The 141022-nt window shown below is 51.7% G+C and overlaps 5 protein-coding genes and 2 pseudogenes across 9 annotated transcripts; 2 read left to right on the top strand and 5 right to left on the bottom strand.

The window, feature by feature from the left end:
* Positions 1-24134: 24134 nt before the first annotated feature.
* LOC118701199 (zinc finger protein 436-like) lies at positions 24135-46791 on the bottom strand (annotated as a pseudogene).
* Positions 46792-53240: 6449 nt separating this feature from the next.
* LOC118701196 (zinc finger protein 271-like) lies at positions 53241-80691 on the top strand. Its single transcript, XM_054518367.1, is given in 3 exon segments — positions 53241-54594; positions 59697-60323; positions 80156-80691. Coding segments are annotated over 3 exon segments (2043 nt in total). The 5' UTR covers positions 53241-53308; the 3' UTR covers positions 80286-80691.
* A 2686-nt stretch (positions 80692-83377) lies between these two features.
* On the bottom strand, positions 83378-93526 carry LOC118701200 (uncharacterized). The gene is made up of 12 exons (XM_036405833.2): positions 93305-93526; positions 92836-92987; positions 92664-92780; positions 92332-92480; positions 91862-92009; positions 91425-91612; positions 91198-91335; positions 90804-90918; positions 90470-90607; positions 90097-90276; positions 83491-83658; positions 83378-83425 (listed from the first exon to the last, which is right to left on the bottom strand). The coding sequence occupies exons 1-12, from the start codon at positions 93432-93434 to the stop codon at positions 83378-83380; spliced, it is 1671 nt and encodes a 556-aa protein (XP_036261726.2). The 5' UTR covers positions 93435-93526.
* A 2360-nt stretch (positions 93527-95886) lies between these two features.
* LOC118701198 (serine/threonine-protein kinase pim-3-like) lies at positions 95887-99388 on the bottom strand (annotated as a pseudogene).
* Positions 99389-102491: 3103 nt separating this feature from the next.
* LOC118701194 (zinc finger protein 239-like) lies at positions 102492-103968 on the bottom strand. The gene has a single exon (XM_036405826.2). It carries the CDS (start codon positions 103959-103961, stop codon positions 102969-102971), a length of 993 nt encoding a protein of 330 aa, XP_036261719.1. The 5' UTR covers positions 103962-103968; the 3' UTR covers positions 102492-102968.
* Positions 103969-111803: 7835 nt separating this feature from the next.
* On the top strand, positions 111804-115094 carry LOC129047121 (uncharacterized). Its single transcript, XM_054518369.1, has one exon. The coding sequence runs from the start codon at positions 111804-111806 to the stop codon at positions 115092-115094; it is 3291 nt and encodes a 1096-aa protein (XP_054374344.1).
* A 17384-nt stretch (positions 115095-132478) lies between these two features.
* On the bottom strand, positions 132479-140871 carry LOC118701195 (zinc finger protein 180-like). Of its 5 annotated transcripts, none has more exons than XM_036405828.2 (4): positions 140747-140871; positions 134964-136046; positions 133570-133679; positions 132479-133415 (listed from the first exon to the last, which is right to left on the bottom strand). In XM_036405828.2, the coding sequence occupies exons 2-4, from the start codon at positions 135008-135010 to the stop codon at positions 132940-132942; spliced, it is 633 nt and encodes a 210-aa protein (XP_036261721.1). In that variant the 5' UTR covers positions 135011-136046; positions 140747-140871; the 3' UTR covers positions 132479-132939. The 5 variants fall into 5 exon arrangements, with proteins under 5 accessions (XP_036261721.1, XP_054374341.1, XP_036261723.1 ...); XM_054518366.1 differs by lacking the exon at positions 140747-140871 and adding an exon at positions 138556-140201; XM_036405830.2 differs by lacking the exon at positions 134964-136046 and having other exon boundaries at positions 132479-133410; positions 133570-133635.
* Between the last annotated feature and the right edge of the window lie 151 nt (positions 140872-141022).

Consider the following 141022-nt stretch of genomic DNA (forward strand, 5'->3'; position numbering starts at 1 on the left):
GGCTGCCTTGCGCTACCTGCACCAGCTCTGGCAAATTGCTCAGCCGCTGCTCCTGCCTTTGGGCTGGTGGCTCAGGCGCAGAAGAGCAGCCACGAGGCAGAGAGCAGCAGCCCAGAGAGCTGAGGAAAAGGCCAGAAGGAGGAAGGTGGAAATCGAGCGGAGAAGGCGGCTCCTTAGGAAGAGATTCAAAGACATGGAGCAAATTCGCGGGCCACGAAAGAAATAGAAAAGCAAATGGCCAGGCTGATTGGAATGAATAGGGATACAAACAGGATGCTGAAGGTAGGCAGGGCAGGCTTTTGGAGGAGCACAGGCAGTGGCTGTGTGAAGAAAAGCTTCCTGCTGGAGATGCTCTCTGGGCCGGCCAAGGCGAGCCGCACATCTTTGTGAGCAGCCGGCGCACAGAGCTGCGCTTGCTGCCCAGCACAGCCCTGCGCCGGGGCACAGGCTCCGGGCTCCTGACACACCCTGCCCCTCTGCCCTCTCTCTCCTCACGGGATCTGTAGTAACTGCATCTATTTTAACCCTTTCCCATACAGAGCCTTTGCATCTGCTCGGAGGAAAGCACCATCTGGAGGCATCGGGCGCAATGATTGGAGATTGATTCAAATTCTTCAATAGTTTTGAAATATTGAAAATGTTTTCTTTAAAAATAATTGTCTTTAGCAACATTTTCCAAACTTTTTATTACTATAATGTAGATTAATACTCCTGTAAGAGATCATAAATATTTTAATATTATGTAGTAATTAAATAATGGCGCTTTTTTTTATATTACATAGAACTTATATTTATCAAAATTACCAAGAATTATTGCAGTTAAGCAAAACTGAAGTATACTTTATTTTTATCTAAACCAGCAAATGTTGCTTGATCTTCATGATCCAATAATTATTTTGTGTCTTGTTTAATATTCATATATACAGTATATAGGCTGTCGCTACGAATGCCTATAATCACAATTGGTTAATTTAAATTACACTCTCTGCCCTCCTGTCTCGGGAGGGTGACTTCCCTCAGGCAGCTGCAGTCCCTGTCAAGATGCAATAAAGGCAATGCCTGAACAAACGCTGTGTCTGTGAGTGTCCATGCTGGACTCAGGTGTCAGCTGTGGGGAATTCCTGACACAGGGGCACCACAGCAGCCCTTGGCCATGCAGAGGCTCCTTTCCTCCCCTGCAGCAGCTGCTCCTTTGGTGCTGTGATCCAGCCTCTGCTCTGCGCAATGCCAAATGCAAGAAAACCAGGAGTGCCACCACTCAGACTGTCACTTAGGTCCCGGCAGAGCTCAGGAGCCACCATGGCTGTGTAGGTGTGGAACCTGCAGTGGGCCATGACAGCAGGGGCAGCAGGGACAGCAGGGACAGCAGGGACAGGGGGACACAGCACAGCAATCACAGCCCGGCTGCCCTGGGACAGGCCCGGCAGGCAGACAGGACACGGGGCAGGCAGGAGTCCCCATCCTCTCTGTGCCCTCCTGAGCACAGGCACATAAGGGACAGGGGCAATGGGGACACAGCCGGCCCCTCTCCTCTGGGAATATCCCACCTGCCCAGGGGCCCTGACAGAACGCAGGGGCTGAGGCTCTGCAAGGGGAACCCAAGGCTGAGCAGGAGGACCTCCAAGTTACATCTGCCCACATTCTGCATGCAAACTGCTGCGTGGAGGAGAAAACCAGAGGGGCCTTGCCACAGCAGATCCCACCTGAGGGAAGGTGTTCTCTATTCCTGCACATGGGTGTCCCATGCAACATGGAGCACATGAATGCACTTTGACACCAGATTCTCACCCCTGCTCGAGCGCTCTGGCACAGCAGGAGCGGCCATTCCCTAATAACACACGGGTTTGCAACTCTTGTGCAAAGCAACACAAATTGTCTCTCTCCTCCTGCAGACCATGGTGTCCAAATCAGTCCCTGCCCTGCTGGTGCTGCTCCTCTTCCACTTCCCACGGCCCGTGGTGATCAGTTGGGATGAGGATGCAGAGCTGGGCAAAGAGGGCCTGGAGCAGGCTACCCCAGAGCCACCCGAGCCTGCCTGGGGACCCCTGCTCTGGGCAGCCGTGCAGCAGGGGCCCTACTGGGCTGCTGCTGAGCTGCTCTTCCTGCCTTTCTTTCTCTGCCTCAGGCGCAGAAGGGCGGCCATGAAGCAGAGAGCAGCGGCCCGGAGAGCTGAAGAAGAGGCCAGAAGGCGCAGGATGGAAATGGAGCTGAGAAGGCTTCGGGTGTCTGTGGAACATTCCTGGGTTTCTGGGGAACACTCCCGGGTGTCTGGGGAACATTCCTGGGTTTCTGGGGAACACTCCCGGGTGTCTGTGGAACATTCCTGGGTTTCTGGGGCACATTCCCAGGTTTCTGGGGAACACTCCCGGGTGTCTGGGGAACACTCCCGGGTGTCTGGGGCTCTCCTGGCCCCGTTCCCAGCCCAGGTTCCCGGGGTTCAGGAGCTGCCCTGGTGCCCGGGCCCCGCGACATCGCCTGGGTGCAGTTGGAGCCCGAGGTGCAGGCGGGCGCCGCCCGCGAGGCCCTGCAGGGCTTCAGCATCACCCAGAGCAGCGCCAGGAAGATCTCCTGCGCCAAAAAGGGACCCAGCTTCCCACCCAAATCCCCTCTCTCCATCCCAAATCCTTCTTTGTGCATTCCAAATCCTTCTTCTTTCACCCCAAATCCCCTTTCCCAGCCCCCAGGGATTTTGGGGCTCCTGAGGGGTTATTGGGGTTTTTCCCAGCATTGTACCCAGGGTCTCTCTGCAGACATTGCACCTGGAGCTGCCCCAAATAAACCCCAAATGACCCCAAATTTGGGGACTCGGGGTGTGTGGGGGGGGTGTGATACTAAAATTCGGGGTTTGGAGATGTTTGACCCCAAACTTTGGGAACTGGGGGGTTTGATCCCAAAATTTGGGGTTATGGGGATTTTGACACCTCAGGGTTTGGGGATTTTTGACCCCAAACTTTGGGAATTGGGGATGTTTGAAACCCCTGGGTTTGGGATTTGGGGGTTTTTGTTCCCAGGATTTGGCGTTTGGGAGTTTTTTTCCCCAGGATTTGGGGATCAGGGGGTTTGACCCCCAAACTTTGGCATCAGGGCGGTTGGACACACCAGATGTTTCAAACCCCAGGATTTGGGGATCAGGGGGTTTTTACCCCAAAGTTTGGGAACTGGGGGGATTGACCCCAGGATTTGGGGGGATTTAACCCCAAAGTTGGGGGGATCAGGGGGATTTGACACCCCAGAGTTTGGGATCGGGGGGCCTTTGACCCCAAAGTTTAGGGATTGGGGGCTTTGACCCCAGACTTTGGGGATGAGGAGGGTTGGACACCCCAGATATTTCAAACCCCAGGAGTTGGGGAATGGGGGTTTAGACCCCAAACTTTGGGGCTTGGGGGTGTTTGACACCTCAGGATTTGGGATTTGGGGGTGTTTGACCCCAGACTTTGGGAACGGGGGGTGTTGGACACCCCAAATGTTTCAAACCCCAGGATTTGGGTTCAGGGGATTTAACCCCAACATTTGCAAACTGGAGAGTTTTTGACACCCCAGGATCTGCGATTTGGGGGGGTTTAAGGCCTAAAATTTGGAGTTCGGGCTGGGGGGCGGGGGGGAAGTTGAGATCGCAGAGTTTGGGTCTGGGGGTGTTTGCCCCCCCCCCAGTGTTTGAACCCCCAGGATTTGGGGTCCGGGGGAGTTGACCCCAGGATTTGGGGTGTTTGACCCCAATGTTTGACCCCACCTCGGGTTTGGGGTCGGGGTTGAGATCAGGGACATTCCCTGGAGCAGCGGCGGGATCGGGATCGGGAACGGGATCGGGAAGCGGAACAGGAACGGGGAGGGTCCCTGAGCCAATGCCGGACCCCAACCCCAGGGAGAGGCCCCGCCGCAGTCCCGGAATGGCCCCATCCCCACAATCCCGGAGCCCTCCCCAGGCCCAGCCCCTCCCCGGCCGCTGAACGGAGCCTCCCTCAATCCCAGCCCGCCCCGATCCGGGCCAGAGCCATCCCCAGAGCCTCCCCCATTCCCGGCCCGGACCCTTCCATCCCTTTTTGGGGCGGCTCCTGCCGCTCCCCGCCCATTTCTGGGGGTTCCAAAGGGCCCGGCGGACCCTCCCCATTTTGGGGGTGTTGGGGGGGCCCCAGGGCCGCCCCGAGGGCCGAGGGGGGATCGAAAGCCCCAAACCCGAGGGGCTCCTGGGGGTGCCCAGTTCCTCCCGTCCCCAGCCCGAAACAGACCCTGGCCAATCAGAACGCGGGGCGCTGATGACGATCCTGTTGCCGGGCAGAAACTCGGCGCACTGGCCCCGCCCGGCGATTTCCAGCGAATCAGCGCCCGGCTCGGCTGTGACTCATCGGGTGCCGGGCAGAACCCAGCGCCTCTCACAGCGCTGGCCAATCAGAGACTGCGCGGGGCCATTCTCAGCCAATCAGAGCGTTTGTCGCTGATGGCTCTCAGTGTCCAGGAGCGGAATTTGGGGCGGGGGGCGGTGACCCCGGCGATGGGGATGGGGCGTGCGGGGGCAGCTGGGGCCGCACTGGTGGCACTGGGGGCGCTGGGAGCCCCCCCGGCCGCGGGGGGAGCGGGGGGCGCGGGGAGAAGGGGGGCGGGGGGGCCCCAAATTCAACCAAAGGGGGGTCGGGACCCCTAAAGGGAGCAGGAGGGGCCTGGAACCCCCAAAACCAAGCACGGGGGAGGGGATTGGGGACTGGTGGAACGATGGGGAAGGGGCGGGAGAGCGGGGGGAAGAGGGGGATGGGACCCCCAAATTGAGGTGGGAGGGAGCTGTGGACTGGGGGAATTCTGTGGACTGGGGAAACCCCCATCAAATCCCATTAAAATCCCATAAAAATCCCATTAAATTCCATTCAATTTCCATTAAACACCATTAAAATCTAATAAAATCCTATTAAATCCTATTAAAATCCCATGACATCTCATTAAAATCCCATAAAATTCCATTACAATCCCATAAAATTCCATTAAAAATCCATAAAATCCCATTAAGATCCCATTACATCCTACTAAAATTCCTATTAAATCCCATTAAATCCCATTAAAATCCTACTAAATTCCTATTAAAATCCATTAAAATACCAGCCAATCCCATAAAATGATCCCAAACCCACACAGAACTGGCCCTGAATGGTAAAAACCCAACAACGTGAAAAATTACCCCAAATTATCCCAAATTACCCTGAATAACCCCAGAAAAACCCCCAAATAACCTCAAAGGCACACAAAGTACCCAAATGCCCCAAATGACCCCAATCCCATAAATGATCCCAAATCCCATAAATGACCCCAAATCCCATAAATGGGACTGGGAGAGGGGAGGGAAAGGGGGAGTGGGACAAACTGGGCGAGGAAATCAAACTCTGCAGTCAGACAGAGCAGGGATTTGTGTATCCAGCACTGGGAGTGAGGGGGATCTCTCTGGCAAAAACCCACTTGGTCTCCTTTAGCCTTCAGCTCCATTTCAAATGTCACAATTACAACACTTCATTAGCATACTCACATTTGCATAAAGCTGTGTCCCGGTTTTACAGCCGTGTGTGGCTTCAGCACCTGCGTCCGTTCCTCCTGTGGCGGCCCTCAGTCTTCTGGTGCTCTTTTGATGAAGGCTTCTGTCGTCCTCCTCACGTTGGAACTTTTTACCTGGACCATCAGCCCATGCCTGGTGCTCCTTGTTCTTCAGTCTAACCTGGTCTGAGCTGATTTTGCCCTTTGCAAGCTCTGTTCAAACTTGCTCTCTCGCTCTCGGTGCGTTTGTTGTGTCGCTGGCTCTGCTCTCTCTCTTGCTCTGCTGCCTCACTGGCTTTGCCTGCATGTGAAAAATGCATGTATTTTATGATTGGCTTTTCACAAATATTAAAATGAATATTATATGTCTGGTGTTAGAAAGCAATGCTGTATTAATTCTCTTAAGGAGTGTGTTAAATATAGTTTTAGGTTATAAAAATTGTTAAAATAGAAACGATGCTATGTAGGATTCTTGTTTTAAAGAAAGGACTCGCAGTGAGATAGCAGCCACAGGACACCTAAATCTTTCCAAGAAAAAGAATTTATTGCCCACTTATCAGAAGGAATGAACTTCTTCCCGCCTCGAAGGCGCTGTTAGGATTCGGAGGAAGAAGGTGGCACTGCCCAGACAGAATCCTGATTCCGGAGGCTCCCAGCGCTTCCTTGTCTCCAGGAGCTTCTGCCAAGCCCCAGTGAAACCTCGGTGCCACATTGTTCCACAGCCTCACAACGCTCTCCTGGCTCCCGTGAGGTCCCTCTGTGTCCCGCTGCAGCCTTGGCTCCATCAGGCTCTCCTGGCTCCATCAGGGTCTCCTGGCTTCCATCAGGCTCTCCTGGCTCCCATCAGGGTCTCCTGGCTTCCATCAGGGTCTCCTGGCTCCATCAGGCTCTCCTGGCTTCCATGATGCTCCACTCTGTCCCAAGGGGCATCCGTGGCTCAGCTTTGGAGCCCTGCAAGATCCAAAGGTTCCCCCCAAAAAACACCAGCCCAGGGACACCCAGGATATTTGGGCTGAGCTCCCGCTGCCCAGGCACCTGCATGGAACCCAAGTGACCGCTGGGACTCCATGGAATGTCCTGGGACAAACTGTCCCTGGTCAGACAGGGGTGCCGTGGAACACAGGTGCCACTGGGGCACGGACACTGCCCATGGAACCGAGTGTCCATGGGGACAGAGCTGGGCCTGATGGAACACTGGAGAACATTGTCACCCCATGGAATCCATGGAACCAGGTGTCCATGGTGACACTGGAGAACATTGTCACCCCATGGAATCCATGCAACCAGGTGTCCATGGTGACACTGGAGAACATTGTCACCCCATGGAATCTCATGGAACCAGCTGTCCATGGTGACAGAGCCGGGCCCAATGGAACCTTCTGGAACACAGGAGAACATTGTTACCTGTTGGAACCCGGGCTGCTGAGAATTTTGGGCTTTCTGAGCTGACAGACACTGACCCCCAAGAGAACACTGCATTTGACCTGAGGCTGTGGAGAAGGCTTCCAAAATGGAATGATGGAACTGGGATTATGGGTGTGGAGTTTGAATAGAAGGGTGTAATATCACATGGTGGAACTTGGAGTTTAAGGTTTTAGAATATAGTAATATATATAAAGCAAGATGGAGGTTTTAGGGTGGAGGCTGATCCTTTTTCTTTGCCTTCTTCTTCTTCTTCTTCTTCTTCTTCTTCTTCTTCTTCTTCTTCTTCTTCTTCTTCTTCTTCTTCTCCTTCTTCTTCTACTTCTTCTTCTTCTTCTTCTTCCTTCTCCTTCTCCTTCTCCTTCTCCTTCTCCTTCTCCTTCTCCTTCTCCTTCTCCTTCGCCTTCTCCTCCTCCACCTCCTGGTCCTCATCCTTGTCCTCCTCCTCGTCCTCCTTGTCCTCGTACTTGTCCTTGTCCACCCTCCTCTTCCTCCTCCTCCTCCTTCTCGGGTTTGGGTGGTATTGTGTTATTGGATAAAAAAGTCCCTTATGTTGGGCACGGGTGGTTGGTTATTGGGTTAAAAGTAAAAATAATTTAGGTGTCATTTCTTAATTGGATAGTTTATCCTCAAAAGACCTTTCAGAGAGAGAGATGGGGCTTCATTTTTACCTTGTTAGTGAAGTGCTGCAGAACTCACAGCTTGTGAGAGAGACTGTTCTAGAGACAAGAGCTAATGAACACCTGAGTCCAAACAAGAAATGCTGTCTTGGGATTTCATCCCGACCTTGGCAGAAAAGAAGCAAAAGAATTGACTGTTACCCCATGGAATCTCATGGAACCAGGTGTCCACTGTTTCACGGTGCAGCCTCAGAGAGTGGTGAGACCATTGTGGCACCATGGAATATCCTGAAACCACGGCTCCCTTGTGACAAACCTGGGCTTTATGAAACCAACGACACCGCTGGGATGCAATGGAATCTCAGGGGACCAAGGGTCAGCTGTCAACACATCAGCTTCTCAGGAAACCAAGGCAAACACTGTGACACAGAGAGGGGCCTCATGGGACCCAGGAGACCATGGTGACACCGTGGTGGGATCTCATGGAACCAAGAGCCCAGAGTTTCACGGCTCAGCCTCATGGAACACTGGAGACCATGGTGTCCGAAAGGGAACACATGGAACAAAGGCTCCTTAGTGACACAGCAGGGCCTCATGGAATGCAAGAGATCATCCTGATGGAATGGAAACTCATGGATTCAAGGGCTCACTCTTTTGCTGTGTGGCCTCATGGAATGCTGGAGACCATTGTGGCACCATGGAAACGAATGGCACAAAGGCTCCACTGTGACCCAGCAGGGCCTCATGGAACCAAGGACACTGCTGTGATACAATGGAATCTCATGGAACCAAGGACCAGTTGTGACAAAGCTGGGCCTCATGGAACCAAGGACACAATCGTGATGCAATGGAACCTCTGGGATCCAAGGATCAATTGTCAACACATCAGGTCTCATGAAACCAAGCAGAACATTGTGACACAGGGGAATCTCATGGGAGCAAGGCTCTGCTTTGATCAACTGGGGCCTCATGGGACACAGGTGCCACTGGGACATTGTCAGGCCTAGTAGGAACAAGACACCACTGTGGCAGACCAAGGCCTCATGGGACCTAGGAGAGCCCTGTGACACAATGGAACCTGATGGAACCAAGGGCCCATTGTGACACGGCAGGGTCTCATGGAACCCCTGTGCCACTGGGACATTGCCAGGGCTGGTGCAAGCAAGGTTCCACTGTGACAAAGGCAGGCCTTGTGGCACCCAGGAGACCATTGTGGGACAATGGAATCTCATGGAACCAAGGCCCCATTGTGACAAAGCGCGGCCTCATGGAAGCCCAGTGCCACTGGGACATCTCCAGCCTTGGAGGAAGCAAGTGTCCATTGTGACACAGCACAGCCTCAAATCACAGGAGAGCAGAGGGATACCATGGAATCTTGGGGAACCAAGTGTCAATTCTAAACACAGCGAGGACTCATGGAACCCAGGAGACCATTGTGATGCTGCACTTTGTCACAATGGGGCCGTGCTTCTATGAGGATCCATGGGCCCACAATGTTCTCCTGGGTTCCAGGAGGCCCCGCTGGGTCACAATGGCCCCTTGCTCCCACGAGCCACAGCACGGTCCCCGTTGCCCCTGGGTTCTGTGAGGCCCTGCTGCGTTCACAACTGACACTTGCTTCCATGAGATTCCATTGCGTCACAGTGGCCCCCATGTTTCCATGAGGTTCTGCTGTGTCACAGTGGACACTGGGATCCACAAGAGCTGGCAATGTCCCAGTGGCACCTGTGTCCTGTGGGCCCCACTTTGCCAAAGCAGAGCCTTGGCTCTATGAGATTCCAGGCTGTCCCAATGCTCTGCTGAGTTCCACGAGGCTGTGCTGTGTCACAATGGACACTGAGTTCCACCTGCCCTGGCAATATCCAAGTGGCCCCTGGCTTCCATGAGGCCCCGTTGTGTTTGCAGGTGACACTTGGTTCCCCAGGATGTCATTGTCACGCCGCTCTCCTGGGCGCCCTGAGGCCTTGCTGTGTGTGAGACATGACCGCTACTTTTAAAATTTTAAGGTTGATTCAACCTTGAAAAAAATGACAACAAAGGACTGAAACAGGAGAAATCACAGCACTGGGAGCCCTTCCCCACCCCGTGGCTATCAGCCACACGGCTCCTTCACAAATTGGCTGCTCCTCCTTTTAGACTTTTGGTGTTGCATCAGGTAATCCTAGCCCCACCCAAAGTCTGTCAGGTAACTCTTTGTGGCCGTCCATTGGTGGAGAATGCTTTCTTGCAACCTGACTGGAGAGCAGGTGTTGCCATGCCTGCCTTCCAGTGACAAACCTGCCCTCCCCAAATGCCCCAACCACCAAGGCCATTACAAGGGGAGGGGAAAGAGGACTATGGGGGACAGATGACAATAACATCACTACACATCTTAACACACACATAGTATCTATCTCCTCACTGTGAGACCCAACTATGACATTACTCATCTGTAACACTGTGCAATAATGGAGCCTTGTTCCTACCAGACCTGGCAATGTCCCAGTGGCACCTGTGTCCCATGAGGCCCCACTTGGTCAAAGCAGAGCCTTGGCTTAACAACTGACCCTTGTTTTCTTGAGATTCCATTTGTGAAAAACACGTTCACTCTCCTGTGAAAATGTACAAAGTTTAATAAGGGACAATGGGAGACCAGGACCATGGAGCAAAGGTTATTACGGCCAGGTGCCTCTTGGCACTCAGCCAGGAGCACCCTGTTACCTTTGGGGATCCCCTGAAATACCTTTCCCCTTACATCAGCCTGGTGCATATTCATAGACCCTCATGCATATCCATAAACTACTTTACATATTCCAGGAATGATTTTACATGGCCCCTCCTTGGGTCTGCCTTTTCAGAGCATGTGTGTTTCTTGGCTGTGGTTTTGGCTCCTTCTCTTTATCGCCTCCAGGTTTTGGGCCTTGGTGCACTGTGCCTTCAGACGGGGAGTGCTGATAGTTGGCAGATCTGTACAGGTGTCCTCATCCTGTGTCCACTGGATGTTATCCCATCCAAGCAGGCAGTTTAACACAAGCACACTTCTATCAGCTATTTCACTACAATGTCTAAGCTCAATTAACAACAGAAATAAAAACTATATCTTTAGAACGAAGTTATTTTAACACCACACATATAAAATCCATTTTAATATTTGCAAAAAGCCAATATTATGATATTTATCCATAACAGGGTGAAGGAGCCCGGCCCACGCTCTGGCCCTGGGGGACACGGGGACGCTGCCGGGGGGTCCCTGTCCCCCCTTTGCACCCCCAGGGCCCCGGCCCCCGTCCCCGTGTCAGGCTCTGGGGTCGATCTCGTGGAGCATCCTCTGGGGGAGGCTGCGGGGCCGGGGGCGGGGGGACCCGGGGGGACAGGGGACCCCGCTGTGCACGAGCAGGGTTGGACTGCTCTGGGGGGAGCTGTGAGGGGGCCGGGGCAGAGTGACCTCCCCAGGGACCTCACACTGCCCCCGTGATTTCACATTGCCCCTCTGATGTCACACAGCCCCTGTGAGGTCACACAACCCCTGTGAAGTCACAAAGCCCTTGTGACGTCACACAGCCCCTGTGATGTCACACAGCCCCCCCCCCCCCCGGTGATGTCACACTCCTCCTGTGATATCACACAGCCTCTGTGATGTCACTCAGCCTCTGTAATGTAATGGAGCCCCCATGATGTCACACAGCCACCTGTGATGTCACAACGCCCCCATGATGTCACACAGCCCCATGTGATGTCACACTGCCCCTATGATGTCACACAGTGTAGTAAATCCCATGGACTAACTTGCACTGCTTGATAATAAGCCAGATAAGAGGATTTATTAACACAGCCCTGTGATGTCACACAACCTCCATATGATGTCATTCAGCTGCTATGTGATGTCACACAGCATATTTTTGATGTCACAGTCACCCTGTGATGTCACAGCCTTCTCTGTGACATCACACAGCTGCTCTGTGACTCTGTGTCACAACCCACATTGTGATGTCACAGAGCCACCTTCCGTGATGTCACAGCTAGCTCTGTGATGTCACAACCCCCTCAGTGCTGTCCCACAGCCCACTCTGTGCTGTCACACAGCCCCTTGCTGCCATCCCAGCTGCTCTGTGGCTCTGGGACACAGCCCCAGAGGTGCTGCTGTGACACAGCCCCCGCGGGGACATCCCACAGCCCCGGGCAGTGCTGAGCCCCTGTGAGCTCTATCTGTGCCCTGCTCGTGTCCCTGAGAGGCCCTGGCAGTGCCCCAGCCCTGCTGGGCTGTGCACAGGAGCTGCTCCTGGCCAGAGCTGTCTCTCTGCAGCTCTGCTGCCCTTGCCAGGAGCTGCCTCTGGGCCAGGAGCCCAGCCCAGCTCAGCAGCACAGACACAGCACAAGGACTTTAATCGCCCTCTGGGCCTTTGCTGCTCTTTGCATCACACCAAGTCCCTCAGAGTGGGCTCAAAGACTTCTCAAGAGCTCAGAGTGAGATTGAAATACTGAAGTTTCTTGTACTTTAAAGAGATCCCTATGAGGGACAGGACTGACAAAGTGTCCCCGGGCTCCAGGGAGAGCAGAACACTGGAGGCACTGATGGCAGCTGGGGACAAACAAGGCAAAGGTGTCTCAGGTGCTGAGCAAACCTGGATTTGTTTCAGGAATGTAAAGGGCCAAGGCCTGAGCCCCAGCCCCTGGCCAGGCAGATCCTGTCCCTCCCTCCTTGCTCAGGGCTCTTCCCGGGATGGGCCCTGGCATGTGGGGATGGGCAATGCCAAGGGCAGGAGCGTGGGGCGGCCCCTGCCAGGCTGCTGAGCAGGGACAAGGAGGCAATGAGGCCCCAGGCCTGCAAGGGTCACTTGTCCCCTCCTGGCTCAGGCCCAGGGCCAGCAGCCATGGCCAAAGCGCTGCCCAGGTTGGCTCTGTCAGGGCAGTCTTGCAGCTGCTGCCCATCCCTGTGCCCTGTGCAACCCAGGCTGTCCCACGGTGTCCCTGCCCTGGCCTCTGTCCCTGCAGGCTCTGGGCATCCCCCGGCTGCCCCACCTGGCTGGGCCCTTCCTTTGCTGACAGCTCTGCCTCCTGCCTGCCCCTGCCTGCCCACACAAAGCCTGGGGCTGCTCCAGGTTCCTGCTGGGGACGTGCTGCAGTGTTGTGGTTTGTTCTATGTTTGTTCAGTTTTTCCCCGTAGTTGTGTTAATGGTTCTGCCCGGGAGTTCCAGTACATGTCTGTCTCTGTACCCCTCCCACGTTGTCATGGTTCCCCCAATGTATCTTGTTTGTTCCCCTCCCCTGGCCGCCTGCCTGTCACTCGGCACCCCTGCCTCTTTTTCCAGAAGCTTCTGGCTGGGGTGTTGGGTGATTGGTTCAGGGGCCAGGGCCCCACCCGCAACTGTCTCCCATTGGTTGTATGCTGCTGTCAGTCCTCAATGTATCTTTTGTACCCCTCTTCGGATTTGTTGTTCCCAACCCCGCCTATTCCCTATAAAACCTGAGGCTTTTTCCTGCCTCAGGGCTCAGACTTCAGCTCCCTGACCCATCACTACCCCTTCCAATAAAACCTCCTTCCCCAAGAAGTTCTGAGTCGCCCATTCTTAAGCGCCCTGCAGCCTTGGAGTTTCTACCTGCGGCCACTTGCCCTGAAGCCTAACATCGCTTGAGCACAGGGCCTGGGTTTCACGCCTGGGCAGTGCTCGACTGGCTGGAGGTTGGCTGGACACTGCTTCGCTAGCCTGGGCATTTTATATCACCCAGCCGCCGCTCCACTGCACCACAGCCCTGCCCTGACAGGGAAATTCCTTTCTCCTGGAGCCACTCTGGGCCTCCCCAGCTGCCCTTGGCGTTAATTCTTTCTCTCTCTGGCTGTTTTCCACTATGTCAAAAGGATCCACCAGCCCTGAAATCACTCTTTAAACACTCTCATGGCTCTGCTCCACTGTCCTCAGGCTCCACCCCACTGAGCACAGAGCTCCTTTGTCCCTATACAGTGCTCATGGGCCCAAGGCCTCCAAACCCCTCCTTGGGACATCTCTGGGCCCTCTCCAAAGTGTTTCCAAATGAAAACATTCGGCTCAGAGTCTAAGAAAATCATCAGAGGACAGGGCCAGCCTGACCTGTCTGTCCTTGCTACTTTTGTCTGGGAGCAATCCTTGGATATACAGAATTTGGGAGGCCAAATTCTAATTTTGGCCATGGTCCCTGGACAAGAAGGCCGGTTCTTTTCCATAGGAATGAAGGAACAGAGCCCCAGTGTTTCAGGGGCAGATGAGAGGTGACCACCAGAGGCCAAGGCCAGCCAGAGCTGGCAGGTTTTGTTTTGTGAGATACCCTTGCAAATAGGAATTATTTTAGGGAAAGTACCCATTTTGGCAATGGGCATCTGAAAAGTCAGACAGCTCTTTTCCATAGCAAGGAAAGCACAGAGCCTCAGTGCTCCAGGAGCTGATGAGAGGCAGCCCTTGACATCCCAAGATCAGCCAGAGCTGTCAGGTGGCCCCTGGGAGGCCAAGCCAGCCAGAGCTGTTCCATGTTCCCTGGGTTCCATGGGGTCCCACAGTGTCCCAATGGTCCCTTGCTTCCATGGGGCCCTGAGGTGTCATAATGCCCCCTTGGTGACACGAGGCTCTGAAGGTTGGAATGGTCTCCATGGTTCCATCAGGCCCCACAGAGCCACAATGGTCTCTGGGTCCATGGAGCCCCTCTGTGTCACCATGGCCCCTTGGTTCCATGGGCTCCAGTGGGGCCACAATGATCCCCTTGGTTCCATGGGCTCCAGTGGTGCCACAATGATCCCCTTGGTTCCATGGGCTCCAGTGGTGCCACAATGATCCCCTTGGTTCCATGGGCTCCAGTGGGGCCACAATGATCCCCTTGGTTCCATGGGCTCCAGTGGGGCCACAATGATCCCCTTGGTTCCATGAGGTCCCCACAGTGTCCCAGGGATCTCCATGGGAAGGAAAGAACCCAGCCCTACTGTTGCAGGCGCAGCCACCAGAGGCCAAGGCCAGCCAGCCTTGACGGTACTGGCAGATTTTGCCCGGGACCAACCCTTGGATATTGAGAATTTCAGAGGTGGAATCCCAATTTCAGACATGGACACTGGAGGAGAAGGATGGTTCTTTTCCATAGGAAGGAAAGCACAGAACACGGGTGGTGTCTCAGGGGCAGATGAAAGGCGGCCATCAGAGGCCAAGGCCAGCCAGACCTCTCTGTCCTGGCAGCTTTTGTCTGAAAGCAACCCTTGGATATTGGGAATTTGGGAGGTGGAACCCCAATTTCGGCCGTTTCTGCATGGATAAGAAGGACGGTTCTTTTCCATAGGAAGGAAAGCACCCAGCCCCAGTGTTTGGACAGCAGGGGAGAGGCACCCCCAGGAGCCCAAGGGCAGCCAGACCTGTCTGTCCTGGCAGCTTTCACCTGGGAGCAATCCTTGGATGTACGGAGTTTTGGAGGTGGAATCCCAGTTTTGGCCATGGTCAAGATGGGTGGTTTTGCCCATAGGAAAGTAAAGCACAAAGTCCAAGTGTTTAGGAAGAAGATGAGAGGTGGCCACCCTCAGGCCAAGCCAGCCAGCCCTGTCTCTCCTGGCACCTTTTGTCTCGGGGCTTTCCTTGGACATTGGGCATTTTGGAGGTGCAATCTCAGTTTTGGCTGTGGGTGCCTGGACAAGAAGAAGAGTTCTTTTCATAAGGAAGGAAAGCACCCAGCCCCAGTGTTTCAGAGGCAGATGAGGGCCAGCCCTCAGGAAGCCAAGGCCAGCCAGACTTGTCACTCCTGGCAGCTTTTGTCTGGGAGCTATCCTTGGATATAAGGAATTCCAGAGGCAGTTGCCCAGTTTTGGCCATGAGTGCCTGGTTGAGATGGAGGGTTTTTTCCCACAAGAAATAAAAGTGATAGTGGAGCCCTGGAAAATGTTAAAAATCGTCTTTGAAAATATTGGGCTTTGTGTTTTCTCAGGTCACTGCACCTGCGTAAGCAGTATGATAAAAGGTATAATTGTTAGATGTGGTGATTGTTTAGTAATTAAATATAATTATTATATAACCATAAGAAGAATCGTGAGAAACTATGTTGGAAATTTAAAGGGGGCTATGTTTAGCTGAAATCTGTGCATACAATAGAAGAATATAAGTTTAATAATTAACATGAAAGTTATGTAATGATAGAGGATAAAACAGGTTCACCTCAAATGTATGGTCGGAATCAGATTTGGGTGGAAACTACCCCGATTCCCAGAGCTCTTGAATAAAAAGCACCGCATATAATCGCTTATGTGATTATGTGTTTCTGAACGCTAACATTTTGGCGACCCCGGATGGGACCCTGCACGTGCTGCTGAGCGAGTTTCGCGACTCAACCGCGCTCCAGCCGGCACCGAGGGATTCTCGGGGAGCTTGATCGGCCGCGACCGCTTCTGCCGCTCGCAACGTCCCTGGGAGAAAGGTAAGGTGCTTTTTACTTTGGTTTGGGTGCCTGCCAGTGAGACGCAGCGAAAGCTACGCTTGGTTGGGCTAAAGGAATTGCTGCTGGTACAAGCCCAGGCGCCGTTCCATAAGACAATCGCGAAAGCGTTGCGGGTTCGGCAATTTGTGGTATATTTGGAATGGAGAAACTGAAAGGGATTTTGGGCGGCAACACCTCTATCCCGCAAAGTTCTCCTTTGGGGTGCTTATTAGCACATTGGAAACAGGGTAATTTTGGGGAAGAATTACGTAAAGCTAAGTTGATTGATTATTGTAATACATGGTGGCCAGAATATGCCTTGGAGAATGGTGAAAAATGGCCAAAATACGGTACTCTGCAATATAACACTATTTCGCAGTTAATGTCGTTTTGTAAACAAGAAGGAAAATGGGATGAGGTTCTGTATGTTGATTTGTTTTTCTATTTACAGGGAAAGCCAGAATGGCAGGATGAATGTGGACTAATGATGGTTAAAACATCTGCAAGCAATAAGTGTGGGGTTTGTGAGGAACGTTGTTTGGAACACTTGGCGTTGAAAGAAAGCCTGAGTAGGGAAAATTATACAGATATTGATTTACAGGTAGCTCCAATAGGAACAAGAGAACCTAACCCTATCCCACCTGTTCCATCTGTCCCTATCCCACTGCCTGCCCTTAACCCACCTAGTCCTGAACCTGTCTCGTCTAGTACACCCTTCCCTCTTTATTCTCCTCTCCCATCATCACCTGATCCCTCTTCCTCGGAAGATGAGCAAAACCTAACTGTGGCAGGAAGGAGAGAGAGAGAATCAACGATGGGGTAGCCCACAGAACCAGGAGTCGGTCTAACCTTGCCCCAGTTATGGATAGAAAAGACATAGGCAGACAAAAACGGACTGTAATTGCCCCCTTGCGACAAAGTGTAGGAGTGGAAGGGCCAGTATTTATAAAAGTGCCTTTCTCTCCTGCAGATTTAGTTATTTGGAAACAATCAGCCAGAATTCATAGAGAAAATCCTGATAAAATGGCATGAGTATTAAAAATGGTTATAAAACCTCAAAATCCTGACTGGAATGACATACAATAATATGTATATTAATATATTATATATATAATTATATATAGTATAATAATATATATAATATATATATATATATAGTATATTAATATATCTAATATATTAATATTAGATACTTTGATGGATTCTACTGAGAAAGAGATGGTACTTAAGGCAGACAAAGAAAGGGCAAGAGAGGACATAAGAAATGGACTCGTAACAGGGAATTGAGATGAGAATTTCCCAATTGAGGATCCAAATTGAGACCCTAATTTATTTTGCGATATGGGGAGACTACGGAAATATCAAGAGTGGATCAAAATAGGAGTTCAGAATGCTGTGCCCAAAACTATAAATTGGTCTAAACTATATGAAGTTCAGCAGGAAGAGACAATGTCCAGACTTGAATAACCAGTTTCACCAGGGCAATCAGTGCCAGCAGGTTACCAAGGGGATGGTTTTGGGGGAGTATACCAGCTGACTAGACATAGAGCCAGTAGAACAAGATCAGGAACCTGTTATAAATAAACAATTAGGACATAAAGAGGTCAAATTTCTAATAGATACAGGAGCTACTCACTCGGTATTGAATGATCTGCAAGGACAAATTGGGGACAAGGAAACAACAATAGTCGGCGCTACAGGGAAAGAGGAAAAATGGCCATTCTTGCAACCCCTAGATTTGTGTTTTGGGAACAAAGTTATAACACACAAATTCCTATACGTACCTGAGTGTCCAATTCCGCTTTTAGGGAGAGATTTGCTAGCGAAACTTGATGCGGTAATAACCTTTGAAAATGGGGAGCTTATAATGAAAATATCTGAATCAAAGATGGGACAGATATTAATCATCAAAGAAAAACCTGTTCCCTCTATCCCTAGCGAGGTAGAAGATGCAGTGATTCCCTCTGTATGGGAGACAGATATACCAGGGAAATCTAAATTGGCACAACCAGTGCATGTAGAGTTAAAAGAAGGGGCAAGGGCTGTACAAGTCAAACACTATTCCATAAAACCAGAAGCATGGCAAGGAATAAGTAAAGATTATTGAGAAATTCTTGAAATACCAAATTTTAGAAGAATGTGAATCAGAATTTACTACACCAATATTTCCAATAAAGAAGCCAAATGGTGAATATAGATTAGTGCAGGATTTGAGAGCAATAAATAAATTAACAAAGGACATTTATCCAGTGGTAACAAATCCTTACAAATTGCTAACATCCAAAAAGGAGATATATAAGTGGTTTACTGAAATTGATTTAAAAGATGCCTTTTTCTGCATCCCCCCTTGACAAAGAAAGTAGGAAACTGCCTGTGAGTGGGAAAACCCAGGGAACGGGAGAAAGACCCAGCTCACCTGGACACGATATAAGAACTCACCGACCCTATTAGGAAACCAACTGGCAAAGGAGCTGGAGATTTGGACAGAGAGTGGGCAAGTACCAAGAGACCAATACCTGTTGTTGCAGTATGTTAATGATATACTAATAGCTACAGAAGAAAAGCAACCTGTATAAAGGTAACCATTGAGATTTTAAATTCCCTGGGAATGGGAGGTTATAAAGTACCCATAGGAAAGGCACAAATTGCCCAACAGACTGTGATCTACCTGGGATGTGAAATTTCACAAGGGCAACGAAAACTAGGCACTAACCGTATCCAAGCTATTTGTGCTGTTCCAGAGCCCCAGAATCTACATGAGCTGCGAGTCTTCCTCGGGATGGCAGGATGGTGTTGCCTGTGGATCATGGACTATGGACGGATTGCGAAACCCCTGTGTGAAGCTCAGAAGATGCAGCCATTCACCTGGGGCAAGCCACAGAAAGAAGCCTTCCTAAAATTAAAGGAAGCACTGACAACTGCTCCAGCATTAGGGTTACCTGATCTGTCTAAAGATTTTCAGCTGTTTGTCCATGAAAGGTTGTGCCTAGCACTAGGAGTCCTGACCCAAGGTCTGGGAAGCTGGAAAAGGCCGGTGGGCTACTTTTCCAAACAACTTGACAGCATAAGTGCCGGGTGGCCTCCATGTCTGCGGGCAGTCGCAGCCCCTGTGATGCTGATACAAGAAGCCAGGAAGCTCACGATGGGAAGGCACATAGATGTCAATGTACCACACATGGTAACCACTGTCTTAGAGCAGAAGGGGGCCATTGGCTATCCCCAAGCAGGATGATGAAATTCCAGGTAGTCCTGACTGAGCAGGATGATGTCACATTAAAAACAACTAACCTTTTGAATCCAGCTTTGTTCCTAGGTACCACAACTGAAGAAGGCCCATTAGAGCATGACTGTGTGGAGGTAATAGAGTACACCTACTCGGCAAGAGAAGACCTGAAAGACGTCCCACTAGAGCAGCCAGAGTGGGAGCTGTTTACAGATGGGAGCAGCTTCGTGGAAAACGGAACCAGATACGCTGGGTATGCGGTAACAACAGTCAGTACAGCAGTGGAGGCAAAGGCATTACCACCAAATACATCTGCCCAGAAGGCAGAACTGGTTGCTTTAACCAGGGCACTAGAATTAAGTGAAGGGAAAACGGTAAATATCTGGACTGACTCAAAATATGCTTTTGGAGTGGTGCATGTACACGGAGCACTATGGAAAGAAAGAGGACTATTGCCCTTCTCAAGGTACGCATATTAAACATCAGGATGCAGTCCTGCAATTGATAAAATCAGTACAAAAACCTGAACAAGTGGCAATTATACACTGGAATGCACAGCAATCAGGAAACTCTAAAATCTGTGAGGGAAATCAAAAGGCAGACTGGACAGCCCGACAGGTTGCTCGAGAGGTGCAAACAACAATGGCATTGATACCTTTAAAGCTTAATGTATCCCAATTCAATTTGCCTCCAGAACCAAAATATTCAGTAGAAGATGAGAGACCAGCACGTTTGCTAAATGCACAAAAGAATTCAGAAGGATGGTATGTGACTGCACAAGGACAGATAGTGGTACCCCCTTGATAATGAGAGAAGTTCTACAAATTAAACATAATGAATGTCACTGGGGAGCAGAGGCATTGGTAAAATTGCTAAAGCAGAGTTTAATTTCGGTACGGATGTTAACAATGGCAAAATCAGTAATGTCAAAGTGCGATATTTGCTTGAAAAACAACCCAGTGGCTAGACAACAAGCACAGCTAGGAAGAATTCGGATAGGAATAGAGCCAGGAGACTATTGGCAGGTAGATTTTGTAGACTTGCCAAGAACTCAAGGATACAAATACCTGTTAGTGGGGGTTGACACATTCTCTGGGTAGCCAGAAGCCCTTCCCTGTCGCACCAACCAAGCAAAGGAAACAGTAAAGTGGTTACTACAGGAGATTATTCCCAGGTTCGGGGTACCCCTAGGGTATCATCAGATAGGGGGCCCCATTTCATAGCTACAGTAGTAAGAGAGGTTAGTAGATTGCTGGGGATAACTTGGGACCTCCACACACCGTGGAGACCCCAGTCAAGTGGACAGGTAGAGAGGATGAATCAGACACTAGAGAGGCAAATCAGTAAAATATGCCAAGAAGCCAAATTGCAGTGGCCCCAGGCTTTGCCAATAGCACTGTTGAGGATTCAGATAAAGCCTAGGAGTGGGATGTCAGTCAGTCCTTATGAGATATTGCACGGGAAACCATATGAATCTCCTAAGCCTAACCCTAATGTGCACGTCACAGGAAAGCAGGAAGTGTATAATTATGTTCTGTCTCTCGGGAAAACTTTAGCTCGGCTCCGGAGCATCCTCGTGTGGAATAGACCGCTGACTCTCGAGAACCCAGTTCATAACATACATCCAGGAGACGAGGTGTACATCAAGAACTGGAACGAAGAACCGCTGAAAGAAAAGTGGAGTGGGCCCCACCAGGTACTGCTGACCACCTTTACAGCAGTCAAAGTAGCCGGCGTGGACCCCTGGATTCACTACACCCGAGTGAAGAAAATCCATCCTGGATCACGGACTGTGTAAACTCTGGAACCAACAAGGCTGCAGATAAGATGTGTTTAATTGCTTCAGAATGCTATCAGTAATTGTGCTAACGTTATGGTCATTAATGTCTTTGGGATGTGGAATGCAAAAAGATCAACTAACCACTCTTCATTCTAGAATGAAGAGAGAGGTACAAACAGAAACACAGGTGATAAAGGTTTCTAATGCAGTTCAGGCTGAGAATGTAATGATTGGATTAGTCAAAGCCTTTGCCAAAATGCAAAACACCTGTAGAATAACTGCCTGTCTGCCAATACCAAAGGCAGCAGGAGACCCAGTAAATTGGGGAATCCTAACATCAAAACTACCTGAAATACAAAACAACAAAACAATTGCATGCAAACAGGTACCTGAGTCGAGGCAAGTAATCAAGGAAACTTGGGAGAAAATAGTAATATGGATGAGACCCATGGGCCAGAAAGACTGTATTCTAAGTGATGGCACACTAGGAACCCCTATGGGAGAATCAGGAGGCATCACACAATGGCAATGCTATTTGCCACACTATAAAAAGATTATAGAAAATGTTACAGAAACCACTCTGGTATGGAAGTGTGAGGCCAAGGATCAGAAAGATCAGACAGAGCCTTGGGACAGTGCATGGTCTGTGAGTATCCTTCAAAGATTCCAATGTACGGCAAACACCCCTTGGTGCATTAAGTGGGAAGGCCCCGAGAATGAAACAGATCCAGCAGTAACAAACACTGCCACCAGTAGCAGAACAAGGGCAGACAAAGTAAGTTGGTGGGCATGTAATAAAACTTATGACTGCACTTCTGATGATGCAGAGATAAAGCAGATGCCACCCCTGGCAATAGCCCTACAAACTGGCTGTGCTTGCAGAGGGATCAAACATAAACAAGGCAGAGTGAATTATAAAGCAGTTGTAGGATGTACCAGGAGTACAGTCTGAGGTCCAGGACAATTTGTATGGGCAGCAAGCGATGGCACCTGGACAACGCATCTGCCTGTAGATGGGAAAGTAAAGGAAATTACTTTAGGCCTCCCAACCTCATGTCCAATTTGGAAAAAGTCCCCATTTAACGGAAAACATGAACTTGTGCAGATAAGAGCAAGATGAGAAGTTCTAGACAATGAAAATCCAGATGACACTTGGCAAGAACCCTCTGGTGGAGTGAAATTTGGGTGGGCCCTAGAGTCTTTGCTCGGTCCTACAGCAAACTATCAGAGTAGAAGATGCTGTACAAACTTACAGGTCAGGTAGATAGACTGGCAAGAGTCACCCGGGAAGGATTTAAAGAATTAAACGTACAATTACAAGCCACCACAAAAATGACTTTACAAAATCCATTAGCCTTAGATTTGTTACTCCTGAAAGAGCATGGAGTAGGTGGATTTTTAAAGGGACGGGTTGGTCATTGCTGCGTTCACATCCCAAATGTAACTGCAGATGTAGAATATGACATCAATCAGTTGAAACAAAGAGAGCACGAAGCACAAGAAGAGCAAAAGGATTTGACTACGACCTGGCTAGGCAAAATCTTTAAAGGGTTAGGGTGGAATGTGAGTTGATGGATTAAATCTGTCATTGAGACTGTGATAATCTTACTAATTGTATTCTTAGCAATTTGGTTAGTTCACAGCATCTTAAAAGGAGAGATACAGAAGAAAACATCCTGGAACCAGAAGATAATAAAGGCACTGACACGAGATCCACGCCCACCATCTTCTGGTTCTCCAGTGCGTGACAGCATCCACGACAACGTTTACATCAACCATGGCCTTGAAGAACGTCAAGAATAAATTGAGAAATTAAGGACTGTATCAAGTGAAAACATTGACACCTATAGTGAAGTGAAAATGCTTTCAAAGGGGGGAGAATGATAGTGGGGCCCTGGAAAAATGTCAAAAATAGACTCTGAAAATGTTAGGCTTTGTGCTTGCCAGATCATGTGAAATTGCACCTGTGTAAGCAGAACATGATAAATGATATAATTGTTAGATGTGATGATTGTTTAGTAATTAAATATAATTATTGTTTAATCATAAGAAGAATCATGAGAAACTATGTTAGAAGTTTGAGGGGGGCCACAAGGAGCCCATGCTTGGCTGAAATCTATGTATACAATAGAACAATATAAGTTTAGTCATTAACATGAAAGTTATATAAGGATAGAATATAAAAACATGTTCATCCCGAACCCATGTCGGAGTCAGATTTGGGTTGGTACCTCTGACACCCAGAGCTCTTCAATAAAAGCACCTGCATATAATCACTCTGGTGATTATGTGTTTCTGAACGCTAATATACCCAGTAAAGTGTTAAACCCTTCCCAGTTGCTGTGCATGAGGCTCTATGAATATGCACCAGGCTGATGTAAGGGGAAAGGTATTTCAGGGGATCCCCGAAGGTAACAGGGTGCTCCTGGCTGAGCGCCAAGATGCACCCGGCCGTAATAACCTTTGCTCCATGGTCCTGGTCTCCAATTGTTCTTTATTAAACTTTTTAGATTTTCACAGGAGACTGAACGCATTTTTAACACTTTTGAATGGTTGAAGTTTTTTCATTTTTCACGGGAGGCAGTTTTGAAGAGCTGCAAGGGGCCAATCTGCCTGCAACAAGCACCATTCCACGGGCTCTTGTCACCTTTCCCGACACGTCTGCTGCAGCTCATGGAGGGTAAAGCCCTGGAGGCTCCTTATGGGCGGTTATGGACGATTGCAGGCAGCGCCTCCATGCCCTGGATCAGCGGTGCCCACTCCTGGGAACCCCCACGTGTTCCAGTTTCTGTGAAGCTGCCTGTGAAAAACACATTCACTCTCCTGTGAAAATGTAAACAGTTTAATAAAGGACATTTATTAAAGTTTAATGGGAGACCAGGACCATGGAGCAAAGGTTATTACGGCCGGGTGCATCTTGGCACTCAGCCAGGAGCACCCTGTTACCTTCGGGGATCCCCTGAAATACCTTTCCCCTTACATCAGCCTGGTGCATATTCATAGACCCTCATGCACAGCAAACTTTCCCTCAAACTAGTTTACGTTCCAAGAACTCGATGACTAATGTATTTCAGATTAAAAATATCTAAAGAAACTAACATGCAATCTTACACATCTTAGTTAAACAATTCATATTACAAATACACTAAACACAAAACCAAACACCACTATAATTTCTCAGACATTTCAACCAAACAATTAAACTTTAATAACATCCTTAAGTACTCTTTAAAAATTAAAATTATTTTCAAAAGATTAATTGTGTGTGGGTGGTTTTATTTCAATATTGGTTTTTGGACTGTTTGGGTTAGATGATTTAAAAAATGGGATTTTTATAGGAATTGAATCAGCTGAGAAGGTGGCACTCTGCAAACAGAATTGACTGAAAATAAATGGGACAGAAATCAGTAACTCTGAAAGTTTTATTTGCTATCAAATACATCCCACACACCCAGGCCCACACAATCCCCATCCCATTGCTCCAAATTGGGATCCCACTTCTCCAAATCCCCTTCTAACCCCATCTCACCCTGGTGGCTGTGGAATGGAGAGTTTGGCATGGGATTGAGTTTTTTTTTGAGGAGGGAACAAGGAATTTGAGGTAGGATTGAGCCTTTTTGGGTTAAAATTCAGTTATTTTCAGTGGGATTTGAGTGGTTTTGAAGTAACAGATCCATCCCTCTTGGCTTTTGGAGTAGAGAGAGAGGGAGAAGAGAAAAAAATTCAGGCCAAACCAAAGGAGAAGCAGCCAGGTGTGTTCCCAACATGGATCACAGGGAATGTGAGTGACCAGGGCTGTGCCCAAAGTGCCTCCTCTGGTGGGGGATGGAGCTGCAGCAGCGCACGAAGCTCTTCCCGCACTCGGGGCACTCGCAGGGCTTCCCTTAGCGGTGCCTCCGTTGGTGTCGGGTCAAGTGAGAGCTCCTGGAGAAGCTCTTCCCACACTGGGGACACTCATAGGGCCTCTCCCCAGTGTGGATGCGCCGGTGGGTGACGAGGTGGGAGTTACGCTGGAATCCCTTCCCACAGTCGGGGCATTGGAAGGGCCTCTCATCTGTGTGAATCCGATAGTGCCGGAGGAGATCAGAGCTGGTCTGAAACCTCTTCCTGCATTTATCACACTCGTAGGGCCTCTCCCCTGTGTGGATGCGCCGGTGGATGACGAGGGTGGAGTTGCACTTGAATCCCTTCCCACAGTCGGGGCATTGGAAGGGCCTCTCCTCTGTGTGAATCCAATAATGCTGGAGGAGATTGGAGCTGGTCTGAAACCTCTTCCTGCATTTATCACACTCGTAGGGCCTCTCCCCTGTGTGGATGCGCTGATGGGTGACAAGGGTGGAGTTGCACTTGAATCCCTTCCTGCAGTCAGGGCATTGGAAGGGCCTCTCCTCTGTGTGAATCCGATAGTGCCGGAAGAGACTGGAGCTGGTCTGAAACCTCTTCGCACGCTTGGAGCACTCATAGGGTCTCTCCCCAGTGTGGGACCTCTGGTGGCTGATCAGGTGGGAGCTCCTCCTGAAGCTCTTCCCACACTCCCCACACTCGTAGGGCTTTTCCCCAGTGTGGATCCTCCGGTGCACAGTCAGGTTGTACTTCAACCTGAAGCTCTTCCGACACTCCACGCACGTGTGGCGCTTCTCCCCATCATGGAGCTGCTCATGGAGCACCAGCTCCGAGCTCTGGCTCCATCTCCGGCCGCCTTCCCGGCCCAGGCTGCCTCTTTCCCCCTCACATCCCCGCCATCTGCGTTTGCAGCCCCTCCTCGTGCGGCATCTCCGGGGCTTTTCCTCCCCATTGGCTTCCTGTGCCGTGGAGCCGCTCAAAACAGCCTCTGCCACCAGGTTCTGCCGCGGGCATTTGTCCTCCCTGCTCTCCATGCTCAGCTCCTGCTCTGGGCGAGGAAGGACAAGGACAGCATGGGATTTGCCTCCGTGCCACAGGCAAGGGCAACAAGATCCCCCCAGGCCGTCTCTGGGGACGCACTGCCCCCTCTTGGCTCTCCCCATTTCGGGATGCCGGGGCTGTTTGGGCTCCCGGGCTCCCTTCTCCCCTCATTCTCTGCTCTGGGCTGCAGCGGCTCCAAGGAGTCCCCCCTGCCCCTTTCCAGGCTCTTGAGGCTCCCGCCAATGGCGGCGCTCCCCCCTCTCTGGCCTCCCCACTTTGGCCTCCTGGGGGACACAGGGCTCTGCTCCTCCCGGCTGCCTCTGCCGGCAGCTGCCACCGCCACCCCCCGATGTCCCCCCGAGAGGCCTTTTCCGCTCAGCCTTGGACTTCTTCATTCTCCAAACATCCCCCCAAAAACCCAACCCAGGGACCCCCCGGGATATCCGGGCTGGGCTCCCCCTCCCCGCTCACCTGCGCCATGGGGGGGGCGATGATCCCACAGGTGGGGGCTGCGAATTCAGGCAGGGCTCGAGACCGCGTGGCTCCCGCAGCTCAGCCTTGATCCACCATTGCACTTCCTCTTCCTCCCGCTCCTCCTCTGTCCTATCTCCACCTCCCCCCTAACCCCGCCTCCTTCACTGCTTTTTCTCCTCCGGCTCCTCCTCTTCCATCCCCCCTCCTCCTCTGTCTTATCCCCACCTCCTGCTCCTCTTCCATCCCGCCCCTTCCATTCCTTCTCCTCCTCCTCCCCCCTTACCCCGCCTCCTCCTCCCCCTCCATCCCTGCCCTTCCCTCCCTCCTCCTCCTCCCCCAGCAGCAGCCACACCCTCGGTGCCCCGTTCCCGCAGCCCTCGCAGCCCGCGGCAGCAGCGGCGATGGAGCCGGGACAGGTCGGCATGGGCAGCGCGGGGCTCTCGGCTGCTCCCAGCCGCTGCGGGCGGGGGGAAGCCGGCCCGGGCCAAAGGAGAGGCAAACTGGGCAAACTGGGGGCAGATCACAAAGCTAAGGATGCAGCAGAAAATGGAGCTGAAAGAGTTATTTTAATATTCACTCCAAACGAGGAAAAACTGGAAATTCCAAAGTTTAGGGAAGCCGAGAAAAAAGAATTAAACAAGATAGGAAATGAACAAGATAAATCATAGAAATAGAAACTTCTACATGGAAGACAATTACTTAATAAAATGTGCTTACTAGGAAAATATTAGAAGACGTGCATCAGAAACCCCACTGGCGTACCCAAGCTTTGTGTGATCATTTTTTAAGGAATTTTGGGTGCCCTGGGATTTGTGGTGTAGCAAAGCAAGTAACTGAAAGATGCTTAATTTGCCAAAGGATAAATAAAAAGGTGATGAGAAAAACAACATTAGGAGGTCATGAGTTAGCTCGTCGACCATTTCAAAATATCCAAGCAGAAGTTTAGATTTGTTAGGTTCTGGATTTATTTGGAAAAAAACCCATTTAATCTAGAAGAAAGAGAATATACCATATGTTAGACAGGAGATTTTAGGAGAATAAAAATCTTTGAAGTATCAGAAACACCCGAGGAAAAAAAACAAGAAAATAAAAAGGGGAAATGAAAGGGAGGGGAACAAGAGGAAAAGTCAGAAAGAGAGTGGGATCCTCTGCAGCTCTTGCCCCCTCCGTTCGCGGCCGAGGCGCCTGTCCCGGGTCCCGGCTCGCTGCCCGCCTCAGCTCCGCCTGCCCCGGTTTCCATCCCAGGTGCGGGCTCACTGCCCAGGGCAGCTCCACCTGCCCCGGCGCTGGCGGTGAATTTGTGTGCCCTGGCCCCACTGCCCGGCCCGCGGCCGCTCTGCCGGCCATGCTGGGGAAGATGGGGGTTGCTCTGTCCTGCCGCGTGGGCCGAGGTCACCGCGCCGACCGCACCGAGGGCGGGTCCCAGCCATCCCATCCCCGGCTGCCCTGCCCGTGCCAGCTGCGCTGGGCAGCGCCGCTGCTGCTGCCGGGGTCTCCCACCTGCCTTTGCTCTGCCGGGAGCTGCCGGATCAGCCGCCATAAGCCATGTGGGGGCTGCCCACGCTCCGGCTCGGCCTCCACGGGAAGATCCCCCTCTGGCGATTCCGGCAGCAGACCCTGCCCACACTCCGACCGAGCCTCGGCGGGATATCCTCCCCTGACCCCTCCTGCTCTGAGTTACGTCCCCTTGGTAACCACAGCTCCTGCTGTTCAGGGAAAATCCCTCTCTCTACAGGAAGCACCTTATCGAAACACTAGGAGCTCAGTTAAAAGGCAGCCCTCTCCAAATTCTTTCTCAAAACACGAGAGAAAGGCTACAGAAGGTAAAAAAGTGAAAGAGTTAGATGAAGGGATTGCTCTATTGCCGTTAAGAGAGGTTCCCATGGCAGGGATGCGCTGCCCCGCCCCGCGGGAGCCACCGGCGCCCCTGCCGGCCGTGCCCGGAACTGCACCCAAGGGGAAAGCGCCGCAGCCGAAAGGCCGGGACCGGCTCCGGGCTCTGTTTGTTGGCACTGCCGGAGCTGTTTATACACACTACTATTATTATATTATACACACTAGTAAAGAACTGTTATTCCTAATCCCATATCTTTGCCTGAGAGCCCCTTGATTTCACTATCCTAAAAATTAAGAGGGAGGGGGTTTGCATTCTCCATTCCAAGAGAGGCTTTTTCTGCCTTCCCAAGCAGACACCTGTCTTGTAAAGCAAGACAAGCACACACAGGCACTGAGGGGGGCTGCAGGAGGGGCAGAAGAAGGCCCTGCAGCACTTGGGCACAAAGGCCCAGCAGGTGAATGCAAGAAGGGAGCAGCAAAAGGCCAAGCTGAAGGCAAAGGCCAGGGCAGAGCTCCTACAGTCCCTGAGGGATCAGCCCCAGGGCCCAAGGGGGCCCCGGCACCCAGGGCACGGGCTCGGCCACAAGCACCCGGCAGAGGCATTGCCCTCCTCGGCAGGGCACAGCCCACCCAAACAGCCCCTGGCAAGGAATCAGGGCTCCAGCTGCAGGGCACAAGGACACTGCAAGCAGAGACAGCAGCACCCTCAGGACCAGCAAGTCCACCCCGTGATGGACATGGATTGGCAGGGCTGTCACAGCTCCCATCACACCAGGGACCCTCCACACTGGAGCCCTTGAGAACATTCAGGTGGGTCTGCATTGAGAGGAGGCATTTCCTGATGGACACAGGGGCCTCTCAATCTGCTCTGAATCTTAGACCTAAAGGGGAAAATAGTAAAGGAATATTTTAATTTTTAAGGGAATGAGTGGGAAAGATGAGCAGGTATGATTTGTTCAACCACTATTAGAAGCTGTGGGGGATAGGTTTGAAATAAATGAATTTCTTTTTCTTCCTCCTGTGATTGTAATTAACTAGGAAGGAGTTTGAGAGCTGGATTTTAATACTGTAAAAAGGGATACAGAGGCTAGTTCTGTTGTACCTCTGTGTCAAAAGTCTGACAAGGCCTATGCTGAAGTGAACCCAGAAGTGTGGGCAGCCCCAGGGAAATACAGAAAATTAGATATGGAGACTCTACAAATTAAAGCAACCAGGACAGGCAATACCCTGTTCCAAGAGAGGGAAGGAAGGGCTCACAGCCTGGTATTGAGTCCCTGTTAAAGGCAGGGCTTTTGGAGCCAAGGATGTCTCCCTACAACACTCCTATCTTGCCAGTCAACAAACCGGATGGATGGACACAAGGAGGAAACACAGAATTTTCAAGTGTTAAAATTAAGATTAACTGAGGCGAGTGGCCTGGGCCTTCCAGACAGGGAAAAAGAATTTGAATTATAGGTGGACGTTAAACAGGGTCTTGCCAAAGGAATTCTTGTGCTAAAATGTTTAACCCAGTGGCCAGAGAGCAGCCTCATTGTCTGCAGAATTGTGCAGCCACAGCTTCCGTGGGAGCAGAGGCTGAAAACTGATGACAACAGGAGGATCTCCTAGAGTTCAAGTCTGGCATCAAGTTAAAGCTTTGACAACCAAAAGAGCCTCTAAATGGATGAGCAGGGCTCGGTTATTACAGTATGAAACTTGTTCAATGGCACAGGAGGATTCAGAACTGAGGACAGGGCAAGGGTTTAACCCAGCCTCCTGTTTGAACAGCCTGGAGAGGGGCTGGCAAGGAACCCAGGACTGCACTCAAGGGACAGAGCTCCCGAGCCAGGCTGGGAGAGATTGATGGGACATTCCCTGGCCTGAGGGAGACAATGTGTTTGTGGATGGCTCTGCAAGGGCAGCAGAAGGGAAAAGAGCTACAAGACAGGCTGTTATTAAGGAAGGGGAATCAGACAAAGCGCAGGTCACCGCCCCATGCTCAGCTCAACCCGTGGAGCTGTGGGTGCTTGTAAGAGCCTGGCACTGAAATGCCCTGAGCAGGAAGGCTTCAAAATCTTCTGCTGACACCATGGCACCTAACAGGGGGCAAAAGCAATTCTGACTGCTTCAGCAAGCACTGGATCACTTAGTAACCTATTTCTAAAACAAATAATTCAAAGATAATGGATTGTGGAAGCAATAGATTCAGATGGGGAACTCATTTTACAGGAAAGACCCTTCAGGGGGGTTATGGCAGCTTTAGGAATACAATGGGACCTCCATAACCCCTGGCAAGCCCAGAGCTCGGGTTGGGTAGAAAGAATGAATGGGGAAATAAAGAAACACCTTTGGAAGCCAGAGATGGAAACCAAGATGCCATGGGTACAGCTTTTGCCATTGGCTTTGGCAAGAAAAAGAGCCAGACCCAAGGCAGATATTCAATTATCTCCCTTGGAATTCATGTCTGGAATTCCTTACCTGGGCAATTCTCCACCTAGTGCAGGGTGGAAATAAGGGATGTAAATGTAAGGCAGGCTGTAGCCAGAATCCTGTCTCCTGTGGAATCTCTCCCACAGGAAGCTGGGCTGGCACAGAGCCTGCCCTGGGACTTTGCTGTTGCCAACACCCAGCCAGGACATCGGCTCCTGCCTAAGGAGTGCAAAGCAGCACCACTGGTGGCCAAGGGGCCCACGCCAAGTGTCCCTGAGGCCAGAAACAGCCGCCAGCACAGCTGAGCACGGGGGGACCCCTCAGCCTGGCCTCAGGGGCTCTGAAGCCCCGGAGATTTGCACTTCCCGCCTGCAGCAGGACCATGGGAGCCGCCCCCGAGCCTGCCCTGAAGGCAACGCAGCAGCAGCCAGGGCTCCACAGCGGGCCAAGCCCCTGGGCCTGCCCACAGATCCTCTGCTCAAACCCTCGGGAATCCTGGCCACCCTCCTCTGGCACCTCCAGCCACTGCGGCCAAGCCTCGCTGCCACTGCTGCAGCTCCAGCGCTGGCTGGGCCTGCACTGCCACAGCTGCTGGGGAGCACCGCGGCACAATTCCACTCTGGGGCTCACTCACACCCACACTCTGGGCTGACTGCGACTGCACTGCTGCAAAATGTACCCATTCTGCTTCTTTTAAATCTTATTTCTCTGCTCAGAAAGGTTTCTCTACTCAAAGGTTTGCCTTTGGAAAGAAATTTTAAAGGTTTTATTTAAGGGGTTCCCAGTCTCTTCGGATGTTAAACTCATCTCCACCACTCAATGGAGATGAGTTTAACATCCGAACAGACTGGGAATAGCCCAAAAGACACCCACAGAGATAACGACCAGCAACAAAACATCAACGCCCCGCAGCAAACAGCAACCAACAGCTGCCCCAGACACTGCCCCCGCACAGCTGGAGACACCTGGTCTGGAAAAGGCTGAGAAGGAAATCCAGGAGTGTGGACGGAATTCACATCAGAGGGAAAGAAATTCGAGTCTAATAGGAAACCAAATCCTAAAAACTTACACGACTTGGAAGCAATGAACATTAAAGCAGTGGATTTAGATTGGTTCAGACTACGTAAAGTTTAGGAAAAATCGAGTAAAACTGACTTGTCATGGAATGATTTTTTCTGCACAGCCGGGCTATGTGTGGATGAAAGTATTTCTGTTGCACATCCTGGCCAGAACCAAGTAATGCCTTGACTCTCTCACACTAAAGAGATTCTTGGAGAGTTTTTGTTTTCCCTACAGTTTCAGTGATAAGATTACAACATGAGAAACATTTTTTATAATAATCCTACTTTATATTGTCAGGTAGGTTTGGGACAGAAGGGTGAGAATCAATTTTTGGTCTGGGTTTTTCCATGTTCGCCTTTATGTTGCATTTTGTAAAATTGAAGAGCTTTAACCGTGATACTTTTAACTCTTAAATAGTTAATACTTTTTTAAAAAAAGCAGATTCCGGGGGCCACATGTGACTCACCAGATGGCAGCCCTGGAAGAGAAGCTTTGGTTCTAGTCAGCCAGGAGAGGAGCTTTAGAAATGTAAATGAACCCTGCTGGGCAAAGCCTGGACAATGTACCTGGGTCTCTTGCCTGGGGCAGGAATTGGGCTGATTCCCCCTGCCCCTCACCCCGAGCTCTGCCTGCTTGCACTGATGGAATTTGCACAGCTCAAGGCAGAGCCCGGGGTGAGGATATCTGACCCTGCAACAGAAACAGGTGAAGCTGCAAAGGGAAACAGCAAATGGAGAATGTTGGGAAAACTTCACTATAAATAAATGGGGGGGAATCATCCCTCTGCCCACTCCAATGTGTGCTGTCACTGTCTGTGTTATATAGGGTGGATTAGAGCACTGAGATGTTCTTGCTACCACAAGTTCCAGGAAATCACTTGGGAATCCAAGTATTTGATGATTTAATTAGAGAAAAATGGTCAATTGATGCAGCCCTGGCTGGAGAGAGCGGCCAAAGATGGGGAGAAGATGAACGGCCAGCAGAACAAATCCTACAACACCATGGACCAGCCCCTGGGAACCCAAACCAATTCATATCAGGAGCCACAGAACCCATTTCTCATTTCAATGGCACCATTAGATTACAAGCTGTCCTCGGAATAACCAACCAGACAGCTCCAGCTCCTGACCTTCCTGCTGAGCAATCCACTGAAAGGAGGAACACAACATTTCACCATGGGGTGGGATCAGATCATCTGTTAGCAGAGAAAAGAGGAGTTTGTGGAAAATCAAATGACTCAAACTGGTCTTGGCAAATAGATGACAAAGCAAAAGTGGTGAAACAGATAACAAAGGAAACAAAAAAGCAGCTCATGTATTGGTCCAAACGTGGAAAGGATGGGAATGGGACATGGTTTTGTGGTTCCCTGGCAGACCATGGGTTAAACGAATGCTGCTTCTGCTCTCCTGTGCTACAGCACCTCTCACCTTTTTACCATGCTCCAAACCTTGAGAGTGCAGCTCATTCAGCAGCTGAGCGAGGGGCCAGGGACTTGTAGATAAGGAAGTAAGGGGCGAAACCACCAGCTTCAATAAATGTTATTAATTAACACGGACTGCTGCTCACAGAAATTCCCGCTAAATTCCTGAACGTCGAGAACAAAAAAGACTTAACAGAGCCGTGAATATCGGCTGTTCTACAAAAGTGGGGGTGCACATTAACGAGGACGTGCAGTTGGCAGATCGGGAGGTCTGAACCTTCCAAGTACCTCAGGCAGTGGGCAAAGGGAGAGGGAGATGAGCCGGGAAAATGAGGATAAAAAGGAGGCTGCGAACTACAACAATGGCAGCGAGCGCACGGCAAATGCCCCACGGCCTCTCCCTCTGCTCAGCAATAAAGTCACTTGTACAGGACTCCTCTGTCTCCTCGGGGCACAGAAACCTCCGGCCACGTGAATTTCCCCGCACAGCCGCGGGCACGGGGCAGCCGCCTCTGTCCCAGCCACAGGAACCGGGCCGAGCCAGCGCTGCTCCGGCAGCGGCTCCTGCCGAGGCAGCGGCCGCAAGGAGACCGCGGGCAGCCGCTCCCGCAGCGCCCTCACGGCAGCGGCACCACGGGCCGGACACGGCACAAGGAACCCGCCTGAGCCCCCTGCCGCCCCCGAGGCCCGCAGCGAGCCCCGAGCCCCCGCACAACCCAGCGCGGCTCCCACCTGCGCTGCGGCCGCCTCCCAGCTCCGCCGCCGCCTCACCGGTGGGTCCCGGTCGCTCCCAGCATGGTCCAAATCACTCCCGGTAGGATCCCAGTTGCCCCCGACACGGTCCCAGCGGCTCCCAGTCATGCCCTGTATGGTTCCTTTCACTCTCAGTCCCTCTCAGTAAGAGCCCAGTGTGGCCCCAGTCACTTCCAGTATGAGCCCGGTCACACCTTACCCGATGCCATTTGCCCCCGCTGTGGTCCCAGTTGCTCCCAGTATAAGTCCAGTCACCTCCAGTTTGATCCCAGTTACTCCCAGACACTCCCAGTACGATGCCAGTGTCCTAGGGTGACGTTATGATGCTTGTATCCCCATTCATGTGTTCTGTTAATGTTGGATATTATGTTCTGTACCTTTAAGACCGGCTCTGAAGAGGGAAAGTTTTGTTTTGGTTTTCTTATCAGCCTGGCGGGACACAGAGACTGCAGCTTTTGCTTTTGCTGCTTTTGCTTTTCGCTTTGCTCTCTCGCTCTTGCTTGCTTCGCTTCTGCTTGCTTTTGCTCATTAGCTAGTTTAGCTAAACTGTCCAATTTCTTCCTGGACTGTTTCTCCTTTCCTTTTTCTGACCATTTCGAACCTGCTCCGGACTGGGACCTGGGAAACTCCAAAATCCTGCACCTTCTGGCCTGCAGCAGCAGCCCCAGCGCCGGAGGGACTGAGAAGAGAGTGACCACCCCCAAGAGAGACTTTCTGAATTTGTCATCTTTTTTCAGAGTGTTGCCATCCGGTATTGTTCATTTTGTGTGCTGGGGGGTGCTGTGCCTGTTAAATAAACAGGTTCTTTCCACTCCTCTCCGAGGAATCCTTCCCGAACCAGTTGGGGGGAGGGACCGTGTGGGTTTGCTTACTGGAGAGGCCCTCATTTGGAAATTCTCCTCCAAATTTGCCCTAAACCACGACAAAATCTTGGCGCCCAATGCTGGGCTCGAGAGAGTGAGTGGAAAAACCCTGTTTTGAGGGTATTTTGGTTGCCATTACTCTCTGTTTGTTTGAAGCAGTTAATAGCCATGCTTTTTGAATTCATGATGAGTGTTGGGGTGAAGGCTTGCATGTGCTTCTGGTCCCTAGGGTTTTTCGAGATTTTAATACCTCTGTGGTCCCTAGGTTTATTTTCCTATCCTGAAATAGTTCTAGTATTGTCCCTCATACGTAGTTTTTACAGTAGAGGGGCAGTGACCAGAATAGCTATCCTGCTGGGCTTGATGGCAATGATGTGCAAGAAGTTTATAAACATGTTGGGGTCTGCTCCAGGTATGAATGGTTCTTGGCTATGGTTATTTGTCCAGTTTGTTAGAGGAGGAGCAGCAGGGAATGAGGCTTTTCAGCCTTTGCTTTCCTTCTTCTCCTATGAATCGGTTGCATCAGTAGTAAAGGATGTTCAGTTTCCCCTGAATGTTAAAGAAACCATCTTTCTTGTATTCAATCTGGTAGCCTTCTTCTATACAGTCTGCTGTTTCTCCAGAATGAGGGCTGAGATTTCTAGACAGACTGATGAGGCCCCTGACTCAGGAGTAGACCCAGGCGTGGAACATCCTGAGGGGTGTGGGAAATGGGAGGATATGGGCCAAATCCTGAAGGAATTCTCTGACCCTATAGTCTGGGATTTTCCCCATAAACAAATTCAGAACCCAGCTGAGGTGGGGAAATATCTGAGAGAGAAATACCAGGATGAGCCTAAGGAGAGAAAGGTCATTGCAGTGAGCTGGGCCCTGGCATATGCTTATCGCACTCTGTTGGAGACTGTAGGACAGCAGACAGAGGCAGGGGGGCAGGGAGATAAATCAGCAGCTGTCCCAGTCACTCAGGCTGCAGCCAACACCCCAGGCTCAAAGCCAGCAGCCAAACCAGATAGCGAGCCTAAGCCAGCAGCTAAACCAATGGCTGCTGCTACCAGTACTAGAAGCGGGAAATGCACGGACAAGACCAATCGACCAGTGGATGATGATGATGATGATGATGCAGGAGAAGGAACCTCAATGCCTCCTGACATAAAATCAGGAGTCAAAGCAGCAGGTGCAAGACCAGATGCAAATATTGAGTCTTTTTCCCTGAAGGACCTTCGTGGCTTACGGAAGGATTACACCCGACGACCTGATGAATCCATAATTCGTTGGTTAGTCCGTCTCTGGGATGCTGCAGGCGAGGCTACAATTCTGGATGGCACAGAAGCAAGGCATTTGGGATCCCTGTCACATGATCCTGTCATCGACCAAGGAATGATGAGGGGGGCAAACCCTCAGAGCCTCTGGGCACGGGTCTTGGAAAGTGTTGCACAAAGATACCTGTGTGCAGATGATCTTTATATGCAACAGACACAGTGGAAGACCATAGAGCAAGGGATCCAACGCCTGAGAGAGATGGCAGTGGCAGAGATTATCTTCTCAGATGATGTGACAACTAGGAACCCAGACCTGGTGCCATGCACATCTGTGATGTGACGGAAACTTGTGCAACTTGGGCCACACGAATATGCTTCTGCCCTAGCCATAATGAAGCGGGATGAGAGGGATGAGACTGTGCTGGATATGGCAAGGAAGCTCCGAGCATATGCAGATGCTGTACATGGCCCAACACATGCCAGAATTGCAGCGGTAGAAACACGTCTGTAGAACTTAGAGGATAAGATAGAAGAGAATCATAAGAAGCTCAGAGAGGAGATTAAAGAAGATCTTCTCCAAATCTCGGCAGTACAGATCAGAGGTTCTGGTATCCAAGGCAGACGTTCCCCAGATGGCCAGAGAAGGTACACCCCACGAACAGAGCTGTGGTTCTACCTGCGTGACTGTGGAGAAAACATGAGGAGGTGGGATGGAAAACCTACTGCTGTTCTGGCACGACGGGTGCGTGAATTGAAGGAAGCCACCAGGAAGAAAGCAGCTCCAGTTGCCCGTAGCCGAACCACCAGGTATGATGCTGATGATGCCATGTCTGATCCCCTTGAAGGAACATCCAAGACATTTGCCCAGGGAAAGAAGGATAACCAGGCTTAGAGGGGCCCTGCCTCTAGCCAGGTGGAGGCCAGGGAAAATCGTGTTTTCTGGTCTGTGTGGATTCGTTGGCCTGGCACATTGGAACCACAAGAGTATAAAGCTTTGGTTGATACTGGTGCTCAATGTACATTAATTCCATCGAGACATGTGGGGACAGAGTCTGTTTCTATTGCTGGTGTGACAGGAGGATCCCAGGATTTCACTTTGGTGGAAGCTGATGTGAGCCTGACTGGGAATGAGTGGAAGAAACATCCTATTGTGACTGGCCCAGAGGCCCCATGTTTTTTGGGCATAGACTACCTTCAAAGTGGGTATTTCAAAGACCCAAAAGGACTCAAGTGGGCATTTGGGATAGCTGCTGTAGAGACAGAGGGCATCCAGCAATTGAACACCTTGCCTGGGCTGTCTGAGAATCCATCTGCAGTAGGACGCCTGATGGGAGAACAGCAACAAGTGCCAATTGCCACCTCCATAGTGCATCGACGACAGTATAGAACCACTCGAGATGCTGTGATCCCCATCCATAAGATGATCCGAGAGCTGGAGAGCCAAGGGGTGGTCAGCAAGACCCACTCACCCTTCAACAGCCCCATTTGGCCTGTGCGAAAATCTGAAGGAGAATGGAGATTGACTGTGGACTACCGTGCATTGAATGAGGTGACTCCACCACTGAGTGCTGCCGTGCCAGACATATTAGAGCTCCAGTAGGAGCTTGAGTCCAAGGCAGCGAGGTGGTATGCCACTATAGACATTGCCAATGCATTTTTCTCCATTCCTCTGGCAGCAGAATGCAGGCCTCAGTTTGCCTTCACCTGGAGGGGCGTGCAGTACACCTGGAAGCGACTGCCCCAGGGATGGAAGCACAGTCCCACCATCTGCCATGGACTGATCCAGACTGCACTGGAAAGGGGTGAGGCTCCAGAACATCTGCAGTATATTGATAACATCCTTGTGTGGGGAAGACAGCAGCAGAAGCGTTTGAGAAAGCGGAGAAAATCATCCAGATTCTCCTAAAAGCTGGCTTTGCCATCAAGAAGAGCAAAGCAAAGGGACCTGCTCAAGAGATCCAGTTTCTGGGAGTGAAGTAGCAAGACAGACAGCGTCAGATTCCTACAGACGTCATCAACAAGATCACAGCAATGTCTCCACCCACCAATAAGAAAGAGACACAAGCTTTCCTGGGTGCCATAGGCTTTTGGAGGATGCACATTCCTGAGTACAGTCAGATCGTGAGCCCTCTCTACCTGGTCACCCGCAAGAAGAACACTTTCCACTGGGGCCCGGAGCAGCAACAAGCCTTTGCCCAGATCAAGCAGGAGATTGCTCATGCAGTTGGCCTTGGCCCAGTTAGGACAGGACCAGATGTGAAGAACATGCTCTATTCTGCAGCCGGGAACCATGGCTTGTCCTGGAGCCTTTGGCAGAAGGTGCCTGGGGAGACTCGGGGTCGACCACTGGGATTCTGGAGCTGAAGTTACAGAGGCTTTGAGGCCAACTGCACTCCCACAGAGAAGGAAATCTTGGTTGCCTATGAAGGAGTCCAGGCTGCCTCAGAGGTGATTGGTACAGAAGCACAACTCCTCCTGGCACCCCGACTACCGGTGCTGGGGTGGATGTTCAAAGCAAAGGTTCCCTCTATGCACCATGCCACCAGTGCTACATGGAGTAAATGGATTGCTGTTATCACACAGCGCGCCCATCTTGGAAACCTGAATCACCCTGGGATTCTGGAAATAATTACAAACTGGCCGGAAGGTGAAAACTTTGGTCTCACTGATGAAGGGGAACAAGAAGTGACACAGGCTGAAGAAGCCCCACCATACAACCAACTGCCAGCAGAAGATACACGATATGCTCTTTTTACTGATGGTTCTTGCCGCACTGTGGGAATGAACCGGAAGTGGAAAGCAGCCGTATGGAGCCCCACACGACAGGTTGCACAAGCTACCGAAGGAGAAGGTGGATCAAGTCAACTTGCAGAACTCAAAGCCGTTCAACTGACCCTGGACATTGCTGAGAGAGAGAAGTGGCCAAAGCTCTACCTCTACACTGATTCATGGATGGTAGCCAATGCTCTGCGGGGATGGCTGGAGAGGTGGAAAGAGGCCAACTGGCCGCGTAGGGGAAAGCCAATCTGGTCTGCTAATGACTGGAAAGATATTGCTACCAGGGTAGATAAGCTGCCTGTGAAAGTCCACCATGTAGTTGCCCACGTTCCCAAGAGTCAGGCTAATGAGGAACACTGAAACAACGAGCAGGTAGATCAGGCAGCAAAAATAGAGGTGTCAAAGATAGACTTAGATTGGCAACACAAGGGGGAGTTGTTCCTAGCTCGATGGGCCCATGATGCCTCAGGCAATCAGGGCAGGGATGCCACCTATAAGTGGCTACAAGACTGTCGCAGACAGCTTTTCATTAAAAATCCATCTTTAGAATTTTTTCTTTCTGAGAAGCTGAGAGGCCTCAGAAACAAAATGTAAACAATGGTTATCTGCTGCTGTGGAACGCAACAGGTGGATCCGTGATTGGTCTCGTGTGGATGTTTGGAATAAGTGACCAGTCACGGCAGTCTCTGTCCGAGCCACAGACCTTTGTTTTCATTCTTTTCCTTTCTATTCTTAGCTTAGCTAGCCTTCTGAGATGAAACTTTTCCTTCTATTCTTTTTAGTATAGTTTTAATGTAATATCTATCATAAAATAATAAATCAAGCCTTCTGAACATGGAGTCAACATTCTCGTCTCTTCCCTCACCTGAAAACCCCTGTGACCACGGTCACAGATGGTGACCCTGAGTGACTGAGGGAGATTCATCACTTGGTGAGAGCCCAGAGGAGCTGCTACACTGGGTAAACCCCAAGTGTGTGGCATTGATGGTCACCTCACGAGTGACCACAGAAGTGGATTCTAGCCAGGAGCTGAAGAACTGAAGATCCTGATTTGGACAGGGTTCACAGCAAGGCTGACCACAAAGGGAACCTTCTGAAAAGCCTCCAGAAAAGATGTCCGGAAAGCCTAGCAGCACCATGCAGCTGGCCAGAGAGTGCTGGACACTGTCACAAGGTTCTGTTAGCTTTTCCCCTCCTGAAAATGCTGCCCTTCGCAGATTGTGGCTGCAAATGTGGGGGAGGGTCCCCACAGAGGCAGAGGTTCATTTCTCCCCTTCAGAGGAGAAACTTATTGCCCTCTGACAAAAATAGGGTGAAGAGGACAGAATTCCTATGGTAGAGAGACATTTCTATGAGTTTTTTTGATGGGCAAAGCTCTATGGGTTTTTTATGAATGTGCTCTATGCCCTTGATATGTTCATATGGGAATGCATGGAATCCATTTTTGAAGCCGCCTTGGACCGTGGACTGGGGTAGCCCAGGATTTATCCCGGGTTCAGGACGCTCTTCCTGGTCTTGAAACGGAGAGCAGCGTCCTTTCAGTGGATTGCTGATTGCAGGGGGCAAGCCCCATTCCCCCCAGTTCTCACGGGAGAAGACCCTTTGGAGGGGGACGATCTGCTGCTTCCCAGCCCCGCTGACTCGCAGCGGGGGGTGAGATTTTGCCTGCAGCCAAAGTTGTTTTTTTTCCTGCGTCTTTGGAGCATGCTCGGACGGAGCCATTTTTCCCCCCCTCGTTACCCTCGGGGGGGTCTGAGTGGGCTGTGCCCCCCGCCCGGCCCCACAGGCACCGCCCCGCCCAGCCCATAGACCCTGCCCTGCTCAGCGCCGCGGGTGGCACCGGTCCTCGGGGCCCCGCCTGCCGAGCCCGCAGGGCCACCCCAGCCCGCCCCGCGGGTGCGTGCGGCCCCTCCAGCCGGTGTCCCTCCAGCAGAGCCTGTGGGGTCTCCGGCTGCAGCGGCCCTGCCTGCGCCTGCGCGGCCGATCTCAGCAGCACCGCTTCCCGCGGCTGCGCCTGTGCTGCAAGGCAACGCACTCAGCGACGACAGCGACCGGCAAGCGGTGCCGCCCCCCCCGGCTGTTCCGCCACCTCCCGTGCGGACTCCGCCGGATTTTGCGATTGCGCTTCTGCGGCCGATCCCAGAGCCAGGGGCAGAAGCTGCTGCCGACCCCGTGCTGTCCCCGCCATCCCCTCCCGCAGGGACAGAGCTCGCGCCTGTGCTGCCACTCCCGGAGCTGAGCGACACAACAGCAGCATTGTCCCGTGCACCCCTGCTGCCCCCACCGGCCGCCCTGGCGGTTCTGCCGCCTTTGGGGACTTTGTCCTCTGTGTCTGCGTCAGAGGCTGTCCTGGAACCGGTGGCATGTCCAAGCTCGGACCGTCCTGAGCCGTTTGCCCCTGCGAGAGCGGCTGCGGCGGCCGGCCTCTCCTGTGGAGGAGGCGTAGCTCGGTAGCTGAGTGCAGGCGCAGCCCGACTGCCTGCTTTCAAACTCAGCGTTTTTGGCAGGTTGGTGGGTGTTCGGTCGGTGGTTCCCCCCTTGCGGGTTCCAGGGGTGCCTGCCGTCCCCCGTGCATCCCAGTGGCCAGGGGGAGGTGGCTCCCGAAAGTTCTGCCTCTGGTCCCCAGACTGGGAGGCAGATGGAAGGAACACCTTTTGCATTTGCATTGCAGAGGCAGAGGGAACAGCGGAAAGCGACCATCGCTCGCTTGCTGTGGGGACAAAACATCCCCAGATCCGAGATGATGATTCTCGGGACAGCTTCTCTTCCCCCACTGCTGGTATGGGCCAGTGGTTCGGGGAGGAGGAAGCGTTTGGTCACTCATTCTGCCATTGCATTGGCAGCAGGGTGCAGGTTTGTGAGAACACAGACCCCACCTGGCGGGCTGGGCCTGGGCTGCTTGGCTCAGTTCCCCGGGCCAGGGCCACCGCCCAGCCGGCTCTTGGGCTTGGGGCCTTTGCTTGCCCCATCAGGTCCTGGGCCACCGTTTTGTGGGCCAGGTCTGGGGTTCCTGATCCTTCCAAGAGGGCCAGGGCTCCCCAGGGCCTCTCAGGCTCTCTGCTGCTGCTGCTCTTTCCGAAGGAAAAAAAAAAAATTAAATAAAAAGAATTGAAAGAGCTAGTAGCAGCTCAAAAGCACTGAAGAGTCAAAAATTAGCTTCAGCCCAAGTGGTTCAATAAAGTGGCCAAGACATTCCTGAAATTTTCTCAAAATTGTTTGATGACTGTCAATGGATTTCTGATAACTATTGATGGATTCTCTCTAGCAATTTGTTGTTTCAGGATTCTGCAACCTGTTTCAGGACCAAAAGGGACTTTCAGAGATGTCAAAGAGGAACGTCTTCAGTCAATGGAGTTTTTCTGAAACTCAGCTGTTCAGACTTGAACTTTCTTTGCATTGTTTTTGCATTTTCTTATATTGTAAGATTGTTTTAGTGATATGATAGAATTTTATGTTCTACAGGTGAAGAATTTCCTTGATCATTCCACATCAGCACTTGATTGAGGCTTTGATTGGCAACAGATAACCTGTCAAGTGTTTGTTCTTTCTTCTGCATGAGTCGAGCAGAAAGAATTACAAACACTTTTTTTTTAATTTAACTAAAATAAAAAAAAGGTGACATGTCGCTGACATCTATTTATGAAAAATCCTTTCCTTAGGATTTTTTCTCCTGAAAAGCTGAGAGGCCTCAGGAACAAAATGTAAACAATGCTTATCTGCTGCTGTGGAGTTTTGAAGAGCTGCAAGTGGCCAATCTGCCTGCAACAAGCACCATTCCACGGGCTCTTGTCACCTTTCCCGACACGGCTGCTGCAGCTCATGGAGGGTAAAGCCCTGGAGGCTCCTTATGGGCGGTTATGGACGATTGCAGGCAGCGCCTCCATGCCCTGGATCAGCGGTGCCCACTCCTGGGAACCCCCACGTGTTCCAGTTTCTGTGAAGCTGCCTGTGAAAAACACGTTCACTCTCCTGTGAAAATGTACAAAGTTTAATAAGGGACAATGGGAGACCAGGACCATGGAGCAAAGGTTATTACGGCCGGGTGCATCTTGGCACTCAGCCAGGAGCACCCTGTTACCTTCGGGGATCCCCTGAAATACCTTTCCCCTTACATCAGCCTGGTGCATATTCATAGAGCCTCATGCATATCCATAAACTACTTTACATATTCCAGGAATGATTTTACATGGCCCCTCCCTGGGTCTGCCTTTTCAGAGCATGTGTGTTTCTTGGCTGTGGTTTTGGCTCCTTCTCTTTATCACCTCCAGTTTTTGGGCCTTGGTGCACTCTGCCTTCAGACGGGGAGTGCTGATAGTTGGCAGATCTGTACAGGTGTCCTCATCCTGGGTGCATTGGATGTTATCCCACCCAAGCAGGCACTTTAGCACAAGCAGCCTTTTAACAAGCTTAATTAATGACAGAAATAAAAACTATAGAACAAAGTTACTTTCAGAAACAGTCCCAGCCCATATTTGAGCCCAGTCCGTGTGGTCCCAGTCCATAGGATCACAGTCCATACAGTCCCAGTCCATACAGTCCCAGTCCATATTTGATCCCAGTCTGTGTGGTCCTGATCCATATGGTCCCAGTCCCTGGGATCCCAGTCCAAGTGATCCCAGTGTGTGTGGTCCCAGTCCATAGGATTCCAGTCCATTCAGTCCCAGTCCATATTTGATCCCACTCCAGGCTATTCCAGTCTGGAGGGTTCTGATCCACAGGATCCCCATCGACGTGATCCCAGTCCAGGTGATCCCAGCCCATATTTGATCCCAGTCCAGTTGATCCCAGTCTGTGTGGTCCTGATCCATATGGTCCCACTTTGTGGAGTCCCAACCCATAGGATCCCAGTCCATATTTGATCCCAGCCCATATTTGATCCCAGTCTGTGGGGTCCTGCACACACTCCCAGGGTCTGGAATTCCAGTTCCCAGCCAGGAAAAAATGTTCCTACCCTTGAACTTCCTTCCTATCATCTTAAAAAAATTAGAATGACATTATAAATAAATAAATAATAATTAGAATAAATAATTAGAATGAAAATGAAATATAGTAATTTCAACTCTTACTTACAATACTCCAATAATGATTCAAGCCAAAAAACAAGAACTATAACATTACCAATAAATATAAATAAATACCAACCTTTGAAAGTTTTAACTCGATGGCTAATATACTTGAGATAAAAAATATCTAAAAAACTAACATACAATCTAACACACCTTAGTAAAAATTCATATTACAAATATACTAAACACAAAACCAAACACCACTATAATTTCTCAGACATTTTAACCAAACAATTAAACATTAATAATATCCTTAGGTACTCCTAAAAAATTAAAACTATTTTTAAAAATTTAATTTTGTGTGGGTGGTTTTATGTTGATATTGGTTTTTGGATTGTTTGCGTTAGATGATTTAAAAAAGGAATTGAATCAGCTGAGAAGGTGGCACTCTGCAAACAGAACTGACTGAAAATGGACGGGACAGAATCAGTAACTCTGAAAGTTTTATTTGCGATCAAATACATCCCACACACCCAGGCCCACACAATCCCCATCCCACTGCTCCAAATTGAGATCCCACTTCTCCCAGTCTTCTCCCAACTCAATTTCACTCTGGCAGCTGTGGAACGGAGTGAGTTTGGCCTGAGACCGAGTTTTTGTGAGGAGGGAACAAGCAATCTGAGGTGGAATTGAGCCTTTTTGGATTAAAATTCAGGTATTTTCAGTGGGATTTGAATGGTTTTGAGGTGACAGATCGATCACTCCTGACCCATTGGTGTTGGGTGAAGTGAGAGCTGCTGGAGAAGCTCTTCCCACACTGGGGACACTCGTAGGGCCTCTCCCCAGTGTGGATCTTTTGGTGGCAGATCAGCTGGGAATGGCGGCAGAAGCTCTTCCCACACTCCCCACACTCATGGGGCCGTTCCCCATCATGGATCCTCTGGTGCCCATCAGGTCACAGCTCCGCCTGAAGCTCTTCCCACACTCGGAACACTCATAGGGCTTCTGACCATGTGGATCCTTTGGTGGCCGATCAGGCTGGAGCTCCTCCTGAAGCTCTTCCCACACTCCCCACACTCGTAGGGCCGTTCCCCAGTGTGGATCCTCTGGTGCCTGATCAGGTGGCAGTTCCACCTGAAGCTCTTCCCACACTCCACGCACGTGTGGGGCTTCTCCCCATCATGGAGCTGCTCATGGAGCACCAGCTCTGAGCTCTGGCTCCATCTCCGGCCGCCTTCCCGGCCCAGGCTGGCTCTTTCCCCCTCACATCCCCGCCATCTGCGTTTGCAGCCCCTCCTCGTGCGGCATCTCCGGGCCTTTTCCTCCCCGTTGGCTTCCTGCGCCGTGGAGCCGCTCAAAACGGCCTCTGCCACCAGGTTCTGCCGCGGGCATTTGTCCTCCCTGCTCTCCATGCTCAGCTCCTGCTCTGGGCGAGGAAGGACAAGGACAGCATGGGATTTGCCTCCGTGCCACAGGCAAGGGCAACGAGATCCCCCCAGGGCTGTGCTGCAGCCGGGGGCCGTGCTGGGCTGGGAGATGGAGCAGCACAGAGGGGAAAGGGGCACTGACTTCTTCCTCACCTGCCTCAGTGTCTCGGAGCATCTTCCTCTTCCTCGCAGCCTCCCAGGGCTTGGAAATGGGAAATCCTGGTTTGGGGAAAACAAGGGATGAGCACGGTGAAACTGAAGACCTAAGAAGAATTAAAAAAAAAAAAAAATAGGAAATAAAGAAGAAACAAGAAGCATAAGAAGGGTTTAGGCCAGAGAAGTGATCTTTCCAAAGCTGGGCAAGGAAAGCTTCTTGATTCTGCAGGATCTTAGACTTGTGGATGAGAAATGCATTTTTGTTTGGTTCAATTCTGACTTTGGCTTTCAGCATGTGATGATTTTTAACCCAAAATATGCCAGAAACTGAGCTGCACTTTTGCTATCCTGCACAGGCTCCCCCCAAATCCTCTCTACAGCATCACTCTGAGCTCTCAGTAGTGCTGTTTTAGGCATAGAAACATTTGGTGTGTGCAGGTGCTGACAAAAACAGTGGGGAAGTCACAGGCTAGGCTCCAACAACTTGAAAGCTCTGTTTTACAGTGATCACAGTGACCTTCCATGGGAGAGAGAGAGGAGGTTTGAACCTCTTCAAAACATCCACTCCACCTGCAGTTTCCCAAAGAGGAAGATCTTCCCTGGGAGACTCGCACAGGGTGAAACACTCTCACTGCAGCTGAGGGCAGAGGTTGTGTTTAAACAGGAGGGTGAGGAGCAGGCTCACTCCCTCTGTGGCTGGTCCTGGCTGAGAATCCCCCTTGCTGCTCTTTCTGTGGAGAGCAGCTCAGTTAATCCGTGCCAGCTTCTTCTCCTCCTGCCCACTGTTGTCTGGGGACTGCCAACCCCCCGTCCCTGCTTGACACGTTTGGAGTAAGGCTGGGTGTGGACGTGTTCATGGAATCACAGAATCCCCAAATGGTTCAGGCTGGAAAGGATCTTAAAGCTCATCCAGTCCCACCCCCTGCCACAGGACACCTTCCAGCATCCCAGATTGCTCCAAGCCCATCCAGCCTGGCATGGAACATTTCCAGGGATGGGGCAGCCACAACATCCACACCCACAAATATTAATGAATGCTGGACTTGAGCCAGCACCTAAATCCATTCCTCCTTTGTTAAGCTGATCCTAAGATGCATTATGATCCAGGGGAATCAAGGAGTTCTCAATGCCTACCCTTGTATCTCCGTTCTTGGAGTCATGTCACTGAGAATTTCAGTGTTTGCTTAAAAACTTTTCTCAGATAAGGTGTGAAGCCTGAGATCACTTTCAAGACTCAAAATTTTGCTCTCAAGAAAATTAGCTTTTAAAAAATGCCGTGGTTTGAGCCAGTGTCACAGTTTCAGGGAGTTTCAGGTGAGGAGTCCACAGCCCCATCAGTGCCAAGCCTTCCCTTCTAAGAACATCTTCCCCCCCTTTTCCTCCTTTCCCACCTTAAAGAAGAAGCTGAGGAAGCTGGAGCCAGTGCTGCCGTTGCCATCACTGCTTCTGGAATTTCCTTGGCAAGTGTGGCTTTTCTCCCATTTCTGTCCCTGCTGACTTCATCCTTTCAGCCCCTCTCCGACTTCTGGAGGTCTTGGTGGGCTCCATCCTCCAAAACCTCAACTGGCCTTTTAGGAAATCTAACATTTCATCCTGTGAGTCCTCCGTTGAAAGTTTGTGGCCATTGCACCTTTCAGTGAGGCCAAAAACCTCAATTTATATCACTTCAACTTATTTCTGACTCCCACAATTAGTTAATCTTGCATTGATGACTGCCCATTCTGAATCATGGGTCTGGTGCTGGGACACTCAGTGCATTCAGACCAAGGGGTCTCCTGACTTTCCTTAGTCTTTGGGTTTGGACTCTGTCCTGGTGCCGTTTTCATCAGATTTGGACCAGAGGGTGCTGGACACTGGAACAGACTCCCCAGGGAATGGTCACAGCCCCTGTGAATTCAAGGAATGTTTGGACAAGGCTCTCAGACCTGTGGTGGGATGTCCTGCGCAGGGCCATGAGTCAGACTCATGATCCCTGTGAGTCCCTTCCAGCTCAGGATATTCTTGGATTTGTTGGAGTCAGTCATGGATATGAACAAGACACCTCAGGGTGGATTCCTTTCTCTGCTCTCTGGTATTCTGCTCTTTCCTGGCAATCTCCAAGAAAATTGCTCTGCACTAATCTTTTTTTTATCAATTGCAGCAGCTTGCTGGGCTTTCTTCTAAATCTTCCAGATGTCTTTGATCAGCCATGCAAAACACTTTTCATTTTCTCCTGAACTTTGCTTTTCTCTTGAATAAAAAGTGCAGCCAGGCTTGCTTAAGAGGTTTTCTTGAGACAGTACCACTTTCCTTTCTATCTTATGGACCGTGTTTTGCCTTTTAATTTCACCAACGTGACACCTTGGTTGGACAGGGCCGGGTGATTTCCTCATTTGGATCCAGTGGGGCTGGGATTTCCAGCCCTAAACTCCTTGGACTCTGGCACCAAAAATCGATCATAACATCACACAGCAGCTTCTCCCTTTTAAACTTTCTCTGAAATAACCAAAACAGCTCTTAAAATTCCTTTCGCTTACAGCTTACGCTGTGGCATGAGTGTCTCATATCTCGCGACCCCTCCTCGAGACCCCTCTTAGGACGCATCCGCACCCCCCAGGTCCCCCCACAGTGCCCCAGGACCCCTCCCCAGACCCCCCCAAACCCCCGGACCCCTCCCCAAAGCCCTCCCAGACCCACCCGGACCCTCCCCCGCCCCCCCCCCCCGATCCCCTCTCAGGCCCCTCCCGCTCCTGTCCCGAGCCCCGGGGGGTCGCGGCGGCGGCGGGGAAGGGGGCGCCGCTTCCGGCTCGCCTCTGATTGGCTGGGACGGCGAGTGGGAGGCGGGCCTTGCTGAGGGGAGCCGCGCCGTGATTGATTAGTTCAGGGATGTGCAGCGCGCTGATTGGTTGGTTCGGGGCGGGGCGCGCCGCGCCGCTATTGCTGGGAGCCCGCACACGCGGTGGAGGCGCGAGATTCTGAGGGAGAGCGGAGCTGACGTGGGGCCGGGGGCAAACTGGGGGGGTTTGGGGCGGGTCTGAGGGGAAATTGGGGATTTTTAGGGGCATCGACGGGAAACACGAGGGTGTGCGGTGGGTTTGGGGGGAATGAGGGGGTCTGAGGGGGCTTTGGTGGGTCTGAGGGGGCTTTAGGAAGCTTTGGGGGTAGGTTGAGAGCGTCTGGAGCGTTCTCAGGTGGGTTTAGGGGGAACTGAGAGGAATTGGGAGAGTCTGAGGGGATTTTGGGGGATTGCGAGAGGATCTGGGCCGTTCTGAGGTGGGTCTGGGGAATTTCGAGGAGTCTGAGGCGATTTCATGAGGTTTGGGGGGATTGAGGCGTCTGAGGGGGATTTGGGGCAGTTTGATGGATTTGGGGGCGTCTGAGGTGGGTCTGGGGTGAATTTTGGGGAGAACTGGGGGGGTTTGAGGGTCCTGGGGAGGTTTTTGGGGTCCTGGGGAGGGTTTGGGGGTCCAGCGTGGTCCTGGGCCAACACTGGGGGAGCTCTGGGGGGTTTGGGGTTCCTGGAGGGGTCCTGGGGGAGATTTGGGGGTCCCGGGGGGTCCCAGGCCCACCCTGAACCGGGGTCTGGGGGTTTCGGGGGGAGGGGGCACTGCAGGGGTTCCCCTCCCCCGGTTTTTGGGGGGTCTCCCATGGTGCCCCCTCCCCAAAAAGCTCCCAGGGCCCCCTGAAGTGGCTCCTGTTCCACCGGGCGGTGCCCCCTGATCCAGGACGGCCCCACTGAGTCTGGGGGGGTTTGTGGGGATTTTGGGGTTCTGAGAGGGTTTTTGGGGATTTCAGGGTGGCTTTTTTGGGCTTTGGGGGACTTTGTTTGGAGTTTGGGGGGAAGTATTGGGGTTTTTGGGAAGAATTATTGGGTTTTGTGATGGTTATGTGATTTTGGGGGGTTTTGTTGATTTGGGGGGTTTTGGATTTTTGGTGTTTTGTTGGGGTTGTGGGGGCTTTTGGGGGGAGATTTATTGAAAATTTAGTGAGCTTTTTAAATTTTGGTGAGTTCCGCTGGGATGTTTGGAGATTCCGTGGGGTTTTTGAGGGTTTTCTTGTAATTTTTGGGGATTTGTGGGGTTTTAGTGGAATTTTAGGGGTCTTTGGGGCATTCCCTGGGTGTGGGGAAGGGCTGAGAGGCACCAAAATCTCCTTAAAAGCCCCGAAAGCCCCAATAAAACCCACAAAATCCTTTGAAATCTCTCAAAATCCCATTAGAACACTCTAGAATCCCAATAAAAGCCCATAAAATCCTTTGGAATGCCAAAAACCCCAAAAATCCTGATTAAACTCCGCAAATCCACCAAAGATGTCCCCAAAACCAGAAAAAGTCCCACAAAATCTCCCCCAAGATCCAAAGAAATCCTGGCAACACCCAAACCTCCCCAAATCCCACAATCCCACCAAAAATCCCAAAAACCCCAAATCCCCAATTAATCCCTCTGAATGCCACCACAATTCCAATAAAATGCCCCAAAATCTCCTAAAAATCTCAATAAAACCCCAGGAATTTCTGAGAATCCCAAAAAATCCCAACAAAATCCCAGTAAAATCCCCAAAATTCAAAAACAGCCACAAGAAATTTCAATAAACTCCCAAACACCCCCAGAAAAACTCCCCCTCAAAATGCCAAGAAAATCCCCCAAAATCCAAACCCCCAAAATCCACAAAACCAGCCACTCCCAGTCAATCCCAGTGTGATTCCAGTCGCTCTCAATGAGATCCCAGTGTAACCCAGCATGGACTCAGCTGCTCTCACTGGGATCCCAGTGTGATCCCAGTTGCTCCCAGCATAATTCCAGATGTTCCCAGTTCCTCCCATGATGATCCCAGTTGCCCCAAGAATAGTCCCAGTCCCTCCCAGCAGGGTCCCAGTCGTGCCCAGTTGCCTCCAGGGTAGATTCAGTTTCCCCCAGCATCGTCCCAGTTGCTCCCAGCATGATCCCAGCTGTTCCCAGTGTGGTTCCAGTGCCCCCAGGATGGTTACAGACACTCCCAGTATGTTTCAGTTACCTCAGAATGATCCCAGTCTTGCCCAGTTCCTCCCAGTTTCCTCTAGCATCATCCCAGTTTCCATCTGTTGCTCAAAGGGTGGCGCCAGTTGCTCCCAGTATGATCCCAGTTGCCCTAGTTGTAGTCTCAGTCCTCTCAGCATGGTTCCAGAACCTTCCAGCCGATCCCAGTTGCTCCCAGTGTGTCACATTTTCCTCCCAACATGGGCCCAGTAGCTCCCAGTAAGCCCCAATCGGGTTCCATTCACGCCCAGTATAATCCCAGTGTGAGTGTAGCCACTCCCAGTATGATCCCAGTCCCTTGCAGTCTAATCCCAGTTGCTCCCAGTCACTCCCAGTCTGATGCCAGTGCCCCCAGTGTGATCCCAGTTGCTCCCAGCATGGGCCCAGCTGTTCCCAGTGTGCTTCCATCACTCCCCTATGGTTACAGACACCCCCAGGATGGTCCCAGTTGAACCCAGTTGCCCCTGCTCTAGTCCCAGTCACTCCCCAGATGATCCCAGTCCCACCCAGCATGGTCCCACTCACTCCCAGTTGCCCCCAGTGTGGTCCCAGTTCTCCCCAGCATGGTCCCAGTTGTTCCCAGTGTGGTTCCAGTCCCCCCAGTATGGTTACAGACACTCCCAGTATATCCCAGTTGCCCCCAGCATGTCTGCAGTCATTTCCAGGCACTGCCAGTGGCCCCAGTAAGGTGTCAGTTATCCCAGTATGATCCCCCAGTCATGCCCAGTAGATCCCAGTTGCCCCCAGCATGCATCCAGTCCTTCCCAGTTCCTCCAGTTTGCTTGCAGCATCATCCCAGTTTCCCTCAGCTGCTCCCAGTAGCCCAAAGTGTGATCCCAGTCGCTCCCTTTCAACCCCAATATGATCCCAGTAAGCTCCAGTTTGATCCCAGTCACATGCCAGCCCTCCCAGTGTGCTCCCAGTATAATCCCAGTTGCTTCCAAACTCTCCCAGTATGGTCCCAGCTGCCTCCAGTGTGGTTCCAGTTGGTCCCTAGATCAGCCCAGTCAGTCCCAGTATGATGCCATTTGCTGCCAGCGTGCTCCCAGTTGCCCCCAGTCAGGCCCAGTATGGGGGATGATGTGCAGGGTGTGCTCCCAGTCCCTCTCAGATCCTCCCAGTATTAGTCCAGTCCCTCCCAGTATGATCCAGAGATGAGCCCAGTGTGGTCCCAGTCCCTGTCAGTCTGAACCAGTTGTGCTCCACATGGTTCCAGTTGCTCTCTTTCACCCTCACTTTTGTTCCAGTCACCCCCAGTATCTCCCAGTGTAGCGCAGTTCCCTCCAGCATCTTTCCAGTTCCTTCCAGTATGATCCCATTTGCTCCCAAGCACTCCCAGTCAGCCTCAGGGTAGTGGCACTCACTGCCAGAATGATCCCAGTCAGCTCCAGCATGATCCCAGTTCATCCCAGTATAAGCCCAGCAGTTTCCAATCACCCCCAGCAGGCTCCCAGTCACTCCCAGATCCTCCCAGTTGCTCCTAGCATGATCCCAGTTGCTCACAGCTCCTCCATCCCAGTCACTCCCAGTATATCCCATTTGCCCCTAACGTGGTCTCAGTTGCCTCCTGCAGGCTCCTACTCTCTCCCAGTATGAGCCCAGTATGATCCCAGTGTCCATCAGTGCGATCACAGTCTGCCCTGGCATGGCAGTGTGATCCCAGTATGATGTCAGTACAAACCCAGTCCCGTCCCAGCACGATACCAGTATAATATCAATAGAAACCTAGAATTGTCCCAGTCACTCCCAGTATGATGCCAGTATATTCCCAGTCACTCCCAGTACGATCCAAGTACACAGCCAGTACATCCCCAGTACATTCCCAGTATGATCCCAGTACAAAGCCAGTACAGCCCCAGTCACTCCCAGTACGATCCCAGTACGATGTCAGAACAAAGCCAGTACAGCCCCAGTCGCTCCCAGTACGATCCCAGTGCAGCCCAGTCCCTGGCAGTGCTGCCACTGCTGGGATCCCCCAGGCCTGTGTGCGTTCCCCCCTGGCGGATGTGCCGAGAGGAGCCCCAAGGGCTGGCAGTGGCCAGGCAGGGTCCCCAGCAAGGCCCAGTTTGGATGTGCAGCCCCCAGTTTGCCCAGTTTGCCTCTCCTTTGGCCCGGGCCGGGTTCCCCCCGCCCGCAGCGGCTGGGAGCAGCCGAGAGCCCCGCGCTGCCCATGCCGACCTGTCCCGGCTCCATCGCCGCTGCTGCCGCGGGCTGCGAGGGCTGCGGGAACGGGGCACCGAGGGTGTGGCTGCTGCTGGGGGAGGAGGAGGAGGGAGGGAAGGGCAGGGATGGAGGGGGAGGAGGAGGCGGGTAGAGGGGGGAGGAGCAGGGGGAGGGATGGAAGGGGCGGGATGGAAAGGAGATGGGGGGTGGGGATAAGACAGGGGATGAGGAGGAGGGGGGATGGAAGAGGAGGAGCAGGAGGAGAAAGAGTAATGAAGGGTGCGGGGTGAGGGTGGGGAGGAGAGGGAGGAGGGATGGAGGAGAAGAAGGAGGTGGAGATAAGAGGAGGAGCGAGAGGAAGAGGAGGGACAAAGGCGGATCAAGGCTTAGCAGGAGGAGGAGGGCAGAGATGGAGGGGGAGGAGGAGGCGGGGTTAGGAAGGGGGAGATGGGGCTATGGAAGAGGAGGGGGGAGAAGGAGAAGGAGGTGGGGTTAGCGAGGAGGCGGATGATGAGCGGGGATGGAAGAGGAGGGACAAAGGCGGATCAAGGCTGAGCTGAGGGAACCACGCAGTCTCGATCCCTGCCTGAATTCGCAGCCCCCACCTGTGGGATCATCGCCCCCCCCATGGCGTAGGTGAGCGGGGAGGGGGAGCCCAGCCCGGATATCCCGGGGGGTCCCTGGGTTGGGTTTTTGGGGGATGTTTGGAGAATGAAGAAGTCCAAGGCTGAGCAGAAAAGGCCCCTCGGGGGGACATCGGGGGCAGTGCCGTCCTGCCGGGGATGCCCTGGGGGGATCTCGTTGCCCTTGCCTGTGGCACGGAGGCAAATCCCATGCTGTCCTTGTCCTTCCTCGCCCCGAGCAGGAGCTGAGCATGGAGAGCAGGGAGGACAAATGCCCGCGGCAGAACCTGGTGGCAGAGGCCGTTTTGAGCGGCTCCACGGCGCAGGAAGCCAACGGGGAGGAAAAGGCCCGGAGATGCCGCACGAGGAGGGGCTGCAAACGCAGATGGCGGGGATGTGAGGGGGAAAGAGCCAGCCTGGGCCAGGAAGGCGGCCGGAGATGGAGCCAGAGCTCGGAGCTGGTGCTCCATGAGCAGCTCCATGATGGGGAGAAGCCCCACATGTGCGAGGAGTGTGGGAAGAGCTTCAGGTGGAACTCCGACCTGATCAGGCACCAGAGGACCCACACAGGGGAGAGGCCCTACGAGTGTGATCACTGCAGGAAGAGGTTTCAGACCAGCTCCCATCTCCTCCGACAGTATCAGAGTCACACAGAGGAGAGGCCCTTCCACTGCCCCGACTGTGGGAAGGGATTCCAACGCAACTCCACCCTCGTGAAGCACCGGCGCATCCACACTGGGGAACGGCCCTACCAATGTGTGGAATGTGGGAAGAGCTTTGGACACAAAGGGAACCTGTTCCAGCATCAGAGGCTCCACACTGGGGAACGGCCCTGCAAGTGTGGGGAGTGTGGGAAGAGCTTCAGGTGGAACTCCGACCTGATCGTGCACCAGAGGATCCACACTGGGGAACGGCCCTACGAGTGTGGGGAGTGTGGGAAGACCTTCAGGAGGAGCTCTGCCCTTATAAAGCACCAGAGGATCCACACTGGGGAGAGACCCTACGAGTGTGGGGAGTGTGGGATGCGCTTCAGCCAGAGATCTGACCTAATCAGGCACCAGATGACCCACACTGGGGAGAGGCCCTATGAGTGTGATAAATGCAGGAAGAGGTTTCTGACCAGCTTCCATCTCCTCCGGCACATTCCGAATCACACAGAGGAGAGGCCCTTCCAATGTCCTGACTGTGGGAAGGGATTCAAGCGCAACTCCACCCTCGTCAAGCACCGGCGCATCCACACTGGGGAGAGGCCCTACGAGTGTGATAAATGCAGGAAGAGGTTTCTGACCAGCTCCCATCTCCTCCTGCACTATCGGATTCACACAGATGAGAGGCCCTTCCGCTGCCCCAGCTGTGGGAAGGGATTCAAGCACAACTCCAGCCTCATCATTCACCAGCGCATCCACACAGGGGAGAGGCCCTACGAGTGTCCCCAGTGTGGGAAGAGCTTCTCTTGCAGCTCTAACTTGACCCGACACCAACGGAGGCACCGGTAAGGGAAGCCCTGCGAGTGCCCCGAGTACGGGAAGAGCTTCATGCGCTGCTCCAGCTCCATCCCCCCACTGGAGGAGGTACTTTGGGCACAACCCTGGTGAGCCACATTCCCTGTGGTCCATGTTAGGAACACAGGTGGCTTGTTTTCCTTTTTTTTTCACCTTAATGTTTCTCTCTTCTCCATCTCTTTGCACTCCAAAAGCCAAAAGGGATGGATCTGTCACCTCAAAACAACCCTAATCCCACTGAAAACAGCTCAATATTACCCCAAAAGAGCTCATTCCCACCTCAGAAAACCTCAATTCCATGCCAAACCCACTCGATTCTAGAGCCACCAGGCTTAGATGGGTTTGGGAGGAGACAGGCACAAGTGTGATCCCTTTTTGGAGAGGTAGGATGGGGATTGTGGGGGGCTGGGTGTGTGGGATGTATTTGATGGCAAATAAAACTCTCAGACTTACTGATTTCTTTCCCGTTTATGTTGCAGTTCTGTTTGCAGGGTGCCACCTCCCAGAGTGTCCCCTCACAGTTGCCGCCCTTGGCCTGAGCCGCCCCTTTCCCCTCACGGTTCCCGCCCTTTCCCCGCCCCCTTTCCCCTCACGGTCCCGCCCTTTCCCCGCCCCCTTTCCCCTCACAGTTCCCGCCCTTTCCCCGCCCCCTTTCCCCTCACGGTCCCGCCCTTTCCCCGCCCCCTTTCCCCTCAGGGTTCCGCTGTTTCCCCGCCCCCTTTCCCCTCACGGTTCCCGCCCTTTCCCTGCCCCCTTTCCCCTCAGGGTTCCGGCCTTTCCCTGCCCCATTTGCTCTCACGGTTCGGCCTTCGGGAACGGGGGAGGAGGAGGAGGGAGGGAGGAAGAGGCCGAGCACCCGCAGTACAAGAGGAGAGGGAGAATCTCGTGGCCTGGACGCTCCCTGGAGGCGCCGCAGTCCCAGAAGCATCGCCCCCCATTTTGCTGGTGCCCGGGCAGTGGGAGTGCGGCCCAAATATCCCGGGGGGTGCCTGAGTTTGGGAATTTTGGGGAGGATGTTTGCAGCTGGCAGGGCTCCAAAGCCGAGCCGCAGATGGCCCTCGGGGGGACATCAGGGGGCCCTGGGAGGTGTTTTTGGGGGGTCCAGTTTCAGGCAGTGGCTGCTCCCCGTATGAGCCCACTTGCTCCCAGTATAGGCCTGTGCACTCCCAGTATAATCCTGGTCACATCCCCTCACTCCCCGCAGGATTCCAGTTGCTCCCAGTATGAAGACAGTCCCTGCCAGTCCTTCCGTATGATCATGCAATTTACTACCAGCACAGTCCCAGTTGCTCCCAGTTCCTCGCACTTTCATCCAGTGTGTTCCCAGTTCTCCCAGTTGTCCCTAGCATAGTCCTAGGCACTCCCAGTATGATCCCAGTCTCTCCTAGCAGGGCCCCAGTCACTCCCACTTGACCCCAGCGTGTTCCCAATTCCCCCAACACCTTCCCAGTCACTCCCAGTTTGGTCCCAATCACCACTTGGATGGTCGGAGACCCTCCCAGTCTATCCCAGTTGCCCTGAACATTCTGGCAGTGATCGCCAGGCACTCCCCGTTACCTCAGCGTGGTTCACTTGCCCCCAGTTTTACCCCAGTTGCTCCCAGCTCTGCTACTTAAGTCCCCAGTCAGCTTTCAGGATGGGCCTGGTAGCTCCCAGTAACCCCCAGTCAGGGTCCAATCACACCCACTCTAATCCCAGTATGGTTGTAGCCACTCCCCGTATGATCCCAGTCACTTGCAGTCTAATCCCAGTTGCTCCCAGACACTCCCAGTACAATTCCAGTGCTTCCAGTGTGATCCCAGTTGCTCTCTATCAATGCCAGCATGACCCCAGTACCCTCAAGTATGATCCCAGTAACTCAGTGTCTCTCCCAGTTTATCCCGGTTGCTTCAAGTGTGTTCCCAGTCACCCCCACTTCCTCCCAGTTGCTTTTAGCTCCATTCCAGTTGCTCCCAGTCAATCCCAGCATGATTCCAGTCACCCTCAGAGTGATTCCAGTTGCTCCCAGCATGGGCCCAGCTGTTCCCAGTGTGCTTCCGTCACTCCCCAATGGTTACAGACACTCCCAGGATGGTCCCAGTTGAACCCAGTTGCCCCTGCTATAGTCTCAGTCACTCCCCATATGATCCCAGTCCCTCCCAGCTTGGTCCCACTCACTCCCAGTTGCCCCCAGTATGGTCCCAGTTCTCCCCAGCATGGTCCCAGTTGTTCCCAGTGTGGTTCCAGTGCCCCCAGTATGGTTCCAGACACTCCCAGTATATCCCAGTTGCCCCCAGCATGTCTGCAGTCATTCCCAGGCACTGCCAGTGGCCCCAGTAAGGTGTCAGTTATCCCAGTATGATCCCCCAGTCATGCCCAGTAGATCCCAGTTGCCCCCAGCATGCATCCAGTCCTTCCCAGTTCCTCCAGTTTGCTTGCAGCATCATCCCAGTTTCCCTCAGTTGCTCCCAGTTGCCCAAACTGTGATCCCAGTCACTCCCTTTCAACCCCAATATGATCCCAGTAAGCTCCAGTTTGATCCCAGTCACATGCCAGCCCTCCCAGTGTGCTCCCAGTATAATCCCAGTTGCTTCCAGTCTCTCCCAGTATGGTCCCAGCTGCCTCCAGTGTGGTTCCAGTTGCTTCCTAGATCAGCCCAGTCAGTACCAGTGTGATGCCATTTGCTGCCAGCGTGCTCCCAGTTGCTCCCAGTCAGGCCCAGTATGGGGGATGATGTGCAGGGTGTGCTCCCAGTCCCTCTCAGATCCTCCCAGTATTAGTCCAGTCCCTCCCAGTATGATCCAAATATGGCCCCAATGTGCTCCCAGTCCCTGCCAGAATAAACCAGTTGTGCTCCACATGGTTCCAGTTGCTCTCTTTCACCCTCACTTTTGTTCCAGTCACTCCCAGTATGTCCCAGTGTAGCGCAGTTCCCTCCAGCATCTTTCCAGTTCCTTCCAGTATGATCCCATTTGCTCCCAAGCACTCCCAGTCAGCCTCAGTGTAGTGGCACTCACTGCCAGAATGATCCCAGTCAGCTCCAGCATGATCCCAGTTCATCCCAGTATAAGCCCAGCAGTTTCCAATCACCCCCAGCATGCACCCATTCAGTTCCAGTTCCTCCCAGTTGCTCCTAGCATGTCCCCAGTTGTTCACAGCTACTCCCAGTAACACTCAGCACCATCCCAGTTCATCCCAGTATATCCCATTTGTCCCTAACATGGTCTCAAGTGCCCCCCACAGGCTCCTACTCACTCCCAGTATGATCCCAGTGTCCCTAGGTGCAATCACAGTCTGCCCTGGTGTGGCAGTATGATCCCAGTATGATGTCAGTACAAAGCCAGTACAGCCCCAGTCGCTCCCAGTACGATCCCAGTGCAGCCCAGTCCCTGGCAGTGCTGCCACTGCTGGGATCCCCCAGGCCTGTGTGCGTTCCCCCATGGCGGATGTGCCGAGAGGAGCCCCAAGGGCTGGCAGTGGCCAGGCAGGGTCCCCAGCAAGGCCCAGTTTGGATGTGCAGCCCCCAGTTTGCCCAGTTTGCCTCTCCTTTGGCCCGGGCCGGGTTCCCCCCGCCCGCAGCGGCTGGGAGCAGCCGAGAGCCCCGCGCTGCCCATGCCGACCTGTCCCGGCTCCATCGCCGCTGCTGCCGCGGGCTGCGAGGGCTGCGGGAACGGGGCACCGAGGGTGTGGCTGCTGCTGGGGGAGGAGGAGGAGGGAGGGAAGGGCAGGGATGGAGGGGGAGGAGGAGGCGGGGTAAGGGGGAAGGAGGAGGAGAAGGAATGGAAGGGGCGGGATGGAAAAGGAGAGAGAGCAGCGATGGAAGGAGGAGAAGGAGGTGGGGTTACGGAGGAGGAGGAGGAGAAGGGATTGAAGGGGGAGGGATGGAAGTTGAGAACGCAGTGGGGATAACACAGAGGAGCTAGAGGGGGTATGGAAGAGGAGGAGCGGGAGGAAGAGGAAGAGGAGGGGCAAAGGTGGATCAAGGCTGAGCTGCGGGAACCACGCGGTCTCGGGCCCTGCCTGAATTCGCAGCCCCCACCTGTGGGATCATCGCCCCCCCCCCCATGGCTCAGGTGAGCGGAGAGGGGGAGCCCGGCCCGGATATCCCGGGGGGTCCCTGGGTTGGGTTTTTGGGGGGATGTTTGGAGAATGAAGAAGTCCAAGGCTGAGCGGAAAAGGCTCCTCGGGGGGACATCGGGGGGTGGCGGTGGCGGCTGCCGGCAGAGGCAGCCTGGAGGAGCAGAGCCCTGTGTGCCCCAGGAGGCCAAAGTGGGGAGGCCAGAGAGGGGGGAGCGCCGCCATTGGCGGGGGCCTCAAGAGGCTGGAGAGGGGCAGGGGGGACTCCTTGGAGCCGCTGCAGCCCAGAGCAGAGAATGATGGGAGAAGGGAGCCCGGGAGCCCAAACAGCCCCGGCATCCCGAAATGGGGAGAGCCAAGAGGGGGGAGCTTTTGGCATTGCTGGCACTGCCAGCAGCCTGGGCAGGGCGGGCACCCAGGAGAAGGGGGACCCCCAATGCCAGGGTGACCCCAGCAGATGGGACAGGGGGGAACCCCCGAACACCAGAGGGGAGGGAGCAGGGACAGGGAACTCCTGGAAGGCTTTTCCAGCGCTGAATTTTGGTGTTTGGGAGGTTTTTCTGGAGCCCAGGTGGCCAGTGACTTGTAGAGATGGACTTGGGCAGAGAGAATTTCAAACTCAACATGCTCATCCCTTGTTTTCTCCAAACCAGGATTGCCCATTGCCAACCCCTGGGAGGCTGCGAGGAAGAGGAAGATGCCCCGGGACACTGAGGCAGGTAAGGAGGAAGTCAGTGCCCCTTTCCCCTCTGTGCTGCTCCATCTCCCAGCCCAGCAGGGCCCCCGGCTGCAGCACAGCCCTGGGGGGATCTCGTTGCCCTTGCCTGTGGCACGGAGGCAAATCCCATGCTGTCCTTGTCCTTCCTCGCCCAGAGCAGGAGCTGAGCATGGAGAGCAGGGAGGACAAATGCCCGCGGCAGAACCTGGTGGAAGAGGCCGTTTTGAGCGGCTCCACGGCGCAGGAAGCCAACGGGGAGGAAAGGCCCCGGAGATGCCGCACGAGGAGGGGCTGCAAACGCAGATGGCGGGGATGTGAGGGGGAAAGAGCCAGCCTGGGCCGGGAAGGCGGCCGGAGATGGAGCCAGAGCTCGGAGCTGGTGCTCCATGAGCAGCTCCATGATGGGGAGAAGCCCCACACGTGCGTGGAGTGTGGGAAGAGCTTCAGGTGGAACTCCCACCTGATCGTGCACCAGAGGATCCACACTGGGGAACGGCCCTACGAGTGTGGGGAGTGTGGGAAGAGCTTCAGCCAGAGCTCCAGCCTGATCAAGCACCAGAGGACCCACACAGGGGAGAGGCCCTATGAGTGCTCCAAGTGTGGGAAGAGGTTTCAGACCAGCTCCAGTCTCCTCCAGCACTATCGTATTCACACAGAGGAGAGGCCCTTCCAATGCCCCGACTGTGGGAAGGGATTCAAGAACAACTCCACCCTTGTCAAGCACTGGCGCATCCACACTGGGGAGAGGCCCTACGAGTGTGATAAATGCCGGAAGAGGTTTCAGACCAGCTCCAATCTCCTCCTGCACTATCGGATTCACACAGAGGAGAGGCCATTCCGCTGCTCCGACTGCAGGAAGGGATTCAAGCACAACTCCACCCTCGTCAAGCACCAGCGCATCCACACTGGGGAGAGGCCCTACGAGTGTCCCCAGTGTGGGAAGAGCTTCTCTTGCAGCTCTAACTTGATCCGACACCAACGGAGGCACCGGTAAGGGAAGCCCTGCGAGTGCCCCGAGTGCGGGAAGAGCTTCGTGCGCTGCTGCAGCTCCATCCTCCACTGGAGGAGGCACTTTGGGCACAGCCCTGGTCACTCACATTCCCTGTGATCCATGTTGGGAACACACCTGGCTGCTTCTCCTTTGGTTTGGCCTGAATTTTTTTCTCTTCTCCATCTCTCTGTCCTCCAGAAGTCTGGAGGGATGGAACAGTCACCTCAAAACCACTCAAATTCCACTGAAAATAACTGAATTTTAACCCCAAAGGGCTCAATTCCACCTCAGATTGCTTGTTCCTTCCTCAAAAAACTCAATCCCAGGCCAAACTCACTCCATTCCACAGCTGTCAAGTTGAGATGGAGTTGGAAGGAGATTGGGAGAAGTGGGATCCCAATTTGCAGCAGTGGGATGGGGATTGTGTGGGCCTGGGTGTGTGGGATGTATTTGATAGCAAATAAAACTTTCCGAGTTACTGATTTCTGTCCCGTTCATTTTCAGTCATTTCTGTTTGCAGAGTGCCACCTTCTCAGCTGATTCAATTCCTATAAAAGTCCCATTTTTTAAATCATCTAACCCAAACAATCCAAAAACCAATATCAAAATAAAACCACCTGCACACAATTAATGTTTTAAAAATAATTTTAATTTTTCAAGAGTACTTAAGGATGTTATTAAAGTTTAATTGTTTAGTTGAAATGTCTGAGAAATTGTAGTGGTGTTTGGTTTTGTGTTTAGTATATTTGTAATATGAATTGTTTAACTAAGAGGTGTTAGATTGCATGGTAGTTTCTTTAGATAATTTTATCTAAAGTACATTAGTCATCGAGTTAAAATTTTCAAAAGGTATTTCTTGATATATAATTTGTTTATTTATATGCATTGGTAATATTATAGTAATAGTTATTGTTGATTTGAGTTGAATCATTGTTGGAGTTGAATCATTGTAAAGAAGAGTTGAGATTTTTATATTTTATTTTTATTATAATTTATTTAATTTCAATTATTATTCCTTTGTTTATAATTTTATTGCAATTTGTTGAGGGGATAGGAAGGAAGTTCAAGGGCAGGAACATTTTTTCCTGGCTGGGAACTGGAATTCCAGACGCTGGGAGTGTGTGCAGGACCCCACAGACTGGGATCAAAGATGGGCTGGGATCAAATATGGGCTGGGACTGTTTCTGAAAGTAACTTTGTTCTATAGTTTTTATTTCTGTTGTTAATTAAGCTTGTGAAAAGACTGCTTGTGTTAAACTGCCTGCTTGGATGGGATAACATCCAATGCACCCAGGATGAGGACACCTGTACAGATCTGCCAACTATCAGCACTCACTGTCTGAAGGCAGAGTGCACCAAGGCCCAAAAACTGGAGGTGATAAAGAGAATGGACTAAAACCAGAGCCAAGGAATCTGCATGCTCTAAAAAGGCAGATCCAGGGCAGAGCCATGCTAAACAGTTCTTGGAAGATGTAAACCGGGTGCATCTTGGCGCTCAGCCAGGAGCACCCTGTTACCTTCGGGGATCCCCTGAAATACCTTTCCCCTTACATCAGCCTGGTGCATATTCATAGACTCTCATGCACAGCAACTGGGAAGGGTTTAACACTTTACTGGGTATATTAGCGTTCAGAAACACATAATCACCAGAATGATTATATGCAGGTGCTTTTATTGAAGAGCTCTGGGTGTCAGGGGTACCAACCCAAATCTGACTCCGACATGGGTTTGGGATGAACATGTTTTTATATTCTATCCTTATATAAATTTCATGTTAATGACTAAACTTCAATTGTTCTATTGTATACATAGATTTCAGCCAAGCATGGGCTCCTTGTGGCCCCCCTCAAACTTCTAACATAGTTTCTCATTATTCTTCTTATGATTAAACAATAATTATATTAAATTACTAAACAATCATCACATCTAACAATTATATCATTTATCATGTACTGCTTACGCAGGTGCAATTTCACATGATCTGACAAGCACAAAGCCTAACATTTTCAGAGTCTATTTTTGACATTTTTCCAGGGCCCCACTATCATTCTCCCCCCTTTGAAAGCATTTTCACTTCACTATAGGTGTAAATGTTTTCACTTGATACAGTCCTTAATTTCTCAATTTATTCTTGACGTTCTTCAAGTCCATGGTTGATGTAAACGTTGTCGTGGATGCTGTCACGCACTGGAGAACCAGAAGATGGTGGGCGTGGATCTCGTGTCAGTGCCTTTATTATCTTCTGGTTCCAGGATGTTTTCTTCTGTATCTCTCCCTTTAAGATGCTGTGAACTAACCAAATTGCTAAGAATACAATTAGTAAGATTATCACAGTCTCAATGACAGATTTAATCCATCAACTCACATTCCACCCTAACCCTTTAAAGATTTTGCCTAGCCAGGTCATAGTCAAATCCTTTTGCTCTTCTTGTGCTTCATGCTCTATTTGTTTCAGCTGATTGATGTCATATTCTACATCTGCAGTTACATTTGGGATGTGAACGCAGCAATGACCAACCCGTCCCTTTAAAAATCCACATACTCCATGCTCTTTCAGGAGTAACAAATCTAAGGCTAATGGATTTTGTAAAGTCATTTTTATGGTGGCTTGTAATTGTACGTTTAATTCTTTAAATCCTTCCCGGGTGACTCTTGCCAGTCTATCTACCTGACCTGTAAGTTTGTACAGCATCTTCTACTCTGATAGTTTGCTGTAGGACCGAGCAAAGACTCTCGGGCCCACCCAAATTTCACTCCACCAGAGGGTTCTTGCCAGGTGTCATCTGGATTTTCATTGTCTAGAACTTCTCGTCTTGCTCTTATCTGCACAAGCTCATGTTTTCCATTAAATGGGGACTTTTCCAAATTGGACATGAGGTTGGGAGGCCTAAAGTAATTTCCTTTACTTTCCCATCTACAGGCAGATGTGTTGTCCAGGTGCCATCGCTTGTTGCCCATACAAATTGTCCTGGACCTCGGACTGTACTCCTGGTACATCCTACAACTGCTTTATAATTCACTCTGCCTTGTTTATGTTTGATCCCTCTGCAAGCACAGCCAGTTTGTAGGGCTATTGCCAGGGGTGGCATCTGCTTTATCTCTGCATCATCAGAAGTGCAGTCATAAGTTTTATTACATGCCCACCAACTTACTTTGTCTGCCCTCGTTCTGCTACTGGTGGCAGTGTTTGTTACTGCTGGATCTGTTTCATTCTCGGAGCCTTCCCACTTAATGCACCAAGGGGTGTTTGCCATACATTGGAATCTTTGAAGGATACTCACAGACCATGCACTGTCCCAAGGCTCTGTCTGACCTTTCTGATCCTTGGCCTCACACTTCCATACCAGAGTGGTTTCTGTAACATTTTCTATAATCTTTTTATAGTGTGGCAAATAGCATTGCCATTGTGTGATGCCTCCTGATTCTCCCATAGGGGTTCCTAGTGTGCCATCACTTAGAATACAGTCTTTCTGGCCCATGGGTCTCATCCATGTTCCTATTTTCTCCCAAGTTTCCTTGACTACTTGCCTCGACTCAGGTACCTGTTTGCATGCAATTGTTTTGTTCTTTTGTATTTCAGGTAGTTTTGATGTTATGATTCCCCAATTTACTGGGTCTCCTGCTGCCTTTGGTATTGGCAGACAGGCAGTTATTCTACAGGTGTTTTGCATTTGGCAAAGTCTTTGACTAATCCAATCATTACATTCTCAGCCCAAACTGCATTAGAAACCTTTATCACCTGTGTTTCTGTTTGTACCTCTCTCTTCATTCTAGAATGAAGAGTGGTTAGTTGATCTTTTTGCATTCCACATCCCAAAGACATTAATGACCATAACATTGGCACAATTACTGATAGCATTCTGAAGCAATTAAACACATCTTATCTGCAGCCTTGTTGGTTCCACAGTTTACACAGTCCGTGATCCAGGATGGATTTTCTTCACTCGGGTATAGTGAATCCAGGGGTCCACGCCGGCTACTTTGGCTGCTGTAAAGGTGGTCAGCAGTACCTGGTGGGGCCCACTCCACTTTTCTTTCAGCGGTTCTTTGTTCCAGTTCTTGATGTACACCTCGTCTCCTGGATGTATGTTATGAACTGGGTTCTCGAGAGTCAGCGGTCTATTCCACACGAGGATGCTCCGGAGCCCAGCTAAAGTTTTCCCGAGAGACAGAACATAATTATACACTTCCTGCTTTCCTGTGACGTGTACATTAGGGTTAGGCTCAGGAGATTCATATGGTTTCCCATGCAATATCTCATAAGGACTGACTGACATCCCACTCCTAGGCTTTATCCAAATCCTCAACAGTGCTATTGGCAAAGCCTGGGGCCACTGCAATTTGGCTTCTTGGCATATTTTACTGATTTGCCTCTTTAGTGTCTGATTCATCCTCTCTACCTGTCCACTTGACTGGGGTCTCCACGGTGTGTGGAGGTCCCAAGTTATCCCCAGCAATCTACTTACCTCTCTTACTACTGTAGCTATGAAATGGGGCCCCCTATCTGATGATACCCTAGGGGTACCCCGAACCTGGGAATAATCTCCTGTAGTAACCACTTTACTGTTTCCTTTGCTTGGTTGGTGCGACAGGGAAGGGCTTCTGGCCACCCAGAGAATGTGTCAACCCCCACTAACAGGTATTTGTATCCTCGAGTTCTTGGCAAGTCTACAAAATCTACCTGCCAATAGTCTCCTGGCTCTATTCCTATCCGAATTCTTCCTAGCTGTGCTTGTTGTCTAGCCACTGGGTTGTTTTTCAAGCAGATATCACACTTTGACATTACTGATTTTGCCATTGTTAACATCCGTACTGAAATTAAACTCTGCTTTAGCAATTTTACCAATGCCTCTGCTCCCCAGTGACATTCGTTATGTTTAATTTGTAGAACTTCTCTCATTATCAAGGGGGTACCACTATCTGTCCTTGTGCAGTCACATACCATCCCTCTGAATTCTTTTGTGCATTTAGCAAACGTGCCAGTCTCTCATCTTCTACTGAATATTTTGGTTCTGGAGGCAAATTGAATTGGGATACATTAAGCTTTAAAGGTATCAATGCCATTGTTGTTTGCACCTCTCGAGCAACTTGTCGGGCTGCCCAGTCTGCCTTTTGATTTCCCTCGCAGATTTTGGAGTTTCCTGATTGCTGTGCTTTGCAGTGTATGATTGCCACTTGTTCAGGTTTTTGTACTGCTTTTATCAATTGCAGGACTGCATCCTGATGTTTAATGTGCATGCCCTGAGAAGGACAATAGTCCTCTTTCTTTCCACAGTGCTCTGTGTACATGCACCACTCCAAAAGCATATTTTGAGTCAATCCAGATATTTACCTTTTTCCCTTCACTTAATTCTAGTGCCCTGGTTAAAGCAACCAGTTCTGCCTTCTGGGCAGATGTATTTGGTGGTAATGCCCTTGCCTCCACTGCTGTACTGACTGTTGTTACCGCATACCCAGCGTATCTGGTTCCGTTTTCCACAAAGCTGCTCCCATCTGTAAACAGCTCCCACTCTGGCTGCTCTAGTGGGACGTCTTTCAGGTCTTCTCTTGCTGAGTAGGTGTACTCTATTACCTCCACACAGTCATGCTCTAATGGGCCTTCTTCAGTTGTGGTACCTAGGAACAAAGCTGGATTCAAAAGGTTAGTTGTTTTTAATGTGACATCATCCTGCTCAGTCAGGACTACCTGGAATTTCATCATCCTGCTTGGGGATAGCCAATGGCCCCCTTCTGCTCTAAGACAGTGGTTACCATGTGTGGTACATTGACATCTATGTGCCTTCCCATAGTGAGCTCCCTGGCTTCTTGTATCAGCATCACAGTGGCTGCGACTGCCCACAGACATGGAGGCCACCCGGCACTTATGCTGTCAAGTTGTTTGGAAAAGTAGCCCACCGGCCTTTTCCAGCTTCCCAGACCTTGGGTCAGGACTCCTAGTGCTAGGTGCAGCCTTTCATGGACAAACAGCTGAAAATCTTTAGACAGATCAGGTAACCCTAATGCTGGAGCAGTTGTCAGTGCTTCCTTTAATTTTAGGAAGGCTTCTTTCTGTGGCTTGTCCCAGGTGAATGGCTGCATCTTCTGAGCTTCACACAGGGGTTTCGCAATCAGTCCACAGTCCATGATCCACAGGCGACACCATCCTGCCATCCCGAGGAAGACTCGCAGCTCATGTAGATTCTGGGGCTCTGGAATAGCACAAATAGCTTGGATATGGTTAGTGCCTAGTTTTCGTTGCCCTTGTGAAATTTCACATCCCAGGTAGATCACAGTCTGTTGGGCAATTTGTGCCTTTCCTCTGGGTACTTTATAACCTCCCATTCCCACTAAATTTAAAATCTCAATGGTTACCTTTATACAGGTTGCTTTTCTTCTGTAGCTATTAGTATATCATCAACATACTGCAACAACAGGTATTGGTCTCTTGGTACTTGCCCACTCTCGGTCCAAATCTCCAGCTCCTTTGCCAGTTGGTTTCCAAATAGGGTCGGCGAGTTCTTATATTGTGTCCCGGTGAGCTGGGTCTTTCTCCCATTCCCTGGGTTTTCCACTCACAGGCAAACAGTTTCCTACTTTCTTTGTCAAGGGGGGATGCAGAAAAAGGCATCTTTTAAATCAATTACACTAAACCACTTATATATCTCCTTACGGATATATCTCCTTACATCCTTACGGATGTTAGCAATGTGTAAGGATTTGTTACCACTGGATAAATGTCCTTTGTGATTTTATTTATTGCTCTCAAATCCTGCACTAATCTATATTCGCCATTTGGCTTCTTTACTGGAAATATTGGTGTAGTAAATTCTGATTCACATTCTTCTAAAATTCGGTATTTCAAGAATTTCTCAATAATCTTTACTTATTCCTTGCCATGCTTCTGGTTTTATGGGAAACTGTTTGACTTGTAGAGGCCTCGCCCCTTCTTTTAACTCTACATGCACTGGTTGTGCCAATTTAGATTTCCCTGGTGTATCTGTCTCCCATACAGAGTGAATCAATGCATCTCCTACCTCCCTAGGGATAGAGGGAACAGGTTTTTCTTAGATCATTAAAATCTGTCCTGTCTTTGATTCATTCATTATAAGCTCCCCATTTTCAAAGGTTATTACCGCATCAAGTTTCGCTAGCAAATCTCTCCCTAAAAGCGGAATTGGACACTCAGGTATGTATAGGAATTCGTGTGTTATAACTTTGTTCCCAAAACACAAATCTAGGGGTTGCAAGAATGGCCATTTTTCCTCTTTCCCTGTAGCGCCGACTATTGTTGTTTCCTTGTCCCCAATTTGTCCTTGCAAATCATTCAATACCGAGTAAGTAGCTCCTGTATCTATTAGAAATTTGACCTCTTTATGTCCTAATTGTATATTTATAAGAGGTTCCTTAACTTGTTCTACTGGCTCTATGTCTAGTCAGCTGGTATACTCCCCCAAAACCATCCCCTTGGTAACCTGCTGGCACTGATTGCCCTGGTGAAACTGGTTGTTCAAGTCTGGACATTGTCTTTTCCTGCTGAACATCATATAGTTAAGACCCATTTATAGTTTTGGGCACAGCATTCTGAACTCCTATTTGGATCCACTCTTGATATTTCCGTAGTCTCCCCACATCGCAAAATAAATTAGGGTCCCAATTTGGATCCTCAATTGGGAAATTCTCATCTAAATTCCCTGTTACGAGTCTGTTTCTGATGTTCTCTCTTACCCTTTCTTTGTCTGCCTTAAGTACCATCTCTTTCTCAGTAGAATCCATCAAAGTATCTAATATTCATATATTAGATATATTAATATACTATATAAAAGTATATATATATAAATATATATATAATATATTAATATACATATTATTGTATGTCATCCCAGTCAGGATTTTGAGTTTTTTATAACCATTTTTAATACTCATGCCATTTTATCAGGATTTTCTCTATAAATTCTGGCTGATTGTTTCCAAATAACTAAATCTGCAGGAGAGAAAGGCACTTTTATAAATACTGGCCCTTCCACTCCTACAATTTGTCGCAAGGGGGCAATTACAGTCCGTTTTTGTCTGCCTATGTCTTTTCTATCCATAACTGGGGCAAGGTTAGACCGACTCCTGGTTCTGTGGGCTACCCCATTGTTGATTCTCTCTCTCTCCTTCCTGCCACAGTTAGGTTTTGCTCATCTTCCGAGGAAGAGGGATCAGGTGACGATGGGAGAGGAGAATAAAGAGGAAAGGGTGTACTAGACGAGACAGGTTCAGGACTAGGTGGGGTAGGAGCAGGCAGTGGGATAGGGACAGATGGAACAGGTGGGATAGGGTTAGCTTCTCTTGTTCCTATTGGAGCTACCTGTAAATCAATATCTGTATAATTTTCCCTACTCAGGCTTTCTTTCAACGCCAAGTTCCAAACAACGTTCCTCACAAACCCCACACTTATTGCTTGCAGATGTTTTAACCATCATTAATCCACATTCATCCTGCCATTCTGGCTTTCCCTGTAAATAGAAAAACAAATCAACATACGGAACCTCATCCCATTTTCCTTCTTGTTTACACAATGACAGTAACTGTCAAATAGTGTTATATTGCAAAGTACCGTATTTTGGCCATTTTTCACCATTCTCCAAGGCATATCCTGGCCACCATGTATTACAATAATCAATCAACTTAGCTTTACGTAATTCTTCCCCAAAATTACCCTGTTTCCAATGTGCTAATAAGCACCCCAAAGGAGAACTTTGCGGGATAGAGGTGTTGCCGCCCAAAATCCCTTTAAGTTTCTCCATCCCAAATATACCACAAATTGCTGAACCCGCAACACTTTCGCGATTGTCTTATGGAACGGCGCCTGGGCTTGTACCAGCAGCAATTCCTTTAGCCCAACCAAGCGTAGCTTTCGCTGCGTCTCATTGGCAGGCACCCAAACCAAAGTAAAAAGCACCTTACCTTTCTCCCGGGGACATTATGAGCGGCAGAAGCGGTCACGGCCGATCGAGCTCCCCGAGAATCCCTCGGTGCCGGCTGGAGCGCGGTCGAGTCGCGAAACTCGCTCAGCAGCACGCGCAGGGTCCCATCCGGGGTCGCCAAAATGTTAGCGTTCAGAAACACATAATCACATAAGCGATTATATGCGGTGCTTTTTATTCAAGAGCTCTGGGAATCGGGGTAGTTTCCACTCAAATCTGATTCCGACCATACATTCGAGGTGAACGTGTTTTATCCTCTATCATTACATAACTTTCATGTAATTATTAAACTTATATTCTTCTATTGTATAAACAGATTTCAGCTAAACATAGCCCCCTTTAAATTTCCAACATAGTTTCTCACGATTCTTCTTATGGTTATATAATAATTATATTTAATTACTAAACAATCACCACATCTAACAATTATATCTTTTATCATACTGCTTATGCAGGTGCAGTGACCTGAGAAAACACAAAGCCCAATATTTGCAAAGACTATTTTTAACATTTTCCAGGGCTCCATTATCACTTTTATTTCTTGTGGGAAAAAACCCTCCATCTCAACCAGGCACTTATGGTCAAAATTGGGCAACTGCCTCTGGAATTCCTTATATCCAAGGATAGCTCCCAGACAAAAGCTGCCAGGAGTGACAAGTCTGGCTGGCCTTGGCTTCCTGAGGGCTGGCCCTCATCTGCCTCTGAAACACTGGGGCTGGATGCTTTCCTTCCTTATGAAAAGAACTCTTCTTCCTGTCCAGGCATCCACAGCCAAAACTGAGATTGCACCTCCAAAATGCCCAATGTCCAAGGAAAGCCCCTAGACAAAAGGTGCCAGGAGAGACAGGGCTGGCTGGCTTGGCCTGAGGGTGGCCACCTCTCATCTTCTTCCTAAACACTTGGACTTTGTGCTTTACTTTCCTATGGGCAAAACCACCCATCTTGACCATGGCCAAAACTGGGATTCCACCTCCAAAACTCCGTACATCCAAGGATTGCTCCCAGGTGAAAGCTGCCAGGACAGACAGGTCTGGCTGCCCTTGGCCTCCTGGGGGTGCCTCTCCCCTGCTGTCCAAACACTGGGGCTGGGTGCTTTCCTTCCTATGGAAAAGAACCGTCCTTCTTATCCATGCAGAAATGGCCGAAATTGGGGTTCCACCTCCCAAATTCCCGATATCCAAGGGTTGCTTTCAGACAAAAGCTGCCAGGAAAGAGAGGTCTGGCTGGCCTTGGCCTCTGATGGCCGCCTTTCATCTGCCCCTGAGACACCACCCGTGTTCTGTGCTTTCCTTCCTATGGAAAAGAACCATCCTTCTCCTCCAGTGTCCATGTCTGAAATTGGGATTCTACCTCTGAAATTCTCAATATCCAAGGGTTGCTCCCAGGCAAAATCTGCCAGTACCGTCAAGGCTGGCTGGCCTGAGCCTGTGGTGGCTGCGCCTGCAACAGTGGGGCTGGGTTCTTTCCTTCCCATGGAGATCCCTGGGACACTGTGGGGACCTCATGGAACCAAGGGGATCATTGTGGCACCACTGGAGCCCATGGAACCAAGGGGATCATTGTGCCACCACTGGAGCCCATGGAACCAAGGGGATCATTGTGGCACCACTGGAGCCCAGGGAACCAAGGGGCCATGGTGACACAGAGGGGCTCCATGGACCCAGAGACCATTGTGGCTCTGTGGGGCCTGATGGAACCATGGAGACCATTCCAACCTTCAGGGCCTTAAGGGGGCATTATGAAACCTCAGGGCCCCATGGAAGCAAGGGACCATTGGCACACTGCGGGACCCATGGAACCCAGGGAACATGGAACAGCTCTGGCTGGCTTGGCCTCCCAGGGGCCACCTGACAGCTCTGGCTGATCTTGGCATGTCAAGGGCTGCCTCTCATCAGCTCCTGGAGCACTGGGGCTCTGTGCTTTCCTTGCTATGGAAAAGAGCTGTCTGACTTTTCAGATGCCCATTGCCAAAACGGGTACTCTGCCTAAAATAATTTCCTCTATGCAAGGGTATCTCACCAAACAAAACCTGCCAGCTCTGGCTGGCCTTGGCCTCTGGTGGTTACCTCTCATCTGCCCCTGAAACACTGGGGCTCTGTTCCTTCATTCCTATGGAAAAGAACCAGCCTTCTTGTCCAGGGACCATGGCCAAAATTAGAATTTGGCCTCCGAAATTCTGTATATCCAAGGATTGCTCCCAGACAAAAGTAGCCAGGACAGACAGGTCAGGCTGGCCCTTTCCTCTGGTGATTTCTTTAGACCCTGAGCTGAATGTTTTCATTTGGAAACACTTTGGAGAGGGCCCAGAGATGTCCCAAGGAGGGGGGGTTTGGAGGCCTTGGGCCCATGAGCACTGTATAGGGACAAAGGAGCTCTGTGCTCAGTGGGGTGGAGCCTGAGGACAGTGGAGCAGAGCCATGAGAGTGTTTTAAAGAGCGATTTCAGGGCTGGTGGATCCTTTTGACATAGTGGAAAACAGCCAGAGAGAGAAAGAATTAACGCCAAGGGCAGCTGGGGAGGCCCAGAGTGGGTCCAGGAGAAAGGAATTTCCCTGTCAGGGCAGGGCTGTGGTGCAGTGGAGCGGTGGCTGGGCGATATAAAATGCCCAGGCTAGCGAAGCAGTGTCCAGCCAACCTCCAGCCAGTCGAGCATTGCCCAGGCGCGAAACCCAGGCCCTGTGCTCAAGCGATGTTAGGCTTCAGGGCAAGTGGCCGCCGGTAGAAACTCCAAGGCTGCAGGGCGCTGAAGAATGGGCGACTCAGAGCTTCTTGGGGAAGGAGGTTTTATTGGAAGGGGTAGTGATGGGTCAGGGAGCTGAAGTCTGAGCCCTGAGGCAGGAAAAAGCCTCAGGTTTTATAGGGAATAGGCGGGGTTGGGAACAACAAATCCGAAGAGGGGTACAAAAGATACATTGAGGACTGACAGCAGCATACAACCAATGGGAGACAGTTGCGGGTGGGGCCCTGGCCCCTGAACCAATCACCCAACACCCCAGCCAGAAGCTTCTGGAAAAAGAGGCAGGGGTGCCGAGTGACAGGCAGGCGGCCAGGGGAGGGGAACAAACAAGATACATTGGGGGAACCATGACAACGTGGGAGGGGTACAGAGACAGACATGTACTGGAACTCCCGGGCAGAACCATTAACACAACTACGGGGGAAAACTGAACAAACATAGAACAAACCACAACAGTGCAGCACGGCCCCAGCAGGAGCCTGGAGCAGCCCCAGGCTTTGTGTGGGCAGGCAGGGGCAGGCAGGGGGCAGAGCTGTCAGCAAAGGAAGGGCCCAGCCAGGTGGGGTGGCGGGGGATGCTGAGAGCCTGCAGGGACAGAGGCCAGGGCAGGGACACCATGGGACAGCCTGGGCTGCACAGGGCACAGGGATGGGCAGCAGCTGCAAGACAGCCCTGACAGAGCCAACCTGGGCAGCACTTTGGCCATGGCTGCTGGCCCTGGGCCTGAGCCAGGAGGGGACAAGTGACCCTTGCAGGCCTGGGGCCTCATTGCCTCCTTGTCCCTGCTCAGCAGCCTGGCAGGGGCCGCCCCACGCTCCTGCCCTTGGCATTGCCCATCCCCACATGCCAGTGCCCATCCCGGGAAGAGCCCTGAGCAAGGAGGGAGGGACAGGATCTGCCTGGCCAGGCCCTGGGGCTCAGGCCTTGGCCCTTTACATTCCTGAAACAAATCCAGGTTTGCTCAGCACCAGAGACACCTTTGCCTTGTTTGTCCCCAGCTGCCATCAGTGCCTCCAGTGTTCTGCTCTCCCTGGAACCCGGGGACACTTTCTCAGTCCTGTCCCTCATAGGGATCTCTTTAAAGTACAGGAAACTTCAGTATTTCAATCTCACTCTGAGCTCTTGAGAAGTCTTTGAGCCCACTCTGAGGGACTGGGTGTGATGCAAAGAGCAGCAAAGGCCCAGAGGGTGATTAAAGTCCTTGTGCTGTGTCTGTGCTGCTGAGCTGGGCCGGGCTCCTGGCCCAGAGGCAGCTCCTGGCAAGGGCAGCAGAGCTGCAGAGAGACAGCTCTGGGCAGGAGCAGCCCCTGTGCACAGCCCAGCAGGGCTGGGGCACTGCCAGGACCCCTCAGGGACACGAGCAGGGCACAGACAGAGCTCACAGGGGCTCAGCACTGCCCGGGGCTGTGGGATGTCCCCGCGGGGGCTGTGTCACAGCAGCACCTCTGGGGCTGTGTCCCAGAGCCACAGAGCAGCTGGGATGGCAGCAAGGGGCTGTGTGACAGCACAGAGTGGGCTGTGGGACAGCACTGAGGGGGTTGTGACAGCACAGAGCTAGCTGTGACATCATGGAAGGTGGCTCTGGGACATCACAATGTGGGTTGTGACACAGAGTCACAGAGCAGCTGTGTGATGCCACAGAGAAGGCTGTGACATCACAGGGTGACTGTGACATCACAAATGTGCTGTGTGACATCACATAGCAGCTGAATGACATCATATGGAGGTTGTGTGACATAAGAGAGTGGTTGTGTGACATCACAGGGGCTGTGTTAATAAAGCCTCTTATCTGGCCTTATTATCAAGCAGTGCAAGTTAGTCCATGGGGTTTACTGTCCTGTGTGACATCACAGGGGCTGTGTGACATCACAGAGATGGCTGAGTGACATCACAGGGGCTGTGTGACATCATAGGCAGCATTGTGACATCACAGGGGCAGTGTGACATCATAGGGGCTGTGTGACATCACATATGTCTGTGTGACATCACGGGGGCAGTGTTACATCACAGGGGTTGTGTGACATCACAGGGGTTGTGTGACATCACAGGGGCTGTGTTACATCACGGGGGGGGGCTGTGTGACATCACGGGGGCTGTGTGAGGTCCCTGGGGAGGTCACTCTGCCCCGGCCCCCTCACAGCTCCCCCCAGAGCAGTCCAACCCTGCTTGTGCACAGCGGGGTCCCCTGTCCCCCCGGGTCCCCCTGGGCCCGGCCCCACAGCCTCCCCCAGAGGATGCTCCACGAGATCGACCCCAGAGCCTGACACGGGGACGGGAGCCGGGGCCCTGGGGGTGGCACAGGGGGACAGGGACCCCCTGGCAGCATCCCCGTGTCCCCAAGGGCCAGAGCCTGGGCCAGGACTCCTTCACCCTGTTATAGATAAATATCATGATATTGGCTTTTTGCAAATATTAAAATGGATTTTATATGTGTGGTGTTAAAATAACTTTGTTCTAAAGATATAGTTTTTATTTCTGTTGTTAATTGAGCTTAGACATAGTAGTGAAATAGCTGATAGAAGTGTGCTTGTGTTAAACTGCCTGCTTGGGTGGGATAACATCCAATGCACACAGGATGAGGACACCTGTACAGATCTGCCAACTATCAGCACTCCCCGTCTGAAGGCAGAGTGCACCAAGGCCCAAAATCTGGAGGTGATAAAGAGAAGGAGCCAAAACCACAGCCAAGAAACACACATGCTCTGAAAAGGCAGACCCAGGGAGGGGCCATGTAAAATCATTCCTGGAATATGTAAAGTAGTTTATGGATATGCATGAGGGTCTATGAATATGCACCAGGCTGATGTAAGGGGAAAGGTATTTCAGGGGATCCCCGAAGGTAACAGGGTGCTCCTGGCTGAGTGCCAAGATGCACCCGGCCGTAATAACCTTTGCTCCATGGTCCTGGTCTCCCATTGTCCCTTATTAAACTTTGTACATTTTCACAGGAGAGTGAATGTGTTTTTCACAAATGGAATCTCAAGGAAACAAGGGTCAGTTGTTAAGCCAAGGCTCTGCTTTGACCAAGTGGGGCCTCATGGGACACAGGTGCCACTGGGACATTGCCAGGTCTGGTAGGAACAAGGCTCCATTATTGCACAGTGTTACGGATGAGTAATGTCATAGTTGGGTCTCACAGTGAGGAGATAGATACTATGTGTGTGTTAAGATGTGTAGTGATGTTATTGTCATCTGTCCCCCATAGTCCTCTTTCCCCTCCCCTTGTAATGGCCTTGGTGGTTGGGGCATTTGGGGAGGGCAGGTTTGTCACTGGAAGGCAGGCATGGCAACACCTGCTCTCCAGTCAGGTTGCAAGAAAGCATTCTCCACCAATGGATGGCCACAAAGAGTTACCTGACAGACTTTGGGTGGGGCTAGGATCACCTGGTGCAACACCAAAAGCCTAAAAGGAGGAGCAGCCAATTTGTGAAGGAGCCGTGTGGCTGATAGCCACGGGGTGGGGAAGGGCTCCCAGTGCTGTGATTTCTCCTGTTTCAGTCCTTTGTTGTCATTTTTTTCAAGGTTGAATCACCCTTAAAATTTTAAAATAACGGTCATTTCTCACACACAGCAAGGCCTCAGGGCACCCAGGAGAGCGGCGTGACAATGACATCCTGGGGAACCAAGGGTCACCTGCAAACACAACGGGGCCTCATGGAAGCCAGGGGTCACTTGGATATTGCCAGGGCAGGTGGAACTCAGTGTCCATTGTGACACAGCACAGCCTCGTGGAACTCAGCAGAGCATTGGGACAGCCTGGAATCTCATGGAGCCAAGGCTCTGCTTTGGCAAAGTGGGGCCCACAGGACACAGGTGCCACTGGGACATTGCCAGCTCTTGTGGAGCCCAGTGTCCACTGTGGCACAGCAGAACCTCATGGAAACATGGGGGCCACTGTGACACAATGGAATCTCATGGAAGCAAGTGTCAGTTGTGAACGCAGCAGGGCCTCACAGAACCCAGGGGCAACGGGGACCGTGCTGTGGCTCGTGGGAGCAAGGGGCCATTGTGACCCAGCGGGGCCTCCTGGGACCCAGGAGAACATTGTGGGCCCATGGATCCTCATAGAAGCACGGCCCCGTTGTGACAAAGTGCAGCATCACAATGGTCTCCTGGGTTCCATGAGTCCTCGCTGTGTTTAGAATTGACACTTGGTTCCCCAAGATTCCATGGTATCCCTCTGTTCTCCTGTGATTTGAGGCTGTGCTGTGTCACAATGGACACTTGCTTCCTCCAAGGCTGGAGATGTCCCAGTGGCACTGGGCTTCCATGAGGCCGCGCTGTCACAATGGGGCCTTGCTTCCATGAGATTCCATTGTCCCACAATGGTCTCCTGGGTGCCACAAGGCCTGCCTTTGTCACAGTGGAACCTTGCTTGCACCAGCCCTGGCAATGTCCCAGTGGCACAGGGGTTCCATGAGACCCTGCCGTGTCACAATGGGCCCTTGGTTCCATCAGGTTCCATTGTGTCCCAGGGCTCTCCTAGGTCCCATGAGGCCTTGGTCTGACACAGTGGTGTCTTGTTCCTACTAGGCCTGACAATGTCCCTGTGGCATCTGTGTCCCATGAGGCCCCACTTGATCAAAGCAGAGCCTTGCTCCCATGAGATTCCACTGTGTCACAATGTTCTGCTTGGTTTCATGAGACCTGATGTGTTGACAATTGATCCTTGGATCCTAGAGATTCCTTTGATCACAGCTGTGTCCTTGGTTCCATGAGGCCCAGCTTTGTCACAACTGGACCTTGGTTCCATGAGATTCCATTGTATCACAGCGGTGTCCTTGGTTCCATGAGGCCCTGCTGGGTCACAGTGGAGCCTTTGTGCCATTCGTTTCCATGGTGCCACAATGGTCTCCAGCATTCCATGAGGCCACACAGCAAAAGAGTGGACCCTTGAATCCATGAGTTTCCATTCCATCAGGATGATCTCTTGCATTCCATGAGGCCCTGCTGTGTCACTAAGGAGCCTTTGCTCCATGTGTTCCCTCTGGGACACCATGGTCTCCAGCGCTCCATGAGGCTGAGCCGTGAAACTCTGGGCTCTTGGTTCCATGAGATCCCACCGCGGTGTCACCATGGTCTCCTGGGTCCTGTAACAATTCACACTTGGTTCCATGAGATCCCACCACGGTGTCACCATGGTCTCCTGGGTCCCATGAGGGCCCCTCTCTGTGTCACAGTGTTTGCCTTGGTTTCCTGAGAAGCTGATGTGTTGACAGTTGACCCTTGGTTCCTTGAGATTCCATTGCATCCCAGCGGTGTCCTTGGTTTCATAAAGCCCAGGTTTGTCACAAGGGAGCCGTGGTTTCAGGATATTCCATGGTGCCACAATGGTCTCACCACTCTCTGAGGCTGCACCGTGAAACAGTGGACACCTGGTTCCATGAGATTCTGTGGGGTAACAGTCAATTCTTTTGCTTCTTTTCTGCCAAGGTCGGGATGAAATCCCAAGACAGCATTTCTTGTTTGGACTCAGGTGTTCATTAGCTCTTTTCTCTAGAACAGTCTCACAAGCTGTGAGTTCTGCAGCACTTTGCTAACAAGGTAAAAATGGAGCCCCATCTCTCTCTGTGCAAGGTCTTTTGAGGATAAACTGTCCAATTAAGAAATGACACCTGAATTATTTTTACTTTTAACCCAATAACCAATCGCCCGTGCCCAACAAAAGGGACTTTTTATCCAATTACACAATACCACCCAAACCTGAGGAGGAGGAGGAAGAGGAGGAGGAGGAGGAGGAGGAGGAGGAGGAGGAGGAGGAGGAGGAGGAGGAGGAGGAGGAGAAGAAGGAGAAGTTCAAAGAAGAAGAAGAAGAAGAAGAAGAAGAAGAAGAAGAAGAAGAAGAAGAAGAAGAAGAAGAAGAAGAAGAAGAAGGAGAAGAAGAAGGAGAGGAAGGCAGCAAAGAAAAAGGATCAGCCTCCGCCCTAAAACCTCCGTCTTGCTTTATATATATTACTATATTCTGAAACCTTAAACTCCAAGTTTTCCACCATGTGATATTACATCCTTCTATTCAAACTCCACACCCATAATCCCAGTTCCATCATTCCATTTTGGAAGCCTTCTCCACAGCCTCAGGTCAAATGCAGTGTTCTCTTGGGGGTCAGTGTCTGTCAGCTCAGAAAGTCTAAAATTCTCAGCAGCCCGGGTTCCAACAGGTAACAATGTTCTCCTGTGTTCCAGTAGGTTCCATTGGGCCCGGCTCTGTCACCATGCACACCTGGTTCCATGGATTCCATGGGGTGACAATGTTCTCCAGTGTCACCATGCACACCTGGTTCCATGGATTCCATGGGGTGACAATGTTCTCCAGTGTCACCATGCACACCTGGTTCCATGGATTCCATGGGGTGACAATGTTCTGCAGTGTCACCATGGACACCTGGTTCCATGGATTCCATGGGGTGACAATGTTCTCCAGTGTTCCATCAGGCTCGGCTCTGTCCCCATGGACACTCGGTTCCATGGGCAGTGTCCGTGTCCCAGTGGCACCTGTGTTCCATGGCACCCCTGTCTGACCAGGGACAGTTTGTTCCAGGACATTCCATAGAGTCCCAGCGGTCACTTGGGTTCCATGCAGGTGCCTGGGCAGCGGGAGCTCAGCCCAAATATCCTGGGGGTCCCTGGGCTGGTGTTTTTTTGGGGGGAACCTTTGGATCTTGCAGGGCTCCAAAGCTGAGCCGCGGATCCCCTTGGGACAGAGTGGAGCATCATGGAAGCCAGGAGAGCCTGATGGAGCCAGGAGACCCTGATGGAGCCAAGGCTGCAGCGGGACACAGAGGGACCTCACGGGAGCCAGGAGAGCGTTGTGAGGCTGTGGAACAATGTGGCACCGAGGTTTCACTGGGGCTTGGCAGAAGCTCCTGGAGACAAGGAAGCGCTGGGAGCCTCCGGAATCAGCGTCTGCAGGAGGATTTTCTGCTCCCTCCTGGGATGCTGGTGGACAATAAAGCCTGAGGCAGCCTCCCAAGGGTCCGGCTGTGCCACCAGCGGGGGCCACATCTGGGGGGACGCCCTGCCAGCCCTGGCCCTGCTGCTCCTCCTGGCCGGGCCTGGAGCTGCTGGGAGCCCGGGCTGGGGGAATCCTCAGGGCTGTGCAAGGCAAGGTTCAGCACAAGCAGCCCTGGAGCGAGATGTGCAGTGTGAAACACGCCAATCACTTGATTTTGAAATTGTAAAAGTTCCATAATAATAAAATGGTTATAAAAATAGCAATGCAATAAGAGAAATAATAATTTGGACAATTTGAATTAGGACAATATGAGACAATAGAGAGAAAGGGTTATGGAGGTCCGGGTACCTTTTTCTGGGCACCACGAGCCCGAAAAGGGACACCCGTTAACACAGGATTAACCCTTAAAAACAACAGCCTGTTGCATATTCATACACTTCATCCATGATGCATAAATTCCATTCAAACACAGGATTCTGTCTGGGCAGTGCCACCTTCTTCCTCCGAATCCAAACAGCGCCTTCAAGGTGGGAAGAAGTTCATTTCTTCTGATAAGAGGGCAATAAATTCTTTTTCTCTGAAAGATTTAGGTGTCCTGTGGCTGCTATCTCAGTGCAAGTCCTTTCTTTAAAACAAGAATCCTACATAGCGTCGTTTCTATTTTAACAATTTTTATAACCTAAAACTATATTTAACACACTACTTAAGAGAATTAATACACCAGACATATAATATATATATATATATATATATATATAAATATATATATATAATATATTATATATATTATATAATATATAATTATATAATATATGATATTTTAATATATGTAATATATAATATATAATGTATAATATATATTATATCTATAATATATAATATATATTTTATATTATTATACATTATATATTTTATATATATTATTATATTATATTATATTATATTATATTATATTATATTATATTATATTATATTATATTATATTATATATATTATATATCATATATCATATATAATAATATATATAACCCTATTATATATAATAATATATAATATATACATATATATTATATATAATAATATATAATACATACATATATATATATATATATAATATTCTAACACCAGACATATAATATTCATTTTAATATTTGCGAAAAGCCAATCATAAAATACATGCATTTTTCCCATGCAGGCAAAGCCAGCGAGGCAGCAGAGCAAGAGAGAGAGCAGAGCCAGCGACACAACAAGCGCAGCGAGAGCGAGAGAGCAAGTTTGAACAGAGCTTGCAAAGGGCAAAATCAGCTCAGACCAGGTTAGACTGAAGAACAAGGAGCACCAGGCATGGGCTGATGGTCCAGGTAAAAAGTTCCAACGTGAGGAGGACGACAGAAGCCTTCATCAAAAGAGCACCAGAAGACTGAGGGCCGCCGCAGGAGGAACGGACGCAGGCGCTGAAGCCACACACGGCTGTAAAACCGGGACACAGCTTTATGCAAATGTGAGTATGCTAATGAAGTGTTGTAATTGTGACTTTTAAAATGGAGCTGAAGGCTAAAGGAGACCGAGTGGGTTTTTGCCAGAGAGATCCCCCTCGCTCCCAGCGCTGGATACACAAATCCCTGCTCTGTCTGACTGCAGAGTTTGATTTCCTCGCCCAGTTTGTCCCACTCCCCCTTTCCCTGCCCTCTCCTCCCCTCTCCCATTCCCATTTATGGGATTTGGGGTCATTTATGGGATTTGGAGTCATTTGGGGCATTTGGGTTCTTTGTGTGCCTTTGGGGTTATTTAGGGGTATTTCTGGGGTTATTCAGGGTAAATTTGGGATAATTTGGGGTAATTTTTCACATTTTTGGGTTTTTAGGCCTGTACGTGTGGGGGGTAATTCAGGGCCAATTCTGTGTGGGTTTGGGATCATTATATGGGATTGGAGGGGATTTAAATGGATTTCAATAGGAATTTAGTAGGATTTTAATAGAATTTAATGGGATTTAATAAGAATTTTAATAGGATTTAATCGGATTTTAATGGGATTTTATGGACTTCTAATGGAATTTGATGGGATTGTAATGGAATTTTATGGGATTTGAATGAGATGTCATGAGATTTTAATGGAATTTAATAGGATTTTATTGGATTTTAGTGGTGTTTAATGGGAATTGAGTGTAATTTAATGGGATTTTTATGGGATTTTAATGGGATTTGATGGGGGTTTCCCCCAGTCCACAGCTCCCTCCCACCTCAATTTGGGGGTCCGATCCCCCTCTTCCCCGCCGCTCTCCCGCCCCTTCCCCATCATTCCCCCAGTCCCCAATCCCCTCCCCCGTGCTTGGTTTTGGGGGTTCCAGGCCCCTCCTGCTCCCGTTGGGGGTCCCGACCCCCCTTTGGTTGAATTTGGGGCCCCCCCGCCCCCCTTCTCCCCGCGCCCCCCGCTCCCCCCGCGGCCGGGGGGGCTCCCAGCGCCCCCAGTGCCACCAGTGCGGCCCCAGCTGCCCCCGCACGCCCCATCCCCATCGCCGGGGTCACCGCCCCCCGCCCCAAATTCCGCTCCTGGACACTGAGAGTCATCAGCGACAAACGCTCTGATTGGCTGGGAATGGCCCCGCGCAGTCTCTGATTGGCCAGCGCTGTGAGAGGCGCTGGGTTCTGCCCGGCACCCGATGAGTCACCGCCGAGCCGGGCGCTGATTCGCTGGAAATCGCCGGGCGGGGCCAGAGCGCCGAGTTTCTGCCCGGCAACGGGATCGTCATCAGCGCCCCGCGCTCTGATTGGCCAGGGTCTGTTTCGGGCTGGGGACGGGAGGATCTGGGCACCCCCAGCAGCCCCTCGGGTTTGGGGCTTTCGATCCCCCCTCGGCCCTCGGGGCGGCCCTGGGGCCCCCCCAACACCCCCAAAATGGGGAGGGTCCGCGGGGCCCTTTGGAACCCCCAGAAATGGGCGGGGAGCGGCAGGAGCCGCCCCAAAAAGGGATGGAAGGGTCCGGGCCGGGAATGGGGGAGGCTCTGGGGATGGCTCCGGCCCGGATCGGGGCGGGCTGGGATTGAGGGAGGCTCCGTTCAGCGGCTGGGGAGGGGCTGGGCCTGGGGAGGGCTCCGGGATTGTGGGGATGGGGCCATTCCAGGACTGCGGCGGGGCCTCTCCCTGGGGTTGGGGTCCGGCATTGGCTCAGGGACCCTCCCCGTTCCTGTTCCGCTTCCCGATCCCGTTCCCGATCCCGATCCCGCCGCTGCTCCAGGGAATGTCCCTGATCTCAACCCCGACCCCAAACCCGAGGTGAGGTCAAACATTGGGGTCAAACACCCCAAATCCTGGGGTCAACTCCCCCGGACCCCAAATCCTGGGGGTTCAAACACTGGGGGGGCCAAACACCCCCAGACCCAAACTCTGGGATCTCAACCTCCCCCCCCACCCCCAGCCCGAACCCCAAATTTTAGTCCTTAAGCCCCCCAAATCCCAGATCCTGGGGTGTCAAAAACTCTCCAATTTGCAAATGTTGGGGTTAAATCCCCCTGACCCCAAATCCTGGGGTTTGAAACGTTTGGGGTGTCCAACACCCCCCGTTCCCAAAGTCTGGGGTCAAACACCCCCAAATCCCAAATCCTGAGGTGTCAAACACCCCCAACCCCCAAAGTTTGGGGTCTAAAGCCCCATTCCCAACTCCTGGGGTTTGAAATATCTGGGGTGTCCAACCCTCCTCATCCCCAAAGTTTGGGGCTCAACCCCCCGTATCCCCAAATCCTGGGGAAAAAAACTCCCAAACCCCAAATCCTGGGAACAAAAACCCCCAAATCCCAAACCCGGGGGTTTCAAACATCCCCAATTCCCAAAGTTTGGGGTCAAAAATCCCCAAACCCCGAATTTTAGTATCACACACCCCCCCCCCACCCCGAGTCCCCAAATTTGGGGTCATTTGGGGTTTATTTGGGGCTGCTCCAGGTGCAATGTCTGCAGAGAGACCCTGGGTACAATGCTGGGAAAAACCCCAATAACCCCTCAGGAGCCCCAAAATCCCTGGGGGCTGGGAAAGGGGATTTGGGGTGAAAGAAGAAGGATTTGGAATGCACAAAGAAGGATTTGGGATGGAGAGAGGGGATTTGGGTGGGAAGCTGGGTCCCTTTTTGGCGCAGGAGATCTTCCTGGCGCTGCTCTGGGTGATGCTGAAGCCCTGCAGGGCCTCGCCGGTGGCACCCGCCTGCACCTCGGGCTCCAACTGCACCCAGGCAATGTCGCGGGGCCCGGGCACCAGGGCAGCTCCTGAACCCCGGGAACCTGGGCTGGGAACAGGGCCAGGAGAGCCCCAGAAACCCGGGAATGTTCCCCAGACACCCGGGAATGTTCCCCAGACACCCGGGAGTGTTCCCCAGACACTCGAAGCCTTCTCAGCTGCATTTCCATCCTGCGCCTTCTGGCCTCTTCTTCAGGTCTCCAGGCCGCTGCTCTCTGCTTCATGGCCGCCCTTCTGGGCCTGAGGCAGAGGAAGAAAGGCAGGAAGAGCAGCTCAGCAGCAGCCCAGTAGGGCCCCTGCTGCACGGCTGCCCAGAGCAGGGGTCCCCAGGCAGGCTCGGGTGGCTCTGGGGTAGCCTGCTCCAGGCCCTCTTTGCCCAGCTCTGCATCCTCATCCAAACTGATCACCACGGGCCGTGGGAAGTGGAAGAGGAGCAGCACCAGCAGGGCAGGGACTGATTTGGACACCATGGTCTGCAGGAGGAGAGAGACGAGGCTTTCACTGGGGCTCCCAAGGGAGCTTGTGGGGGCTGAAGTGAGGCCCGGAGGCGCAGGGATGTGAGGGCAGAAGCAGAGGGCCCCGGGCAGCTGGCAGGCAGCAGGGCCTGTGCCAGTGGGCCAGCAGCAGCAGCCCCGTGCCCCGGCCAAGGCGCCGGCCCCAGGGGCTGGCCCTGGGTGCAGGGGGACAATGCAGGCCCGGGTGCGGCGCTTGTGGCCCGGCCCTGGCCCGGCCCGGCCCTGGCCCGGCCCAGCCCCGCCACGTGCGCACTCACCGCTTGCCCAGGCTGTGCTGGGCCAGCGTTACCTGCGGGGGCCTTTTCCAGCTGCCCCCATTGTGACACGCTGCCCCTGGTGTCACAGGGGCCAGAGGCATCGCAGCCGGGCCAGCCCCGCCCTTGGTGCCCAGCCCAGCTCAGGGGCTCCCAGTGGGCCCAGCAATGAAAGCCCCGGCAGGCAGCAAGTGCAGCCCCTCTGGGAGGGGATGGGCCCAGGGGCTCCCTCCACAAAGCAGGCAGACGTCCCCACTGATAAGTTTCCAAAGGGAAAAGGTTCTAATCAATAATGTTGAGTAGGATACATATTATCAACTATGAAAACACCTGAGGTGCTTTTCCTAATGGGACTCCTTCTTCTGTGAGTGGGGTTGGGTGATGGTTGCTCAGTTTTTCTTGCTTGACTCTTCCCTGATCCAGTCCATCCAAGACTTCTGTGAAACCTTCCCATTATCAGACAGCAGAAATAAAGAACTGCAGTGAAACCACTTCTAGTTCCCTTCAGATCAAGAAGGTGCAGGGGGATGGTTCTGGCAGAGAATTTGAGCTGCTCTGGACAGAGTCGCTCTGCTGTGTTAGCAGGGACTGGCTGCTTGTGTTTTTCTTTGGATGAACAGAATCTTCCTTGTGTCCCCAGTGAGCACATGGAGCTCACACCAGCAGTGCCTCTTGCCTGTTCCCTGCCCAGCCAGACCTTCCAGCCCAGCTGAAATGCCCAGTGTGGCCTTTGAGCACAAAGGGATTGCAGAGCCAAAAGCATCTGTGTAGCCACCATGGTGTTCAGCGGCTGCTGCTCGGGGAAGGGCGCTGAGAGGAGGCCACTGCTGCTCTTGTCAGAGCGCTGCTGTGCAGGGATGTCCCTCGCCCTGCTCAGTCCCACATCTGCCCATCTTTTGGCCTGCTCTGAGCTCAGGTGGATGCCATCTGCTCCCAACAGACCCAGCTGCTCCACGGGAGATGCACAGGCATGGAATCCAAAACCTTGAGTATCCCCTGAGTAGCCAGGCATTCAGCTGTTCAGTTTGTCACGGCCCACATCAGGGGTTAGAACAAGATGGTTTTTCAGATTCCTTGTGACCCAAACGATTCCAGGCTTCTAGGATTTCTCCATGACTGACTTTGGTCCCCTCAAAAGACCTCCTCTCTCCTCTCTTCCCTCCACCTGTGGAGAACGCATTCTGATGCTGCTGCTGCTGTTGGGACAGGTTGGTGGATACTCTTCCTGCCATCCCATGGGTGTAAGCATGACTCCTCTCTGAAGTCTTTGTCCCTGAATCAGTGCCTTCAAATAACAGTTATCTCCCCTCCTTCCTTTTCCATTCAGCACTTGAGCAGACACAGCATTTCTCATCGTTTCCCACAGAATAGTACAGGTGCCAGTTCCCATCTTGTGGAGCCCTCTGCCATAAATCAGCCTGACAGGTTTATTCTCTACGTAATGGGAAATGATGACAAATGCAGCTGCATAATCACGTTAGTAACTCACCATAATGACTGCTTCTGGGGTGATTATTGGGTTTTGTCACATGTGAGCTTTCAGAACTCTAGAGGTTACATTTTTCACACTTTTTTGTTGGAATCTCAGTTTATCAGACTTTACTGCAGCATTAATCACTTGCAGTACAACCCTGGACTTCACAAATGTATCACATCAGCGTGAAAAAAGGCAGAGAAAACAAGAACTGTTGTGAATTAATGAGCCGGGTAACACATGTCTCACAACAGCGATGAAACAACCTGTGTTCTTCTTCAAGCCGCAACAGAAAGTCCCAAAGTCTGGTTATTTAATTTTTTTTTTTTTTTTTTCACAAAACACAAGCAGCAGCAAAGAACTGAAACAACACAGCCAGGCTTGAAACCTGAAAGATCTGCAAGGCTGAGTCTATCCTAGTTAATGGTGAAATGATGTGTGAATCTGTCCTAGATGTTCAAATGAAGAAGATTGATTCCCAGTTATAATATGGCTTCTAAGCAAAACACTGGGATTATATAGGAGAAATGCATGTGTCATGAAACAACCAAGTAATCAGAGAGACAGTTCCAAGCTCTGCTGTGAAGGTCTGGGAAATGTTCAGAGTTACCATCTATGGAGTTTGGTGCAGGATAAACTGGAAAAAAAGGCCATCATTACCCAAATTGATTTTGTTCAGGCTGGTCTGTTGTTTTTTTTTGGTTTGTTTTTTTTTTGTTTTTTTTTGTTTGTTTGTTTGTTTTTTTGTTTTATTTTTTTGGTTTGGTTTGGTTTGGGTTTTTTTTTTTTTTTTTTTCGTTTTTTGTTTTTTATTGTTTGTCAGGTAATGTTTTTTAATACTCCAAGAAATATGATGAAAAGGTCAGCATGATCCATCAGACACAAGTAGGGGGGCTGGGGTAGATGCAACATGTTCCTTGCACTGGAGGGTAGACAGAGGCAAGATCTGGTTTGGGGTCAATCACACCTGGATCAGGGAGGTGGCTGAAACCTGGGCTGGCCAAAGCCTTAGAATCACAAAATATCCTGGGCTGGAAAGGACCCCCAAGGATCACCAAGTCCAACTCCTGGCCCTGCAGAGGACACCTCCCCAAGAATCCCACGCTGTGCCTTGGCATGTGCTGGTGGGCAGGAGCACACAGCTGGCCGTGGCTTTGGGTGCATGGGTAAGATGAGATGGTGAGGAGCATCCCTGCTCCCTGAGCTCCTGGAGAGCTGCAGACACTGATCACTGGTAAGGACAGCACCAGGGCCATGGCCTGGGGCTGGTGATCTGGTGTCTCCTTTCTGCTGCTGCTTTCTGCTACAGATAACAGCCTGGTACCAAGGTCTTGTTGCTGAGGTGATAAACGTCTGGGGAGATTCCCTCCCTGCTCTTGTCTGCATGAGTTCTTATGCTCAGCACCAGGAAGGATTGGGCCAGAATGGAGGCATTTGGGGTCTCAGGGCTGAGGCTGAGACAGACAGGCAGGCAGAGCAGCTCCTCCTGGCTGATGCAAACATTAGCCCTGTGCTGGCCAGGCCAGTGATCCATAGCTATGGGTCCACAGTTATGGTGGTGGTGGGTATTCACTGGGAGAAGAGGAGGTGTAAAATGAAGCTTCTGAAGCTGCTTGGCATCCTGGAAGCTGCTCAGACCCCACTTGACCACAGTGGTTGTTTGGCCAGCTGGAGTGATGGAATTTATTGGGCTGTGCAGGGACAGTTTTCTGTGCAAACATGAAGGACTTTCAGGGGGGATGAAATACGGCCTCATAGTAGAAACAGCTGGGCTGAACACTCTTTATTCCAGCTATGAATCTTTGCTCTTAAGAGCAACAGATTCCACCTTTCATTAAACCAGAACTTGTTGTTGTTGTCATTGTTGTTGTTGTTGTTATTTTGAGGAACAAAAATGACCTTTCTTGTTTATTTTATTAGCATTTTAAATCATCTTGTCACCCACTGCATGCATGAAACATGAGATGTTACCAAAGTGTAGCTCACTTCAGACAGGGAGTGCTGATAGTTGGCAGATCTGTACAGGTGTCCTCATCCTGTGTGCATTGGATGTTATCCCATCCAAGCAGGCAGTTTAACACAAGCAGCTATTTCACTGAGCTTAATTAACAACAGAAATAAAAACTATATCTTTAGAACAAAGTTACTTTGACATCTACCATCACTCAGCGAGAGGTTTATTGTTATGGACACATAACATTGGCTTTTTGCAGAGATTAAAATGGATTTTCTATCTGTGGTGTTAAAGTAACTTTGTTATTGTCTTGGTTTGAAAAGCCAGGTGTCTGCTAAGGAAGGCAGGAGCCTCCCCTGGAATAGAAAATGTAAACCCCTCCCTCTGAATTGTTATAATTTTGAAATTAAGGAGCTTTCAGGCAAAGATATGGGAATAGGAATAACAGTTCTTTTTTAGGAAAAATTAAAAATATAAATGCAGTAGTACAAACTAAAAAAAACCCACTGACAGAGTCAGAACAGGACGTGACACCCTGTGGGTCAGGGTGCTGGCAGCAGTCCCATTCAGTGGTGGCTGCAGCCCTCCTGCAGTGCCAGGTGTGGCTCTGTTGGAGCAGGGATCCTGGAGAAGGGTGGAGTTTTCCTCTGAAGGTCCAGGGCTGCTGTAGATGGGCCTGGGAATCTTCCTTCCTCTTGGAATCCAGTTGGAAAAGGCTGATCCTCTGGGAATCCAGTGGAGAAGAAAGACAGCTGCTCCTCTGGGAATCCAGGAGGAAAAGGCTGATCCTCTGGGAATCCAGTGGAGAAAAAAGACAGCTGCTCCTCTGGGAATCCAGGAGGAAAAGGCTGATCCTCTGGGAAACCCATGGAGAAGAAAGACAGCTGCTCCTCTGGGAATCCAGGAGGAAAAGGCTGATCCTCTGGGAATCCAGTGGAGAAAAAAGACAGCTGCTCCTCTGGGAATCCAGTAGGAAAAGGCTGATCCTCTGGGAAACCCGTGGAGAAGAAAGACAGCTGCTCCTCTGGGAATCCAGGAGGAAAAGGCTGATCCTCTGGGAATCCCGTGGAGAAGAAAGACAGCTGCTCCTCTGGGAATCCAGGAGGAAAAGGCTGCCTACAGTGTTCCAAATCTCAGATTCTATCCAGGCAGGAATGCTTGGCTCCTCCCCCTGGGCAGAGCATCTCCCAATGGGATGATGTCATTCAATCAGCCATGCAGTGACACTCAGTGGCCCATTACCAGAAGATAATTAATAATTAATGGCCTATTAATGGAACACACCTCCCCACAGGGAGGATTGGTTGTGGAAGAGAGAAACTGCCCAATGAACAGAAGATAACTGCCCCACCACTGACAGATGGCAAACAGAACACACACTTATCTTGCAGTCCAGGACCTGTCCCCACTGGCTGCCCCCATTCTCCAGAGTTCATGGTGTCCAGGGAGGCTGCAGCTGCCGGTGCCGGGAACAAACGAGACGGGTCTGGGTTTCAGAAAGCTCCAGAATCCATTTCTGACCCCCGAAAGACAGGGCAAAGGCAGGGCTGTGGGGTTTTTATAGAGTATCCCAGGGCTGGAGTTTGGGTTTGTGTTGGATCGGCGGGAGAAATGTGGCATGCAATATGACTGATCAGCAAGTCTCGAACTTTATTGAGAGTCACACATATTTATATTGGTGTTAATAAAGCTCATACATATTGCAAAGAAGAGCTCATTATTGGTTAGTTACTTATCGGCCAACTACGCCTCCTTCTGCATTCTTGTGGTTATTCTGTTGAAACTATTCTTCATATTTTTGGCAAAAGAGCCTCTTCCCTATCCTGTTGTTGCATCAAGGGCATAATGTCCTTGCCTTATATGGACACTGACTGCTGACTCCTAGACTTGTCTCCTTCTTGCTTAACCAGCGGTATTATGTCGACGTGAACTTTCTCAGCTAGCCAACTGTCCACAAAGCTCTCCACAGGTTTGGGTCAGGGGAGGAGTTCTTAGCAACACAAGAAGGGTGAGATCAAATTCCTGCCTCTTAGCAACAGGGGCACTCCACACAGAATGTGTCCCCAAATCCTAAATTGCCCCTCAAACACCTCTGAAATGGAGGGACTTGAGACATCTTTGATCACTTTCATTCTCTAATAACACTGATGCTGTTAGTTCCAGAGTGCCCAGGATGCGTCTGGCAAGTCAGCTCTGGCAGGAAGAAGGCGGCTGCCAGGGGGCTGCTTGTGGCCTCTGCCAGCCCCATTGCTCAGGGCTTGCCAGCGCCCCAGCCCCTCAGACCCTGCCCCAGCGCGGCCAAGCTGCCCGGCAGCAGCGCCGCAGCCCCACAGCAGCTCCAGAGCAGCCCCATGCAGAGGCACCTGGGAGCCCTCAGCAAGGCAGCCAGCAGCAGACGGGCAGGAGGGCACGGATGGCGCTTCCTGCCTGGCACAGGGCTTGTGGCCATCTCCAGGCAGCGCTCTGGCAGGGATCCCCGCAGCTCCGGCCCCTGCCCAGCCGCTCTGTGGGCAGCACAAAGGCTTCAGCAGAACCACCAAAGGCCAAGGGCCTTCTGGCCATTTCCCCTTGCCCACTGCACGCCTGGGCAGCTGGCTGAGCACAAGCACCCTTTATCCCCTCTTCCCCTAGGCCCTGCGGAGCCTGGGCAGCAAAAGAAAGATCCTGGCAGTCTGTGTATCCTGGCGGCTGTGGCTGGGGGCACAGAGCCTTACGTGGTCAAAGAGTGGCAGGAGCGCCTCAGCCAGCTGCAGGGCAATGGGGGTTGACATCAGAATATGTGATTTGTGCAGGAATAGAAAGCTGAGTGTGATGAGGGTCATGCCCGCTATCTCTGCATCATTGTCGCACAGTAGGTCCATGAGGCATTGGGTCAGGCTCCACATTCTTTCGGCCTGTGCAGAACACAAGTCTGTGAAAGGCCATCCTGCTGCCGCAGGGCCCAGAGGCCAAAGGCCTGTCCCGAAGCACGCGGGCAGCTGAAGCGGGAGGCAGGAGAGCTGGGAGCAGCTGCCCCAGCGCCCCAAGCCCAGGCCAGGCCAAGTGACTGTGTTCCCAGCGCAGCTTCAGCCGGCGCCCCCTTCTCACCATTGAGGGATCATCAATGAGCTCCAGCAGGGCCCTGAGCGCCAGGCGACGCCTCTCCCTGCACTCGCTCTGCAGGTACCTTGAAGAGACCTTCACAACACTGGCACCACATTCACTGGCATCCAGGCACTGGAGGAGCTGAAAGGCACAGGCCAGTGATGGGGGAGCCGGCCGGCAGGAGCCCGGAGCCGCACAGGGCTGGGCCCAGGCAGCAGCAGCAGCAGCAGCAGCAGCAGCAGCCCAGGGTGCGGGCAGCGTCCCAGGTGGCTGCGGCTCCCAGAGGGCAGAGAGCTGGGAGGCAGCTCAGCCAGGCAGCGCTGCACACCCGGCTCACCTCCACAAGGAACGCCAGGGCGGGCAGATCCCAGTGTGGCTCCTGTGTGCTGAGCAGCCAGAGGAGGTGGAGTGCAATACTGGAACCCAACCCAAGACAAGCATGCCGCATCTCCCTAGGAGGGCGAAAAAGGGAAAAAGGGACCAGGAACCTGAGCAAATCTCTCCAAGGACAGGCTCGCAGAGCCTGCTGCTCTTTCACCACCGTCCTGCAAGGGGACCTGGGCCCTTTAGGAGGTGTCTCCTCCTGTGCTCTCTCCCCTCCCAGCCTTTTCCAGTCTGCTTGGCCATCCCTCGGTGACAAGGCCCTGTGACCCAGGGCCACGGGGACTGTGTGGGACAGCCCGGGCACAGGGCACAAATGCCAGGAGCAATGGGGAGAAGGGGAGTCTCACCTGGCCAGCAGACCCACGGCATAGTGGCGGGTGTCAGCACAGAGCAGTGTGTCCCAGCCACGCTTGCGTTCCACTGACACCACCACCTCCTTGTACTGCTTTTGGCAGAGCAGGGACTTCAGGCTCTGCACTGCAAACCTGTGTGCACAGCAAAGGCCAGGTCACCCTGGCAGCACTGGCTCCTTGGCAGGCCATGTGGCAGGGACAGGAGGACTGGCATGGAGCACCTGTTGGGGCTGGTGGCAAGGCCGTGCTCTTGCAGGCATTCCTTCCAGAAGGCATCGACCTCCTCTGGCATCTCTTCTGTGCTGAAGAACACTTGGAAGAGCAGATGCACAAATAGCTGGGGGAAATACGACGTCACTACACGTGGCACATGGGGCTCCTGGAGCATCTTCCACATCACCACAGTTGCCTGCAAGGGACAAAGCCCCCCGAGACAGCGCTCAGTGCCCAGGTGTCCCTGGGGCAGGGCCCGAGCAGGGCAGGGAGAGGCCCAGAGAGACCTTGCCAGGGGAAGCATGGGGCCTGGTGGGCCTGAGGCTGCCCCTGGGCCAGGTTTCAGGCCAGCGCCTGAGGCAGGGAGATGCAGTGGGGGAAGGAGGATGGAGAGCTCCTGGAGAGGCGGCCTTGTGGCCAGCAAAGGCCACTTGCAGAAACTCACAGCCAGGCCAAAGACACCCGTTTTGTCCCCATCGGAGGTGCACGTGCTGCGCTCTGGCCAGCTGCCCAGCACATCCAGGAGGATCAGCAGCACTGGCTCTGCAGTCCTGGACGAGCACATGATGGTCTTCCACATGGAGATGGCAGCTCTGCGGGGTTAGAGCTCTGTCTCAGGGGCGTCTCAGACACAGCACCGTGGCCTGGGCATCCCTAGGGGCCCGGGCTGACCGCCGGCTCTGCCTCTGCCCACTGGGCCTGGCCAGCAGCAGCCAGGCAGCCCAGCCCTGTGGGGACAGGCCCCTGAGGGATGGCAAGGGAGCATGGCAGCAGGCTCGGGGGCTGACATGCCAGGGCTGGGAAAGGCAGCAGCCAGAGGGCCCTGGAACTCTCTGTTGCTCAGACGCCTGGGCCAGGCGGTACAGGGTGATGGGCTGGGGAGGCCTGAGCCCTCTGGGCAGGTGGGCCCCATACCTGTCACAGGACGGGGCCGCACGCAGGAGCGTCACCACTGCATCACCTGGGTGTGCTCTGGTGAGATTCAGCAGGGCCTTGTCCAGCCTGTGCTGGGCAGAATCATTGGCCAGGAGCCATCGGTGAATGGACCTCACCATGGCGGGCACCTGGAGAAGGCACGGGGAGACTTGGAAAGCTGCCAGAGGGAGCGATGTCCCCAGGGTCCCCAGAGAAGTGCTTCCCTTGCCAGCGCACTGCCATGGCCTCAAAGGCTCCCAGGGACCAGCAGGCGTGGCTGGTGAAGCCACGGGACTCATGGGGGAATTGAAGCCTGGCCCCAGGCTGCTCACTTGTTCTGGCCTGGCAACACCCTTCTCCAGGAGCAAATCCAGCAGGGCGGCACTGGTCTCATGACTGAGGAGCTCTGAGTGAGCTCTGAGCCCAGTGCCCATGATGCTGGTTTCTTCCTGCCCAATGCTCCGGATAAAGTTGCAGATGAGCTGTAGGAGAAGGGCAAGAAGCCGGGGATGTTGCATGGAGTGCTGCACACACGGTGCTGGGCTGAGCAGGGACAGCAGGCCCAGCCCAGGTGGGGGTGGCTGCAGGTACCTGCGCTGTTCTGCGGAAGCGGCCACGGCTGGATTCCTGCTCTTGTGTGCGCTCCAGGGCTGCATCTGGCAAAGAGCGAGCGCAGCCAGAGCTGAGGGGCTGCGGGAGAGGCTGGAGAACAGAGCCCAGCCCTGCGCTGCCCTGGCAGGGAGAGCCCCGGGATGCCCCAGGGGATGGAGCACGGCCACTGCGGGGTGTCTGCCCGGCCCCTCTTCCCTCCTGTCCATGGGCATTTCCCCAGGGGATGGCATGGCATGGCATGGCATGGCATGGCATGGCATGGCATGGCATGGCATGGCATGGCATGGCATGGCATGGCATGGAATGGCATAGGGCCAATTGGCTGCAGGCTCCAGCCCTGCAGGCCAGCTCTGCCACTCACCCTCCTGCGGTGGATGGAACGGCACCACCTCTTCTGTCTCCTGGGCTGGGGCAGCTCCAGGGCCTTCTTCTTCCTCCTCCTCCTCCGCCACCCCGGCCAGCTTGGGCACTCTCGGGGGTCTCTGCTCCATGGCTGTGCCTGGAGCTACTTACAGGAGAGATGCCTTGGGAAAGCTCCGGGGCACCAAGTCCTACACTCTGCCCTTGAGGGCAGCTGCAGAATAGAAGCCTCAGGAAGGCCACGGGTCAGGGAGTCCTGTGCTCTGGCCTCGAGCTCAGCTGCAGGAACAGCGCCGCGGAGAAGCTCCGGGTCAGACGGGAGCGAGTGCGCTGTGTGGGGGCTCCTCACGGCACCGCTCTGTCCCCTTGTGCCCCGTTGCGTGTTGCCAGCAGCCGGGCAAGCTTCTATTTCCCACGTGTCACAAAGGGGCCTTGGACACCGGCTTCCGTTCCATGGCACGGTGACCGTGCTGCAGCGTGCCACCCAGGGCCCTTGCACACACTGCCTTCTGCCCCGGGGCCGCCCCCGGCTCAGCCAAAGTGGCCTAGCTTGGAAGGAATCCCTGGCCCCAGGTGTCTGAGACAGCCTGCACAGGATCTTTAGGAAGGGCTCAGAGCATCAGCAAACGCTGCCCAGCTCTGCGGGCTCAGTCCTATCCCCATATCTTTCCTCGAGAGCATTTGAATTTCTAAATGAGAATCATTTGAAGGGAGGGGATTGACATTTTCCATTTCAGAGAAGGCTTCTGCCTTCCTTAGCAGACACCTCTCTTTTCAAAGCAAGACAATTGTTTATCATCTTGCAGATCCGCACTTGCTGGGCAGCCCCGTTTTACACCCAGGGCCTGAAGAACCATTCCCAGCAACTGGGAAAATCCTAGCTGCTGCATCCACCCAGAGATGCGGTCTCCAAATTTGCCCCGAAAGTGGCTGCAGCTTTTAGAGGCCAAAAAGAGCAAGTCCCAGTGACTTGATGATAGTTTTAGCCCAGAAAGCCCTGCAGCTGATGGCACACTTGACAATCAGCAGGGGACACAGCTAGGCCAAAGCCCAGAGCTCTGCCGCGAGCCTTTCTCCTCAAATACCCTTCAAACAAACCTCCATGCAAGTCAGTTGGGAAAGTTTCTTCAAATGATCCATTTCTGGCACTACAGAACTGCACAGGGTTCTGTGAAAGATTTTAAAGCAGCTTCTCTGGAGTCCAAGAGCCAGCACTAAGAGTCCTTGTCATCTATTTGTAGCTAAATCGCACTTTAGGTGATTTGAAGGAGTTTGGAAGGAGCTAGAGAGTGGACCTCTGAGTTTTTCAGATGATGCCATTGCTTTTTCTTCTCTTCTACATAGACAGGAAGGGTGAGTTTGGCTCACATCTGCACCGCATGGCTCACAGGGCCACAAGACTTGTAGTTACAAGAGCTTTGAAGGATTTCTTGGTCAAGAAGACACGGCCAACAAGGATATTTATGTTTTGGAGCCAATCCTTCAAGATTTCGTCTTACGGACTCATGTTCTTGGGGTCTCTCGCTGGGCAGAGTGAGCCCGAGATAAGTTCCAAAGTCTCTTTTCCCAGCCCGGCGCTCGAAGAAGGAGTCAGAGCTCTTCATTTCTGGCTCTCAAGGTTGTTTCTTGTTTCTTATCTATAAAATTCTTTCTCCTGTCCTGCCTAGGTCCGCTCAGGAAGACAGTCTAAGGCACTCTGCCTGCCCCAGGGCAGTGTTACCTTTTTATCCTAAAAACTACCTGTAGAATATTTAGAATTACTTTCCAATACCTATCACCTATGTTAGACAGTGAGCTTCTACTCTAAACCAATCTAAAAGTGCCACCATCACAGCAGAAGATGGAGGCCAAGAAGAAGGAGAAAGGCTGGACACGCCCAGATTCCACCATCTTGGCCCCTGAAGCCCCATCCTAGAAACCCCAAAATTCTATTTTTCACCCTGTGATACATTCACTGTCATTCTACTGAAACTGTCATGGCTCGCAATTCTTCATGTAAGGTTGTTTTTTCCAAGGGCTAAATCAAAGGCACAGGGGTCTTGGGCTCTGTGCCAGGGTCTCTGAGCGCCCTGGGCAGGGACTCGAGTCCTCCAGGGCAGCCAGAGGAATTTCCTGGGTTCTGACAAGTAGCCCTGTTGTAATCCCTGCGTGCAAGAGTTTCCTTGATCCCTTTGATGCCATAGAGCACCAGGACTTGAACCTTGCTGGAGTCCAGCCCTGCCTGCCTATCATGGAGAAGAGGGAAAAGATGAAGAACCTGGGCGGTGGTTGAGCCCAATTGGCATTTTTCCATTTCTGATTTCCTCCCAGCTTTTGCAGCAGGGCAACAACCCCATCACTGCAAAGCACTTCCTTTTGCAAGGCACACACTGACCTTGGTGGAAGCTCAGGGCTCTTGAAGGGGCTGCTGCAGTTGGCAACAGGAGCTGTTGTTGAATTTTTCACGTTGCTTAACCCCCCCTGCCAAATGCCATCAAGCGGTTGAGGAAGGACAAAAAAGATTACCCTGGAGGAAGGGAGGACAAGAGCTTGGAAAAGGAGGAAAGAAACGCTCCGATGATGACAATGACAAAAAAACCCAATTTATTTTTGACAGCAAATGAACACTGGCCGCCCTCCAGCCCTCCCAGCCTGGCAGGCCGAGCGGTGCCGTTCCCATGGCATGAGGTGCTGGCAGCCTGCGGAGATAAACCAGAGAGCCACGGTCAGTGGCAGCAGGCTCCTGTCCCCCTGTCCCGCCATGGCCTGTGCCCAGGCCAGGCTGCTGGCTCTGCTCAGAGCCCAAACCTCCCGACCCATTCTCTGTTTTTAGAGAAGGGCAGCGGGGCAGGCCACGTTCCACCTCCTCTGCTTAATCCTGGCACAGCAACCTCCTCAGCAGCTGCAAGAGTGGGATGCCCGTGTGCCCGCTGCCGCCTGCCCGGAGCCCTTCTGCCAGCCGAGCTGTGGAGCCGGGTGCCCACCTCTGGAGAGCTGCTGCCAGGAGAGGAGCCGATCCCAAACCAGGTCCTCGTCCTTCTGGAAGGGGCTGTCCCTGCAGACCGTGGCCCCTGGGGCAGCGCTGGCACTGGACGAGCTCCACGGACGCTGCAGGTGCTTCCCCGTCCGGTCCAGGCACCAGGTGTAATCCTCCTGGGAAAAACAAAGAACAATTGCACGAAAGTCAATTCAAAACAAGACCTGGAAACAAGAAAAAGCACAAAGCCTGTCACCGTTTCATGGGCCTGAGGAGGGTCTGACCACTCCATGTGAGAATTAAACCTGTCCACAGGTGGGGAAAATCCCCACCTTTCCCGCCCATAAACGCACCCCTTCCTCAAGGGCCTGCAGAGCAGACTAGCTGGGGCACGGCTTCGGAACCCGTCCCCCTCTGCCGCCCCTATCCACATGGATGGATGCTTTTGTCAGGCTGGCTGCCCCCGCCTCAGCCCGTGCCAGGCTGGCTGGCAGAAGCTGTCAGCAAGGCCAGGAGCCGGCTCCCCTTCCACAACATCCATCCCCTGTCCTGCCAAAAAGCAGCTCGGCGGCCAGCGGAAAAATTAATATTCCCCAGCACCGCCGAGGGGGGAACCTCCGGCGCGTGGCCAGGCCGAGCCCTGCCGTGCCTGGGAGCACCAGCATCCCCCCGCCCCTGCGCCGGCTGGGGACTCATCTTGATTCCATCGGGGCGCAGAGCGTGTCCTCCAGGCAGGGGCCGCAGCCAAAGCCAATCGGCTCTGCCCCGCCAGCGGCCAGCTCCAGGATGGTGTTCCCAGCTCCACGTCGTGCTCCAGAAGAACGCGCCAGCTGTGCCCCGGCTTGCGGGGACATCACGATGCCATTGAGCTGCAGGGGGATGTTTCCCCTGTCCCAGTCCGTGGCACCTTCACCGCACTGCCACCACTTCTCCAATGGGACAGGCAGCATGGAGCCGCTCCCTCCACAGCTCGCGGGGACCAGCGGAAGCAGCATCTCCTCGGCTGCGCTCTCTCCTCCGCGCCGCGGCCGCAGGGAAACACTCCAGGGTTTTCTTCCAGCGCCACGAGACGCGTGCCGCTGCTGCTTGCTGGGCTCCTGGATCCTACTGTGCACAGGGAGGCATCTCTGCTGTCTCCTGGGCCAGGCAGGGCTCCTGCAGTCAAGAATGCTCAAAAAGGTCTGCCAGTGCTGGCCTGTCTGTGGGCTCCATGCATAAACACCACCTGATGAGGTGCTGGCACTCTGCGGAGAGAAACCAGAAACCGCCGCTCAGCGAGACAAGGCTCCTGTCCATGCTCAACCACATTCCACAGTGCCCAGGCCACACCAGGAGTGCTCAGAGCTGCAGCCAAAAGTTTCCTATTGATCCTCTCTTGTGGAGGACACCAGCACAGAGGCACAGGTGCCACCTCCTCCAGCTAAGCCCAGGAGATCCACCTCCTCACCATCTGCAAGAGCAGGACGCTTATGTGCCAGCTGCCCCTCCCAATCCCGTTCTTCCCCTCATGCCTCAAAGGCGCATCCCCACCTTGAGACACCCAGGGTGGGAAGAAGAGCTGGCCCCAGACGATGTCCTCGTTGCTGTGGAAAGGAAGGTGCCCTCAGAGCAGCTCATAGAGCAGGATGCCCAGGGACCAGATGGTGGCTGGCTGGCCATGGTAGCAGCCAAAGAGGATCCACTCTGGTGGGCTGTACTCCGGCGTTCCTATGGGACACGGGCGCAGCTCATCAGGCCCATGCTGCTCCCTCCCTCCCAGCCAGCTCCCGTTCCACAACAGCCAGCCCCTGCCCTGCCAAAAAGCAACTTGGCTGCAGCTGGCTGAAGGTGGATTCCCCCTCCTTCCTTCCCTCCTTCCTTCCCTCCCTCTTCCCCCTCTGCTAGCCAAGGGGGGAACTCCGCTGCCCGGCTGGGCCCCGGCTTTGGGCTCACCTGACATCCGGGTGTAGAACGTGTCCTGGAGGATCGTGCCGCAGCCGAAGTCGATGAGCTTCACCTCACCCGTGGCCAGGTCGATGAGGACGTTCTAGGCCTGGATGTGGCGGTGCAGGACGCCGCGGCTGCTGCAGTGCCCCATGGCCTCCAGCACCTGGCGGAACAGCCCCCGCCACGGGCTCCGTCAGGAACCGCCGCTCGTGCAGGAAGTACCAGAGGTGCTGACAGCACTGCGGACGCTCCATGAGCAGCGCGAAGCCTTTGGGCACCTCGAACCAGTCCAGGAGCCACACGACGCTGCGGAAGCCAGGCCGCGACACCTTCCACAGCAGCGCCAGCTCCAGGGGCACAAGGGCGCCCTTGCGCTGCGGGAGGACCACGATGCTGTCAGCGGGGCCGATGCTGCGCCACGCCTCGGGCAGCCCCTGCCCGGCCCCGCTGCGGCTCGCCATGGCCCGGCCCGGGGCGCTGCGCGGCCCCCGCTCACTCCACGCTCGCTGCCCTCACAGCGTTCCGGCTGCCGCCCTGCCGGGCCTCGCCTCAGCCCCGCCCGGCACGCCCCGCCGGCTCCTCCCGCTGGCCCCGCTCACTCCCCAGCCGCGTCCACTCCGAGATGCGCTCCCGGGACACTCGCTTGATGGCCGCCTGCGAGCCAAGGCTGAGCTCATCGCCCGCCGCCCTCCGAGCCGGCCCCGTCTCTTCCCGGGGCGCCGTCGGTGAGGCAGGGACCGGAGTAAACGCTGCCGCAGCTGCCGCTGCCCCTGCGGGCGGCACGGCGCTGCCGCTCTTCTGCCCGGGGCACCCGCCCGCACGGCGCGCTGCTGCTTGCCGAGCTGCCCTGGGCTGCGGCGGCTCGGGGCCGGCGGCCGAGCTGGCGAGCGGCGGAGCTCGGAGCGGGGCAGCTGCCGGCCACGCTGTCGGCCACGGGGCGGGAGCTGGGCGGCCGCGGGGCGGCTGCGGGCGGAACCGTGGCAGGGGCTTCATTCGGGCCCGGGGCCTCGGCCGGGGCTGGGCCAGAGCCAGCGCCAGGTGCAGCCAAAAGCCCGCGCTGGTCCGCCAGCACCAGAGCGAGCGGCTCTTCCAGCGGCGCCACAGCCAGGACGGAGAGAGCCCGGCCAAGGCGGAACCACGGCGGGCCGGGCAGGGGCGGGCACAGGGCGGCCCCGCCGAGGGGCGCCTTGCGGGACGCGGCATCAGCCGGGCTGGGAGAGGTGGAACACGGACGGCACAGCACGGGACGGGAGTACAGTGAGTGTGAGAGGGAGAAGAGGATGGGGAGCGAGTGGGAAGTCGAGTGGAAAACCAATCAAGAGAAGCACTGCTGCTGCTGCTGCTGCTGCTGCTGCTGCTGCGGAGCCGCCGGAGCTCGCGGCCGTTCCTCCGTTGCCCCTGTGAACCCAACGGAGGAGCCGCCACACGCCCCAAGGAACAAAAGAGAGAAACAAACAAATCACACCCCAAAGTCATTCCTATTAGAGAAGTAACCAAAGAAAACAATGTAGCAATAAAGAAGACTGTTGGCTTCTGGCTTCTTTCTTCTTTGCATGAGACCAAGCATTTCATGGGGAACAATTGCCGCTTGTGACAATTTTGCCAGAGTGGACAGGAGCAGAGCATTTACTTTTCAAGTAGAAAAGGGAAATCGTGTCAGTAATGTCATCTCTTTTCATCCTCTGTTGACACAGTTGCAGGCTGCCAAAAGACATGGTCTGCAGTGTGGAACTTGGGGCCAAGTTTCTTTTTCTGCCAGAGGATGAAGAGGCGAAGTATCCCAGAATCATGGAGTCGTGGCATGGTTTGGCTTGGAAGGGATCTGGAAAATCCCATGGCTGCAACCCCCCTGCTGTGGCTGGGGACCCCTTGCACTGGACCGGCTTGTCTAGAGCTCCATGCAGCCTGGCCTTGAACACTGTCAGGGACGGGACATGCCCACCTTCTCTGGGCAACCTGTTCCAGGAGAGTCTTTTTTCTGCTTTCTTGTGTGTTGCCCTCAGGTACTGGAAGGCCACAGCTGGATCAAGGCTGGGTCTCTTTCCCAGGCCGAAGAAGCCGAGCTGTGTCAGCCTTTCCTTGCAGGAGAGGAGCTGCAGCCCCGGCACCATCTGGGTGTCCCTGCTGGGCCCCTGCTGCAGCATGTCCACGTCCTTGCCGTCCGTGCTGGGGAGCCCGGCAGAGGCGGAGGCAGCACTGCAGGTGCAGGGTCAGCGGCGGGGAGGAGACCCGGCCCTGGCAGCGGCTCCGGGAGCAGCGATTGGCGCTGGGCCGCCCGCACTGCAGAGAGCGGGGGCCCTTGTGCCTGCCCTTGTGCCCAGGGCGCCTTTCCCCGCCGCCCGCCCGCCCGCTCGGGGGAAATGCCCCCTGTGCCGCCCCTCAGGGCCGCCCCTCGCCGCTGCCCCGGGGGCTCCTGGCGCCGCCTGGAGGGGCCCAGGCCTCGGCCTCACCCTGCTCAGCCCGAGGCCTGGAAAAGCAGATTCAAACACCCACCCAGAAAGTGCCCCAGGATGCCAAGGTCAATCTTTTGTCACCAGCACGGCTTTGCTATCAGAGTCTGGACGGGAGTAGAAAATCACCAGGGGAAAAGAGCATGAACAAGTTCTGCCTTGGCACTACCTCAAGCTGTGGGGTACCAGTTGTTGGTTTCACTGGCTCTGGATTGAAGGCACTTGAGACAGTAATTCATGTTCAGACTCAAGTGTTTATTATTTCTTATCAGTAAAACAGCCTCATTACTGGGAGTTCAGCAGCTTTTCATTAGAAGGCACAAAATGGCCAACAATCTCTTGTTCCAAGGTCTTTTAAGACTAAACTATCCAATTAAGAACTGACACCTAGATTATTTTCCCTTTTAACCCAATAACTGATCCCAAAGAGCCTGCAATGTGGAATTTCTGCCCAATTACAAAAAGCCACCCAAACCCATGAAGAAGAAGGAAGAAGCATGAAGAAGAAACCCAGGACGAAACACTGTGCCCTCCATTTTGCTTCCATCCACAACATACTAAAAATCCCAAAACCTCAATTTCTCGGAGTCAGAGTGGACCAAAGCCCAAAAACTGGAGGTGATAAGAATGGACTAAAACCACAAGCAAGGAATCTGCATTGCCCTGAAATACCTTTCCCCTTACATCAGCCTGGTGCATATTCATAGAGCCTCATGCATATCCATCAACTACTTTACATATTCCAGGAATGATTTTACATGGCCCCTCCCTGGGTCTGCCTTTTCAGAGCATGTGTGTTTCTTGGCTGTGGTTTTGGCTCCTTCTCTTTATCACCTCCAGTTTTTGGGCCTTGGTGCACTCTGCCTTCAGACGGGGAGTGCTGATAGTTGGCAGATCTGTACAGGTGTCCTCATCCTGGGTGCATTGGATGTTATCCCATCCAAGCAGGCAGTTTAACACAAGCAGCCTTTTCACAAACTTAATTAACAACAGAAATAAAAACTTATAACAAAGTTACTTTCAGAAACAGTCCCAGCCCATATTTGATCCCAGTCCAATTGATCCCAGTCTGTGTGGTCCTGATCCATATGGTCCCAGCCTGTGCAGCCCCAATCCAAAGGATCCCAGCCCATATTTGATCCCAGTCCTATTTTGATCCCAGTCCATATTTGATCCCAGCCCATATTTGATCCCAGCCCATCTTTGATCCCAGTCTGTGGGGTCCTGCACACACTCCCAGGGTCTGGAATTCCAGTTCCCAGCCAGGAAAAAATGTTCCTGCCCTTGAACTTCCTTCCTATCCCCTCAACAAATTGCAATAAAATTAAAACCAAAGAAATAATAATTGAAATTAAATAAATTATAATTAAAAAAATCTCAACTCTTCTTTACAATACTCCAACTATGATTTAACTCAAACCAAAAATAACTATTACTATAATATTACCAATGCATATAAATAAACAAATTATATACCAAGAAATACCTTTTGAAAATTTTAATTCGATGACTAATGTACTTTAGATAAAAAAATCTAAAGAAACAAACAAGCAATCTAACACCTCTTAGTTAAACAATTCATATTACAAATATACTAAACACAAAACCAAACACCACTATAATTTCTCAGACATTTCAACCAAACAATTAAACTTTAATAACATCCTTAAGTACTCTTGAAAAATTAAAATTATTTTTAAAAAATTAATTGTGTGTGGGTGGTTTTATTTCAATGTTGGTTTTTGGATTGTTTGGGTTAGATGAATCAAAAAATGGGATTTTTATAGGAATTGAATCAGCTGAGAAGGTGGCACTCTGCAAACAGATTTGACTGAAAATAAATGGGACAGAAATCAGTAACTCTGAAAGTTTTATTTGCGATCAAATACAACCCACACACCCAGCCCCACACAATCCCCATCCCATTGCTCCAAATTGGGATCCCACTTCTCCCAATCTCCTTCCAACCCCATCTCACCCTGGTGGCTGTGGAATGGATTGAGTTTGGCATGGGATTGAGTTTTTTTGAGGAGGGAACAAGGAATTTAAGGTAGGATTGAGCCTTTTTGGGTTAACATTCAGTTATTTTCAGTGGAATTTGAGTGGTTTTGAGGTGACAGATCGATCCCTCTTGGCTTTTGGAGTAGAGAGAGAGGGAGAAGAGAAAAAAATTAAGGCCAAACAAACGGACAAGCAGCCAGGCGTGTTCCCAACATGGATCACAGGGAATGTGAGTGACCAGGGCTGTGCCCAAAGTGCCTCCTCCAGTGGGGGATGGAGCTGCAGCAGAGCACGAAGCTCTTCCCGCACTCGGGGCACTCGCAGGGCTTCCCTTACCAGTGCCTCCGTTGGTGTTGGGTCAAGTGAGAGCTGCAGGAGAAGCTCTTCCCACACTGGGGACACTCGTAGGGCCTCTCCCCTGTGTGGATGCGCCGGTGAATGATGAGGGTGCAGTTGCGCTTGAATCCCTTCCTACAGTCGGGGCATTGGAAGGGCCTCTCCTCTGTGTGAATCCGATAGTGCAGGAGGAGATGGGAGCTGGTCTGAAACCTCTTCCTGCATTTATCACACTCGTACGGCCTCTCCCCTGTGTGGATGCGCCGGTGCTTGACAAGGTTGGAGTTGTGCTTGAATCCCTTCCTGCAGTCGGGGCATTGGAAGGGCCTCTCCTTTGTGTGACTCTGATAGTGCAGGAGAAGATGGGAGCTGGTCTGAAAGCTCTTCCCACACTTGGAACACTCATAGGGCCTCTCCCCTGTGTGGGTCCTCTGGTGGCTGATCAGGTGGGAGCTCCGGCTGAAGCTCTTCCCACACTCCCCACACTCATAGGGCCTCTCTCCAGTGTGGATCCTCTGGTGGCTGATCAGGTTGGAGCTCGTGCTGAAGCTCTTCCTACATTCCCCACACTCATAGGGCCTCTCCCCAGTGTGGGTCCTCTCGTGCACGATCAGGCTGGAGCTCCGGCTGAAGCTCTTCCCACACTCCCCACACTCGTAGGGCCTCTCCCCAGTGTGGATCCTCTGGTGCACGATCAGCTCGGAGTTCCACCTGAAGCTCTTCCCACACTCCACGCATGTGTGGGGCTTCTCCCCATCATGGAGCTGCTCATGGAGCACCAGCTCCGAGCTCTGGCTCCATCTCCGGCCGCCTTCCCGGCCCAGGCTGGCTCTTTCCCCCTCACATCCCCGCCATCTGCGTTTGCAGCCCCTCCTCGTGCGGCATCTCCGGGCCTTTTCCTCCCCGTTGGCTTCCTGCGCCGTGGAGCCGCTCAAAACGGCCTCTTCCACCAGGTTCTGCCGTGGGCATTTGTCCTCCCTGCTCTCCATGCTCAGCTCCAGCTCTGGGCGAGGAAGGACAAGGACAGCATGGGATTTGCCTCCGTGCCACAGGCAAGGGCAACGAGATCCCCCCAGGCCGTCTCTGGGGATGCACTGCCCCCTCTTGGCTCTCCCCATTTCGGGATGCCGGGGCTGTTTGGGCTCCCGGGCTCCCTTCTCCCCTCATTCTCTGCTCTGGGCTGCAGCGGCTCCAAGGAGTCCCCCCTGCCCCTCTCCAGCCTCTTGAGGCTCCCGCCAATGGCGGCGCTCCCCCCTCTCTGGCCTCCCCACTTTGGCCTCCTGGGGGACACAGGGCTCTGCTCCTCCAGGCTGCCTCTGCCGGCAGCCGCCACCGCCACCCCCCGATGTCCCCCCGAGGGGCCTTTTCCGCTCAGCCTTGGACTTCTTCATTCTCCAAACATATCCCCAAAAACCCAACCCAGGGACCGCCCGGGATATCCGGGCCGGGCTCCCCCTCCCCGCCCACCTGCGCCATGGGGGGGGGGGCGATGATCCCACAGGTGGGGGCTGCGAATTCAGGCAGGGATCGAGACCGCGTGGCTCCCGCAGCTCAGCCTTGATCCGCCTTTGCCCCTCCTCTTCCTCTTACTCCCGCTCCTCCTCTGTCCTATCTCCACCCCCCTCTCCTCCTCCCCCCTCACCCCGCTTCCTTCACTGCTCTTTCTCCTCCCGCTCCTCCTCTTCCATCCCCCCTCCTCCTCCCCTGTCTTATCCCCACCTCCTGCTCCTCTTCCATCCCGCCCCTACCATTCCTCCCCCTCCTCCTCCCCGCTAACCCCGCCTCCTCCTCCCCCTCCATCCCTGCCCTTCCCTCCTCCTCCTCCTCCCCCAGCAGCAGCCACACCCTCGGTGCCCCGTTCCCGCAGCCCTCGCAGCCCGCGGCAGCAGCGGCGATGGAGCCGGGACAGGTCGGCATGGGCAGCGCGGGGCTCTCGGCTACTCCCAGCCGCTGCGGGCGGGGGGAAGCCGGCCCGGGCCAAAGGAGAGGCAAACTGGGCAAACTGGGGGCAGATCACAAAGCTAAGGATGCAGCAGAAATTGGAGCTGAAAGAGTTATGTTAATATTAACTCCAAACGAGGAAATACTGGAAATTCCAAAGTTTAGGGAAGCCGAGAAAAAAAGAATTAAACAAGATAGGAAATGAACAAGATAAATCAGGGAAATAGAAACTTCTAGATGGAAGACAATTACTTAATAAAATGTGCTTACTAGGAAAATATTAGAAGACGTGCATCAGAAACCCCACTGGCGTACTCAAGCTTTGTGTGATAATTTTTTAAGGAATTTTGGGTGCACTGGGTTTTTTGGTGTAGCAAAGCAAGTAACTGAAAGATGCTTAATTTGCCAAAGGATAAATAAAAAGGTGATGAGAAAAACAACATTCGGAGGTCATGAGTTAGCTCGTCGACCATTTCAAAATATCCAAGCAGAAGTTTAGATTTGTTAGGTTCTGGATTTATTTGGAAAAAAACCCATTTAATCTAGAAGAAAGAGAATATGCCATATGTTAGACAGGAGATTTTAGGAGAATAAAAATCTTTGAAGTATCAGAAACACCCGAGGAAAAAAACAAGAAAATAAAAAGGGGAAATGAAAGGGAGGGGAACAAGAGGAAAAGTCAGAAAGAGAGTGGGATCCTCTGCAGCTCTTGCCCCCTCCGTTCGCGGCCGAGGCGCCTGTCCCGGGTCCCGGCTCGCTGCCCGCCTCAGCTCCGCCTGCCCCGGTTTCCATCCCAGGCGCAGGCTCACTGCCCAGGGCAGCTCCACCTGCCCCGGCGCTGGCGGTGAATTTGTGTGCCCTGGCCCCACTGCCCGGCCCGCGGCCGCTCTGCCGGCCATGCTGGGGAAGATGGGGGTTGCTCTCTCCTGCCGCGTGGGCCGAGGTCACCGCGCCGACCGCACCGAGGGCGGGTCCCAGCCATCCCATCCCCGGCTGCCCTGCCCGTGCCAGCTGCGCTGGGCACCACCGCTGCTGCTGCCGGGGTCTCCCACCTGCCTTTGCTCTGCCGGGAGCTGCCGGATCAGCCGCCATAAGCCATGTGGGGGCTGCCCACGCTCCGGCTCGGCCTCCACGGGAAGATCCCCCTCTGGCGATTCCGGCAGCAGACCCTGCCCACACTCCGACCGAGCCTCGGCGGGATATCCTCCCCTGACCCCTCCTGCTCTGAGTTACGTCCCCTTGGTAACCACAGCTCCTGCTGTTCAGGGAAAATCCCTCTCTCTACAGGAAGCACCTTATCGAAACACTAGGAGCTCAGTTAAAAGGCAGCCCTCTCCAAATTCTTTCTCAAAACACGGGAGAAAGGCTATAGAAGGTAAAAAAGTGAAAGAGTTAGATGAAGGGATTGCTCTATTGCCGTTAAGAGAGGTTCCCATGGCAGGGATGCGCTGCCCCGCCCCGCGGGAGCCACCGGCGCCCCTGCCGGCCGTGCCCGGAACTGCACCCAAGGGGAAAGCGCCGCAGCCGAAAGGCCGGGACCGGCTCCGGGCTCTGTTTGTTGTCACTGCCGGAGCTGTTTATACACACTACTATTATTATATTATACACACTAGTAAAGAACCGTTATTCCTAATCCCATATCTTTGCCTGAGAGCCCCTTGATTTCACTATCCTAAAAATTAAGAGGGAGGGGTTTGCATTCTCCATTCCAAGAGAGGCTTTTTCTGCCTTCCCAAGCAGACACCTGTCTTGTAAAGCAAGACAAGCACCCACAGGCACTGAGGGGGGCTGCAGGAGGGGCAGAAGAAGGCCCTGCAGCACTTGGGCACAAAGGCCCAGCAGGTGAGTGCAAGAAGGGAGCAGCAAAAGGCCAAGCTGAAGGCAAAGGCCAGGGCAGAGCTCCTACAGCCCCTGAGGGATCAGCCCCAGGGCCCAAGGGGGCCCCGGCACCCAGGGCACGGGCTCGGCCACAAGCACCCGGCAGAGGCATTGCCCTCCTCGGCAGGGCACAGCCCACCCAAACAGCCCCTGGCAAGGAATCAGGGCTCCAGCTGCAGGGCACAAGGACACTGCAAGCAGAGACAGCAGCACCCTCAGGACCAGCAAGTCCACCCCGTGATGGACATGGATTGGCAGGGCTGTCACAGCTCCCATCACACCAGGGACCCTCCACACTGGAGCCCTTGAGAACATTCAGGTGGGTCTGCATTGAGAGGAGGCATTTTCTGATGGACACAGGGGCCTCTCAATCTGCTCTGAATCTTAGACCTAAAGGGGAAAATAGTAAAGGAATATTTTAATTTTTAAGGGAATGAGTGGGAAAGATGAGCAGGTATGATTTGTTCAACCACTATTAGAAGCTGTGGGGGATAGGTTTGAAATAAATGAATTTCTTTTTCTTCCTCCTGTGATTGTAATTAACTAGGAAGGAGTTTGAGAGCTGGATTTTAATACTGTAAAAAGGGATACAGAGGCTAGTTCTGTTGTACCTCTGTGTCAAAAGTCTGACAAGGCCTATGCTGAAGTGAACCCAGAAGTGTGGGCAGCCCCAGGGAAATACAGAAAATTAGATATGGAGCCTCTACAAATTAAAGCAACCAGGACAGGCAATACCCTGTTCCAAGAGAGGGAAGGAAGGGCTCACAGCCTGGTATTGAGTCCCTGTTAAAGGCAGGGCTTTTGGAGCCAAGGGTGTCTCCCTACAACACTCCTATCTTGCCAGTCAACAAACTGGATGGATGGACACAAGGAGGAAACACAGAATTTTCAAGTGTTAAAATTAACTGAGGCGAGTGGCCTGGGCCTTCCAGACAGGGAAAAAGAATTTGAATTATAGGTGGACGTTAAACAGGGTCTTGCCAAAGGAATTCTTGTGCTAAAATGTTTAACCCAGTGGCCAGAGAGCAGCCTCATTGTCTGCAGAATTGTGCAGCCACAGCTTCCGTGGGAGCAGAGGCTGAAAACTGATGACAACAGGAGGATCTCCTAGAGTTCAAGTCTGGCATCAAGTTGAAGCCATTCATTATATTGAACAATAAGTTTTTGAGAAATAAAAGAATTAAAAGAAACTTAAAAGTATATCAAGGGAATCGCAGAAGTTAATAAATAACCTAAAATACACTATTAGGAAGAGCTCTGATCAGATATTTGGATAAGTTAATAAATAACCTAAAATACACTGTTAGGGAGCCCTAACTTTGATCATATATCTAGATAAGTTAACCAAAACACACACACAGAAGAAACTTTGGAATTAGAATATTTGAAGAGGAAACATTGGAATTAGAATATTTGAAGAAAAAGCAGAAATGGAAGCCAATAAGTTAAAGTGACCTGCCAAGCCATAGAATCAAGCCAACTACAACAATAACTTCTGCCAAGCCATGGAAAAACATGCCAAGAATAACAGGAAACTGCCCAAATTAGGAAAAGCTTAAAATTTAACGAAGGAAGACCAAGAATTCCTGGAAGACTCCGACTGTACTCCTGCCTACCTATGAATATGCATGTAATAATGATGTAATCCTTTTTCAAAATTGTATAAAAACCTGCTTTTGCTGTACACAATTTGGAAATCCATTTAGTGATTTCTCCAACGCGTTGCCAATAAATACCTCCTGCCTATAGACCTCAAATCCAGTCTCTGGGCAGCTTATTTTCGCCTTTTGGGGCAAAATTCGGCATCATTTTTTGGCGACCGCGGCAGGACAGAAAAGGGTCCGTCCGAGCCTTGACTCGGGGGACCGGGACCTCTTCAGGGCCCCTGACGGAATTCTGTCAGAAGAGACCCCCATCCCCCAGCCAACGCGCATCGGTGGACAAGGACTTTCTGCATCTCCTGCTCCAAATTAAGAGGTATTTATCTTTGCTTATAGGTTTTATGGTAAAGCGCTTTATTGGGAAACGAGGGTCAGACGTGACCGCTCGAAGGGATTCCGGGGGACGCCCTGGTAAAAATATCCCAGCTGGGTTAGAGTCCCGGTAATAGAAACGCAGGTTAGAGTCCTGCTGGAAGGAATATTTGTTTTTCATTTATCTTGGTATTTTTGGGTTCTTCATATTGTGTGGGAAACTGTTTTAATATTGTGTTTAATGTTATATTGTGTTTAATGTTATATTTACTGTGAATTAGTTGCTCTCTGAGACCGGGAGAGAGGTCGGTCAGTTTGTGGTGTTCTATGTGCCTGTTGTAAATCTTGCAGGAGACATTTTCGGTCAGCTTGTGGTGTTCTATGTGCCTGTTGTAAATCTTGCAGGAGACATTTTCGGTCAGCTTGTGGTGTTCTATGTGTTTGTTGCAAATCTTACAGGAGACATTTTGTCACTCTATGTAATCTTGTAGATAAAGGTGTGTGGGTATGGATGAGAGTGAATGAGACGCAGCATCGCTGCGAAGCGAGAGGGAGTCCCGCTCCGCAGTTCCTGTTCTTCGCGAGAAGCCAGGTCGGAAACGGACGAAGCGATTGGAAATTGTGTGTGTGGAGTGTTGCAATAAATTGGCAAACAGTACTTGTGGGAAAGGGATTGATCCGGTTAAACAGTAAATACAGCCACAGGGAATAGTAATGGGAGGTCAACAGAGTAAGGACGTAAATATGAAAACCCCCTTAGGATGTATCCTAAAGCACTGGAAGGACTTGGGAGGGATTCCGGGGGGAAACATAAGTAAAAAGACACTCCTTAAATATTGCACACAGTGGTGGCCATTGTATAAGTTAGATGACGATGAGAAATGGCCACCGGAGGGAACAACTAATTATAACACTATCTTACAACTGATGCTTTTCCTTCGTCGACTTAATAAATGGGACGAAGTGATGTATGCTGATATGTTCTTTACCTTAAGAAATAAACCGGAGTGGCAAAAAGAGTGCGGGGTAAACGTAGCACCTCAGGACCCCCTAGTACTAGCCCTCGAAAAAGATAAGAAAGGCTTAAAGCCTAAAGAACGTTGCTGTGATGCATGTAGCATTGGGCAACAATGTCTTAAGTTAACAAGAAGGGACAGTGGGAAGGAGAGCGAAATAAGCCTGTGGGAATACCATCCATTCGCCCCAGGACGGGAAGGGCCTCTTGCCAGGCCAAAAGAGGAACAAGGGGATCCTAGCCCATTAAAAGAACTGGAACGATGGTGGAAATCTAAATTTGGGCACAGCCCTCAGAAGCTTGACAACGGTTGGGAGGGGGGTGGCCCATTAAAATCGGGGACTAACAAGGGGGAAAGCAGCCCACGGGGACTGGATAGTCCACAGGGGTCGGGGAGCTACAGGGATGTTGGCAGCCCACCCAGACTAGAAGTTGAGAGGGAGGGGGGCAGCCCACATGGGGAGGAAAGCCGAGGGGAGACACGCAGCCCACCCAGACTAGAAGTTGAGAGGGAGGGGGGCAGCCCACATGGGGAGGAAAGCCGAGGGGAGACACGCAGCCTGCCTGAACTAAGTCCATGTGGGGATGGTGGCACACCTGGGAATGGAAGTTTAAGGAAATCAGGTACCTGTAGAATGGACACCAGCACACCGAGGACTGGAGACAAAGGTGACTCACTGGGGGGCGACGTCTCTAAGTTGAAATATAGTGAAAAGAATGACAATGATAGGCACCGGCAGATGTGGGAGGAAAGGCGACGGATGCAGAGTGAGAGGTGGTTGGAAGAAGATCCCGGGGAGGGGACTAGTCACTCGTATTATACCAGATCTGTGGCACGGAGGGAAGCAGAGCAAAGAGAGGAGGGGAACCATACGATAGCTCCTCTCCGACAACTTATGCCAATGGTAGGGGAGAGGACTAGAATAAAGGTGCCGTTCTCAACGAGTGATCTGAATAACTGGAGGGATGAGGCAAGGAACTTCAGGAGGAATCCAGAGGGAGTAGCAAAGAGGTTTGAATTAATGGCAAAGAATTTGGATATTGATTGGGAAGATATAGAGGTGATGTTGTCAGAGTTGACAGATACAGAAAGGGAACTCGTATTGGAAACCGGAAAACGACATGCTCAAGTGTTATCGGGGAGACTGGAAGATAATTTCCCCAGCAGTAAACCAGAATGGGACCCGGGCAATGAAGAGCATTATCGGAGGCTGGTGCAGTATAGAAAACTGATAGCGATGGGCTTGCGTAATGCGATCCCTAAGGCTATCAATTGGTCGATGCTATATGACATCAGGCAGGGAAAAGATGAGACCCCATCAGAGTTTTTGGATAGACTTCGGGCAGCCATGAGACAATACACACCCCTGGACCCAGCAACGGAAGAAGGTAAACAACACCTGTTGGGATTAATGATGGGACAAAGTAACCCGGACATTAGGAAGAGATTACAAAAGCTTGAGCATCCAGCAAACAAAAACCTGGAGGCGTTGCTGAATGAGGCATGGAAAGTGTATAATAATAGAGAAATAGAGGAAAAGAAAAAGGAAGATAAGAGGCTTGGTCGAATAGTGGCTGCAGCAATAACGGCTCAAAATACAAACCATTTGGGACCTAATACCAGGGGTAGGGGAAGGGGCTACCCAATGGAAGGGGGAGGGAGGTTCCAACCCCACCCAACTAGAATAGGGCCAAACCAGTGTGCCTATTGCTTCCAAATGGGACACTGGAAACGTGAGTGCCCTCAACTAAGAGAAAGATCAATGGGCACTACTGCTATCGCACATCAGGGCAGTGAATGAGGGGGACCGGTGGGCCGTACCCTAGCAGACCCACTGGTTAAAATGGAGCTAGGGGAAGGTAAAAAGGAATTGGATTTTTTGATTGATACAGGAGCAACATTTTCGGTTTTAAATCAAGAATTGGTACCTAAGAGTGATGAATTTGTACAAGTTGTGGGAGCAACAGGCCAACCAGAAAAAGCTTATTTTTTGAGACCTATCAAATACAAAATTGGGAAACAAATGGGGATTCACCAGTTTCTGTATTTGCCAAATTCACCAAAGCCTCTATTGGGAAGAGACTTACTGGAGAACTTGGGAGCCGTAATAAAATTCAACAAAGACAAATTGGAATTTCAAGTAAGGGAAGAGCAACTGATTACAGCTCTAAGCCTAACAATCAGTTGTATAGAACCGAAGCCTGAAAGTCACAATATTGAGCGTATCCTGAGTGAAACATATCCATTAGTATGGGCTACTGATATACCTGGGAAATCACAACAAGCAACACCTATTATTATTGAACTTATACCTGGAGCAAGGCCGGTAAGTAGGAAACAATACCCACTGAGGTTAGAAGATAGAAAGGGAATTGAGCCCATAATCACAAGGTTTTTAGAATTGGGGTTATTGATAGAATGTGAATCGGATTTTAACACCCCAATCCTGCCAGTAAAGAAACCTAATGGAACTTATAGATTGGTCCAAGACCTGAGGGCAGTAAATGAAATAACCAAGACACTACATCCAGTAGTTGCTAACCCTTACACGCTCTTAACTAAATTAAAAGATAATTTGACATGGTTCACAGTGTTAGATTTAAAAGACGCATTCTTCTGCCTTCCTTTAGCTCCAGAGAGCCAAAAGATCTTTGCATTTGAATGGGAATCTGTAGATAGGGGAAGAAAAACCCAACTCACCTGGACGGTGTTGCCACAAGGGTACAAAAACAGCCCTACAATTTTTGGGAATCAACTGGCCAAAGAACTAGAACAATGGGAAAGGCCGCTGGGAGATGGTACTCTTTTGCAATATGTAGATGACCTCCTAATAGCAACAGAAACAGAAGAAGAATGCATTGAATGGACTATTTCCCTGTTAAACTTTCTGGGTTTAAATGGATATCGAGTTTCTCAACAGAAAGCACAGCTGGTACAAGAAGAGGTGGTGTATCTGGGATATGAAGTTTCCAGAGGACAGCGATCCCTGGGAGCAGCCAGGAAAGAAGCCATCTGCCAAATGCCTAGACCAGAGACGGTAAGAGATTTGCGTGCCTTCCTTGGGATGACCGGTTGGTGTCGGCTATGGATCTATCAATACGGGATACTCGCCAAACCACTCTATGACTTACTAAAGGAAAGTAAGGGTGTTCTAGTTTGGACTCCCGAGGCAAAGGGAGCCTATAAGAGACTGAAACAGGAACTCATGAGAGCACCAGCCTTGGGTCTTCCAGACGTGACAAAACCATTCTGGCTGTTTTCTCATGAGCGACAGGGAATGGCCCTAGGAGTCCTAGCACAACAGTTAGGACCACACAAAAGGGCTGTGGCCTACTTCTCCAAACAGTTGGATGAAGTGAGTAAAGGATGGCCTGGCTGTCTAAGAGCAGTAGCCGCAGTGATAATCAACATTGAAGAAGCCAGAAAGCTCACTCTGGGCCAGAAAATGACTGTGTTAGTAGCTCACACTGTGTCTGCTGTGTTAGAGCAGAAAGGAAATCACTGGCTGTCACCTTCCAGATTCCTAAAGTACCAAGCTATCTTGGCTGAGTCAGATGATGTTACTATCCAGGTAACTAACGTTGTGAACCCAGCCTCATTCCTAGAAGGGAAGACTTCAGCAGAACCCATCGAGCACGATTGCCTGGAAACAATCGAAGCCGTTTACTCCAGTCGCCCGGATCTCAAAGAAGAGCCATTCGAAGATGCAGATGACTGGTTCTCGGATGGTAGCAGCTTCGTAAAACAAGGAGTAAGAATGGCTGGTTATGCAGTAACTACCACAGAAAAGGTAATCGAGTCAAACCCTTTGCCTGCAGGGACCTCAGCCCAGAAGGCAGAATTGATAGCTCTGACCCGAGCTCTGGAATTGGCAGAGAACATGCGAATAAATATTTGGACGGACTCTAAATATGCCTTTTCTGTTGTGCACGCACATGGAGCCATCTGGAAAGAAAGAGGACTGTTGACTACTCAAGGGAAAACAGTCAAACATGCAGAGGAAATCCTACGATTGCTAGAAGCAGTCCAACTCCCAGCACAAGTGGCCATAATGCATTGTAAAGGACACCTAAAAGGTAACACTACTCCAGAAGTTGGGAATAGAAAGGCAGATGCAGAAGCTAAATTAGCTGCTGCAAGGACCGGAGAGGTAAATATAACAGCTCTAATACCAGGAGAGCTGGAAGTAAACCTCCAACCAAATTATCAGGAATCAGATCATAGATGGATTCAAAGGAATAAAGGTAAACTGTTAGACAGTGGATGGGGACAATTGGAGACAGGACAGTTGATAATACCAGGGAACCTAATGTGGCAGATTGTAAAGACGGAGCATGAAAAGGCCCATTGGGGTCTAGATCCGCTTTACCAATATTTGCAAGCCAGGATAGCAGGACCGAAATTATTTACTACTGTAAAGCACGTTACATCCCAGTGCGAGCGGTGTCTGAAAAACAACCCAAATACGGGAACCAAGGTACACCAAGGAGCCATCAATCGAGGTAAATTCCCAGGTGAAGTATGGCAAATTGATTTTTCTGAACTCCCAAGAAAAGGGGGGTTTCGGTATTTGTTGGTATTAACTGATACATTTTCTGGGTGGCCTGAAGCATTCCCTTGTAGGACAAATAAGGAAAGGGAAGTAACTAAAGTACTGTTGAATGAAATTATTCCACGGTTTGGAGTACCGAAGAGCATTTCTTCGGATAGGGGTACACATTTCTGTGCAAAAGTGGTAAGAGCAATAAGCAAAGCATTACAAATCAAATGGCAATTACACACGCCTTACCGTCCACAGGCCAGTGGGCAAGTGGAAAAGATGAATCATCTCATCAAACAGCAAATTGCCAAAATATGCCAGGAGACTAATTTGCAGTGGTATCAAGCTTTGCCTATTGCTCTGCTTAGGCTGAGAGTCAAACCAAGATCAAAAGAAAAGTTAAGTCCATTTGAAATTTTGTATGGTAGACCTTATGCTATGCAAATTGTAAATGGGGACGCTATAGACCAAATCGGTAACCAGTACATTTATGATTATGTAATAACGGTGGGGAAACAGTTCGATAAGAATGCTGCTGTGGTGATAGAGCACCAACCTAAACAACCTGATTGCAAATTGCATCCGTTTAATCCCGGTGATTGGGTGTATGTTAAGAATCTTTTAGGAAAACCCCTACAAGAGAAGTGGGAGGGACCTTTCCAAGTGCTGCTGACTACCTTCACCGCAGTTCGGATCAAGGAGCGACCCACGTGGATCCATTACTCTCGGGTCAAGAAGGCTCCGGAGAATAAACGAGAGGAACAGACATCATGATCCTGACTCCACCTCAGACCTTCACAACCCTGATCATTGGACTCTTGATAAGTATAGTTCTTCCCCAAGACTCTGCCCCAATAGACCCATGGTCTAATGCACACCAGTGTATCCACCCGGAGATGGAAACGGAACCGAAGGGATCCTATTTTGAGGTTTATGCCTTACGTAACAATCAGCCATACGCCAAGTAAAACGTGGAATCAGCCCGCCTTGGTAGCATACAAAGGAGACCTAATCCAAATTGGGTGTCGAGAACTTGACCTAGTAGAAGGAAAAACAAGGCGGCTAGTATTAACAATTCATCCCTTGATGGCAGCCTCTGAACATAACCTAATTACTTTTAGTCCAGTGAAAATGGGCAAGCCCACCGTCTGGATTCAGCAAAAGGGCCCAATTTCATGTCAGTGGAGTGACTTCAGGGAAGATCCACCCGGATCACAACCCCGAGACTCAGTAATTTATACAGAAGATCCGCTTGGGGAACTACATCCTCAAAACATAACCCTTGACCTTCACCCTCTTCTCTTTTCTGCAGGAAAGATTGTAGCATCTAGTGGTCCTGAGGAAGGGAAAGCACAGTGTGAGATGGCATTTAGAGTGGATCACTCGATGACCTTCACCTGTGAAAGAGAGTTGAAAACTCTGGAACTGGGTTCTGGCTTCCCTAAGCGTGCTGTCGGATATAAGGTGGCATTACCAGAGGACGTGATCCCATTGTACCCAGGTCTAGACTTGCCCCAAGAAACCACTCCACTGGTGGAATGTATAGCAGTACATAACCTAACCTTTATAGGGCCTCAGGTGATAAGAAAATCTAATGAACAAAAATTATTGTTGGACCCCACTTATTCCCTGAAAAAGGTACAGATGAACATCCACACCGATATTACATATTTGCAGAAGGATTGCCAACCATTTATACAGCAAAGCCTTAAGGGATGGAATGCATGGTTAGCAACAAGGTCTCATCACAGAAGAGCACAAAGAGATATAAGTGGGTGGATTGGCACCGGATTTGGTATATTAAACACGATAGATCAAGAGGTGTTAGTAAACAAATTGAGCACTGTCACGTCGAACTTGGGGAAGCTTAAAATGCCTCTCAGTTCATCCATGATCACATTAGCAGAAACACAATCGCTAGTAGTAAAATTGCTAACCATGGTAGCAAACAACACTGCAGAGGATCTCGCAAAGTTTGCTGACTATACAGGGGAACTTAGCAAAGAAATTGCACTAGCTATCCAATGCCCTCAGACGCAACAATGGGTACAATCAGTAGCGGCAGGAATAATGAGAGAAGGAACATCAGGTATATTACCTCAAGAGATAAGAGAAACAATATTAAAGGACAATCATACTACACAATTTGAAAAGGACCACCAAGCCTGGTGGCAATTAGTAAATTTCACTTATGAGCCTCAACAAGAACACATTGAAGCCTATGTCCTCACCATTAGTGCAGCAGAGGAAAGGGCTATCTTCCCTATCCTCACTCTTGGGACAATACATCAAAATGTCATTGTCAGGCCAATAGACCATAATGTCTGGGCCAGTTATGATAATACCAAAAATAGGTGGCAATCGGTTAGCACAGAAGCATGCATTCCTAGAGGACAATTAGGCTATGTCTGCGAAAACGCTGTAGTAGAAGCGGAAGATTTATGCTTAGATGCTGAAAATAGTGTATGTACATTTGAAATGCTTCCGCATAATAAAACACAATCACAAGTTTACTATATAGGGAATGGGTGCGCTTGCGTAAGGACAGCTTGTGACAATATCACTATAGATAATTGCAAAATGGAGACTAACAATACTAACTTCTGTGTATGCAACTTCACCAAGATAGTAGGTTGTGATTTTCATTATACTGTCCCAATAACTACTCAACAGCTAATTAACGCAGATTTTAACCTCTATCAAGAGATACCGAAATTACAAATAGGGATGGACGTCAAAGTTCTTAAAGCAATGCTCGCACATCCTAAAGTAAAGAAATTGGTGCAAAAGGTGAATCAAACGACTAAACGAATGGTATGGCAGGTAGAACATAATTCGGAAAAAATAAAGAATATCCTGACCGAAGTGGAACAAGTAGGCCAGCATCATTGGTGGGATATCTTTACAGGATACTCCCCAACAGCTACACAAGTCTTCAACTACCTGGTACACCCAATGCTAATAGTAATTGTAATTTTGTTACTATTAACTCTCACAAATATTTGTATGTGGTGGAGACTAAGAATCATAATGAGAAGGACCCAAATGATTTGGGCTATGGTACGAGCGTATCAGCGCCCTGTAGGATTAGAATTTGACGAAAGAATTCGTAAGTTATAAGAAAAGGGGGGAATGAAGCCATTCATTATATTGAACAATAAGTTTTTGAGAAATAAAAGAATTAAAAGAAACTTAAAAGTATATCAAGGGAATCGCAGAAGTTAATAAATAACCTAAAATACACTATTAGGAAGAGCTCTGATCAGATATTTGGATAAGTTAATAAATAACCTAAAATACACTGTTAGGGAGCCCTAACTTTGATCATATATCTAGATAAGTTAACCAAAACACACACACAGAAGAAACTTTGGAATTAGAATATTTGAAGAGGAAACATTGGAATTAGAATATTTGAAGAAAAAGCAGAAATGGAAGCCAATAAGTTAAAGTGACCTGCCAAGCCATAGAATCAAGCCAACTACAACAATAACTTCTGCCAAGCCATGGAAAAACATGCCAAGAATAACAGGAAACTGCCCAAATTAGGAAAAGCTTAAAATTTAACGAAGGAAGACCAAGAATTCCTGGAAGACTCCGACTGTACTCCTGCCTACCTATGAATATGCATGTAATAATGATGTAATCCTTTTTCAAAATTGTATAAAAACCTGCTTTTGCTGTACACAATTTGGAAATCCATTTAGTGATTTCTCCAACGCGTTGCCAATAAATACCTCCTGCCTATAGACCTCAAATCCAGTCTCTGGGCAGCTTATTTTCGCCTTTTGGGGCAAAATTCGGCATCAAAGTTAAAGCTTTGACAACCAAAAGAGCCTCTAAATGGATGAGCAGGGCTCGGTTATTACAGTATGAAACTTGTTCAGTGGCACAGGAGGATTCAGAACTGAGGACAGGGCAAGGGTTTAACCCAGCTCCTGTTTGAACAGCCTGGAGAGGGGCTGGCAAGGAACCCAGGACTGCACTCAAGGGACAGAGCTCCGGAGCCAGGCTGGGAGAGATTGATGGGACATTCCCTGGCCTGAGGGAGACAATGTGTTTGTGGATGGCTCTGCAATGGCAGCAGAAGGGAAAAGAGCTACAAGACAGGCTGTTATTAAGGAAGGGGAATCAGACAAAGCGCAGGTCACCGCCCCATGCTCAGCTCAACCCGCGGAGCTGTGGGTGCTTGTAAGAGCCTGGCACTGAAATGCCCTGAGCAGGAAGGCTTCAATATCTTCTGCTGACACCATGGCACCTAACAGGGGGCAAAAGCAATTCTGACTGCTTCAGCAATCACTGGATCACTTATTAACCTATTTCTAAAACAAATAATTCAAAGATAATGGATTGTGGAAGCAATAGATTCAGATGGGGAACTCATTTTACAGGAAAGACCCTTCAGGGGGTTATGGCAGCTTTAGGAATACAATGGGACCTCCATAAATGAATGAGGAAATAAAGAAACACCTTTGGAAGCTGGAGATGGAAACCAAGATGCCATGGGTACAGCTTTTGCCATTGGCCTTGGCAAGAAAAAGAGCCAGACCCAAGGCAGATATTCAATTATCTCCCTTGGAATTCATGTCTGGAATTCCTTACCTGGGCAATTCTCCACCTAGTGCAGGGTGGAAATAAGGGATGTAAATGTAAGGCAGGCTGTAGCCAGAATCCTGTCTCCTGTGGAATCTCTCCCCCAGGAAGCTGGGCTGGCACAGAGCCTGCCCTGGGACTTTGCTGTTGCCAACACCCAGCCAGGACATCGGCTCCTGCCTAAGGAGTGCAAAGCAGCACCACTGGTGGCCAAGGGGCCCACGCCAAGTGTCCCTGAGGCCAGAAACAGCCGCCAGCACAGCTGAGCACGGGGGGACCCCTCAGCCTGGCCTCAGGGGCTCTGAAGCCCCGGAGATTTGCACTTCCCGCCTGCAGCAGGACCATGGGAGCCGCCCCCGAGCCTGCCCTGAAGGCAACGCAGCAGCAGCCAGGGCTCCACAGCGGCCAAGCCCCTGGGCCTGCCCACAGATCCTCTGCTCAAACCCTCGGGAATCCTGGCCACCCTCCCCTGGCACCTCCAGCCACTGCGGCCAAGCCTCGCTGCCACTGCTGCAGCTCCAGCGCTGGCTGGGCCTGCACTGCCACAGCTGCTGGGGAGCACCGCGGCACAATTCCACTCTGGGGCTCACTCACACCCACACTCTGGGCTGACTGCGACTGCATTGCTGCAAAATGCACCCATTCTGCTTCTTTTAAATCTTCTTTCTCTGCTCAGAAAGGTTTCTCTACTCAAAGGTTTGCCTTTGGGAAAGAAATTTTAAAGGTTTTATTTAAGGGGTTCCCAGTCTGTTCGGATGTTAAACTCATCTCCACCACTCAATGGAGATGAGTTTAACATCCGAACAGACTGGGAATAGCCCAAAAGACACCCACAGAGATAACGACCAGCAACAAAACATCAACGCCCCGCAGCAAACAGCAACCAACAGCTGCCCCAGACACTGCCCCCGCACAGCTGGAGACACCTGGTCTGGAAAAGGCTGAGAAGGAAATCCAGGAGTGTGGACGGAATTCACATCAGAGGGGAAGAAATCCGAGTCTAATAGGAAACCAAATACTAAAAACTTACACAACTTGGAAGCAATGAACATTAAAGCAGTGGATTTAGATTGGTTCAGACTACGTAAAGTTTAGGAAAAATCAAGTAAACTGACATGTCATGGAATGATTTTTCCTGCTCAGCCGGGCTATGTGTGGATGAAAGTATTTCTGTTGCACATCCTGGCCAGAACCAAGTAATGCCTTGACTCTCTCACACTAAAGAGATTCTTGGAGAGTTTTTGTTTTCCCTACAGTTTCAGTGATAAGATTACAACATGAGAAACATTTTTTATAATAATCCTACTTTATATTGTCAGGTAGGTTTGGGACAGAAGGGTGAGAATCAATTTTTGGTCAGGGTTTTTCCATGTTCGCCTTTATGTTGCATTTTGCAAAATTGAAGAGCTTTAACCGTGATACTTTTAACTCTTAAATAGTTAATACTTTTTTTTAAAAAAGCAGATTCCAGGGGGCCATATGTGACTCACCAGATGGCAGCCCTGGAAGAGAAGCTTTGGTTCTAGTCAGCCAGGAGAGGAGCTTTAGAAATGCAAATGAACCCTGCTGGGCAAAGCCTGGCCAATGTACCTGGGTCTCTTGCCTGGGGCAGGAATTGGGCTGATTCCCCCTGCCCCTCACCCCGAGCTCTGCCTGCTTGCACTGATGGAATTTGCACAGCTCAAGGCAGAGCCCGGGGTGAGGATATCTGACCCTGCTACAGAAACGGGTGAAGCTGCAAAGGGAAACAGCAAATGGAGAATGTTGGGAAAACTTCACTATAAATAAATGGGGGGGAATCATCCCTCTGCCCACTCCAACGTGTGCTGTCACTGTCTGTGTTATATAGGGTGGATTAGAGCACTGAGATGTTCTTGCTACCACAAGTTCCGGGAAATCAGTTGGGAATCCAAGTATTTGATGATTTAATTAGAGACAAATGGTCAATTGATGCAGCCCTGGCTGGAGAGAGCGGCCAAAGATGGGGAGAAGATGAACGGCCAGCAGAACAAATCCTACAACACCATGGACCAGCCCCTGGGAACCCAAACCAATTCATATCAGGAGCCACAGAACCCATTTCTCATTTCAATGGCACCATTAGATTACAAGCTGCCCTCGGAATAACCACCCAGACAGCTCCAGCTCCTGACCTTCCTGCTGAGCAATCCACTGAAATGAGGAACACAACATTTCCCCATGGGATGGGATCAGATCATCTGTTAGCAGAGAAAAGAGGAGTTTGTGGAAAATCAAATGACTCAAACTGGTCTTGGCAAATAGATGACAAAGCAAAAGTGGTGAAACAGATAACAAAGGAAACAAAAAAGTAGCTCATGTACCAGTCCAAACGTGGAAAGGATGGGAATGGGACATGGTTTTGTGGTTCCCTGGCAGACCATGGGTTAAACGAATGCTGCTTCTGCAACTCTCACCTTTTTACCATGCTCCACACCTTGAGAGTGCGGCTCATTCAGCAGCTGAGCGAGGGGCCAGGGGCTTGTAGATAAGGAAGTAACGGGCGAAACCACCAGCTTCAATAAATGTTATTAATTAACACGGACTGCTGCTCACAGAAAGTCCCGCTAAATTCCTGAACGTCGAGAACAAAAAAGACTTAACAGAGCCGTGAATATCGGCTGTTCTACAAAAGTGGGGGTGCACATTAACGAGGACGTGCAGTTGGCAGATCGGGAGGTCTGAACCTTCCAAGTACCTCAGGCAGTGGGCAAAGGGAGAGGGAGATGAGCCGGGAAAATGAGGATAAAAAGGAGGCTGCGAACTACAACAATGGCAGAGAGCGCACGGCAAATGCGCCACGGCCTCTCCCTCTGCTCAGCAATAAAGTCACTTGTACAGGACTCCTCTGTCTCCTCGGGGCACAGAAACCTCCGGCCACGTGAATTTCCCCGCACAGCCGCGGGCACGGGGCAGCCGCCTCTGTCCCAGCCACAGGAACCGGGCCGAGCCAGCGCTGCTCCGGCAGCGGCTCCTGCCGAGGCAGCGGCCGCAAGGAGACCGCGGGCAGCCGCTCCCGCAGCGCCCTCACGGCAGCGGCACCACGGGCCGGACACGGCACAAGGAACCCGCCTGAGCCCCCTGCCGCCCCCGAGGCCCGCAGCGAGCCCCGAGCCCCCGCACAACCCAGCGCGGCTCCCACCTGCGCTGCGGCCGCCTCCCAGCTCCGCCGCCGCCTCACCGGTGGGTCCCGGTCGCTCCCAGTATGGTCCAAATCACTCCCGGTAGGATCCCAGTTGCCCCCGACACGGCCCCAGCGGCTCCCAGTCATGCCCTGTATGGTTCCTTTCACTCTCAGTCCCTCTCAGTAAGAGCCCAGTGTGGCCCCAGTCACTTCCAGTATGAGCCCGGTCACACCTTACCCGATGCCATTTGCCCCCGCTGTGGTCCCAGTTGCTCCCAGTATAAGTCCAGTCACCTCCAGTTTGATCCCAGTTACTCCCAGACACTCCCAGTACGATGCCAGTGTCCTAGGGTGACGTTATGATGCTTGTATCCCCATTCATGTGTTCTGTTAATGTTGGATATTATGTTCTGTACCTTTAAGACCGGCTCTGAAGAGGGAAAGTTTTGTTTTGGTTTTCTTATCAGCCTGGCGGGACACAGAGACTGCAGCTTTTGCTTTTGCTGCTTTTGCTTTTCGCTTTGCTCTCTCGCTCTTGCTTGCTTCGCTTCTGCTTGCTTTTGCTCATTAGCTAGTTTAGCTAAACTGTCCAATTTCTTCCTGGACTGTTTCTCCTTTCCTTTTTCTGACCATTTCGAACCTGCTCCGGACTGGGACCTGGGAAACACCAAAATCCTGCACCTTCTGGCCTGCAGCAGCAGCCCCAGCGCCGGAGGGACTGAGAACAGAGTGACCACCCCCAAGAAAGACTTTCTGAATTTGTCATCTTTTTTCAGTGTTGCCATCCGGTATTGTTCATTTTGTGTGCTGGGGGTGCTGTGCCTGTTAAATAAACAGGTTCTTTCCACTCCTCTCCGAGGAATCCTTCCCGAACCAGTTGGGGGGAGGGACCGTGTGGGTTTGCTTACTGGAGAGGCCCTCATTTGGAAATTCTCCTCCAAATTTGCCCTAAACCACGACAAAATCTTGGCGCCCAACGCTGGGCTCGAGAGAGTGAGTGGAAAAACCCTGTTTTGAGGGTATTTTGGTTGCCATTACTCTCTGTTTGTTTGAAGCAGTTAATAGCCATGCTTTTTGAATTCATGATGAGTGTTGGGGTGAAGGCTTGCATGTGCTTCTGGTCCCTAGGGTTTTTCGAGATTTTAATACCTCTGTGGTCCCTAGGTTTATTTTCCTATCCTGAAATAGTTCTAGTATTGTCCCTCATACGTAGTTTTTACAGTAGAGGGGCAGTGACCAGAATAGCTATCCTGCTGGGCTTGATGGCAATGATGTGCAAGAAGTTTATAAACATGTTGGGGTCTGCTCCAGGTATGAATGGTTCTTGGCTATGGTTATTTGTCCAGTTTGTTAGAGGAGGAGCAGCAGGGAATGAGGCTTTTCAGCCTTTGCTTTCCTTCTTCTCCTATGAATCGGTTGCATCAGTAGTAAAGGATGTTCAGTTTCCCCTGAATGTTAAAGAAACCATCTTTCTTGTATTCAATCTGGTAGCCTTCTTCTATACAGTCTGCTGTTTCTCCAGAATGAGGGCTGAGATTTCTAGACAGACTGATGAGGCCCCTGACTCAGGAGTAGACCCAGGCGTGGAACATCCTGAGGGGTGTGGGAAATGGGAGGATATGGGCCAAATCCTGAAGGAATTCTCTGACCCTATAGTCTGGGATTTTCCCCATAAACAAATTCAGAACCCAGCTGAGGTGGGGAAATATCTGAAAGAGAAATACCAGGATGAGCCTAAGGAGAGAAAGGGCACTGCAGTGAGCTGGGCCCTGGCATATGCTTATCGCACTCTGTTGGAGACTGTAGGACAGCAGACAGAGGCAGGGGGGCAGGGAGATAAATCAGCAGCTGTCCCAGTCACTCAGGCTGCAGCCAACACCCCAGGCTCAAAGCCAGCAGCCAAACCAGATAGTGAGCCTAAGCCAGCAGCTAAACCAATGGCTGCTGCTACCAGTACTAGAAGCGGGAAATGCACGGACAAGACCAATCGACCAGTGGATGATGATGATGATGCAGGAGAAGGAACCTCAATGCCTCCTGACATAAAATCAGGAGTCAAAGCAGCAGGTGCAAGACCAGATGCAAATATTGAGTCTTTTTCCCTGAAGGACCTTCGTGGCTTACGGAAGGATTACACCCGACAACCTGATGAATCCATAATTTGTTGGTTAGTCCGTCTCTGGGATGCTGCAGGCGAGGCTACAATTCTGGATGGCACAGAAGCGAGGCATTTGGGATCCCTGTCACAGGATCCTGTCATTGACCAAGGAATGATGAGGGGGGCAAACCCTCACAGCCTCTGGGCACGGGTCTTGGAAAGTGTTGCACAAAGATACCTGTGTGCAGATGATCTTTATATGCAACAGACACAGTGGAAGACCATAGAGCAAGGGATCCAACGCCTGAGAGAGATGGCAGTGGCAGAGATTATCTTCTCGGATGATGTGACAACTAGGAACCCAGAACTGGTGCCATGCACATCTGTGATGTGACGGAAACTTGTGCAACTTGGGCCACACGAATATGCTTCTGCCCTAGCCATAATGAAGCGGGATGAGAGGGATGAGACTGTGCTGGATATGGCAAGGAAGCTCCGAGCATATGCAGATGCTGTACATGGCCCAACACATGCCAGAATTGCAGCGGTAGAAACACGTCTGCAGAACTTAGAGGATAAGATAGAAGAGAATCATAAGAAGCTCAGAGAGGAGATTAAAGAAGACCTTCTCCAAATCTCGGCAGTACAGATCAGAGGTTCTGGTATCCAAGGCAGACGTTCCCCAGATGGCCAGAGAAGGTACACCCCACGAACAGAGCTGTGGTTCTACCTGCGTGACTGTGGAGAAAACATGAGGAAGTGGGATGGAAAACCTACTGCTGTTCTGGCACGACGGGTGCGTGAATTGAAGGAAGCCACCAGGAAGAAAGCAGCTCCAGTTGCCCATAGCCGAACCACCAGGTATGATGCTGATGATGCCATGTCTGATCCCCTTGAAGGAACATCCAAGACATTTGCCCAGGGAAAGAAGGATAACCAGGCTTAGAGGGGCCCTGCCTCTAGGCAGGTAGAGGCCAGGGAAAATGCTGTTTTCTGGTCTGTGTGGATTCGTTGGCCTGGCACATTGGAACCACAAGAGTATAAAGCTTTGGTTGATACTGGTGCTCAATGTACATTAATTCCGTCGAGACATGTGGGGACAGAGTCTGTTTCTATTGCTGGTGTGACAGGAGGATCCCAGGATTTCACTTTGGTGGAAGCTGATGTGAGCCTGACTGGGAATGAGTGGAAGAAACATCCTATTGTGACTGGCCCAGAGGCCCCATGTATTTTGGGCATAGACTACCTTCGAAGTGGGTATTTCAAAGACCCAAAAGGACTCAAGTGGGCATTTGGGATAGCTGCTGTAGAGACAGAGGGCATCCAGCAATTGAACACCTTGCCTGGGCTGTCTGAGAATCCATCTGCAGTAGGACGCCTGATGGGAGAAGAGCAACGAGTGCCAATTGCCACCTCCATAGTGCATCGACGACAGTATAGAACCACTCGAGATGCTGTGATCCCCATCCATAAGATGATCTGAGAGCTGGAGAGCCAAGGGGTGGTCAGCAAGACCCACTCAGCCTTCAACAGCCCCATTTGGCCTGTGCGAAAATCTGAAGGAGAATGGAGATTGACTGTGGACTACCGTGCATTGAATGAGGTGACTCCACCACTGAGTGCTGCCGTGCCAGACATATTAGAGCTCCAGTAGGAGCTTGAGTCCAAGGCAGCAAGGTGGTATGCCACTATAGACATTGCCAATGCATTTTTCTCCATTCCTCTGGCAGCAGAATGCAGGCCTCAGTTTGCCTTCACCTGGAGGGGCGTGCAGTACACCTGGAAGCGACTGCCCCAGGGATGGAAGCACAGTCCCACCATCTGCCATGGACTGATCCAGACTGCACTGGAAAGGGGTGAGGCTCCAGAACATCTGCAGTATATTGATAACATCCTTGTGTGGGGAAGACAGCAGCAGAAGCGTTTGAGAAAGCGGAGAAAATCATCCAGATTCTCCTAAAAGCTGGCTTTGCCATCAAGAAGAGCAAAGTCAAGGGACCTGCTCAAGAGATCCAGTTTCTGGGAGTGAAGTAGCAAGACGGACAGCGTCAGATTCCTACAGACGTCATCAACAAGATCACAGCAATGTCTCCACCCACCAATAAGAAAGAGACACAAGCTTTCCTGGGTGCCATAGGCTTTTGGAGGATGCACATTCCTGAGTACAGTCAGATCGTGAGCCCTCTCTACCTGGTCACCCGCAAGAAGAACACTTTCCACTGGGGCCCGGAGCAGCAACAAGCCTTTGCCCAGATCAAGCAGGAGATTGCTCATGCAGTTGCCCTTGGCCCAGTTAGGACAGGACCAGATGTGAAGAACATGCTCTATTCTGCAGCCGGGAACCATGGCTTGTCCTGGAGCCTTTGGCAGAAGGTGCCTGGGGAGACTCGGGGTCGACCACTGGGATTCTGGAGCTGAAGTTACAGAGGCTTTGAGGCCAACTGCACTCCCACAGAGAAGGAAATCTTGGTTGCCTATGAAGGAGTCCAGGCTGCCTCAGAGGTGACTGGCACAGAAGCACAACTCCTCCTGGCACCCCGACTACCGGTGCTGGGGTGGATGTTCAAAGCAAAGGTTCCCTCTATGCACCATGCCACCAGTGCTACATGGAGTAAATGGATTGCTGTTATCACACAGCGCGCCCATCTTGGAAACCTGAATCACCCTGGGATTCTGGAAATAATTACAAACTGGCCAGAAGGTGAAAACTTTGGTCTCACTGATGAAGGGGAACAAGAAGTGACACAGGCTGAAGAAGCCCCACCATACAACCAACTGCCAGCAGAAGATACACGATATGCTCTTTTTACTGATGGTTCTTGCCGCACTGTGGGAATGAACCGGAAGTGGAAAGCAGCCGTATGGAGCCCCACACGACAGGTTGCACAAGCTACCGAAGGAGAAGGTGGATCAAGTCAACTTGCAGAACTCAAAGCCGTTCAACTGACCCTGGACATTGCTGAGAGAGAGAAGTGGCCAAAGCTCTACCTCTACACTGATTCATGGATGGTAGCCAATGCTCTGCGGGGATGGCTGGAGAGGTGGAAAGAGGCCAACTGGCCGCGTAGGGGAAAGCCAGTCTGGTCTGCTAATGACTGGAAAGATATTGCTACCAGGGTAGATAAGCTGCCTGTGAAAGTCCACCATGTAGTTGCCCACGTTCCCAAGAGTCAGGCTAATGAGGAACACTGAAACAACGAGCAGGTAGATCAGGCAGTAAAAATAGAGGTGTCAAAGATAGACTTAGATTGGCAACACAAGGGGGAGTTGTTCCTAGCTCGATGGGCCCATGATGCCTCAGGCAATCAGGGCAGGGATGCCACCTATAAGTGGCTACAAGACTGTCGCAGACAGCTTTTCATTAAAAATCCATCTTTAGAATTTTTTCTTTCTGAGAAGCTGAGAGGCCTCAGAAACAAAATGTAAACAATGGTTATCTGCTGCTGTGGAACGCAACAGGTGGATCCGTGATTGGTCTCGTGTGGATGTTTGGAATAAGTGACCAGTCACGGCAGTCTCTGTCCGAGCCCCAGACCTTTGTTTTCATTCTTTTCCTTTCTATTCTTAGCTTAGCTAGCCTTCTGAGATGAAACTTTTCCTTCTATTCTTTTTAGTATAGTTTTAATGTAATATCTATCATAAAATAATAAATCAAGCCTTCTGAACATGGAGTCAACATTCTCGTCTCTTCCCTCACCTGAAAACCCCTGTGACCACGGTCACAGATGGTGACCCTGAGTGACTGAGGGAGATTCATCACTTGGTGAGAGCCAGGAGGAGCTGCTACACTGGGTAAACCCCAAGTGTGTGGCATTGATGGTCACCTCACAAGTGACCACAGAAGTGGATTCTAGCCAGGAGCTGAAGAACTGAAGATCCTGATTTGGACAGGGTTCACAGCAAGGCTGACCACAAAGGGAACCTTCTGAAAAGCCTCCAGAAAAGATGTCCGGAAAGCCTAGCAGCACCATGCAGCTGGCCAGAGAGTGCTGGACACTGTCACAAGGTTCTGTTAGCTTTTCCCCTCCTGAAAATGCTGCCCTTCGCAGATTGTGGCTGCAAATGTGGGGGAGGGTCCCCACAGAGGCAGAGGTTCATTTCTCCCCTTCAGAGGAGAAACTTATTGCCCTCTGACAAAAATAGGGTGAAGAGGACAGAATTCCTATGGTAGAGAGACATTTCTATGCGGTTTTTTGATGGGCAAAGCTCTATGGGTTTTTTATGAATGTGCTCTATGCCCTTGATATGTTCATATGGGAATGCATGGAATCCATTTTTGAAGCCGCCTTGGACCGTGGACTGGGGTACCCCAGGATTTATCCCGGGTTCAGGACGCTCTTCCTGGTCTTGAAACGGAGAGCAGCGTCCTTTCAGTGGATTGCTGATTGCAGGGGGCAAGCCCCATTCCCCCCAGTTCTCACGGGAGAAGACCCTTTGGAGGGGGACGATCTGCTGCTTCCCAGCCCCGCTGACTCGCAGCGGGGGGTGAGATTTTGCCTGCAGCCAAAGTTGTTTTTTTCCCTGCGTCTTTGGAGCATGCTCGGACGGAGCCATTTTTCCCCCCCTCGTTACCCTCGGGGGGGTCTGAGTGGGCTGTGCCCCCCGCCCGGCCCCACAGGCACCGCCCCGCCCAGCCCATAGACCCTGCCCTGCTCAGCACCGCGGGTGGCACCGGTCCTCGGGGCCCCGCCTGCCGAGCCCGCAGGGCCACCCCAGCCCGCCCCGCGGGTGCGTGCGGCCCCTCCAGCCGGTGTCCCTCCAGCAGAGCCTGTGGGGTCTCCGGCTGCAGCGGCCCTGCCTGCGCCTGCGCGGCCGATCTCAGCAGCACCGCTTCCCGCGGCTGCGCCTGTGCTGCAAGGCAACGCACTCAGCGACGACAGCGACCGGCAAGCGGTGCCGCCCCCCCCGGCTGTTCCGCCACCTCCCGTGCGGACTCCGCCGGATTTTGCGATTGCGCTTCTGCGGCCGATCCCAGAGCCAGGGGCAGAAGCTGCTGCCGACCCCGTGCTGTCCCCGCCATCCCCTCCCGCAGGGACAGAGCTCGCGCCTGTGCTGCCACTCCCGGAGCTGAGCGACACAACAGCAGCATTGTCCCGTGCACCCCTGCTGCCCCCACCGGCCGCCCTGGCGGTTCTGCCGCCTTTGGGGACTTTGTCCTCTGTGTCTGCGTCAGAGGCTGTCCTGGAACCGGTGGCATGTCCAAGCTCGGACCGTCCTGAGCCGTTTGCCCCTGCGAGAGCGGCTGCGGCGGCCGGCCTCTCCTGTGGAGGAGGCGTAGCTCGGTAGCTGAGTGCAGGCGCAGCCCGACTGCCTGCTTTCAAACTCAGCGTTTTTGGCAGGTTGGTGGGTGTTCGGTCGGTGGTTCCCCCCTTGCGGGTTCCAGGGGTGCCTGCCGTCCCCCGTGCATCCCAGTGGCCAGGGGGAGGTGGCTCCCGAAAGTTCTGCCTCTGGTCCCCAGACTGGGAGGCAGATGGAAGGAACACCTTTTGCATTTGCATTGCAGAGGCAGAGGGAACAGCGGAAAGCGACCATCGCTCGCTTGCTGTGGGGACAAAACATCCCCAGATCCGAGATGATGATTCTCGGGACAGCTTCTCTTCCCCCACTGCTGGTATGGGCCAGTGGTTCGGGGAGGAGGAAGCGTTTGGTCACTCATTCTGCCACTGCATTGGCAGCAGGGTGCAGGTTTGTGAGAACACAGACCCCACCTGGCGGGCTGGGCCTGGGCTGCTTGGCTCAGTTCCCCGGGCCAGGGCCACCGCCCAGCCGGCTCTTGGGCTTGGGGCCTTTGCTTGCCCCATCAGGTCCTGGGCCACCGTTTTGTGGGCCAGGTCTGGGGTTCCTGATCCTTCCAAGAGGGCCAGGGCTCCCCAGGGCCTCTCAGGCTCTCTGCTGCTGCTGCTCTTTCCGAAGGAAAAAAAAAATTAAATAAAAGAATTGAAAGAGCTAGTAGCAGCTCAAAAGCACTGAAGAGTCAAAAATTAGCTTCAGCCCAAGTGGTTCAATAAAGTGGCCAAGACATTCCTGAAATTTTCTCAAAATTGTTTGATGACTGTCAATGGATTTCTGATAACTATTGATGGATTCTCTCTAGCAATTTGTTGTTTCAGGATTCTGCAACCTGTTTCAGGACCAAAAGGGACTTTCAGAGATGTCAAAGAGGAACGTCTTCAGTCAATGGAGTTTTTCTGAAACTCAGCTGTTCAGACTTGAACTTTCTTTGCATTGTTTTTGCATTTTCTTATATTGTAAGATTGTTTTAGTGATATGATAGAATTTTATGTTCTACAGGTGAAGAATTTCCTTGATCATTCCACATCAGCACTTGATTGAGGCTTTGATTGGCAACAGATAACCTGTCAAGTGTTTGTTCTTTCTTCTGCATGAGTCGAGCAGAAAGAATTACAAACACTTTTTTTTTTAATTTAACTAAAATAAAAAAAAGGTGACATGTCGCTGACATCTATTTATGAAAAATCCTTTCCTTAGGATTTTTTCTCCTGAAAAGCTGAGAGGCCTCAGGAACAAAATGTAAACAATGCTTATCTGCTGCTGTGGAGTTTTGAAGAGCTGCAAGTGGCCAATCTGCCTGCAACAAGCACCATTCCACGGGCTCTTGTCACCTTTCCCGACACGGCTGCTGCAGCTCATGGAGGGTAAAGCCCTGGAGGCTCCTTATGGGCGGTTATGGACGATTGCAGGCAGCGCCTCCATGCCCTGGATCAGCGGTGCCCACTCCTGGGAACCCCCACGTGTTCCAGTTTCTGTGAAGCTGCCTGTGAAAAACACGTTCACTCTCCTGTGAAAATGTACAAAGTTTAATAAGGGACAATGAGAGACCAGGACCATGGAGCAAAGGTTATTACGGCCGGGTGCCTCTTGGCACTCAGCCAGGAGCACCCTGTTACCTTTGGGGATCCCCTGAAATACCTTTCCCCTTACATCAGCCTGGTGCATATTCATAGAGCCTCATGCATATCCATAAACTACTTTACATATTCCAGGAATGATTTTACATGGCCCCTCCCTGGGTCTGCCTTTTCAGAGCATGTGTGTTTCTTGGCTGTGGTTTTGGCTCCTTCTCTTTATCACCTCCAGTTTTTGGGCCTTGGTGCACTCTGCCTTCAGACGGGGAGTGCTGATAGTTGGCAGATCTGTACAGGTGTCCTCATCCTGGGTGCATTGGATGTTATCCCACCCAAGCAGGCACTTTAGCACAAGCAGCCTTTTAACAAGCTTAATTAATGACAGAAATAAAAACTATAGAACAAAGTTACTTTCAGAAACAGTCCCAGCCCATATTTGAGCCCAGTCCGTGTGGTCCCAGTCCATAGGATCACAGTCCATACAGTCCCAGTCCATACAGTCCCAGTCCATATTTGATCCCAGTCTGTGTGGTCCTGATCCATATGGTCCCAGTCCCTGGGATCCCAGTCCAAGTGATCCCAGTGTGTGTGGTCCCAGTCCATAGGATTCCAGTCCATTCAGTCCCAGTCCATATTTGATCCCACTCCAGGCTATTCCAGTCTGGAGGGTTCTGATCCACAGGATCCCCATCGACGTGATCCCAGTCCAGGTGATCCCAGCCCATATTTGATCCCAGTCCAGTTGATCCCAGTCTGTGTGGTCCTGATCCATATGGTCCCACTTTGTGGAGTCCCAACCCATAGGATCCCAGTCCATATTTGATCCCAGCCCATATTTGATCCCAGTCTGTGGGGTCCTGCACACACTCCCAGGGTCTGGAATTCCAGTTCCCAGCCAGGAAAAAATGTTCCTACCCTTGAACTTCCTTCCTATCATCTTAAAAAAATTAGAATGACATTATAAATAAATAAATAATAATTAGAATAAATAATTAGAATGAAAATGAAATATAGTAATTTCAACTCTTACTTACAATACTCCAATAATGATTCAAGCCAAAAAACAAGAACTATAACATTACCAATAAATATAAATAAATACCAACCTTTGAAAGTTTTAACTCGATGGCTAATATACTTGAGATAAAAAATATCTAAAAAACTAACATACAATCTAACACACCTTAGTAAAAATTCATATTACAAATATACTAAACACAAAACCAAACACCACTATAATTTCTCAGACATTTTAACCAAACAATTAAACATTAATAATATCCTTAGGTACTCCTAAAAAATTAAAACTATTTTTAAAAATTTAATTGTGTGTGGGTGGTTTTATGTTGATATTGGTTTTTGGATTGTTTGCGTTAGATGATTTAAAAAAGGAATTGAATCAGCTGAGAAGGTGGCACTCTGCAAACAGAACTGACTGAAAATGGACGGGACAGAATCAGTAACTCTGAAAGTTTTATTTGCTATCAAATACATCCCACACACCCAGGCCCACACAATCCCCATCCCACTGCTCCAAATTGAGATCCCACTTCTCCCAGTCTTCTCCCAACTCAATTTCACTCTGGCAGCTGTGGAACGGAGTGAGTTTGGCCTGAGACCGAGTTTTTGTGAGGAGGGAACAAGCAATCTGAGGTGGAATTGAGCCTTTTTGGATTAAAATTCAGGTATTTTCAGTGGGATTTGAATGGTTTTGAGGTGACAGATCGATCACTCCTGACCCATTGGTGTTGGGTCAAGTGAGAGCTGCTGGAGAAGCTCTTCCCACACTGGGGACACTCGTAGGGCCTCTCCCCAGTGTGGATCTTTTGGTGGCAGATCAGCTGGGAATGGCGGCAGAAGCTCTTCCCACACTCCCCACACTCATGGGGCCGTTCCCCATCATGGATCCTCTGGTGCCCATCAGGTCACAGCTCCGCCTGAAGCTCTTCCCACACTCAGAACACTCATAGGGCTTCTGACCATGTGGATCCTTTGGTGGCTGATCAGGCTGGAGCTCCGGCTGAAGCTCTTCCCACACTCCCCACACTCGTAGGGCCGTTCCCCAGTGTGGATCCTCTGGTGCAGGATCAGGTGGCAGTTCCACCTGAAGCTCTTCCCACACTCCACGCATGTGTGGTGCTTCTCCCCATCATGGAGCTGCTCATGGAGCACCAGCTCCGAGCTCTGGCTCCATCTCCGGCCGCCTTCCCGGCCCAGGCTGGCTCTTTCCCCCTCACATCCCCGCCATCTGCGTTTGCAGCCCCTCCTCGTGCGGCATCTCCGGGCCTTTTCCTCCCCGTTGGCTTCCTGCGCCGTGGAGCTGCTCAAAACGGCCTCTGCCACCAGGTTCTGCCGCGGGCATTTGTCCTCCCTGCTCTCCATGCTCAGCTCCTGCTCTGGGCGAGGAAGGACAAGGACAGCATGGGATTTGCCTCCGTGCCACAGGCAAGGGCAACGAGATCCCCCCAGGGCTGTGCTGCAGCCGGGGGCCGTGCTGGGCTGGGAGATGGAGCAGCACAGAGGGGAAAGGGGCACTGACTTCCTCCTCACCTGCCTCAGTGTCCCGGAGCATCTTCCTCTTCCTCGCAGCCTCCCAGGGCTTGGAAATGGGAAATCCTGGTTTGGGGAAAACAAGGGATGAGCACGGTGAAACTGAAGACCTAAGAAGAATTAAAAAAAAAAAAAAATAGGAAATAAAGAAGAAACAAGAAGCATAAGAAGGGTTTAGGCCAGAGAAGTGATCTTTCCAAAGCTGGGCAAGGAAAGCTTCTTGATTCTGCAGGATCTTAGACTTGTGGATGATAAATGCATTTTTGTTTGGTTCAATTCTGACTTTGGCTTTCAGCATGTGATGATTTTTAACCCAAAATATGCCAGAAACTGAGCTGCACTTTTGCTATCCTGCACAGGCTCCCCCCAAATCCTCTCTACAGCATCACTCTGAGCTCTCAGTAGTGCTGTTTTAGGCATAGAAACATTTGGTGTGTGCAGGTGCTGACAAAAACAGTGGGGAAGTCACAGGCTAGGCTCCAACAACTTGAAAGCTCTGTTTTACAGTGATCACAGTGACCTTCCATGGGAGAGAGAGAGGAGGTTTGAACCTCTTCAAAACATCCACTCCAACTGCAGTTTCCCAAAGAGGAAGATCTTCCCTGGGAGACTCCCACAGGGTGAAACACTCTCACTGCAGCTGAGGGCAGAGGTTGTGTTTAAACAGGAGGGTGAGGAGCAGGCTCACTCCCTCTGTGGCTGGTCCTGGCTGAGAATCCCCCTTGCTGCTCTTTCTGTGGAGAGCAGCTCAGTTAATCCGTGCCAGCTTCTTCTCCTCCTGCCCACTGTTGTCTGGGGACTGCCAACCCCCCGTCCCTGCTTGACACGTTTGGAGTAAGGCTGGGTGTGGACGTGTTCATGGAATCACAGAATCCCCAAATGGTTCAGGCTGGAAAGGATCTTAAAGCTCATCCAGTCCCACCCCCTGCCACAGGACACCTTCCAGCATCCCAGATTGCTCCAAGCCCATCCAGCCTGGCATGGAACATTTCCAGGGATGGGGCAGCCACAACATCCACACCCACAAATATTAATGAATGTTGGACTTGAGCCAGCACCTAAATCCATTCCTCCTTTATTAATCTGATCCTAAGATGCATTATGATCCAGGGGAATCAAGGAGTTCTCAATGCCTACCCTTGTATCTCTGTTCTTGGAGTCATGTCACTGAGAATTTCAGTGTTTGCTTAAGAACTTTTCTCAGATAAGGTGTGAAGCCTGAGATCACTTTCAAGACTCAAAATTTTGCTCTCAAGAAAATTAGCTTTTAAAAAATGCCGTGGTTTGAGCCAGTGTCACAGTTTCAGGGAGTTTCAGGTGAGGAGTCCACAGCCCCATCAGTGCCAAGCCTTCCCTTCTAAGAACATCTTCCCCCCCTTTTCCTCCTTTCCCACCTTAAAGAAGAAGCTGAGGAAGCTGGAGCCAGTGCTGCCGTTGCCATCACTGCTTCTGGAATTTCCTTGGCAAGTGTGGCTTTTCTCCCATTTCTGTCCCTGCTGACTTCATCCTTTCAGCCCCTCTCCTACTTCTGGAGGTCTTGGTGGGCTCCATCCTCCAAAACCTCAACTGGCCTTTTAGGAAATCTAACATTTCATCCTGTGAGTCCTCCGTTGAAAGCTTGTGGCCATTGCACCTTTCAGTGAGGCCAAAAACCTCAATTTATATCACTTCAACTTATTTCTGACTCCCACAATTAGTTAATCTTGCATTGATGACTGCCCATTCTGAATCATGGGTCTGGTGCTGGGACACTCAGTGCATTCAGACCAAGGGGTCTCCTGACTTTCCTTAGTCTTTGGGTTTGGACTCTGTCCTGGTGCAGTTTTCATCAGATTTGGACCAGAGGGTGCTGGACACTGGAACAGACTCCCCAGGGAATGGTCACAGCCCCTGTGAATTCAAGGAATGTTTGGACAAGGCTCTCAGACCTGTGGTGGGATGTCCTGCGCAGGGCCATGAGTCAGACTCATGATCCCTGTGAGTCCCTTCCAGCTCAGGATATTCTTGGATTTGTTGGAGTCAGTCATGGATATGGACAAGACACCTCAGGGTGGATCCCTTTCTCTGCTCTCTGGTATTCTGCTCTTTCCTGGCAATCTCCAAGAAAATTGCTCTGCACTAATCTTTTTTTATCAATTGCAGCAGCTTGCTGGGCTTTCTTCTAAATCTTCCAGATGTCTTTGATCAGCCATGCAAAACACTTTTCATTTTCTCCTGAACTTTGCTTTTCTCTTGAATAAAAAGTGCAGCCAGACTTGCTTAAGAGGTTTTCTTGAGGCAGTACCACTTTCCTTTCTGTCTTATGGACCGTGTTTTGCCTTTTAATTTCACCAACGTGACACCTTGGTTGGACAGGCCCAGGTGATTTCCTCATTTGGATCCAGTGGGGCTGGGATTTCCAGCCCTAAACTCCTTGGACTCTGGCACCAAAAATCGATCATAACATCACACAGCAGCTTCTCCCTTTTAAACTTTCTCTGAAATAACCAAAACAGCTCTTAAAATTCCTTTCGCTTACAGCTTACGCTGTGGCATGAGTGTCTCATATCTCGCGACCCCTCCCGAGACCCCTCTTAGGACCCATCCGCACCCCCCAGGTCCCCCCACAGTGCCCCAGGACCCCTCCCCAGACCCCCCCAAACCCCCGGACCCCTCCCCAAAGCCCCCCCAGACCCCCCGGACCCTCCCCCGCCCCCCCCCCCATCCCCTCTCAGGCCCCTCCCGCTCCTGTCCCGAGCCCGGGGGCTCCCGGCGGCGGTGGGGAAGGGGGCGCCGCTTCCGGCTCGCCTCTGATTGGCTGGGACGGCGGGGGGAGGCGGGCGTTGCTGAGGGGAGCCGCGCCGTGATTGGTTAGTTCAGGGACGTGCAGCTCGCTGATTGGTTGGTTCGGGGCGGGGCGCGCCGCGCCGCTATTGCTGGGAGCCCGCACACGCGGTGGAGGCGCGAGATTCTGAGGGAGAGCGGAGCTGACGTGAGGCCGGGGGCAAACTGGGGGGGTTTGGGGCGGGTCTGAGGGGAAATTGGGATTTTTAGGGGCATCGACGGGAAACACGAGGGTGTGCGGTGGGTTTGGGGGGAATGAGGGGGTCTGAGGGGGCTTTGGTGGGTCTGAGGGGGCTTTAGGAAGCTTTGGGGGTAGGTTGAGAGCGTCTGGAGCGTTCTCAGGTGGGTTTAGGGGGAACTGAGAGGAATTGGGAGAGTCTGAGGGGATTTTGGGGGATTGCGAGAGGATCTGGGCCGTTCTGAGGTGGGTCTGGGGAATTTCGAGGAGTCTGAGGCGATTTCATGAGGTTTGGGGGGATTGAGGCGTCTGAGGGGGATTTGGGGCAGTTTGATGGATTTGGGGGCGTCTCAGGTGGGTCTGGGGTGAATTTTGGGGAGAACTGGGGGGGTTTGAGGGTCCTGGGGAGGTTTTTGGGGTCCTGGGGAGGGTTTGGGGGTCCAGCGTGGTCCTGGGCCAACACTGGGGGAGCTCTGGGGGGTTTGGGGTTCCTGGAGGGGTCCTGGGGGAGATTTGGGGGTCCCGGGGGGTCCCAGGCCCACCCTGAACCGGGGTCTGGGGGTTTCGGGGGGAGGGGGCACTGCAGGGGTTCCCCCCCCCCGTTTTTGGGGGGTCTCCCATGGTGCCCCCTCCCCAAAAAGCTCCCAGGGCCCCCTGAAGTGGCTCCTGTTCCACCGGCCGGTGCCCCCTGATCCAGGACGGCCCCACTGAGTCTGGGGGGGTTTGTGGGGATTTTGGGGTTCTGAGAGGGTTTTTGGGGATTTCAGGGTGGCTTTTTTGGGCTTTGGGGGATTTTGTTTGGAGTTTGGGGGGAAGTATTGGGGTTTTTGGGAAGAATTATTGGGTTTTGTGATGGTTATGTGATTTTGGGGGGTTTTGTTGATTTGGGGGGTTTTGGATTTTTGGTGTTTTGTTGGGGTTGTGGGGGCTTTTGGGGGGAGATTTATTGAAAATTTAGTGAGCTTTTTAAATTTTGGTGAGTTCCGCTGGGATGTTTGGAGATTCCGTGGGGTTTTTGAGGGTTTTCTTGTAATTTTTGGGGATTTGTGGGGTTTTAGTGGAATTTTAGGGGTCTTTGGGGCATTCCCTGGGTGTGGGGAAGGGCTGAGAGGCACCAAAATCTCCTTAAAAGCCCCGAAAGTCCCAATAAAACCCACAAAATCCTTTGAAATCTCTCAAAATCCCATTAGAACACTCTAGAATCCCAATAAAAGCCCATAAAATCCTTTGGAATGCCAAAAACCCCAAAAATCCTGATTAAACTCCGCAAATCCACCAAAGATGTCCCCAAAACCAGAAAACGTCCCACAAAATCTCCCCCAAGATCCAAAGAAATCCTGGCAACACCCAAACCTCCCCAAATCCCACAATCCCACCAAAAATCCCAAAAACCCCAAATCCCCAATTAATCCCTCTGAATGCCACCACAATTCCAATAAAATGCCCCAAAATCTCCTAAAAATCTCAATAAAACCCCAGGAATTTCTGAGAATCCCAAAAAATCCCAACAAAATCCCAGTAAAATCCCCAAAATTCAAAAACAGCCACAAGAAATTTCAATAAACTCCCAAACACCCCCAGAAAAACTCCCCCTCAAAATGCCAAGAAAATCCCCCAAAATCCAAACCCCCAAAATCCACAAAACCAGCCACTCCCAGTCAATCCCAGTGTGATTCCAGTCGCTCTCAATGAGATCCCAGTGTAACCCAGCATGGACTCAGCTGCTCTCACTGGGATCCCAGTGTGATCCCAGTTGCTCCCAGCATAATTCCAGATGTTCCCAGTTCCTCCCATGATGATCCCAGTAGCCCCAAGAATAGTCCCAGTCCCTCCCAGCAGGGTCCCAGTCGTGCCCAGTTGCCTCCAGGGTAGATTCAGTTTCCCCCAGCATCGTCCCAGTTGCTCCCAGCATGATCCCAGCTGTTCCCAGTGTGGTTCCAGTGCCCCCAGGATGGTTAGAGACACTCCCAGTATGTTTCAGTTACCTCAGAATGATCCCAGTCTTGCCCAGTTCCTCCCAGTTTCCTCTAGCATCATCCCAGTTTCCATCTGTTGCTCAAAGGGTGGCCCCAGTTGCTCCCAGGATGATCCCAGTTGCCCTAGTTGTAGTCTCAGTCCTCTCAGCATGGTTCCAGAACCTTCCAGCCGATCCCAGTTGCTCCCAGTGTGTCACATTTTCCTCCCAACATGGGCCCAGTAGCTCCCAGTAAGCCCCAATCGGGTTCCATTCACGCCCAGTATAATCCCAGTGTGAGTGTAGCCACTCCCAGTATGATCCCAGTCCCTTGCAGTCTAATCCCAGTTGCTCCCAGTCACTCCCAGTCTGATGCCAGTGCCCCCAGTGTGATCCCAGTTGCTCCCAGCATGGGCCCAGCTGTTCCCAGTGTGCTTCCATCACTCCCCTATGGTTACAGACACCCCCAGGATGGTCCCAGTTGAACCCAGTTGCCCCTGCTCTAGTCCCAGTCACTCCCCAGATGATCCCAGTCCCACCCAGCATGGTCCCACTCACTCCCAGTTGCCCCCAGTGTGGTCCCAGTTCTCCCCAGCATGGTCCCAGTTGTTCCCAGTGTGGTTCCAGTCCCCCCAGTATGGTTACAGACACTCCCAGTATATCCCAGTTGCCCCCAGCATGTCTGTAGTCATTCCCAGGCACTGCCAGTGGCCCCAGTAAGGTGTCAGTTATCCCAGTATGATCCCCCAGTCATGCCCAGTATATCCCAGTTGCCTCCAGCATGCATCCAGTCCTTCCCAGTTCCTCCAGTTTGCTTGCAGCATCATCCCAGTTTCCCTCAGCTGCTCCCAGTAGCCCAAAGTGTGATCCCAGTCGCTCCCTTTCAACCCCAATATGATCCCAGTAAGCTCCAGTTTGATCCCAGTCACATGCCAGCCCTCCCAGTGTGGTCCCAGTATAATCCCAGTTGCTTCCAAACTCTCCCAGTATGGTCCCAGCTGCCTCCAGTGTGGTTCCAGTTGCTCCCTAGATCAGCCCAGTCAGTCCCAGTATGATGCCATTTGCTGCCAGCGTGCTCCCAGTTGCCCCCAGTCAGGCCCAGTATGGGGGATGATGTGCAGGGTGTGCTCCCAGTCCCTCTCAGATCCTCCCAGTATTAGTCCAGTCCCTCCCAGTATGATCCAGAGATGAGCCCAGTGTGCTCCCAGTCCCTGCCAGAATAAACCAGTTGTGCTCCACATGGTTCCAGTTGCTCTCTTTCACCCTCACTGTTGTTCAAGTCACCCCCAGTATCTCCCAGTGTAGCCCAGTTCCCTCCAGCATCTTTCCAGTTCCTTCCAGTATGATCCCATTTGCTCCCAAGCACTCCCAGTCAGCCTCAGTGTAGTGGCACTCACTGCCAGAATGATCCCAGTCAGCTCCAGCATGATCCCAGTTCACCCCAGTATAAGCCCAGCAGTTTCCAATCACCCCCAGCAGGCTCCCAGTCACTCCCAGATCCTCCCAGTTGCTCCTAGCATGATCCCAGTTGCTCACAGCTCCTCCATCCCAGTCACTCCCAGTATATCCCATTTGCCGCTAACGTGGTCTCAATTGCCTCCTGCAGGCTCCTACTCTCTCCCAGTATGATCCCAGTATGATCCCAGTGTCCATCAGTGCAATCACAGTCTGCCCTGGCATGGCAGTGTGATCCCAGTATGTTGTCAGTACAAACCCAGTCCCGTCCCAGCACGATACCAGTATAATATCAATAGAAACCTAGAATTGTCCCAGTCACTCCCAGTATGATCTCAGTATGATGCCAGTATATTCCCAGTCACTCCCAGTACAATCCAAGTACACAGCCAGTACATCCCCAGTACATTCCCAGTATGATCCCAGTACAAAGCCAGTACAATCCCAGGCACTCCCAGTATGATCCCAGTATGATGTCAGTACAAAGCCAGTAGAGCCCCAGTCGCTCCCAGTACGATCCCAGTGCAGCCCAGTCCCTGGCAGTGCTGCCACTGCTGGGATCCCCCAGGCCTGTGTGCGTTCCCCCCTGGCGGATGTGCCGAGAGGAGCCCCAAGGGCTGGCAGTGGCCAGGCAGGGTCCCCAGCAAGGCCCAGTTTGGATGTGCAGCCCCCAGTTTGCCCAGTTTGCCTCTCCTTTGGCCCGGGCCGGGTTCCCCCCGCCCGCAGCGGCTGGGAGCAGCCGAGAGCCCCGCGCTGCCCATGCCGACCTGTCCCGGCTCCATCGCCGCTGCTGCCGCGGGCTGCGAGGGCTGCGGGAACGGGGCACCGAGGGTGTGGCTGCTGCTGGGGGAGGAGGAGGAGGGAGGGAAGGGCAGGGATGGAGGGGGAGGAGGAGGCGGGGTTAGCGGGGAGGAGCAGGGGGAGGGATGGAAGGGGCGGGATGGAAAAGGAGATGGGGGGTGGGGATAAGATAGGGGATGAGGAGGAGGGGGGATGGAAGAGGAGGAGCAGGAGGAGAAAGAGGAATGAAGGATGCGGGGTGA

This window comes from Molothrus ater, unplaced genomic scaffold (assembly GCF_012460135.2).
Source record: "Molothrus ater isolate BHLD 08-10-18 breed brown headed cowbird unplaced genomic scaffold, BPBGC_Mater_1.1 matUn_MA516, whole genome shotgun sequence".
Classification (NCBI taxonomy): Eukaryota; Metazoa; Chordata; class Aves; order Passeriformes; family Icteridae; genus Molothrus; species Molothrus ater.

Bases quoted from the DNA above. Each gene is read 5' to 3' on its own strand.
- LOC118701200 (XM_036405833.2), bottom strand. From the start codon at position 93,434: ATGGAGCAGAGACCCCCGAGAGTGCCCAAGCTGGCCGGGGTGGCGGAG. The intron at 91,336-91,424 runs GTGCTCCATGCC...CTGTGCACACAG, and splicing joins CTTGCCACCAGCCCCAACAG to GTTTGCAGTGCAGAGCCTGA. The intron at 90,608-90,803 runs GTGAGCCGGGTG...TGTGCCTTTCAG, and splicing joins CCCTGGCGTTCCTTGTGGAG to CTCCTCCAGTGCCTGGATGC.
- LOC118701194 (XM_036405826.2), bottom strand. From the start codon at position 103,961: ATGGAGAGCAGGGAGGACAAATGCCCACGGCAGAACCTGGTGGAAGAG.
- LOC129047121 (XM_054518369.1), top strand. From the start codon at position 111,804: ATGGGGATTCACCAGTTTCTGTATTTGCCAAATTCACCAAAGCCTCTA.
- LOC118701195 (XM_036405828.2), bottom strand. From the start codon at position 135,010: ATGGCAACGGCAGCACTGGCTCCAGCTTCCTCAGCTTCTTCTTTAAG. The intron at 133,680-134,963 runs GTGGGAAAGGAG...AATTCTTCTTAG, and splicing joins TCCTCAGCTTCTTCTTTAAG to GTCTTCAGTTTCACCGTGCT. The intron at 133,416-133,569 runs GTGAGGAGGAAG...TTCCTCGCCCAG, and splicing joins GCTCCGGGACACTGAGGCAG to AGCAGGAGCTGAGCATGGAG.